Consider the following 108,549-nt stretch of genomic DNA (forward strand, 5'->3'; position numbering starts at 1 on the left):
CTGTGGAAGGTACCAATGCCGGGTTAAGCGAGAACGTAAAGAGAGAGGGAAAAAAAAATCATTCCTGTATGTGGCAACTTGGCCTCATCCAGGGTCGATGTGTAACCCAGAAGGTAACCTGGGCCAAGACACAGAGTGCCATTCACCGCTTGCACTATGGTCGAGACTCCTCCTACAAGGGGAGGGAAAATAAGGCAGTATGTAAAAGGTCGTATGATTGCTTTTGGTTTCAGGTTTATGCTTCGATGCCAGCGCAGGAGGCAAGAGTACCTCCAGTAGCAGACTTTCCATCAGATCAAAGATAAGATTTAATGACTATTTGTTACCAGATATTTTTGTAGATGGAGAGAGAGAGATTGAGAGACGGGTACCTGCTAGAGGGACTGAGAGAGGATATATATGTGACAAGATAAGGGATCGGTCGCTCCATCAGCTTCGAAGGCTCAAACTCTGGGGGTTCATTAGAGATAAGATTTCCCCCTAAGCAAAACACAGAACGCACCGTTGATCTTATCATCGCAGAGTTCTGCTTGAAGCTTGTCATTTTAAGGACGTCCATGGTCTATCAACTTCTCCCTCGAGTATGTTAATCCACGAACGAATGAACTGTGGGTGGAAGGAATCCATACCCCAGCGTACATCACCAAATCAAAAGCTAAAAAAAAAAAAAAAGAAAAAAGATATCCATCTAATCCATCATCTAACTCATTATTCACTGAAGTTCAAAGAGATGATTATGCGGGAAATGCTTCAGATCATAACCCTTTCTGGGGCTGATATTTCCGTGAGGTAAGGGAGGGATGTGATGGTGAAGTAATTCGTCCCACACAACTTTATCGTTATTGGCTCAAAGGAGAAAGGAAATTACGATGCTGTTATATAACTTCAAGACTGTTGACACCAAAGAAGATGAGGATCATCATGCAAAGTTCTGCTGGTGTGGATACGAAGAGAGACAGTCTTACAGGGTTTCTTCTTACACACTTTCACCTGTGATCATATCTCTCAGTCCTTCATTCACAGCGGCTTATACAATCCCAGCGTGAAATTAACATAATGGACAGTTCTGCGTGAACAGAATATCTCCTTGAAGAACTCAAGGTCATCAGACTCGAATATCTGTGGATGTGGACATTGTCAGAAACATTTGGTAGGTCCAAGAGTGAGGTGTGCACATGTCATGAAGGTTTATAAGTTTGTCTCGAAATGATACTTTAAGTCCATTGGAAAGTCAGGTAACAGAAGACCTGATGGTGTGTGACGAGGATATACGCTGGAGGACAGAAACAGTGACCTACATTCCTAATGTATATAGATGAAGACATTCCTAATGTATATAGATGAAGACATTCCTAATGTATATAGATGAAGACATTCCTAATGTATGTAGATGAAGACATGATTCGTACAGTAGGAGTCTCTCTCTACAGTGATTTGAATCTGTCAAGTATCATGGGTTACTTAAGTATTGAACACTAATGAATCGACCATATGCACAGCAGGTGCAGTAAACAATGGTCACTGTAAACTAATGAACTCGGCAGGTGATGAACAGGTGTCTATGGCCATAATTACCAAGTGCCATTAAATCATCAAACAGGTGTTAAATGGCTCAACAAACTGAACAATGCTTTTTCACGCGAGTCGTCGGGTCCTAAATCTTCTTTTTATTTTTGCATACAAATGATGCCCTCACGTACAGCACGTCTTAATAACAGGGGCGAGGGGGACGTGTGGGTGCGAGCGAGCCAACCTTCCCAGGGACTAGCTCACGTTAGGAGGTACCAGGTCGCAGGTAATGACGTGGTTCCTTTCACAACCCGACGATTAGTCCAAGTACACTTACTCCTCCGCCCTCGCCGGTTCCCATTAGTTAGTCAAACGAGCACCATCCCCTGCCTAGGAGAACATGGGGATACCCAGAGAATGGCAGAATTTCGACAGTCTGTATCCAGGGTTTGTCTACTGGAAGACACGTATCTTGAATCTCTAACCTGTCCACAAAGGAGACATGATACAGTAGAAGCAGAATGCTCCAGTATTGAGCCATCATCGATGGAGGTATGATATTGAGCCATCATCGATGGAGGTATGATATTGAGCCATCATCGATGGAGGTATGATATTGAGCCATCATCGATGGAGGTATGATATTGATCCATCATCGATGGAGGTATAATATTGAGCCATCATCGATGGAGGTATAATATTGAGCCATCATCGATGGAGGTATGATATTGAGCCATCATCGATGGAGGTATGATATTGAGCCATCATCGATGGAGGTATGATATTGAGCCATCATCGAACTCGTACAGATGGAGGTATACCTCTCTAAAGATATTCTTCAGATTGATCAGATCATCCTCGACAAAGATGGAAAAGAAAAAAATATATGTATGCACATCCCCTCGATAAAGCTGTACCGTATATGGCTAGGTTTACTTATCTGTTCAGGGGCTCAATGTTTCTCTCGTTACTCTGCTTCTCCATGTGTCATCTGGTCTTGAAGATGCCAGTGACTCGGTTAAACAACTTGGTTTATCGGGAGTTATTGGTTCAGGTCACCTTAAAGCGTATCCCCGTCTGTCATGTGCATTCTCAACATCGTCTGATGTGTTGTAGGAAAAAAAAAATATTGACATACCCTCACGTGGGCGTGATATCTGACCACATGATTATCAAGAATGACAAAAAAAAAAAAGTCAGCTGATGCTATTCTGTGGCACGGCGCAACCATGTGTTCAGCAAACGTGTTAGCGTTCTTCACCTTTAGTTGATGTCTTGCTAAACATTCTGTCTGATGTTTACAAGCTGGTGCACATGTGGTGTTTGGTTGTTTGTTGAGTACATATGGTTGGTTAGTCATGCACGATGGTCCCTATGCATCTCCACGTTCGAGCGTAGGGAGCTACGTACTCGAAGTTTGTCATTCTTGATATATGGTTTTTCTTGACTTCGATGATTTGATGGTATTTGCTCAGTCATGGAAATCATCTTGGATATTAGAAGAATGTATAGATAGCTGGAGTGTTAAGGAGTTCACTCGAAAATTTGGTATCTCTTTTGATCATCAACGTTTGTATATACTTCTTGGAGTATTTGGATGTCCTTGGAGTATTTGGAAGTCCTCCTTGAATATTTGGATGTACTTCTTGGAGTATTTGGATGTCCTCCTTGGAGTATTTGGATGTCCTCCTTGGAGTATTTGGAAGTCCTTCTTGGAGTATTTGGATGTCCTCCTTGGAGTATTTGGAAGTCCTTCTTAGAGTATTTGGATGTCCTCCATGGAGTATTTGGATGTCCTCCTTGGAGTATTTGGAAGTATTTCTGGGGTACCGTCAGTGGGGGTGGGGAAAATCATGTAATCCGGTGCCCTTTCAACCTCGACCTGGCCTTCACTGCACACACTCTCCCTCGACCTTTTATGTCCAAGTTCTTGTTTTTCTCTCGTATCATTAGCAAACTTTTGCGTATCGGAGCCACGGTACGTACGTACGTAGAGTTTGGCTGCAGGAGAGTCTTACGAGAGTTTCTGGTGGGGAAGTCTGATGTGGTAGGTCACGCCCACTTTCCCTTATGAGGGCGGAGCGAGGAACAGGAATCGCAGTGAGAGTTTGTGTGTGTGTGTGTGTGTGTGTGTGTGTGTGTGTATGTGTGTATGTGTGTGTGTGTTTGTGTGTGTGTGTTGTTCATAAGGACCCGGACAGTCTGTTCTATAGATTCATATATGAAATCGTTTGAACATGAGCATAGCGAACGATCGCTATGGATGAGAGCGGTAAGGCTAGGGTGGCTAAAAAGATGTAGGTTGTGGGGGGAAGGGGATGAGAAGAGAGTGAGGTTTGGAGGAGGGGGATGGTGATGGGGATGGTGGTGGTGATCGGCTGGCTACGAGGAGGGGGTGGGATGGGGGGGAGGGGAGGAGTTAGTAGCATAGTGGCCGGGTACCAGGTCAGGAGAGTGGCGCAAGGAGGAGGGGTCAGGAGTGGCGTCCTTCTCTTGACCAGCCGAGGTATTTCGAGCTGAAATTATTCTAGGCCCCCTTTTTGTTAAGCACCTGTAGTGAGGTGCTGAGGTGGATTGTCTATCCCCCTTCAAGAACCCTTTATGTCACCCCCTGAAGCGTCTCTCGTCTTGAACTATCATGTTCCTCGCCCAGTTTTTGCAATGCCAGGTCGAATTTCGCAGGGAGTCGAATGTGTGACACGGAGAAGAGAGAGAGAGAGGAAAAAAAAAAGAGAGTCCGCCTCAAAATGTCAGGAACAGATGAGAGAGTCCTGCGGTCGTCAGTGTGGTCTGTAACAACGGGCCGGGCGGAAGTACAATGGTGCACTCCAACTCTGTGCCCGTGACTACGTAAGTATCTTTAACTTGACGATGTTCTTCGCGGGAGAGTAGCTTGCGATCGCTTGAACTACCCTGTCCCCTTGTTTTCTTTTCCTTTTTCTTTCTATCTTTTAAGTCCGTCTGTCTTTGAAAAGAGTAGGAAGGTCATCAGGGCGTGGCAATGGTTCCGTAGAGGCTATGGGCGGAGTTGGGGTGGGTCACCTTGGGTCATATGGCTTCCGACGTGCTTCTAGGGCGTCCTTCCGCCGAGGTTACGGAGTTGTGGGCGGCAGCGGCAGGTTTTGTCGGGTAGTATAGTCAGTGTTAACCTGGTGGCTGCTCGGACCTCACCCAGCCATCATGTATCTCCATCCTAACAGGTAAGATTTTCCCCCCCGCCGCCATCATCGCCACCACCACAACAACAGACCGGCAGGGCAACTTAACCCCACCCGAGGGGTGATCCAAGACCCGACACTAACACCGCCGGGTTTCCTTATGTCTCAGGCGTGACCCTACCACCCATCTCGAGTGCTCAGGAACCCTCTACTATGTGCTCATTGCCCGCCCCCCTCTGTGGATCTGTGAATGAAAAGTGTCAAGTTCTCATGACATTTGTGCTAGTGAACATCAAAAAAAAAGGATCAAGAAGTGCCCGTCTATGAGAACTGTGCGTGAACTGGATCCAGCATTCCTGAAAACAAAAACAAACCAATGTACTTGCAGTGGAATAAACAAACGTCCATTTGGACCAGTGTACGAAGACTGTTCAGGGTACAATCGTTCTTTGTTGTGGAAAAAAAAAAGATAATGTGCGAAATACCTGTAACTCAGAGCCAAGTTTTTACATCTGTCAACATCATCTGCTAGTATAACCAAATGCCTTTGCCTTCCTATTATGTGAAAAGACGCATTTGCAGTCAGTCTACGAAAAGAATGACCCTACTCTCGGTAAAGATGGAGAAATCATGCGTCATTTCCTTTATCAAATGTGAAGTATCTTGATGTGGGTACTCCAAATGATCAAGTGGGTCCGCATGGGAAGGAGGAAGGGTCCGGGAGTGAGGAAGTCACGACCGCGGACCCGCGGGTGAGCGCGGACCATGAAGGGAAGGCCAATACCGCCCTTGGGTATTTCGGAGGACCCCACTCCGTGTGTAGTGCCGGTGTTGTCACTGCCAGGAGCCCGCAGCGAGAGGCTCCCATTTTTATATTTGCCTGTTGTACGGCTTTTGTTATGGTGTTGGTGTCTCTCTGGTGACGTCCTGCTCTACTCGAAGGATTGTTTTTGTGTTGCATACGTCGATGTAGTGCACGGAACAGGTGCCCCTGCGTCAAACTATCCTCCCAGGTATTTTGATTTCATAGCTAAGATTTTTACGGACCGTGTGTGAATCGGTAAATCTGGCCATGCATTAGTTATTGTATGAAGGTTTATTGTAATTAGAGAGAGGCTGCTTTTTGCGGTGAAGTGAAAAAAAAAATTATAAGATCAGACGATTGAGTCAAGTTTCTCCGATAGGATAAGGAAAAAAGATAGATAAAAATGGACTTCTTAATGTGTAATTATGTTTGTTAGGGTCAAAGGTCATGTGTTACTGGAATAGAAGAAAAAAGTGATAGAGAGAAGGTTGTTTTGAGAGAGCTAGTAGATAATGCATATTCTTTTCTTGCCGTTGGAAGAACTATTAAGGTATTTGCTTTCCCATAATTGTCATCTTCTGGAATAAATCATTGAACACTCCCTTCTGTTGATATGTTACTGTTCGTCTAACATAGAAAGTCTCATTAAGTGAACGCATGCTTGTTTAGAGGAAACGATGGTTGACGAAGGACCATTAAAGTGTACTCGCTGTAACTTAAGAAGGTAGGGGACACTAGCGAGGGGGTGACTGTGTGTAGCTGTGTACCAAAGGTTGGAAGGAAAGCTGACACAGAGGGCAAGAAACAGCATTTGCAGCCTGAGGCCTAAGGATAAAAAAAACTGTAACAACTGGTAGTAGAAGCAGTAGATTTAAAGGGTGAAAGTAGAGTAGATTTTTTTTCTTTTAGGAAATGTAGAGAGCGTCGGCAGATATACTGTAGCTGGCAACTCAACACTTGGCTGTATGGCAACAATTATATCACCCCCGCAACGGCCAGCCCCACCCAGGGTGCCTCACCCTCCATTCTCTCCCCCCCCCCCCTAATCTCCAACACCCTTCACTCTCGAGATGTCCTTGCTTTCCCAAGCCACTGCCAACGTCCATCTTTCAGGGATAAAAAGAAAAAGGGGGCGCGGGCGGGGAGGCGATATCCATTACCTGGAAACAGTGGAAGGACACCATCAGAGATAGTGGAAAATCGCACTGGAAAAATAACGTTGAAGGAAGACACGTATTTCAAAACACCACTAGGATGCCAGGGTTCTGCTGTGCATTTTGCTATTGCACAAGACACCAGTGACATTTGAATTCTTCACAGAGAGTCAAATAAGAGACTTGTAATGCAAAGAATACGAAATCTAACTGGAAAAAAAAACATTGTATAAACTGCAGATAAACAGGAGGCACATCAGTAGCTTCAGTCTGGTGTTCATGAACTGACAACATAATCATTTATGTCATTTTGTATGATGGATGATAATGGTGTTTCTTTTTGCACTGCCGTCAAGTACCCGACATATATAAAGCCATCAGCACTGAACGCGTCACAAATTTCTGTTAATTCAGTTGTCAGCTGTGCGATTTTTTTTTTAACGTAGCATAATGACAATAATTTACTTCCATTGTACACAAAAGAAGAGGAAGAGACAGCTTTGTAAACTGATGCATGACGCAATGGGACTTAACCTGTTAAATCATTCTGATGACGTAGTGCATTATACAGCAAAGCTATATTTAACCTCGGACGTTAACCCATCCCTCGAGCATTCACAGAAACAAGAATGATTTCTCCACTTAGCGTTTCTTAACATTAAAAGAGAAAAGACTTGCGATGAAAAAAATTAATCTCGCATATTGATCACACAAGGCATGGTACAAGGACACCACCCACCCACCATCTCACTGATGTGTCTATATTCGTTACCTTAGGTAATCGAATTCACTTAGACCTCAAATGGTAAAGTTCATCCTCGGTGTAAGTAGATCAACATGTAATTATTGATGCTGAATTGATCAATTACTTTTTATCATTTCTCAGACGACAAACTTTAAAGATACGTCAGTAAGAGTCAGACTGGCTGGCCTTGTTGTTGTTAACATAGTTTAATACCTTAGGGATTTTACCGTAAAATTTTAATCGGTCAAGCCACTTAGGACATACTTAATGGTTTTGGATGTGAGCAGTCAAACACATGGTACGACATTGGTTTCCATGATTTACAGAACTGGTAAGAAAGTTTGCCACTGTGATCATTTTGAGCACGATGGTGGAGTTTAAGATTGCGATATAATCATAGCTGATTCAGTTTCTAAAATGTTAGTATGAGAAGACATTCGGATTAGCTTTAGGCCTTTCCACAGCCCTGGGTCACAAAGCTTTGACTGTCACTTAGAAAAATGAAGACCTTCAGTTGTCCAATACATTCCGGTGCTTATGTATGTTCCTTACCATCGCTGCATTGAAATCACCTTTATATATATATATATATATATATATATATATATATATATATATATATATATATATATATATATATATATATATTACATGCGATCGAGAACACCAACTAGCCCTTCATTTAGAATGAGATATCTAGATTATATGTATTCCTGATGACTACCTAGTTTGAATATTATAGTTTCTAGTACATTTGATGCTACTGAAAGTTGATGGGTAAAGTTTCATTTGGCAGTTTCGTCCCCTGACCTACGCATGAGACAGTTTATCTATGAACCCATCGCAGAACATAGTTTACCCCTAACTTCATAATTACATTTTCAAAAAAGGAAAAAAGAAAAAAAAAAACTGAAATTCGTCAAGATTTGCTTGGACACAGATGTTGCAACAGCACTGCTAGCGTCATGAAAGGTCGTATGTACGATCCTAACCCTGACCTTCCACCACCACCACCACACACACACACGCACACAGGAACTGAGCAGTAACAAGTCTCATTAACTGAACTCCTTTTTATCAGAGCTCCAATGTCTAGTATTTCGTGCTGGGGCTGTTCATCAACCGGTGGCCATTAAGATAATGTGTTTGTACCGTACGTTGGTTTCTTTTTATTTTGATGCGATCGTGGCTTTCCTTAACTCGACGGGCCACCCGTTGGCTGGAGAACCATCGCATCCCCACAAAATCGAACATAAAATGTTTCTGATCGTATCAAGCTGGGGAGGGGGGAGGAGGAGGAGGAGGAGGAGGAGGAGGAAAGTCAGGAGACTTTGAGTAAATCTCGCCTTGTGAGGAAGGTGTGGTGGTTGTCCAGCCATTGTTGCGGAGAGAGGGAGGGAAGTGCCCCGTGTTGGAACACTAATAACACTTTGTACAGAGGAAGGTTTTCCTCCTTCGCCGAACTAAGGGGGGTTGTAAAGTCCAGGTGAGCGCGTAGCCTCTTGGCACAGCCCTAGACGCATATGGCTTCCTCCTCTGCTGCTGTGAATGATGCCATCACTGCTTCTGCACTGGCAGTAAAAGAAAATGATGGTGGATAACATTATCTTTTTTCCATCTCGCGGGCGTCAGATGAAGCAAGAGGATTAGATCCCGTGTTAAGTTCCTTTTACGACCTCGAGCTCGCCTTTTGTTCTGGATTAACGAGCCACGTATCGCTCCAGGAGCCCCACTGCGCATGGTATTAAATGGTATCGAGTCGACGGTTTCTTGATTTGTCCTACTGGTTTCCCGATGTGTTGGGGGGGGATGGTGGGTGGTGGAGGGGATAAGTTCGGGTGTTGGAGAGGGAGGCTTTCCACCAGCGGACGATGAGAGGTCTTGAGATAGACGTTGCTGAGGAAGACCTTCTTGACACGAAGCACACTGTTACACATTGAGAGCAGCTTACGAGTTATAATTTTATGAGATATAAGTGGAAGATATAATCTTATAGAGCAAGATTAGCTGGCACTCACCGCTTACCACAGATAAATGAAACACAGTAAGTTCCCAAGTGCACTTTGGTGTAATGATTACATCATCAGGAGAGATACAGGAAAGAAATATAACAGTCACTTGATATACAACGAATGATGTGATCATTACACGAAAATGCACTTGGGAACTTATTGTGTTTCATTTCCCTGTGATAAGGACGGAGTATATATATATATATATATATATATATATATATATATATATATATATATATATATATTTATATATATATATATATTATATGATGACATAATTATATGTTTGCGTATACATTAAAACACACAGACAAACGTATATATGTATATACAAATACACACATTTACACGCGCGTGTTCATATCAAACTCTGTGGTTCGTAACTTTTCACCTAAAGAGAACGTGAGTGAAAAAAAAGACAATTCATTTTGATAATTCCCTAAAATGTACCACCACTACAATATGAACGCCTACCCGTAGTTTAGGTTTATAGGAACAAGGAGCCCCCGGAAGCTGGGGTTATGACGTAAAAAAGTCACCTTTCACAGGGTTTGTAGGGCGCCCCTGAGACCCGGAGCCCTAAAACTTGCCCTCTCGCTCCCTTGGCTACTTCCGCCCAGCAGACCTTCTACACACGTAGAAGACCAGATCCCCCGTATATACTCGGTCTAGTACTTTAATCCCCCTTCCAAATATTAGGTTTTTCCTTCGGTTTGAGGAAAACGGACATGAAAAATGTAGTCTCTTAACATGGAATATTAAGTCTGTTGTTGGGCTACGTCTTATATGATGGAGGAATCGAGTTAACAGCCAACTGTGGATGAAACCAGTGAAGCTAACAGCGAACTGCAAACACACGAAATATTAACATATGTACGTTTTCTCTGGGATGGAGTAGCGAGCCTTTGTACGCTTCGAACACCTGAACCCCCCGCCCCCTCGTACAACCTTACCCTATACACATAGCCTCTTTATATCTAAATGCTATACGCACGTCCCCACGTATACCTGAACCCTATACCCTTTCTGCCTTCCGTATAGCCGCCATTCGTCGTACACCGAACACCCGAGTTCTGTGTTTCTACGTGGAATCAACCAAGGGGAACCTTCGAAAGGTCTTCCTCGCACACCTGACCTTCTTGAGTATGTCGCCTCGTGTACACCTGGCCTTGCCTTCTGAGCAGGGTCCTAACACCCGTGTCAGGCCACAAAAAAAGTACGTCAGTGTTGAGAAACAAGGCTCACGTGTGTAGGTAGGTTACACCTGCTTCCTACTGTGGGATTAGGTCTTGTTTCATCACAGCGTCAGTACGCCCTCACTCGTAGACACCATTTCACTTGAAACTCGATTCGAATGTCGGCTGTTTCATTTGTTAGACCTGCTTCGTTTGGTGCACGCTACAGTCGTGTGTTGTGTTTGTTTATTTGTTTCATGAGTTTCATTTTGTTCGTTTTGCTTGATTTATCAGCTATTGCGTTAGTTAGTTCTCGTTTACTTGTTTGTTGTATTCTAGTTGTTACGTCTGCCTTATTTACTGTCTCATTTACGTGTTGTCTTTCGTCACTTGTCATCTCTACCTCACTCATCATCTCTGCTTCACTTGTCAGCTTTGGTTCACTTATCATTTCTGCTTCAGTTATCATCGCCTCACTTATTCATCTCTTTTTTTTTTTCACGTGCCATTTATGCTTCGCTTCTCGTCTCTGCTTGATAGTGGTAATTAGTCTCTCTCTCTCTCTCTCTCTCTCTCTCTCTCTCTCTCTCTCTCTCTCTCTCTCTCTCTCTCTCTCTCTGAGTTGGATCTCATTTGTATCTAATTTGCATAACGTTCTTGGCTGCCATGGCTTCCTCAGCTACGCTAATCACCTCCCATTCTCTCCCAGGCAGCAAACCCCCATGGTACACTCCTGCCCTTCACCTCCCACCCCATCTTACGAGACCACGCAACACTCCCTTCATCTACCACTCCTCCTATCATCTCCCCTTCCAATTTGGCATGTCCATCAGAACTCTTGTCTTGTATCACCCTTAAATGCCTCAAGTTTATGCCCTAGAACCTGGTGTATATGTTCCATGAGGAGGCGTTACCTGCTGGCGCCCGAGGTCCGTACCCAGCAGACAGTCTTTTCTCTTTCCTCAGTGCTTATCTCTCAGGCATGGCGCGTTCACACAGTTTCTTGTCCCTCCACCTGTGTGCTCTTTCGGCAAACTCGTCCCTCACTTCCTGGTCCCCAAGCTGTCAAGAGTCTGCAGCCACAGCGTCCACGTCTGTTTTGCCCACCGTTTGCGCACAGTGTCATCCCACGCCTTCCCTGTTCTTGCCCTCCAGGTGTGTATCTTTGGCAGCACGTTGTGTCCTCCCCCCGCAAGTTCTTGTCCTTCACCTGTGTTCTCCCTCGGCCGGGCCGTCCTCATTTTCACCCGTGTTGCAATTTTCTCTCGTGGAAACTAGCACGAGTATCCCCTGCCCACCCCCGACACCCGTTCATGTGATTCATTTGAACTTCTGTTTATCCTGATCAAACATTCGAGTAAAAACCAGACGGGTCGAGGGGGACGTGAAACAAAGTTTCTAACCCTCAACCCGCCGTATGTATTCAGCGCTCCACTTTCGCTCATGGAAAATGTGTGTGTGTGTGTGTGTGTGTGTGTGTGTGTGTGTGTGTGTGTGTGTGTGTGCATGAATGTTAAAGACCCCACGGATCCACATCCGTTGAATGTACCCCTCTGTTATCTCAGGCTTGGGCTATCCTGCCTCTCCCTCTCCTTCCTCCACTAAAGTCAACATTCTGACTTGATGTTTTATTCAGGCAGTTTCACTCTGGTCATGTTCAATCTTCTAAAAGTTTTTTTTTCTGTGTCAACTTATTTGGATTATATAGGTGTAGTTTTTTAAGGGGTAACTGTACTGTTCTTTAGTTTATTTAATTCATCCTGTTCTTCAGTCCAATTTCTTGTCGTATTCTCACTTATTTCCCGTCCTGTTTTTGTTTATATTCTTTTATGGATAATTTCATCTAATTCAGCAGCCATGATTTTACCCCCAACCAGTGTATTTTTTTTTTTTTCCACCAATTGCCTGTGCATATACATTTCCTTAAGCGTCACGGTCGCCATTATCAGCAGCGTTCCCAGCATGAGCAATACTGACATCAACAGGTATTTTCCTCGAGCATGGCAGCACTTGGTATGGTCCTCCCTCTGTGCCACTCTCGTGATCGATGTGTCACAGTCCTGTAGCGCGCACTCTCGAGTCTACAGCTAGGTTGGCCCAAAAGGGAACGGAACGCCTATTTTTTAAGAAAGTCGAAAGAGAAAACGGGCTTAATTACAGGCAAATATCGCTAATAAGCAGGGTATGTGGAGTGTAAGAAAAGATAAGAACAGTACATGAATTGTACCCTTGGTGCATATCATCATGGCAATACGTAACTAAAAAAAAAAAAGATTTGATATTTTTTTCGAATTTTTATAATTTTGTGGTCTGCTTCTTGGATATCATTTTTTTCTATTGGTTTAGTGTATTGGTTTCTTTATTGTTTAACGCTTATGTCTCCTGCATTATCAACCAATTGTCTTTTCGTTTTCCCAACCATTGTTGAACTTTATTTCCTTGGGCAAGATTTGTTCTATTTTAGTGAATCCTTAAGGTCAGACGAGTGATTAACGTGGCATTAATGCTCACTAAATTCTCAGGTTACGACTTTTTTTGCCTGCGATGAGAAACTGTGTCAGTGATAGTTCTTCAAAACTAGCAGCAGCAGGTCATGTGTCGCTAGGAGTGACCAGCAGCAACCTTTCGCTAGGAGTGACCAGCAACCTTTCGCCACAATGTTGTTAACATTACAGTAATGCTACTGATTCATTCTGGATAGTTGAGGGGAAGAGGTCAAATTTGGTTACCTTGAATTACGTTAGGAAAAAAAAATATGAGTTAAAGGATTAAGTTAATGTTAGGCTAGCTCAACAAAACGACTTCATTGGCTAGTGTGAGTTAGGGTTAAACTAGTTAGGTTTTAGTTAGGTTAGCTTAGATATCCTTAAAAACACGATATCGTGACGTTATGCATTATATTTACGGTTTGAATACCACGCTGAAGTGAAAATATTCTTCAAATCATACAAAGCCTCAAGAATTCTTTGTACTTCAGAAGAAATTCGATGAATTTCACATTAAATGTTTCGTAAATATCAATTGTGAATTAATTAATGAATTTCATAACGTAAAAAAAAAGGCATTCTGTCAGGGTATCTGTATGTTTTCATAAACATATAGATACAGGAAGAGCAACAGAGAGAGAGAGAGAGAGAGAGAGAGAGAGAGAGAGAGAGAGAGAGAGAGAGAAGTTGGTTGTGACCAAGATGACTGTATGGTGTCAGTCTCAGCTTGATCACCTCATAGTTATGGCCAGTTTGGAAACGTTTTCATCGACTGAGCCAAGGGTGTGGTCTCGTAGTCCGCCAGTCCTAAGGAGGAGAAAGTGGCGGTGTTGAGTGGGTGGGAGACGGCAACTTTTTGCGCTCGCCGACATCTAAGTGTGTCTAGCGTCGGCTGAGTGTTGTAACACTGACCTTATAGGGCAGGAGGAGTCGGGTCATATAGCAGCGTAGTTACTGTCGTTTCAAATGGTTAAATGACCTTTGCAACAGCCCTGCATTATTCAGTTTGATGGACGACCTGAAAATTATCTTCAAGTGTCAGATTTCTTTTTTTTTTTTCCTTTTAGCCGTTTCCCACGTCAGTGAGGTAGCGCCAGGAACAGACGAATCTTGATAATTTTTTTTAGAAACTTGCCATGGCGTTGCATATGTATCTTGACTAATTTGCATACGTAACTGTGCCTCAGGTGATCCAAGGGACTCGTTTGTATTTTTCTGAGTTTACTGGTCAGATTTATAAAGCCATTAAAGATAAGAACATCAAAAATACGTAAGTCAAGAGTAAATAAAGACATTGGTACAATAAAATGACAGTAAATATATAAGAATAAATCTCCCTGATGCAAGCTTGATATGTAAATCAAGAGTAAATAAAGAAATTAGTACAATAAACAAAGTAAATATATAAGAATAAATCTCCCTGATGCTTGATATCATTTCAGATTATAAACTCCTGAGAAATTTTTGATTCGGAATGATTTAAGATGCAAGAACACAGTGTTTCAGCACAGCATTGCTAATATCATAGAAGTGAAAGCGCTAAATACTGATTTTTTTTTTCCCCCTCTCTCGCTACATTTCTCTTCAAGTCTTCCGCGTATTGAGTCTGGATAAACAATTACCTTCCAGCAGCCCTGGTGAGTGGGTTGTTCCTACCCATAACGACCCCTTGCTGAGATGGGCCGCGAGTTTAGTACCCGACCCTCATAATCTCGGACAGTTAGGATCCTTTTATGCTTTGGGTTAAATGTTAGAGGATTCTCATTAAAAGAACAATTCATGTTCCACATGTGAAGTCCTCAGTTCACTCGTACTTGATAACATTTTCTTTTATTTCTTATAATTAGACATGGGATACATCCATAGTAAGAGTGTATGTGGTCTTAGCATTATCTTTAACACTTGAAGGAGGTGTTATAAATATTTTTTTTTCGGTTGGTTGATGTAACTTAGGGTGACGGTCTTAATGACCCCCTGGCAGTTGATAGGCCTAAAGCCCAACCAGCCAACCAGTCAGTCAGCCAACCAACCAACCTTGTAATTAAATACTGAGGACAAGTTGCTCATTTGGAAACGGTCAGGGCTAGACTAAGATTTAATGAAGTGACAAATAAAAGATTTTCATTTTAAAATTGATAGATAATTACATGATCATCATACGAGGGAATGACGCTGTACCAATGGTTCAACTCAAACGAATCTTTGAAACAAAACGAACTAGATGAATAAATACCTCTATATTTTGCATGTTATCATAAGCACGAAGAACCCAAAGCATTACTTGACACTCCACGAAGCCTGCATGGTTTCATATTGACACAGTAAGAGGCCCCCACCCCCAGAAAACCTACCCATATACACACAGTATAATGCTGCCCAAAGGGGTGGCTTATGTATACCTACCGGACCGCATTCCAAAACGGGTTAGAACCCCTCCATTGTCACAATCTCCACCAGGTGAAAAGCCTCCATGCCTCAACACGCCCATTACCCCGCCTCCGCTGTTCCCTCCGCACACATGCCACCCACAGCTCCAGCTTCTTCTTAGCCCGTTCACCTTGAAATTGAAATATGACTTACCTAAATGGCACCGCCATCTTTACTGTTATTGAATATAATTAGTGTTGCCATTAGTCTCGTTTCTCTGAGCTGAGCTTTATGGTTGGTTTTACGGCTCATAATGAAATTACTGTGAGTGTCGACGTTTCCTGTCATGTGTGGAGCATCATATCTTGTTCTTTAGTTCATCTTCAAAAGTCCTACGATGAACGTTCTTGTTATTCTCCGCCGCGTATTCTACCTAAGACTGTTTCCTTTACGCCCTCCTCTTTTCATATATTCATATGTGTATATCTTATTGTGTAATGAATGATTACCATTGTTCCTGCCTCGTGTGACCTCCGCTAACTCCTTGTACCGGACCGTGAAGCAGGTTTCACTCTGTACGCACTTTAATGAACCCCTTATGTTTCCTTCTCCACCTATCCTCCGCACAAATTTCATGTTAATTCATTACTCTTTCTTCTTCCTTTATCAGGTGTGTCAGCTTCTTGTACCTTCCTCCAGATATCCCCTTCCTAAAATACTCTTCGTCCATTTATTTAACTCCCAGTGTTTACTCTCATCCTTCTCACTAATCCCCCTATACTCTTCGTCCCTTTCTTTCCCCTCCAGTATTACTCTTCGTATCCTCCTTCCCCATTCTGGTAGACGTCCCTCGCCTTATCTCCCATGCCAGTTGGCCATGGAAGTGTGGTGAGGGGTGGAGTATATCTTGGGCCTTTCATCACCGTGTTCAACGCCTCACAGACGTTTCACACTTTCTGAAAAAGCCCACTCCACTTGTCCGACCCTCGCTCGACGCTATCCTAAATTGTTTAACGATCATAAGGTCTCAGCTTGATAGGCTGGTTTAGTACTAAGCTGGTACACTAACTAGGCTAGGAACTCATGACCGCTAATAGTAGCACAGTGGCCCATGAGTCCAAAGTCTCACAGTGTCGGGTGTGTGTGTGGAGGGAGGATGGGTAATCTTTGGTTTACGCTCGTGATGGTGTACCACAACCACAGTAACCACAGGTTCCTAAGTGCACGACTCGTGTGCCTCACTCCTACCCCTGCAGAAATTGACTATGTCTTGAAGCCACTGGTGGTGACTCTCGTCCCCAGGGAGGATGGGTGGGTAGAGACACTCGCCCTCCAGCAGGGTGTTAGTTCCCTCTGCCAGAACTGGAGGTTGAAGGGAAGTATGGAAAAACAGAAACGTGAGGGTTGGTTCACAAGTGTTTTCAAACGGGTAGTTGAGGATCAGTCGTGACGAAGAAGAGAAATGACCACCCGTACCAAAGCAGTCAAGCCACTTTTCACAGTCGTTGAGAAAGTAGGAAAAAAGATATCTAAACAAGACTCATTTGCATGATTCGTGGAACACAGGGAAAGGACGATCCTTAAAACACTTGTGTATCTCTAAGCAGGAGGTAAATGAGAGAGAGAGAGAGAGAGAGAGAGAGAGAGAGAGAGAGAGAGAGAGAGAGAGAGAGAGAGAGAGAGGCGGATATGCAGTATAGATAAATCATCCCTCCAGCAACTTATACGCGTAATGTCTCCAGCAACTTGTACATATTTCGCCATAGCTACTGAAAGGTAATATTAGAATCTATAAGTACAGTTTTGGGTTAGTGACTGAAGGCGGTTCTCGGCAGTGTCATCATGCGCACGGCCTGGGGTATGATAGCCAAAGTAAAGCCATCAGATCCGTAAGGGAAAAGGAGATTATTCTCTGTTGGCCAAGTACCGCCAGGGTCGCTGCTGGAGGCCAGATGGTGAGTAATCGAACACTTTCGGATCTTTTTGCGTGTGTCTGGTCAAGTTCCGGCGGACGTCTTTCTTTGTGCGGAAATATTTTTTATCATATTTTTGTGGTTAGGATTTTATCCCTCGAGGATTTCAGGGATTCGAGTGATTAGACATTTGCAGCCTCAATCCTTTCGTGTTTTTAGGTACAATTCTTAACTATCGTTCTTAGTTTGATATCTCATTTGTTGGATAAGCTAGATTAAAAAAAGGTAATGTGCATTATAATTTCCATGAAGCTAATGACCTGGTTAGAAGGGAGTGTTAAAGCTGTTTGGAAAGTAGGACATGCTCACGTATCCCATTTTCTGTAAAGTTAATCCTTATTTCTCCTGTTGGCTTGTATCCTTTTTAATCCTAGGATATATATATATATATATATATATATATATATATATATATATATATATATATATATATATATATATATATATATTTCCTCTAAACTCCCTTTCCATTCTCTTTATCAAATATTTCCCAAATCTTATCATTTATATACAGTGATTGTTCACTTTCAGTTTCTGTACTCAAGTCGTATTCTATCCTCATTCTTAAGTCCTTTATCGACAAACTGCTGTGAGAATTGTGAGAGGGAGTGAGGGTAAGCGTGATGACTTCGTCTCTTTTGAGTATCAGGATGATCATGGCGAAGGGACTGTGAGGAGGTCCGGGTGTCGACCAAAACAACGCTTTATGCAGATGGCGTTGATGTGCTGGACGAATTATGCAAAAAAAAGGGGTTTACCAGGCGACCTTCACTGCTTTGCCAAGAGGTCCTGTGCCTGTTTCTGATACTCTGGTTCCAGCTGTGAAAGTGAAGTTAGTTTTGCTTCTGCATGTCTTAACTCTCGACAACAGAGGGTTGTTATGTCCGCAATTTCTGGTACTTGTTTCAAGAGCGGCATTATTTACGGTATATATATATATATATATATATATATATATATATATATATATATATATATATATATATATATATATATACATAACGCCCATACACGCACGTATACATACTGATATACATATATATATACACATGGACACATTCATACTTGCTTGCCTTCATCCATTCCTGGCGCTACCCCGCGACCCTAGAGAATAATGATGTACAGTTTTACCATAGGTCATACCCTTGAGTATGATGGTTCAGTCTTCATCCAAAAGGGTCATCGAGTCGTGGTCGAGTCGTACCATCGTTCTCAGGAGTCGTACAGTCGTGCTCATGGGTCGTGCCGTCGTGCTCGGTGTTGCTTTATCTCTGCTGTTCTTATGAACACACTTACAACAAGCACTGTTACATAGCCCCTGTTGCTTTATCTCTGCTGTTCTTATGAACACACGTACAACAAGCACTGTTACATAGCCCCTGTTGCTTTATCACTGCTGTTCTTATGAACACACGTACAACAAGCACTGATGCACAGCCCCTATCATCTGTTATTAGATGAGAGGATCCTGGGCTATGAAATTCCGTCCCCGTCCTTTTGATTTCTATTTTGTCGCTACAGAGTGACTCTGGACCTCAGAACTTTAAAGTTTTAGATTATCGTCTTGTCTTCGCGGTGTGGGCATCCAACAGAATCACCTCAGACCTTTTTCGGTGGCACTATCTTCCTCTTTTCTGTCCAGTAGTAAATGAGCTGTCAGTGAGAGAAGTCCATTTTAGTTTGACCTTTAGAGAGAGAAAAAAAAAGTTAAATTCTACGCATCGCTTCATTTTTCGTCCCCCTTTTTTTTGTGCGTGTGTTTGTCATTAGTTGCACTAAACAACTTCACAGTTGTCAGCCGTGTACCTTACTTGGCTGGCTTTCTGTTTAGGTAAGGCCACAGCTTCCCTGTTTTATTTGTTCAGTGTTACATTGATTCTCCAAAAGTCAAAGATAACTTTTGTTTAAGAAAAAAAAATTGACGTCAACTGATCTGCTGCAAGTTTTGATATCAGTATTCCTGCAATAATGCATATAATTTTCATTCATGTGATGTGTTTAGAGGTATATCCTCAGTAGCTTTCTTAAATAACCGTCTTCAAGGGAATGATTTTCGACTATCAATTTCAAGAAGTCAAAGTATAATTTAGCCTTAGAATTATCTTGGATACCTGAGAGTGTTCAAGGTTTTCTATTGGAGGTAATGATTTGATGGATCAATAACCCTGGCTTTTAATAAGCCTAAATCACAAAAGATCTTCAATCAGCCATTTAGTCAAATCATACAGAGCGTTCAGTAAGACTCGTTTATCCAGAGATCGGGGTCGGTAGAAAACGGAGGGCCTGTGCAAGCCCCGGCCATGACGAGTCCTTTAACAAGATGTAAATTTTGTTGGAAGAATAGAAAAGGTAGGCCATTCTCTCCACTACCAGGCTGAGGCCTTGCGAATCTTTAACAGCAGTTGCGCATAATTTACTTCTTGTGTTCAACGTAACTTTCATATGCTTTTTTGATTACCCATAGGTGTTGGTAATTAGAAAATTAAAGAATAACATACATCTGATAAGAAAACGATATATTGATAAAGATATTCGTAAATGATATATTCATAAAGATGAGAGAGAGAGAGAGAGAGAGAGAGAGAGAGAGAGAGAGAGAGAGAGAGAGAGAGAGAGAGAAGAGCTGTCTCAGAACGAGACGGGCATAACACCTTGGCCACACATATTTTACGATTAGCTTTATGTTGCCGGAAAGTTGTAAAGGTGTTGAGGTCTCGGGAGCAGCCGTGGTGGCCACGCTGGTGCGCGAAGGCAGTCGAGACACAACAGACGAACCCTCGTGATTCATCCTGTTCGAACCACACTCACTGTTTCATTTCGGATCCCAATCCAAGCACGTATAGTCTTATATGTCGTCCCATTTCTTGCGTTTCTTTTTAAGCAACAGATTGTCAGAGCTATATCATATGAACAGAAATAGAATTCTATCGATACTAACAGTTAGGAGGCTGAACAAGTTAAATGGGAGGTCACGAAAGGATGAACTCGAAGCACGACTCGGAAAAGTGAACACTTGCAGGGTGTCGCGTTCTTCATCTTTCTTCTTCTTCTCTTAACTACCAACAATTTTTACCTCGTTTACATCTCCCCGGCAACGTAATTGGTCCTCGTACCCATTTGTTAGAAAATGGTGGCCCCACACCACAGCGTGTAACGGAAACTATTCAATTTCTCCAGACCATTCAACCAGTTTTAGTTTAAACCGCCGTTTTCATTTCCTTTTTTCTCACATGGATGACTTTTCCTTTTTATTTCATGTCACCTTATACCAGATTTCCTCTCTCCGGTACCCGCACATAAGGTTCTCAATCGGTAGCTGCTCCCGCTTTGTTTATATTCTTGAGATCTGTCAAGATAGCAGGATGCTTGAGGAGGTTTTGTCTTCCTTAGTACCGCATAGCTTCCAGTAATCGCATGACCTGCCTATCTTTTAACCCCACGACACAGATGATTTTGGGCAGCGATTTTGCCGTAAGATTTTTTTTGGAATTATTGTGGATTTTATCACTAAGCGTCCCAAGTATGATGCTACATACACGTTGTGTATGGTAGTCTGTTTACTTGTAAAAATATATCTTGAGTTACTTTTCATGAGAAATGGATAATTTTGTTCAAATAGAATATGATTATTATTTTGGATTCTTTTTCACTTCAAACGAATTACACTGTGGTAGATTACACACACACACACACACACACACACACACACATATATATATATATATATATATATATATATATATATATATATATATATATATATACACTGAATAGTTAGTGTATTTTCACAGCCACACAGTTATATGGCCTACACTTAAATAAAGCCTCTTTCACGCACACCTTTCAGTTCCATGCTTCACACACACACACACACACACACACGCACTACTCATCCTACATCAAAACACGCCACAAAGCCAAGACCATGTTTGCTATCAGACCACATACGTGGACTGTACCTACTTTACTTTTACCGTAGTCACCCACAAAGCGACGGCTCAACACCCCACTCCCTCACTACCTGTCGTGTCGTCCCACCCAGCCTCCCTGCTGCGATCCGGTGGTTTCATTCAGTTCTTTGTCTGCGCTGGTGGCGTCTTCCAGCACCAGCCCCGCGTCTCATTTTCCTGGTCTTGTTTACATTCTTCTGTCACACTTAGAATTCTGTCTCCTTCCCCGGCACTATTAATCAAGCAGTTTCTTGGATTTTTTCTCTTTTTTTTTTTAGACTAAGAGCATTGATATGATTTTATACAGTAGACAGATGGATAAGTGTGTAAATGCGTACATAAATATAATAAATTTCAGAATCCTCAGGACGTATTAGATAAGTAGGTTCTGTTTTATACAATTACCTCGAGGGCCGGATGTACACCTGAGACATGTGTTTTCATGTAATTGTCCTGAGGTCCTGGTGGTGTTCGAGATTATTTCGAAAGATGGGTTATAACTCGAGGGTGTCTGGCTGGCTTTCGATAGGCGTAAAGTCTATATTTCCCAACTAACTATTCACCATCTTTATGTCGTTCTTAACCAGATCCTCTGCCTAATTTCTCTATTGATGTTCTCTGTTCTCCTTCGTATCCCTTACACCCCCCCCTCCTCCTCCCAACAGCTGGGGAAGGTAGGGGGGGGGTCTCCAACCCCCCACTTACTCTGGTCTTCCTTGTCAGTTTTCGAGGCCGACCAAGCGGGGAGGGGAGGGGTTGGGGAGGATGGCTTCGTGCAGCAAACACCATCATTCACACGATGTTCAAGGAGAGATGTTGCACGTCCTCCATTGGACGTTCTCTGCTCCTCTGTTTCTTTCGTCTCTTTTCTCCTCTTCTCTCATTCGTCCCCCGGATCTCTGATCTCATATGAACTGTCTCCCTCTCATTTACTCTTTTTTTTTTTTTTCACTGTCTCCCCCTAGCTGTTTATCACCCTCGTCTCTCATCTCTCATTCTTTCCCTTGTCTCTTGTTTCCCTCTATCTGACTTTTATCATATTCACGTTCTCCCTCGTTTCTCATCGTCTCTTATTTTTCTGTCTCTTGTTTCGCTTGTCTATCACAATCTGCCTGATATCATATTGAGTTTTAATTACCCATCGTCTCATATTCTGTATCCAGTGGTCGTGTTCCCCCCTGCCATCTCTCTCTCGACACGTATAACTCACCATCTCATCAGCACATTTTTTTCTCGCAGTAATTTCCTGGGTTTCTTTGTATCATCTCTTGTCCTCCATATCTATCACCTCACAATTTCCGTCTTTGTTTTCCTTCTTGTCTCAGTCTTATTTTTGGCTTTAGTGTCATCTTATCGTATTTCTTCGTCATCTCTCTCTCTCTCTCTCTCTCTCTCTCTCTCTCTCTCTCTCTCTCTCTCTCTCTCTCTCTCTCTCTCTCTCTCTCTCCCACCTACATTATTTCTTCCTCCCTCATTCTTCTATTTTAGCTGACCTTTCCTCCCTCACTCCTCATTTCCTTCACCTCTCACCTCCTCCTCCTCCTCCTCCTCCTCTGTTTTGCCCCCCCCCAAATGAGCCACACCCGTTGCAAGTCATGTGACGGCCCTTCCATTACACACCGGACGATGGAACAGTGATATTGGCTTCTAGGGAGATCTTGCTCCTCCACCTCATCCACCTTACGCACTTTCCTTTTCCTTATACACTCCGTCACTCTCCTCCACTCACTCTTCAATCATTTTTTTTTAAAACACTCGTATTTTTCATCCCATGTTAAGTCATTTACAAATTACCCACAGCCCTCGAACCTCAGGTGTTCGTAATTCATTAACTAGTTTAGGCATCCCTTTAGTTTTTCCCTCGTTTTCTTCTTTTTTTCCCCCCGTACTTCCACAATTTCTATTTATGTCTCGAGTTTCGCAATCGCTAGTCTTATACCCGTATAGATGCCCACGGAGGAGGCGGAGGAGGGAGAGGGGGTGTTGGGGGTGGGGAGGGGGATATCACTGATCTGCGTGACCTCTGACCCCCCCAGGAGTCTCTGTGATGGTCATGACCTTAGGTTCCCTTAATGCCTGCGGGTGGCACGCAAAGACCTTCACCTCTGGTGGGGCGGGGGGCTTCTTGTGGATAGTAGGTTGTGTTTCTTCCGTTTTTTGTTTTCTTTTCCCTTTTTTGTTCCATATGGGGGGGGGGTCTCTTCCCTTTTCTGCCATTTGGTCTTTCACGTTCCCCTCCGTTTCTTCTTAATGTTCCTCTTCCTATTGTTTGTTCAGCGTTATTTCTGGCCTGACCTTATATTGTTTCGTATCTCTTCCCTTCCTATACTATGTTGATGTTATTTTTAGTACAATTTTTCTCCTACAATTTTTTTTTCTTCCTTCTATAACTATTTTCTATTTTCCTCACCCGATGATTTCTTCATTTCTTCTTCATCTTCTTCTTCTTCTTCTTCTTCTTCTTCTTCCTCTTCGTTGTCTTCTCTTCCGTCATCATCAAACTTCCTTTCAACTTTTTATTTTTACAGATTCCTCTTTTCTTTCATTCCTCTCTTTCCACTTATCAGCTTCAATCTTCGTCAGATTCATCCTTTTGTCCTAATATTATTTTTTACGATCTGTGAAATACTCGTGGATGTCTCACTAAAGTGCCAGTAATGGAACCCCAAGCACACACACGCGCGCGCACCCGACCCGTGCCAATAGAGGCATCTCGAGAACATACACCCGACCCTGTCCCAGTTACGGTAACCCCGAGATCATACAGCTGACCTGTTCCAGTTATGGTAACCCCGAGATCATACAGCTGACCTGTCCCAGTTATAGTAACCCCGAGAACATACACCCGACCCTGTCCCAGTTATGGTAACCCCGAGAACACACACACACACACACACACACACAGCTGACCTGTGCCAGTAACAGTTCCCCGAGAGAGGGCTGTCTTTTACAAGAGCCCGTGGCCACGAAATGCAATGACAAGGGCTGCGTGTGAGGAGATAATACGTAATAGCCTGAAGGAGGCATTGAAAATGATTCGATCGATGGTCATCATATGACGCTGACGGCCTTTAAATGGCCCTGGAACTCGGTGGGCTTAAAGCCCTTATAACGAACCAAGTAATCGACCATTGCTAACCCATGCTTGATAAGCAATTACCTATTATTATCATCTTAATCATCCGTGGAAACATTTTGCCTTAAGATGCTTCCGGTGGCATTGTCTGTGTTGTGGCTGAGCATTTCCCAGGCTCGGTATGCTTCGAGAATTAGTAATAAGTGAATCAAGTCAATAACCTGTGGAAGAAAATGATTTCTTGGCTTTGTCATAGTCTCTCTCTCTCTCTCTCTCTCTCTCTCTCTCTCTCTCTCTCTCTCTCTCTCTCTCTCGTTCGCTCCAGAAATTTTATTATTAAACGAAGGGGAAGGGCAAGACTTTTTCGTTACTCTCTTTAAATTTGAATGTTCTTAAAAAGTTACTTCAGCTCACTGCAAAATCTCGTTGATTAAATAAGAGTGTGCTTTTGGGGGGATATTTTTTTTTTGAAGACCTGCAGTATATTTGTCACGAACGTTCTTTGGGTGTGGAATTTATTTCAAAAATGTAATCATAAAAGATAAGGTTCCAAATAAGAATTTGGCAAAGGCAAATGAAACTTAGTATACTCAAAGGCCCAGACCATCTTCCCTTGTTGTATAATATGTGTCTGTATGTGGGATGGAAGACCGCTGGTGAAGTAAGGTCCTAGAGAGAGAGAGAGAGAGAGAGAGAGAGGTGACGTCAGGTTTACATCTGATCTTCCTCGAGCTTCTTTTTGTTCTGTAGACTCGCTCCTCCTCCTCCTCCTCCTCCTCCGCCACCGACACGTTGAACCCGACTGGTCGTAGGAGACGGAGAACCTCAAGGACTTCTTCAGCCTTATGCATGACCCCTCGCACCTGTGAAGGTAGTTGACTGGGTTCGTAGGTTCGTAGCCGCTTTGTGCCTCGACCGGAGATGAACAGAAGTCCTTTCCTCTATCCTTTACTTTCGTTTCTCATCATCTCGTTTGTCTTTATCATCCTCAAACCACTTGTGTGTGTTGCTGTTGTTTTTTTCCCCCCTCAAGGCTGATCATTTTACCTCGCACGAAGCAGGAGGAACCGTAGAGCAGAACGAAGAGTCCATGACACAGGAACCACACGTCATCGAAGTAGTGTCTGGCTCATGTCTTCAGGCACGTGGCTTTCGCTGGAGGATGATCCTACTCCCACCTGGGACGCAGTGTGTGTTGGTATCACCCCTGGTCGTCCTTGCGGTCGAGAACTTGCAGCATCTTTTCTACGCAGTATGAAGCCAGTTGGTTAGCGCTATCTTACCTGCTGGTCACCGCAATGCCATTATGTATATATATAGGCAGTGGAGGGGGCAGTACCATGTGGTGAGGGGGTCCTTGACGGTCCTTATCTGGGGGTGCGCCAGTGACTGGAGCCAATGTTGCCAGTATAATTTTCTCTCGGTGTCTACCTCCCATTGCGAGACCGTCCGGCGTCGCACCTCCTCCATTGGATGACAGGCCTTCAAGTACACTTGCAGTGTAGTCCTTGGCTTTAGCCTCATCCTGGACTGCTACTGGGGTACAACGTGTGACGTAGCGGGTCGTGCTCAGTGGAGACGGGTGAGGAGGTGGGCCGATAGCACTCCAACTGAGTCACTCACTACTCATCTGGCTGGCTGCTATCATGACGGTGCTGGAGGGAGTCTGACCTTGTGACGGTGGGGGGGGGGGAATTCCCTGGGTATGGTTTTCCTGGTCTGTAATTATCCGGCTCGTAGTGCCAGTGGATGAAGTATTGATACTGTCGTCCCCAGTGAGGAGTAAATTCCCAAGCAGAACTGGGGACATGTCAAGAAAGCAAGAGCCTCAACAGCTGTTCTGGAGATTCAATAACTTCACAGATTTACTCAGGTTTATCAAGCTTCTAAACAAATGGTGCAGACATTTTAGATTTTTCTCTCGCTCGCTCGCCTTGTTAGATGTTTTCCAGATGACTGTACCTAAAGTAAGGGCTGCAGCTGACACCATACCTGAGGACGGTACTGGTATGATCCTTCTGGCTCCAGTGTGACTGTCGGAGGTGCACTCATTGTTTCCCTGCTGCTGGAGTGGGCAGTCGGCGTTGTACCCATTGCTCGAGCGCGTCTGCTGCCATCTCCTAATATCTTTTCTTTTTTTCTGCCGTTCGTTCACGCTAAAGTTCCTCCTATTCTTCTGATGTGATGTCTTACCACAACAATGAACCTCAGTCTGTAACCTAGTACAAAACCTCTAGTTTTGGCACCTTCTCTCCCACTTCTGCTGCTGTGGTTGAAGACCTCCTGGCTCCGTCCTTCTCTGGTCGGGACTGACCCTTGCATAAGTTTTGTTACGTAGTTTCATAACGTTGTCTCCTTGAGACGCCGTGATGTTTTCGCTACAGTCTTCAGCACGTCACACACCTCATACAAGGTTAGGCTGTCCTGAGTATCGCTAGAATTTAGCAGCAGTTGCGTTTATAGCACTTGGGAGGGGGGGGGGGGTCAGTGTTGTTGGACAGAGTGATACAATTGGTGCCAATATGGAAGTTCCCTCATCCAGGCCCATCATTTGGTATCAGTTCAATCGTGTAGTGAGGGATTCTCATCAACGGCGTCTTGCAGGACAGTGATCTCTGTCCGTCTTTCTAGAACCTTCTCGAACGCCTGTTTTTCTTCTCGGCGGCATGCGTTGTTGCAGCGCATCCCGAAGAAAATGAATCGATCTAACGCCTCTAAATATCGCTCCTTCGCTTTCATTTTTAAATCATGGAAACTCTCCTTAACTTTCACCGTGGCAAGCATGTGTTTCATATCTACAAAGGTCTGAGTGTAGGGTACTGCTTGCATATTTGAAACAGCCATTGGGTTCACTTTCTTGTCGCTAGAGTTGAATCTAAATCCTTCCATCTTATTAAGTCGTCTTCTGTCTCTTTCTCTTCAACCATCCCCCTCCTTCGGTCATGATATTGGCGTCCTCTCTCAATCCTCCAGTTATCCTTTCGGCCGTTGGCTCTCGTGAGCTTTCTACGTGTGTACCCCAGCCACTACGATCTAGACCCGTGAATGGCTGCTGCTTCCGATAGTTTGTGTGTGGAGATGAACCATACGAGTGCTAGCCGTTACGACACCTTATTCCTCCTTTAAAGAGGTAAACTGAAGAATTCTAATCCTTGTCCTTTTGTCTTTCCCCTTCACATGTAGCCTTTGAGAATCGGGATCTTCAAACCCCTAAAGATCTTAGATCAGTGTCTTCTATATGCCGTTCATTCTTTTCATGCGAGATGGCCACGTATAGGGACAACGTTTTACTTTTCATTTTTTTGCCCCACGCCATTATGGCGACTATAAAAGAAAGAACAAAAAAACAGCTATTGGCGAGCGGCAGTTTAGCTCTTTGTCTTTCCACCACTGGATCCCTTCTCTCACTTTGTCCCTTTCCGTAAAGACTTTATTTTCTCCTAGTGTGCCTCTGTTAATTACAGGAAACGTCCCGAGACCCTCCTGTGGTCCTGTTGACGCGAGAGGTAACGTATAAACGATATTATCTTCCAGCGAAGGTTGGGCGCCTCTAGCGGCTGAAGTCATCGTCTCGCTGGCAGCTGGGGTGAGGTGGTGGTGGTGGAGAGAGGAGGAGGAGTAGGAGTAGGAGTAGGAGGAGGAGGAGGAGGAGGAGGTGGTCTGAGATTACCTTCTTGCCTGCAGGAGTTGGGGCGGTGCCTCCTCCTCCTCCTCCTACCTACCCCTCCCTCCACCTCCTCCCACTGCACGCTGCAGTACCTGCCAAGAATGTGGTCAGAGGTCCAGTAGTCGTATAAGTTTTTTTTTTTTTTCATCTCCCGCTTTTGAAGAGAAGACACATCACGGGTAGATCTGTTTCGAGAGAGAGATAAAAATGTTTGTAAGCTTCCTGAGAGATAAGGAGGATCTCTCTCTCTCTCTCTCTCTCTCTCTCTCTCTCTCTCTCTCTCTCTCTCTCTCTCTCTCTCTCTCTCTCTCTCTCTCTCTCTCTCTCTATCTATCTATCTATCTATCTATCTATCTCGCCTAGAAAGGTAAACCCCATTACCTTTTTTTCTCTCTCTGTCTTTTGCCTCACCATGTGCCTCCTGCTGACCTCGCTCGCTGGCCACCATCCTTCCTCCTCGCTTTTTTTTCTCCTGTATCTACTGCCCTCTACCCCGCCAACCCCTCACCTCGCTGTATGAATGTATATTGCTAGATTTATTGGCCATCGGGAGCTGAAGGTGCCATTATTCCACAACCCTTCTCATACGGCAAAAAGTAAGTGCGAAATATATATAGTGCTACTTTGCACCCAGCATCTTGGGACTGAAGTCAGTCCGCCATCATCGCCCTGTTGTTGCCACACACACACACACACACACACACACACACACACACACACACACACACGGTGTCCTTGTTGACCTTTTTACAGCCGCTCTGACCTGGATTGTGCGTTGCTTCAACATAACCTCATCGTTTATACTTGACGAACTAACATCTACAAGTAGATTCATACAGAATATCTACAAAGTATACTTGTGGTTAATTACTGAAGATTCCTGCTGACTGAGGTCTCTTAGTGACTGTTGTCAGATGTAGGTCAATGTTTTCTTGTCTTCGGTCACTCTGAGTTTCTATGTCCGACACTTCCGGTGCTTCTTATGCAACGCCTGTGTTAGATTTTTTTTCATGGCCATAAATTTGCTGGTTTTTTATGACCATAGATTTGCCAGATTTATTTTTTCTATTCACAATAAAGGTATATATGATTAGAATAATAATTCGTCATATTCTCTGTACGTTTATGAATTGTGTGTTAATTCTTCCAAGCCAAGCGGAGGCGAAAGCCTACATTTTACGAAAGACGTGAATAGAATTGATTAAATTCCCTGGCTTCTCTTCTCAGGCCATCTGTTGTTCATGTTCGCCACCTTTTAACGATGACTTAAAAAAAAAAGGAGATAATCCATACGTGTCACTATGTTGTAAATCTTAGTTTGCATTCACTGTGCATTTGGGATGCACGAACAGGTGGTAAAATCACGGTTACTTGTTTGTCTGAAGAGTCAGGTCATAGTAATTGTCAAGTTCCCGTTCTTAAATAGAGTCCTGATGATGTACTGGTTAATAATGATCCGTTAAAAAAAATCATTAAAATCAGACATGAAAATGACGATTGTTGGCTGGATTCTGGCCATGTCTTGCCGAAGACAGACTGACATGATGAGTTTGAGTATGGAAGAGTGGCTCTCCTTGGATACAAACCTCTGAAAATTTTCAATGGAATCCAGAGACTCGTTTCTTAAGCTGGACCCACATCTATGTAGTTTGTTGCCCGAGTCCTTAGTCTGATATTTTCGTGCTGCGTCGTTGACGGAGTACTCAAAAGGTACTCTCTCTCTCTCTCTCTCTCTCTCTCTCTCTCTCTCTCTCTCTCTCTCTCTCTCTCTCTCTCTCTCTCTCTCTCTCTCTCTCTCTCTCTCTCTCTCTCTCCCCTCCTTGGGCTTGACGCTGAAGAATTGTTCTAACTCGTTTCCAGTACATAACTCCTTTACGATCACTTAAAAGACTCCTTAAGACGAAGTTTCTTGGCGCCTTCACCGACAAGAAAATTTTCACTCGAAGTCTGACACTGACGCTTTTTATCTTTAGAGAATTATCAGGATATCTTTTTTGTGGGGGATGGGGTTAAGCTTAACATAATGGAGGTATAGATGGATTGGTGAAACCCATTTTTTGTTGTCCATTGTGATACACAAAATGATAGCCCTAAATAACCTTGGTGTTGACACAGATCTTAAGGCTAAACAACTAACCACTTACCTTCAAAAGGCGTAATGGGATTAAGACCATCTTAGATGCCGGAAAGTGTAAGAGACTTTTTGATTGGTGATTATGATAATCTGACGGCCTTGTAGACCATGGCATTCGGTAGGCCCAAAGCCCAATTTACCCATCAGCCTTTACAAAGGGCCATGTAAACAGGGTGAGCCTTTGTGATCTAAGAATCATTTCAAACGCCTGAAAGAGAACGTCTTTCGACCGGTGGTTATAATTTGCCATAGACATTTTTTTTTCTTACCTTGGTAGTCGACAAGCTTAAAGCCTAAATAACCCACTGATTTATAAAGCCTATATTGTCAACGGAACGTTAGAGTCAAGCTCTAGGAACCAGTGCTCTCCTTCTTTACTTTTACCTTCCCTTCTCTCCTCCACCTCACTCCTCAAAAACCCTCCAGTGAACTCCTCCTAAACTCCCCCTAAAGCCATCCCTCCTCTCAGTACTCGAGAAATAGGTTCATAGCTTAATGTCAAGCCCTCCACTTGGACATGTACTCTTTTTCGTCTTAATGTGACGGTATGTCAGGAGTTCTCTTTGATTACTGTAGACCCAAGAGCCTCGTATTGTACCATTATACTAATCACGTATTAAGAAACCTCCATAATGTTAAGGTGTCGACACTGTGGACCTCAAACATTGCCTTTCTTTGAGGTGAAACAACTTCTCCTGTAGGAGGTCTTGGTAAATCCTCTCGGCTTAATGTTGCTTCCCCGTCAGTCCGTGTGGAAGTAAGAGCATGCACCCACCTGCCACGCTACGTAGTTACTGTCAGGGTATTTATTATTAGCAGAAGACGACTTATTGAGAAAGAAAATATGTTTCCGTGTACTTGGCTTCTCCTGTGTTTTTGTTGTCGAGGTTTGATTTATGTAATCAGCTGTAAAGTGATCAAGAAGTAAGAATTCATTATATATATATATATATATATATATATATATATATATATATATATATATATATATATATATATATATATAATGCCGAACCTTCATTTTACCATGAAGAGATATATGCAAAGATTTTATTTTCTCTTTCCAGTAGTGATTCTTGCATATATATATATATATATATATATATATATATATATATATATATATATATATATATATATATATATGTTGCCTCGTCTTCTTAGCCTTATGTATGTGTACCATGTCTTTACTCCTATATATGCCTGAACACACACACACTCTAGTGAGAGTGTGTGTGTGTGTGTGTGTGTGTGTGTGTGTGTGTGTGTGTAAAGATTTGCCAACACCAAGCTTGGCACGCGCTCTCGTCAATGACAGCCCGTTCTTGGATGAAGAATTACTGACACAGGTAGGGTTAGGTGTGTGTGTGTGTGTGTGTGTGTGTGTGTGGTCACGGTACCATTAGTGGTACAGGGCTGCCCCTGTGTGACTGCAGTGTAGCGGGGCTCTTGAGTGGATGCGAGTGTTGTGTAAACTGTGATGTATTGCTTCATCCCAGTAAAAAAAAAGATATGTGATCAGTTCAACTCCAATTTGAGCAGTTGAGGAGAACTGGGTTTGGGATAAATGCAGCTTGTTATTAAGAACTCGAACGCGTAAAAGCATTTATGATTAATTAGTAAGAAATGTAAAGTTTACATTCAAAAGTTTTTTGTAAAAGGTACAATTTCTTCAATCTTCTTGTATATGCGGAGTTGTGAAATGTGATCAAGAGTAAAATGTAAAATTTCACATAATACCATAAATATAATGACAGCTGCAGCTCCTCAGTAGAATTATATTTAATACTATGATGGGATATATACTCCCACAGGGTGTCCCCATTATCAATTCAACCTAACTGAGTTTATCAGCGAGAAACAACAGCGGGAAATGATCATGTGTCACACATCCTAGTAACACGAATGGTAACCCATCCTTTGTAACACACCGTATCGTCAGAACTCTTAGACTAGCATTTCAACCTAGTCTAACATCACAACTAATGGCCCTCTCAGCATACAACTCTAACCCTCACAACACACGCCAACCCTAAAACACGCACCCGAAAGCCCTTACAACTTGCCCTCAGCCTGGCCTCTCTGTTTCTCATAAGGCGTCTCAGAACAACACGCATATATTACTGGGTGTTGTTGTTACCTGACTTCAGTTTGTGTTACGCTTTACTCGGTCTGTCTGACTCCGTCTTGTAATTATGGTAATAACTAAGTGATTTGGGACTGCCTGGTTATATAACACGCACACACACACACGCACACACACACACACACACACACACACACACACACACACACACACACACACACACACACACACATTTATTTCTTTATGAATATAATTTCCATACATACACCTATATTTGCTGAGGAGTATATTTAAGGGAATGGCTTAAGAAAAAGGAGCACATTTTCTTGGGCATGATTCACTATATTAGGTTGAAGAAGGCTTCATCTATTAAGGTACATATATATCATCTCTACTTGAAATAGAGGGCGTAATCCTTGGCCTCTGTAGAACTCGTACTTCTTTACCAGCTTCTATGATGACTTTCCTTGCTTGGGACCCGTCCCTCTGTGCTTGTTGGGGGTACCTCCAGCTGTGCTGTCCGTGTAGCGGAGGTCATCTTGTGTGGGTTGAAGTCCTACATCCCCTCTCAGCTGAACCTTGGACCCTTACTCAGGATCTGCCCAGCCACTGGACTCCAGACATAAAGTTTAGTCTACGAGTCCCATTCCGAATGTAATCACCATCGGCCTTATTCTCACACTGGTGCTCCGCCATCAGCACACAGACGTCGTGGATATAAATTTCACACTTGTGTCCAGCCACTCACAGCGGGTGGCGGAGAGATCTCGTGTGGAGGGTCGGTCGCGAGAGGTGCTGCTAGGGATCTTTAGACCTTATCAACATCGGGAACGTGTCTCTGTCTGCCTCAAAACTCGTTTCCTCCCCTAGACATTATCTAACGTGTCTTTTCACTATGGCACTTCCACTTTCTATCCATTCCCTATGCCACTTCCCACCCATCCGCCACTTTCCTCTTCCCTTCACTTCCAATCTGTCGGTTGTATTGCTTCATTTCCTCATTCTTCTTCCCCTTGTGTAACCTTCCTGTCGTGTCCCCTGCCGACCATCTGCAGCCTTCAATGAGCTCCCTGGGCCACGCCCTTGTGCCACTCAGCTGCCACTGGCGAAGGTTTTCGTGTCTCGATCTTCAGTTATACCCTCCCATAGACCGCTGACGCGATCAGTTCGTGTGAGTATATAAATCTGTATACGAATCAGGACATTAATTGTATCCCCTTGGCTGTTTTACTTTCATATGGAGTCTTTGATTGGGTGATCTCCCCTCACGACCTCAGTCGTACGTAAACAGCTTAATCGGGCATGCAAATCATATACGTGGTAAATCCATTAGCTGATCACCATTTAGCATCATTCATTCTTCAGTCTTGAAGCTTCATGTTAAGTCCAAACAGGTTTACCTTCATCTGTCCGGAAATGGTGGGAACCCAACAAAGAGCGAATGTGTTTTATTTTTCTTTTCTTTTTTTATCATATTTACAGAACTGCCGTATCTGAATTGACATGATGTAATGGGTCTTGATCAGGCTATTAAACCTGTTAGGCTCGAACTAGGTGTAGTATGATGGTGACACGAGTTTGATTGTTCTCTTGAATGCAGAGAGGCGGTTATAATCTGTTCAGTCATTCGGTAAAAGTTGTGTAGGGAGAGCATTTAAAGATCCTCATAAAGAGGTCTAAGGTCTTGCGAAAATCCTCGCTTGTATTGCAATGGATTATTGCCATCATTATCATCATGAAGGCAAAGAAATCTTTATTGTCGTTGGTATAACCAAGAAATCTTCAATGTCTTCAGTATAACCAAGAAATCTTCAGTTTCGCCGGTATAACCAAGAAATCTTCAATGTCTTCTGCATAACCAAGAAATCTTCAGTGTCGTCGGCATAATCCATCTGCCGCCTTCCTTGCATCCGTTCGTTTCCTGCAGCCAGATTTAATCTAGAGTAAAGGCAGGAAGGATTGAGCTTCATAAGACATTCTCTGACTTCCAAGAACCACCTGTCGGTCATCATCATCGTCGTCATCATCATCATCATCATCATCGTCATCCCGTCTCTGTCGTGCCATCGTTTCAGCTGGTGCGCGGGGTTACGTAAGGTCCCGCCGACCCAGCAGGGAGGAGGGCATGGTGATGAGGGCGAACTTTTATGTTTACAGCTTCCATAGCTCAGTGGTGGGAGGCGGCCTTCACGACTCCTTCTCCACCTCTTCTCTCTCTCTCTCTCTCTCTCTCTCTCTCTCTCTCTCTCTCTCTCTCTCTCTCTCTCTCTCTCTCTCTCTCTCTCTCTCTTATCCATAGCTTTTTCTCCACTCAATTGCCTTTCCGCCACCCGCATACCTCCTCCTCCTCCTCCCGACTTCCTCTTGCCTCCGCCCTGAGTCTGCTACCAAAACCTCCCTCCCTCACTCCCTTCCCTCCCTCCACATCAGCTGCCCGCCGCCCTCCCGAACCGTCGTCCTCCATCCGATGCCAACTCCAGCGCCCTGGTGGCCCGCGTGGCTGGCTGGAGTGAGACGGAATTACTCATTAAGAGGTGAGGGAAGTGGCGACCCGTTTTCTCTATCATTAGAGGAGGTCGTGTTGGGCCGTGATGATAAGCTAATGTTTAACTGATGTTAAGTGATGTTTGGCGATGGTCTTTTATTTTCTTTTTTTTTTTAAGGGGAAGAGACGTGTGATTAAAGGTACCTTGGAAGTTGTGTGTGTGTGTCGTTTGAGACAAACTCTCAAGCCCAGACTCTCGTTAGACACGTCACTTTAACACGTCAGTAGATAAGGAGAATTGGAATCCTTAATTAACTCTCTTCCGCACTCTGCAGATTTGGAATCCTTAATTAACTCTCTTCCTCACTCTGCAAAATTGGAATCCTTAATTAACTCTCTTCCGCACTTTGCAGAATTGGAATCCTTAATTAACTCTCTTCCGCACTCTGAAAAAAAAAAAAGACCATCGCACCAGCAGCATTTGCTAAGATGGAATATGTTTACTCCATCAAGCGTAGGTACAAGTTCTGATCGCACGGTTAACCTTGGGATTAGCATCAGACATATGGTCATCGTTAAGGGAACGAGAAGGGGTGTCCCGCCATGCAAGGCCCACTCGGCCATTTACCAAGGCATCGCTCTTCCTTCTTTTCCCCTTTCAAAATTGGATATCAGGACAGTAAATCGACAAGGGCCGCCGCCATGGGGTACCACCTCCTCTTAACCCCGTGACCTACTTTCTTGTGTCCTTTTATTTCATGTGTTCCCCCCCCTTTCCTTGGGCCTTGAGGTCGGCCTCGCTCTCGTCTTTCGTTCTTCGGTTGGTTCTTCTCTTTACCCGTCCGTGTCAACACAGCCTTAGAGGTGATGGTCGAGTCTCCGCCCTCCCTTGTGATCTTTTATGGTGTAAGTCTTTTGTTGTACCATTTACCTCTCTCTCTCTCTCTCTCTCTCTCTCTCTCTCTCTCTCTCTCTCTCTCTCTCTCTCTCTCTCTCTCTCTCTGTCTATCTATCTATCTATCTATCTATCTATCTGTTTGTCCTGGTACGCTGTTTTCTTTTCCCGTTCTTTTATGAACGTAGAAATCAACTGGTTTCTCCTTGTTGTCCGTTCGCTACGCGTGGGTATGCGCCACTCATCGCCGGACGAGTGTAGCCACTCGATCGCCTGGACTGCATCATCATGGATCAGTCCCAAGTCGCCTCTTGCCTTTAACTGGTTGGTACCCATTTCTTCTCGACGGTTCGTTAATCTTGCCCGCGGGTATGCGTCTCCTAACGAGCTTTCTTCTCGTACTCGCGATAAGACACGTGAAGTTTGCTTACGTGTTGGCATCTCGCGAGACATCCAGTGCCGGCCGATTATAATGCATGTTTGTGCGTATCGGATCATCATTCCGCGCATGCGCCACGAAGTCCAGTCAAAATTCTGACCTTCCCCGCATGTCTCTGGGCGGGGGTAGCGAGTGAGACACAGAAGAGAGAGAGTCAGTGTGTACTTGGTAAATCCATTTCTCCCTCATGGTTCTCATTATTCTCTTTCTTGCTGTCTCTAGTTCCATTGATTTATATATTTTTTCCCCCTTTGTTACAGTCTTGGCTTTGCTTTGAGACTCGGTTCCAATGAGTCGGAAAAAGGGCGGTGCTCCTATCTTCCCTGCAACTCTTCTTGCATCCTTTTATTTATGTTTTTGTCTCCTCTCTCACCTCACGTTAGTCTCTCTCTCTCTCTCTCTCTCTCTCTCTCTCTCTCTCTCTCTCTCTCTCTCTCTCTCTCTCTCTCTCTCTCTCTCTCTCTCTCCAGTCGTTCTTCAGCATCGCCAAACGGAACGTTCTCGCGGTCTGCGCCCCACACATTGACCTCGGCGTTAATGGCCTGCCTTCCCTTTCACGAAATATCTTCTCGTATTTCCCGGTGGCTTATCTGATCCACCGGCTCTTGGTCACTCTCTCTCTCTCTCTCTCTCTCTCTCTCTCTCTCTCTCTCTCTCTCTCTCTCTCTCTCTCTCTCTCTCTATCTCTCCGGCCGGTCTGGACAACTGCGGGTCACCAGGATAGGGAGAGAGAGAGAGAGGTGGGGGAGAATTCAGGACTCGCCTCAATACCCTTGACCCGGTTTTTACTCTCTCTCTCTCTCTCTCTCTCTCTCTCTCTCTCTCTGCTATCACACACACACACACACACACACACACCGCCTGAGTCTTGGCGTCACCCTCCCACCCACAAACGCCCCTCCCCCCCTCCCCCTCCTCACCCACGTTCTTTTTCAAAGATGATGTCAAACTGGAGAAGTCGTAAATCATGATACCCGGTTCACCCGGATCTCGGAGATGTAAAAGCGAGACTGCAGAAAAAAAAGAAATAAAGAAAAAAAACGCAACTCGATCGAAAGGAAAATTACGTGACGCTCCTGGTACGTTCGTGCGTCCTCGTCCACACAATACGTTCACCTGGTTTTGTACCGAGTCTTGAAGCCATGATGGGGCCACTCATGCTGTTCATGGACATCAGGACGCCCAGCTTAACTGTACCTTAATTCTCTATGACACGTCCATGTCAGAACGTACGTCTATACTGTACCTTGAGTATGATACGTCCATATCAGAACGTACGTCTATACTGTATCTTGACTATGATACGTCCCTTCATCGAACATCGAATCTGTGAAATTCTCTTCCCTTCTCTTGTTTTATTTTCTACTCGTATAACCTTTCTGTCTTTGAGAGTCAGATCATCTGAAGAAATCTAGGATTAATTTCATACTTATTTCTTTTTTTCCTATCTTCACCCAAGATGGCCGTGATTGGGGTATGTTTTTTGCCATGCGTGTCAGTCACTCGTAGAAAGTATATGTAAAAATCACAATATCTTATCGTATTAACCTGATCCAATGAACATCGTCTATACAGGACCATGTTGACCACACGTCGACTGTCGCCAATACACAAGTCGTTGTAGCTTGTCCCATGGCTCACCACCGCCTCTCACAATAAAGGAAAAGGGAAAAAGTAAACGAATGAAAGACTAGAAAGATTTAACAAGAATCGTGGATCATTCAGAGTTACGGGAAACCTTCCACCCACCCATCCTCAGTCAGCTGCTTTTTACTCTCTTCCTTTGCAGGATTCCAAGCCTTAAATGTGTTTGCAACTCCCCTTATACGTGGTTTAATCCCTTCTTAGTACGGGACTGAATGCTCACCCCCACTCTCTGTATACCAGAGAATTTATCGCCATCATTTACACGCTTCAGATTGATAAGGAATCGCATTCCACATCTTCAGCTTCGAGTCACATATACAAGCGAGCATCCAATCCTTTGTCCGTGATGCGATGATCGCCGTTCAGGGAAGCCGATCCTCTTATGGCGAGATAGAGATCTCGTTTAGCGCACATCACTTGACATTGCTGACCTGACAGCACCATTAGGGGAATTGTCTCTGAAACAGCGTATATAAATCTGTGTGTTTGTCTGTGTGTGTCTGTCTGTCTGTCTATCTATCGTTGTTTATCTATCTATCAATCATCTACTCCACCCCCAGCTTCGCTGGTGTGGGTCACGGGTACAGAAACAGCTTCTCAAGTCATTCCTACCCACGTCCTCAGCCAACGACAAGAGTGTTCAGATGAAACATCAACTCCCACACTCTCAAGCAGGAGTGCTTCTTGCTCTCTGACATTACAAACCAAGGCAGTAATATTAGGTTGTGGAGTGGTTGTGGCGTTTAGTGGGTGTGGTTGTGGTGTGTGGATAGCATGGTTCTGGTTGTAATGGTTGGTTGATAGGGTTGCAGTGTGTGGGTAGTATGATTGTGGTCGTGATAGCTGGTTGGTTAATGGTTGTGAGGGAAGACAGATATTTGTCATAGTGTGGGATAGGTGTGCAACAGGCACGGTTGTGGTGTGTGGTAGGCGTGGTTGTGGTGAGGAAGAGGCACGGTTGTGGTGTGTGGTAGGCGTGGTTGTGGTGAGGAACAGGCACGCTTTAGGTGTGTGGTAGGTGTGGTTGTAGTGAGGAACAGGCACGGTTGTGGTGCGTGGTAGGTGTGGTGGTTGTGGAATGCAGTAAGACTTCGCTAGGTAGTGTCATGACCGGCCACCTTTTTTTTCTAACCCTCTCATGAGGGTGTGGCGGGAAGGCTCCGAGGACCTTGCTCCTCCTCCTCCTCCTCCTCCCCACACACTTCCAAGGCTCCGCTCTGGAGATAATATGTGCGAATGTTAATTCAGACTCCACTCAGAGGGACTTCTTTCGTATACCTCCCCGACTCATTACTTCCTTAACCACTTTACAACTTGAACCCCCAAAATGCAGGGTGATATTACATTCCACAATTGCTACGCATTACACTCGAAATGACTGCTTGTTACGCTGATAACGTCGAGAGCACTGGTGCAGTCAGAGAAAACGGTGCGTAATAAAGCCAGACACACACACACACACACACACACACACACACACGTACGTGAAAACCCAGACATGTAGTTTTTGTGGACCCAGTGACTCAGTGTGACCTTCTTGCTGCCAAAGGGTCTCGGATCTCACAATAGGAAATCTCATTATGATCATAATTACTGTTGGAGCGAGGTAAATGATCATTATCCCCGTGAATGCACTGGGAACCGCCTCATTTAGGGTTTATAGTTCAAAAGAGACAGTACAGTAATTGACCCTTAGTCTGTGAAAAACTCTTGATTCCAACTTTCATTTGTCTTCGTGAAGTTTATGCTGATATTCGAGGAATATTCTGGGAACGAATATTGTCGATGGTGTATGATTACATTGTTATATTCATTCCTCAGACTGTAGCTGAGGTGGTATATATATATTCACTGTGATCTTGTTTGAAATATCTTAATACCGTTAGTGTTTCGTATAAGAATATCAACAGTTTACCGATATTTGCAAGATATTCTTGTCATGAATATTGTTGACGATAGATAATTACATGATAGATATAGTCTCTCTTCAAAAGATAACCTAATCACTCGAATGATCACCTTTTTTTTTTTCGTTTAACTGTCGTTAATTAAAGGTTAAATGATTAAACGCTCATCGTTATAAAAACCCATAAATGCATCGTTCAGTCAGATGATCAATGCATTTTCACTCGTCAAGCATTACATATATATATATATATATATATATATATATATATATATATATATATATATATATATATATATATATATATATATATATATATTCCTAAGAGTCCACGGAGAAAATGAAACACGATCCTTTCCAATATATATATATATATATATGTATATATATATATATATATATATATATATATATATATATATATATATATATATATATATATATAGATACTGCAATCACGCAAGTATTCTTTTCTCAACATGTTCTCAGACTGTCTTCAGGAGGTATGCTCAGGGAGAGTTGGTATGTGCAGTCTAAATACATTTATTTGACGTGCAAATATTAACCGAAGGCAAAACACGACAGAACACGACACGACATTAATGCGAATGAGTTGTATTGACCAAGTTCTCTGCTTCTGTTGTTCAGATGTATAGATTTCGAGTACCGAAATGGGCGACCAATAGCAAGAAAATTTATTCTAAGGAGAATTAGGTAATTTATTCTGATATGTGCCTGTAAGGGTTCAAGAATATTACCTCCTTCCTTTTGATGTCGTGTAGACAACATATATGTGACAGTGTACGAAGTCTGTGAGCAACATATGTGACGGTGTACGAAGTCTGTGAGCAGCAACATATGTGACGGTGTACGAAGTCTGTGAGCAACATATGTGACGGTGTACGAAGTCTGTGAGCAGCAACATATGTGACGGCGTACGAAGTCTGTGAGCAGCAACATATGTGACGGTGTACGAAGTCTGTGAGCAGCAACATATGTGGCTGAACAGAGACACTGACAGCCTTCAAATCAGTGTAACAATTAACTGTCTTCGTTGTGTAACCAACATATGAGGCTGTACGAAGACAGTTTGTTAGCCTTGTAACCAATATAACACAACAGGAATGAGTCATGACCCGACAACTGACCTTTTTCTGCTTAAGGTCAACAGTGTGTGTGTGTGTGTGTGTGTGTGTGTGTGTGTGTGTGTGTGTGTATGAATTGGGGGAGGTAAGTTATATACGTCGGCGAAGGGCTAATTTTAAGATGCCGAAAGTATAATGAAAATAGATAACTTTTGAAGCACAATACTGAAACTACAGACAGTAATAATTTAACTGACATTTTGAGAGATCAAATTAACTTAAGCAGGCTAGTTATTATAAATGGTAGCAAATGTTAACGCAAGTTCAGGATTGCCAGGCGTGGGTGAAAAAAATATGGAGGGGTTCATTTAAGTGTTCATCATTCTGCAAATTTGTTACCAGGTTCTTCAGTACAAAGGTGACGGGACTAGGGAGCTGAAGAAGAACTCTTGCTTCATGTAGATTGAATGGCTATCAACTACTTAGCAGAGGTCATTAAGACATGACTATTCGGTACGTGTAATTGCAACGACTTCTGCAACAATTTTCTCCATCTTGAGCTAGCGTAAATGGTGTGCTGAAACAAGAGCTGGGGCCGGAGACGAGAACTGTTAGATAGAAACTATGGAAGGAAAGATATTGAGATTACCAGATTGGCGTGCGTACCTTCCCCAACGACTGTGTAGCTGGTTAAAACCACTTGGTCGTATAATGTCATTTTATGAGGCAGCTCTGCCAAGGACTTGTGTTACTGCCGAGGAGGTCCCCCATCTTTTATGTTTTCAGGATTTTACAGGGCGGGATACTGGGTCCTTGTGTGTCTGGAAGAGCGGCTCTCCACTTTTACTTCACATTTTTCCTCTAATTAATGGAGTGTTGGTAGAGTCACCGGACTGTCGATTTGGCTTTGCTCCTACGTAACTGATAGCGTTCCCCGACGGTATAATATGGCGGAGATTCGGAAGTTGAAGTAGAGGATTTATGTTTATAGTGTCGTCCTGATATCCGTTGCCGTTCTGTGTAGTTTTATGCTAAAAGGAATAGTCTTGTTAGCCTTAAGGCTGCGTTGTGTAATAAGAGTGTACGTATCTTTGATTGTTGGCTTTATTATAAACGCTCTGCAAGATTCTGGTGCGTCGTGTTCGGAACATGGACGAAAATTGAAGGATTTTCAACGGCAGTTAACACCATGTAGTTTGTAGAAGGCTCAATTGAAGGGCTATATTATGTGTACGTATGTTTAATTGAAATCACATGCAGTGTTTTTTTCCTCAAATTCGTAAATGGTTAATGAGTTTTTACATAGATAAGAATTTGTATAAAAAAATTGTTGCCTATGATGATAAACTACAATTATTAATACTTGAGGAAGAAGATATCTTTTCAGATTTACACACACGCCCTGAGATTACAACTCACAGATCTTATTTCCATAATTTTGCAATAAGTTCCGCAGCTTCGGTCAAGGAAAATGAACGAATGTCGCCCCTGAGGCGTCATAAATTGTCATAAATTAGTCAGAACAAAAGAACCTCTGTGACTTGCGACTTTATGACACGTCTTCAGATTCACACACACACACACACACACACACACATATATATATATATATATATATATATATATATATATATATATATATATATATATATATATATATATATATTGACACAAATAGCAGGATAATACGTAGTGCTTAATGCACTTCTTGTGTATTCAATAGCCAGAGTCGTGCAGACAGATATAGTGGACACGCCTCTTTCTCTCCCCAAACATTTTGATATATAAACCTTCATTCTTAGGTACGAATTCATCGCAGAATACACCTCATCCCTCAGACTTCCTTAAGAGCAAGAAATCTTTTAGATATTAAAGAGAACTTAAGCACCGTGACACCTTTATTATAGTTTCCCGTCCAAGGCTCCCATTTTCTTCGCTTTCATTTTGTGGTCTTTTAACTTTAATATCCTTTAAAGCTCCTCGCACTTCAGGTAATGTTATCAGGAGACAGTGTCGACCCTCGGAGGGTAAAAGCTTGACCTTTAAACCTGATCTATATCTGGGGAACAAACATTAGATTTCACTTGTCGATAACATTGAGGTTTCTAGTCTATCACCACCGTCTGTTGTCGGACGCTGTGAGACCATAAATCATGGCAAGGTATATATATGTGTATATATATGTATATATATATATATATATATATATATATATATATATATATATATATATATATATATATATATATATGGTATTGCCACGTAAAAAGACACTGTAGGGAAAGACGTATCATCGTTAACAGATGAAAGAAAGTTTAGTCTCGACGGCGAACTTGTTACCCCGAATGAGTCCATCCTTTCCCTGTTACTGAGTGTAGCGCACTGTCAAAAGTACGAGATCCTCTGCAGAAAGGGTCCTGGGGGGTGATACGAGGCTCTTTCCATCAAAAAGTCCTCGAGTAATTATAATCAAATCAACTGTGTATGTGTCTGTTTGTCTGGCTGTGTCCGACGTAGGTCAGCGTGGTAATGTGCAGCGATTTCCAGTTTGTGGTGTTGCTGTCAGGCGGATGAGAGAGCTGGCGACCTTCTTGGCTTAACCTTGGTCCTTGCACAGGCCAGGCCACCCCCGGCGAGAAACGTGAGTGAAGCGTAGTGACAACAGCGGCCCAGGTGCTGGTCACACCAGCCCGTACACAGTTCACTTGCCTGAGTGTCGATCATAACGGCTCTCCTCCTCCCCCGCAAGATATTATGGAAAGCCTCGACAAAGCGGAGGCCTTGTTACTGAGGTGGGAAAGAAGTGTGCGAAACTAAACGGGGTTGTACTTCGCCGGGAGACCTTGTGCATTGGCACGTCAGACAGCTTGTTAGAAAAAAAAAGGACTACGATAATTTCAGTGTGTGCGCGAAGGAAGAGAAGGCGTCTGCGGAACTAAGACCGCTTCGATGACGCAATAACAAGCCGGAAGGGGGAGGAAAAAAATAAGCAAGACGTTCCATTCAAAAGAAAAGAGGTGCCGGTACGAACCAAGGACGTGTGGGTGGGGGCCGTTCGAATCTGCGTCGTTCTGTTGGAAACTTCGAACCATCACCTGTAAGGAGCCCAATGTCCACCCAGTCACGACTTCGGATCAAGTTGCTTCGATACCCAGGTGTTTGTGGATCTTGCCATGGCTGTTCACCAGACCTTGCAGTCTGTGCAAGGCCCGTGAGTCATGGGAAGGGCAGATAACCGCGATGCCCCTCGGTGCTTGTCGTCGCTTTTGAGGCTTCGAACCTGTATTTTGGAGGTAATGAGTCTTTACGCTTCTTTATCAACAGTTTTTCCTCTTGTTACGTGGTACTGGTCAAGTATGTCCTGTATGATCGAAATAATCTATTGGTCACAAGTATATTTTCATGTAGCGAAGTTGTATTTACTTCGCCATGAGTTACTATTTACGGATTATACTACACCAATACTTTTAAATATTCTCCTCCTCTGATCACTTACTCCGTATATATATATATATATATATATATATATATATATATATATATATATATATATATATATATATATATCTTTATTATAGAAAGCCAGTTTGATTTGACGTATCTATATATGCAGATGCTTCTTAACAACGAACGTCTGTTTACATACACGATATCTGTGAGTGTCGACTCGCGTCTGTCAAAGCCATCGTGCATGACTGTGGACACGTCAGGTCGTCTGTAGCTGTCAGTTTCGTGTCAGTGTAACCCGCCCCCGTCTGATCTATCTCCCCGTGTTTAACATAATCTGTTATTGCAACACGAAGAGAGAGAGAGAGAGAGAGAGAGAGAGAGAGAGAGAGAGAGAGAGAGAGAGAGAGAGAGAAATTTCACTGAAAGGAGATACAAAGTACGGTATTGCCTCTCTCTCTCTCTCTCTCTCTCTCTCTCTCTCTCTCTCTCTCTCTCTCTCTCTCTCTCTCTCTCTCTCACACACACACAACTCACCTGCCAACGTGATGATGGCAGCAATTATCGCACGCCCCCGAGACCACAAGGGGTGTAATCGCCTTAGTGTGTGCGATTTATGGCTTTTGTCTTGATTCGCTGTGATCCGATAAGAGGAAGTATAGATTTGTGACTCCATTCTGATGTCACTGCTTCTTTTACGCAGCGCACATACACACACACACACACACATACATACATACATACATACATACATAAAGAAGACGGAGCAACACGAGTGTGTCACTGCCTCCCGAAAAACACACACATTCGGTATGTACGTGGATATGCACATATGAACCCACGTAGATATACTTCTTTATACATACGTACACGCATCATACGCGCGTATGCCAACACATCCCTACATTCAAACACTGTACAGGTTCACGAGCACACAGTGAAAAGGTTACTTATACACAAACTCACGTGTACAGACAAACCAGAGAGGTCAGAGTTTCCCATTTTCCCCAAACTGTTAAGATACCCCTCGTCCTTAACCCCCCCGTCCGGAGCCCACAGAAAACGTGATAAGGTTGGGAACTTTATGATATGTTCACCGATAATCTCGGCCTTGTTTGTTACCGGTAACACTTGAGGTTATCACAGGTTATCACGGGTTATTAAGTTGCCTTTGGTCGTTTTAGGTCACTTGCTGTCGTGATGGAGGTCTTCGTGGGTCATATCGTTATAGGGTTCTTGTCTACACCGAGTTAACACGTAAAAGTTCCGCGGCACGACGGTACGACCTCTTGTGCTCAGTGGTACGATACTTGAGCACGACAGTACGACCCTAAGAGCAGTGACATGACCCCTGACCGCCGTGGTACCACCCTTGTGTATGACAAACCTATCTTAACGATCGTAACGTCGTCTTCGAGACGTACCGTCGTCCTCGAGACTCACCGTCGTCCTCGAGATGTACCTTCGTCCTCGAGACGTACCTTCGTGCTTAAGGAGTCAGAATCGCTGTTATATTATGATGATCCATCTGACTCGTCCGAAGGTCAGCTTCTTGTAATCACTACCTTCTTGCATCACCTTCACTAAATACAGATCAAATTGTGTGTCTGTGTGTGTAGAATCGCTTAGGCTAAGTCTGGCATGGGCTCCTGTCAATGACAGGCCGACCACGGTTGTGCCATCTCCCGGCGCAGGTCGGATGTGTGTGTCCTCGAGTGTGCCATTACTGGCGCGGGTCGGATGCTCGTTCTAGGATGCTATTACTGGCACAGGTCGGCCCGTGTGGGGTTGTAAGTGTGGTGTCGGGAGTTCTGGTATCACTTTCAATTAGGTTTCCCGGAGCTACGCTTAATATCTTCCGGCGTGTGCAACGCGCCTATTCTTCTCTTTCATTGCGTCCCTGTCTTCACACTACTTGTCTTACCATCCCTCTCCTCCTCTTCGTTAATCACGTTTTGCCTTGTAGTTCCGACCTGCCAATTTTCAAATGGGTTTTCCACGTCTTCCGAAACTCTCTGCTCCCTCACGAAGCCCTGGTTTCGATGACGACTTTTATTCGTGGACTGAAGTCTATAGCACCTGGGAATACATGGAAAAGACTGATGATAGAAGACGCGATTGTCTGTGACGAAAGTTATCTGCTGGGGGACACTGCATGTGAAGGACACATAACAGAAGCGCTGATGGTCGACGACAAAGATCATCCTAAATTGGTGATATACTTAGATGGAGACAGTAGTAAAGCGTAAGTTTCAACAGAGAGAGTAAAAGATTGTTCGTCCTCTGCGCTCATAGAGAGTACCAGGAATCTACGTGGGGGGTGAATCCCACAGTGTAGGTCTGTCCCTCAGAAGTGCTGGTGATGCTTAACACAAAGCCGTCGTATACAGCCTGGCTGGGACCGCTCGCTAATATTGATGGTGTCAGGTGCGAGGGTGACTCACTGTGACTCTAATGTGTGTGTTCTTCACCTTTATCAAGATGTCCCCCTCTTATGTTTCTCTTTCGTTTTTCCTTTCTCTCTTCAGATTTTCTTTATTGTTTTTCTTTATGCTGTATTCTGTATCGCCTTCTCTCGCACTGACCGTCGCTAAAACGGATTATTTTTTCTTATTGCTTCTTTATCGTCTTATTACTTGCTTCTCGTGTCATGCACTCTCCATATTCTTGTACCATTCCTCTCGCTCCCTCCCATCTTAACTCCCCTCCCTCTTCCTCCCATCTTAACTCCTCTCCCTCCCACCTTAACTCCTCTCCCTCTACCTCCCATCTTAACTCCCCTCCCTCTCCCTCCCACCTTAACTCCTCTCCCTCTCCCCCCCACCTTAACTCCCTCCCTCTACCTCCCACCTTAACTCCTCTCCCTCTCCCTCCCATCTTGGCTCCCCTCCCTCTCCCAGCTACGAACGTGGTACGTGGTCTTGAAATGAGACAAACAGAGCCTGTCGCTCAGGGTTAGGTGTGGTTGAGCAAGATGGATGAGTGGGTGAGAAAGGTCTCATCCGTGCATGTTCTGGGTCATGGTCGTGTCTGCTTCGTGACTGGGGTCGTGTGCGTGTGTGTGTCTGTGTGTGTGTGTGTGTGTGACTACTATTTGTGTGTTACCGGGGAGCGAGTTTTACATTCGTATTGCCCTCTGTGTGTGTGTGTGTGTGCCTACTGTTCGTGTGTCTGGTTCGTGATTAGGTTACGTGTGGTCCGCATACGAGGTTCGTCTTTCGTGGCATTGATGTATCTATTCCGTGTCCCGGTTGAGTCTATGACATGTCAGAATAGAGAAGGTTACGTGTATGGGTCGCATATAGCTTGTGTCTGTGTCGTTCTCTGTGTCTCCTTTGTCTCCTCCATGTCTTTTTCGTGTTGGAGTCCTGTATGGTGTGTGTGTGTGTGTGTGTGTGTGTGTGTGTGTGTGTGTGTGTGTGTGTGTGTGTGTGTGTTTCTAAACTCCCGTGTTCTTGGCTCGCGTTACTATAAATGGATTACAGTCATTGTGGTGTAGGTGTTAGAGACAGTGTACTGCAATGTTGGCTCTGTCGTAGTGGTTAGTGTGGTGTGGTAGGCGCTGTGGTGCAGTTCCTTGCGAACCCACCCCCTCGTTTGCAAGAGCTGCAGTCGCCGGAGGGTGTTGCCGTGCCGGTGATGTGGGCGCTGGAAAAACGCGCCGCTGGTAACATTGAACTTTCGGGACGATGGAGGAAGTCGTAGCACAACGGTGATCAACCGAGGCGGTACACCTCTCACAACAACACAGGGTTGGGATCTCCCGTCCTCCGTCCCTCTCTCTCTCTCTCTCTCTCTCTCTCTCTCTCTCTCTCTCTCTCTCTCTCTCTCTCTCTCTCTCTCTCTCTGACAACGTTGCCAGCCATTTCTCTTCCTTATATCAAGTGCCATTTCTTTTTTTCATATTTCGTAATGCCACTCCCTGATTAGTTTTTTATCTCACGATAGATCTCTTGACTGTGTTTCGTATTTATTAATCCAGTAACTTGATGTGAGGTCACGAGAGGCATGCCCATTTAAGATCAGTCATTGGAGACAGCAGTGTGTGTGTGTGTGTGTGTGTGTGTGTGTGTGTGTGTGTGTGTGTCTTTCGTACAGTTTACCCTCAAAAATTGAATCTGGAATTCGTCTCCGTTTTTGGACTTGCATCTTCTCTTTACATCCTTCATACTCTTTCTTATTTACCTCCTTCCATCTTCCTTTGTTACTCTTCTTCGAGCCTTCATCTTTACTAGCCTACCTCCATCCACACTGACAGGTACTGTCCAGGTGTTACCAAGTGACGGGTACTGTCCTGGTGTTGCCAGGTGACGGGTACTGTCCAGGTGTTGCCAGGTGACGGGTACTGTCCAGGTGTTGCCAGGTGACAGGTACTGTCCAAGTGTTACCAGGTGACAGGTACTGTCCAGGTGTTGCCAGGTGACAGGTACTGTCCAAGTGTTGCCAGGTGACGGGTACTGTCCAAGTGTTACCAGGTGACGGGTACTGTCCAGGTGTTACCAGGTGACAGGTATTTTGGCTACTCTAACTGTCCTTCTAGCAAATAACCTCGTCAACAGACCATTCTGTCTTCTCTCATATCTTGCCCATGTTTTGCCACGTACTCCCACATACTCCCATGTACTTCTCCCAGTCTCTCCCTCCCTCCCACCATAGCCAGCTTACGTCATGGCCCCGAGGGAGGAAGGGCTGGGTCGCTGTGAATCGTGACCAACGAGTCACGTCGTGTTCAGCCTCACGTACTCACTGCTTACCTGTGCGGGAAGAGTCGAGTCCTTTGTCTCCCACCTCACCCTATGAGGTTTCCACAGCTTCGAGGCTGCGCTTCACGCATGAGCATAGGAAGGCGTGTTCCTTTATGTTTTTTTAAGTATACTGTACATGTGACGTTTCGTGTTTATATATATTCCTTATGTATATACACACGCGTTTGTTAATCGTCCCTCTGGCCTCAAACACTTCTGCAGAAGTTGTATTGTCTGATTTTTACATATTCAGGCCTGAAAAGCTGCCTTTGTCAGGTTTCTTTCTTTTTCCCTTAGTACCTGAAAGAATTGGTCTTAGGCAGACATTCCTCTGAACTTTGTCTCATGTGTGTGTGTCAAGACTCGCCTGGCAGGCGCTGTTGTCAGTGACAGCCTGTTCTCCGTTAAGTATCCTCATAGTGCCATTGCTGGCACAGGGCGCCCCGTGTGCGTGTGTGTGTGTGTGTGTGCTCAGGGTGCCATTACTGGCACAGGACGGCCCGTGTGCAACTGTAGTGTAGCGGGATGTTACGTTGGATGTGTGTGGTGTGTTGAATATGATCAATAGCTTCGTCCTAAAAAAAACCTGATTGAGATCAACTCATCGCTGAAACCTTACAATTCTCTTCCTCTTCGACATCTCTTAAGTTTATTTGTTAACGAATTCTAGAATTATTATTATTATTATTATTATTATTATTATTATTATTATTATTATATATATATATATATATATATATATATATATATATATATATATATATATATATGTATATATATATATATATATATATATATATATATATATATATATATATATATATATATATATATATGATAGTGCTTTTATCATCCACTTATGTTAATACTTCTGGAAGAAAAAAAAGGCTTATTGTAATGGGTCTGAAAATGATAAGAATTCTTAACCTTCGAGGACGTGCATAACCGCTATCTTTAGCAACGTCAATAATGGGGGTGAAAATATAGCCAATGATAAGAACATACGAATGGAGGCAGATATACACTTGGTCCCTTTATCTAAACCTTCGAGAAAACTTTAAAATATCTCAACCAGGATTGTCAGATTCCTCAGATGTGTCATGGGCACAAGGTCATGGAAGAGAAGGCATGAAAAAGAAAAAAGGTAAGGTACAAGAAAATTATATAACGCTGGCGTCTTGCCCTGTAGGGTAAAAAAAAGATAAGGATAGAATAATCAAAAGAACACAAGGGGAAAGATATAAAGATATAAAGATCATAGGATTAACACGCTACTAAGGCCCTATTTTTTTTATTATCATTATCATTATTATTATTATTATTGTTATTATACAGTTAATTGAGTCTGATACGCAAGATTGTAAACGCAACAGAAAACTAGCAGCCACAGGAGGTGAATACCGCCGTCACCACCCCCTTAAAACAACCAGCATCCCATTTTCTATGTCTGGAAGCTCCCGCATTCTCTCTCTCTCTCTCTCTCTCTCTCTCTCTCTCTCTCTCTCTCTCTCTCTCTCTCTCTTGAAAGGTTAACAAGTTATATATTTTTTTCTTTCGGTCCTTCATCCATTATAATGCGCAGGATCTCTTTGTTTTCCTGCCCTTCTCTGTGTCACCACCACATTCCCTAGAACCTTCCAAAAACAACAACCCCCCCCCCCAACCCTCCCCTCACACACACACACACACACACACACACACATTCAGGGCCAAAAAATACGTCTTTGAAGTCAGCAGTCGAAAATGATATACACCGATTTTTTTTTTCTGTCTTTTTTTTTCTAATACGTCTTTCAAGTCAGCATTCGAAAAAGATATACACCGATTTCTTTTTCTTTTCTTTTTTTTATACCTAGCCATCCCGACCTGGAGCTGAGCGATGTGTCACAAAGGCTGAAACAGAAGTCAACAAATATCAACAGATCGTTTTTTGTTTTTGTCTTTTTTTTCCCGTGATGGAGAATGAAATCTGTCCAAACCTTCCCTTGGAACTGCACCGGGAATTATATGTAAATATGTATCATATTTTTTTTTCCTAACATTGGACGTGTTTGTTGCTTCAAGTTGAACATTTTTGGTCTGGAAATGTTAGTAGGTTTATGTGATCATTATCCTACAGAAAAGAGAGAGAGAGAGAGAGAGAGAGAGAGAGAGAGAGAGAGAGAGAGAGAGAGAGAGAGAGAGAATGGCCTCAATGAAGTTGTCAGCCTTATCATATTTTGTTTTCCGTCCAGCGTCCCAAGCTCCGTGGTGCTTGATCTCTCTCTCTCTCTCTCTCTCTCTCTCTCTCTCTCTCTCTCTCTCTCTCTCTCTCTCTCTCTCTCTCTCAGAGCCACCGACACAACATTGTGCGTTGCTGTCATTTACTCCACAGGTAACACACTCTCGTCCACCTCACACGTAACATTGACGTGTCACTCACATGGTTCTATTCTATTCTAAACTCTTTTTTTTAATTTATTTTTTTTCCTGCGGTGAGAGCTACGCGCTAGCCCTTGCCTCTCTCGCTAAACTGCTCTTCATAGACCATTCGTCAATGGGGAGGGTACGAAAAATTCTTTCTCACCTTCATTCTCTACGTAAAGTTTATATCTTGGCTGGTTCCCGGTGTGTGAATCAAGAAATGAGAAATAATTCTCTCGAAGCTTTGAATGAACATCTGACGAAAGGAAAACGGGTCAAGGTTGTGCCTGTGTAAGGGAACCTAACCTCAGCAGTACAAGTCCAACGCTGGGCCTTGCTTACCTTGATGTGTGACGTCACGACGGTCCCAGGGTGTTGCCCAGCTCTGGCCCACCGGGTGGGCTACACCTACCCCAGTGCGAGTTCAGTGTGGCCATGGCCTCCACTCCCGGTCCCCCACCCCTTCCCCCCCACCCCCTGCATTGGCCACCCCTGGCCACACCTGACCGTAGCGTATGTGTAATTACACCCGCCCAGCGTGGTACGTAATCGCCTCGTACGTGTTTCGTGTCCTTGTGGTGCGAGTGCGTGAACCACACGCACACTTTCTCGCCCGTGGTCTGGGGGGCGAGTACCCGCACAAGACATGAGTCACGACCAGGTAACAAGTGAATAGGAAAATTGGAAGACTTTTGGGTGATAGACTGTATTTAATCACAGTTAAGCCATTCGGTGTACCCATTATATATATATATATATATATATATATATATATATATATATATATATATATATATATATATATATATATATATCAACAGACTTATATCACTTTCTTGTATCTCCACCGATGTGATTATTACAAGAATGTGCACTTGGGAACTTATCGTGTTTCATTTCCCCGTGGACTCGTAGAAATATACTTGATCATGCCCTCAATTATGAGCCTTTCCAATATATATATATATATATATATATATATATATATATATATATATATATATATATATATGTGTGTGTGTGTGTGTGTGTGTAAATAACGAAGGTCATCTTTTATACCGAAACATAGTATGAAAACAGAAAAATACGCTCCGTTGATGAAGGCAAAACAGCTTTATAATCAAAAGTAACTTTCACCTGGAGTGAACCAAGTAATGGAAGAGAAATCAGTCGGAGAGAAAAACGTGTTCTCATAAAATTCATCGCTGATTGGAAAAAAGAAAAAAGTTAAAGAATCTCAGTCAGTTGAACTTGACTGATAAGTGTTGATTGTCTGATGGTTGGCTGACTAGTTCTCTGAGGCTTCAGCACCGCATTAGAAGGAAATGCGCGTAAGAAGCAAGAGATGTTCTGTCATGAGCGATAATAAAGGTCAAGCGAGCGACTTGGAAACAGCGGATGCTTTGTTCGGTGGGAGAAAACGAACCGTGCAAGGCACAGCAGCACAAGCAGCAGCAGCACAGAAGGGTTGTATCCAGAGATGACGGTGGTATGGTGGTGGTGGTGGTGGTGGTGGGTGGTGGTGGTGGTGATAAACGTTTGATTAGCCTAAGACCTCGACCTCCTCCTCCTGCTCCTCCTCCTCCTCCTGCTGTGGCAGCTCCAAGCGTTGCGAGCACGAGAGGTTGTCCAAGAGTTCAGTAATTTAGCAGAGCATCTGTAGGAGACACGGAGGATCATACCTACTCATCTTGAGTGCAAAATGTTACGTTACTCTGCCCAGCCATATGGACAACTTGGCCACTGAGAATGAGAGTGAGGTTTGACTTTGCAATAAAGTTCACCTGCAGGTTTAGGCTAATCAAACATTTTCCCATTTTCCTTAGTACATATAGAGCTTTGCATATACTCCTTGTATAATGATATAGTCAGCCCCCTGCTTTGCATATACTTGTAATCCTTGTATAATGATATACTCAGCCCCCTAACCATTTTTTTTCATTCCCTCCATTCAAGTTCCCATTTTCTGTCTCATCATAACTTCAAATGACCTCAACATTTTCCATTTGCTTTTTTCCCCCCTATTATGACCTCAACTTTTTATTACTTTTTATTACAGATCATTCGGATACTATAGCCGTGCTACTTCAATTTATTCTTGTTTATTACATCTTTTTTAATGTTCTTCTTAGGTATTTCTGGTTGATAAAGTTTCGTTCTTCCCCTGATGTTGAGAAACATGTAATTCTATGATATTCTAATTCTTCTCTCTTTAACTTTGGTCTGTTTTCACCCTTCTTTCGTTTCACATATGACTAGCCTTGTTTCCTTTCGTTCTTATGATACTATTTCTGTTCCAGTCCTGTAATCCATTTCCCTCTCGTTGGATATTCTCAGCATAGAATATTGTCGTCATGCTGCAGTTATTTGCTCGTTTTCCTCAACCAGTTGTCAATATTTGTCGATACACAGCGCCGCCGGTTTCCTCTGGAAATGTTCTCCACACAAAGAGGGCCAGTTGTCCCACCCATAGTTTCCACTCGGCTATGTTAGTTAGTCTTTCTCTAATCCTTCCAACTGTTGAACAGTCTCTCTAAGTTGCACCTAACCGGAGCTTCACATTTTTTCTCCCACAGCCATATAGTTGCCCTCTGTCAGCGGCATCAAAACATAACCTCTTCTCAGTATCTGTTTCCTCCACTGAATGCATACGAATGTAGTGCCTATGGACGCGCACTCCTATGGAACATACAGACCTCCAGCAGCCAGGCTATCACCCGGGACCCCTGCATTGCAGGCGGGAGCGTTACTACTAGTCTATCATAGCCCAGCAGTAGCACTCCCGCCTGCCAAGCAGGGGTCCCGGGTTCGAGCCTAGCTGTTCATAGCCTGGCGGTGGCGCTCCCGCCTGCCATGCAAGGGGTCTCGGGTTCGAGTCTGGCTGTTGGAGGTATTTTGGGCGTCTTGCCTCTGCTCAAGTTCCAAGATAGCTCTTACTATGCTGAGGTCTGCCTGTCTGCTGTGAGCCTTCCCAACAAACCTCATAGTGGCAGCTTCATCCTTTCCCCCATAATTCCCGATAACCTTATTCTTTCAGCGTTATTCGTATCCGCCTCCCTGGTCCGCAAGCCATCTCTCCCACAGCCTACATGTACCCCCCACTGACCACTGTGTTTCTCTCTCAATGCCCATCCCCCAGCTGCCACACGCCCCGCCCTGGAGCTGATCGCAGGGCCGACTCTTCGTGGGCGACTAGCGAAAGGTCAGAGATAAGATATGACTCTCCCTTTATTATCTCTTTATTATCCGAACTCTCGGTATACCACTTCAGGTCTTCCCTAACCTCCATCTCCTCCTCCTCCTCCTTCTCCTTTTCAAAGCCCGACTGAGGACCTCGCGCGAACGCAGTCCTAGGGTTCCCCCACCTTGTAGCATGGTAGTTTGGGGTGAGTCTGTGGTCTTTGGTAGCCTTGTGGTTTTACTTAATATTTACTTAGGTTTTCCTGGCGGTTCGCAACACCGGTTTATTTTTATCTTCAGTTGTAGCACTGTCATTACGTCAGTGTGGCCTTAAGGTTAAGGTTTCTTTCTCTGCCGTATTCTAACACTCGTCCCTGGTCTTGTCTTACGGGTTTTTTTCATGTTTTCTGAAAAACATAAAGTTATCCTAACAGTTGTGTAGTGTATAACCCAGAGAACCTTGGCCGTCGGCAGTCCTAGCATACTAACTTACACTGGGGGTTACCCCGCTGGTGTTGCATCTTGACAGACGAGCATGTTGAATGATAGAGGATGGAGCACGAGGGGTACTAAATAATAACATTCTTTTCCTCCACAACTCCCAACCCACGTATTGTACAGTGGATGATGCTTGGCTCTCCTTCGGCCCAGACAGACCAGAGAAGAGAAGTTAACGGTGAGTATCGGAGGAGTGTGGAGACGAACGCATGCTTTTGACACGTGGGACCCATTAATGGCAAGTGGTGTGTCTGGGGACGGATGTACTCAATCATGATTACAGAAAGAAAAATGAATGTAGCGATATGTGTTGTTCAACGAAATTACTGAGAAAAAAAGGGTAGGGAGTCGTGTAAAGGTGAGTACCAATGAGGCATTTGTAGTAAGTACTTCAGGTCAGTGGAAGGAGAGGTACAATCAAAGGTAAGTAGCAAATAGATATGGAAATATGCGTAATCAAAGATGAAAACCAAATAAAAGTGGAAGGACAACTGTAGCAAGGCCTTCTACGGGCATATATATATATATATATATATATATATATATCGGAGAGGTACAATCAAAGGTAAGTAGCAAATAGATATGGAAATATGCGTAATCAAAGATGAAAACCAAATAAAAGTGGAAGGACAACTGTAGCAAGGCCTTCTACGGGCATATATATATATATATATATATATATATATATATATATATATATATTGTATGTGTGTGTGTGTGTGTGTATGTGCATATGTGTGTGTGTGTGTGTGTGTGTGTATATGTATATATATATGTATATTATCCCTGGGGATAGGGGTGAAAGAATACTTCCCACGTATTCCTCGCGTGTCGTAGAAAGCGACTAGAGGGGACGGGAGCGGGGGGCCGGAAATCCTCCCCTCCTTGTATTAACTTTCTAAAATGGGAAACAGAAGAAGGAGTCACGCGGGGAGTGATCATCCTCCTCGAAGGCTCAGAGTGGGGTGCCTAAATGTGTGTGGATGTAACCAAGATGTGAAAAAAGGAGAGATAGGTAGTATGTTTGAGGAAAGGAACCTGGATGTTTTGGCTCTGAGTGAAACGAAGCTCAAGGGTAAAGGGGAAGAGTGGTTTGGAAATGTCTGGGGAGTGAAGTCAGGGGTTAGTGAGAGGACAAGAGCAAGGGAAGGAGTAGCAATACTCCTGAAACAGGAGTTGTGGGAGTATGTGATAGAATGTAAGAAAGTAAATTCTCGATTAATATGGGTAAAATTGAAAGTTGATGGAGAGAGGTGGGTGATTATTGGTGCATATGCACCTGGGCATGAGAAGAAAGATCATGAGAGGCAAGTGTTTTGGGAGCAGCTAAATGAGTGTGTTAGCGGTTTTGATGCACGAGACCGGGTTATAGTGATGGGTGATTTGAATGCAAAGGTGAGTAATGTGGCAGTTGAGGGAATAATTGGTATGCATGGGGTGTTCAGTGTTGTAAATGGAAATGGTGAAGAGCTTGTAGATTTATGTGCTGAAAAAGGACTGATGATTGGGAATACCTGGTTTAAAAAGCGAGATATACATAAGTATACTTATGTAAGTAGGAGAGATGGCCAGAGAGCGTTATTGGATTACGTGTTAATTGACAGGCGTGCGAAAGAGAGACTTTTGGATGTTAATGTGCTGAGAGGTGCAACTGGAGGGATGTCTGATCATTATCTTGTGGAGGCTAAGGTGAAGATTAGTATGGGTTTTCAGAAAAGAGGAGTGAATGTTGGGGTGAAGAAGGTGGTGAGAGTAAGTGAGCTTGGGAAGGAGACCTGTGTGGGGAAGTACCAGGAGAGACTGTGTACAGAATGGAAAAAGGTGAGAACAATGGAAGTAAGGGGAGTGGGGGAGGAATGGGATGTATTTAGGGAATCAGTGATGGATTGCGCAAAAGATGCTTGTGGCATGAGAAGAGTGGGAGGTGGGCTGTTTAGAAAGGGTAGTGAGTGGTGGGATGAAGAAGTAAGAGTATTAGTGAAAGAGAAGAGAGAGGCATTTGGACGATTTTTGCAGGGAAAAAATGCAATTGAGTGGGAGAAGTATAAAAGAAAGAGACAGGAGGTCAAGAGAAAGGTGCAAGAGGTGAAAAAAAGGGCAAATGAGAGTTGGGGTGAGAGAATATCATTAAATTTTAGGGAGAATAAAAAGATGTTCTGGAAGGAGGTAAATAGGGTGCGTAAGACAAGGGAGCAAATGGGAACTTCAGTGAAGGGCGTAAATGGGGAGGTGATAACAAGTAGCGGTGATGTGAGAAGGAGATGGAATGAGTATTTTGAAGGTTTGTTGAATGTGTCTGATGACAGAGTGGCAGATATAGGGTGTTTTGGTCGAGGTGGTGTGCAAAGTGAGAGGGTTAGGGAAAATGATTTGGTAAACAGAGAAGAGGTAGTAAAAGCTTTGCGGAAGATGAAAGCCGGCAAGGCAGCAGGTTTGGATGGTATTGCAGTGGAATTTATTAAGAAAGGGGGTGACTGTATTGTTGACTGGTTGGTAAGGTTATTTAATGTATGTATGACTCATGGTGAGGTGCCTGAGGATTGGCGGAATGCGTGCATAGTGCCATTGTACAAAGGCAAAGGGGATAAGAGTGAGTGCTCAAATTACAGAGGTATAAGTTTGTTGAGTATTCCTGGTAAATTATATGGGAGGGTATTGATTGAGAGGGTGAAGGCATGTACAGAGCATCAGATTGGGGAAGAGCAGTGCGGTTTCAGAAGTGGTAGAGGATGTGTGGATCAGGTGTTTGGTTTGAAGAATGTATGTGAGAAATACTTAGAAAAGCAAATGGATTTGTATGTAGCATTTATGGATCTGGAGAAGGCATATGATAGAGTTGATAGAGATGCTCTGTGGAAGGTATTAAGAATATATGGTGTGGGAGGCAAGTTGTTAGAAGCAGTGAAAAGTTTTTATCGAGGATGTAAGGCATGTGTACGTGTAGGAAGAGAGGAAAGTGATTGGTTCTCAGTGAATGTAGGTTTGCGGCAGGGGTGTGTGATGTCTCCATGGTTGTTTAATTTGTTTATGGATGGGGTTGTAAGGGAGGTAAATGCAAGAGTCCTGGAAAGAGGGGCAAGTATGAAGTCTGTTGGGGATGAGAGAGCTTGGGAAGTGAGTCAGTTGTTGTTCGCTGATGATACAGCGCTGGTGGCTGATTCATGTGAGAAACTGCAGAAGCTGGTGACTGAGTTTGGTAAAGTGTGTGGAAGAAGAAAGTTGAGAGTAAATGTGAATAAGAGCAAGGTTATTAGGTACAGTAGGGGTGAGGGTCAAGTCAATTGGGAGGTGAGTTTGAATGGAGAAAAACTGGAGGAAGTGAAGTGTTTTAGATATCTGGGAGTGGATCTGTCAGCGGATGGAACCATGGAAGCGGAAGTGGATCATAGGGTGGGGGAGGGGGCGAAAATTTTGGGAGCCTTGAAAAATGTGTGGAAGTCGAGAACATTATCTCGGAAAGCAAAAATGGGTATGTTTGAGGGAATAGTGGTTCCAACAATGTTGTATGGCTGCGAGGCGTGGGCTATGGATAGAGATGTGCGCAGGAGGATGGATGTGCTGGAAATGAGATGTTTGAGGACAATGTGTGGTGTGAGGTGGTTTGATCGAGTAAGTAACGTAAGGGTGAGAGAGATGTGTGGAAATAAAAAGAGCGTGGTTGAGAGAGCAGAAGAGGGTGTTTTGAAATGGTTTGGGCACATGGAGAGAATGAGTGAGGAGAGATTGACCAAGAGGATATATGTGTCGGAGGTGGAGGGAACGAGGAGAAGAGGGAGACCAAATTGGAGGTGGAAAGATGGAGTGAAAAAGATTTTGTGTGATCGGGGCCTGAACATGCAGGAGGGTGAAAGGAGGGCAAGAAATAGAGTGAATTGGAGTCATGTGGTATACAGGGGTTGACGTGCTGTCAGTGGATTGAAGCAAGGCATGTGAAGCGTCTGGGGTAAACCATGGAAAGCTGTGTAGGTATGTATATTTGCGTGTGTGGACGTGTGTATATACATGTGTATGGGGGGGGGGTTGGGCCATTTCTTTCGTCTGTTTCCTTGCGCTACCTCGCAAACGCGGGAGACAGCGACAAAGTATAAAAAAAAAAAAAAAAAAAAATATATATATATATATATATATATATATATATATATATATATATATATATACCATTATCGATGAACCTATAAAAGAATGCCAAAAAATTTCGTTTGTCAAAGTTTGCCCTCGTACATAAGAGAACAGAGACTCCTCAGTCTTACAGTTACTTTATGTAATGAAAATATTAACTCGCCTTTGTACTCAAGGATGACAAGGTAAAGAAAGGAAGGGAAAACATCAGTACAACAGACGTCCTTAATAAGAAAAAACCCAATGAGGAAAAAACCCTTAAGTGCAAGGATATGTCTGGGCTCTTTGAGATGTCCCGTTCTGCCTGAGTGTGAGGGAGGCAATGGCATTGGAGGGCCGCGCGGGTGAGGAGTCCGAATTATTTTTAGTTTCGCTTTTTCCTCCGATGTAGCGAAGGGTGACCTTGTCCAGTGGCAGATCGGAAGATGCTGTCTGCTTTAATCTTTAACCTGAACGCTTATTTGTCACAGTCATTGAATGATAATGAATTTGGAATAACAACGGTTTACATATATATATATATATATATATATATATATATATATATATATATATATATATATATATATATATATATACATTCTGTCGATTCTTTAAGATATGGGAATTTGTGTTTCTAGTTATGTGAGGGTTTTTGAAAGTCGTGGATGACTGCGTTATCACCTGGTCGTCCCTGTCACTTAATCATGTACTTTATTCCTAATTCTAGATTCCAATCCTCTCTCCTCTTCCGGGTCCTTTGCCAGTAGCCCCAAGAGCAGGCGGATCTAGCCTGATATCCACCTCCCCTTCTCGGTAGTCCTGGTTGTCTTAAGGGACACGCCCAAGGCCTTGAGTCTATTCTGTTGTGTAAGTGTCTCCCACTACGAGTACCTGAGTTAGTGTCGAGCGTTGCAGTCGACTGGTCATTAGAACTCTAGGCCCAACTAATTCCAAGGGTCACCGAAGCCTTCAGATTTAAGTTCTTGTCATCAGTCGAGACTCCCTGAGGACCGGGCGTTTTAAGAAGAGATTTTAAGCCCCATACACTCCCTCAGTGTATGAATGATACCTGTATGGTATTGGCACGCGGATTTTACTTTTTCCGGTTGATTTATGTATATATGTAACTGTTGTCTGTTGACCTTTTGCGACATTTACCCAAAAGAAATGCGTCCCGTCGAGCGATCTTGATAGCATGTTGGGTGTGACTCAAGTCTCATAGCCTCTGGGTTATATTTTTTTTAGGTAAAACGGTTGAATTTTTTTTTTTCGCCATGGATAATGAGGCATTCGCCAACGCAACGCTGCCTATAAAAGTGATGTAAAAAGATCTCAGTGCCCCAAGAGCCGTGTTGCATACAGAAAATGACTAACCTGCTGGTGAACTCGCGTGACAAAATTCAATATGTCTATTATCCAATCGTAAACAAAACCGTCATGACACGAGACTCGCCTGAACATTTCTATAACTTTACAGACGACGTTGCTCAGGTTAATAATGTCTCTGCCACACCTTTGTGGTTAAGAAGACAGTCACGCGGTCTCGCTCCTCTTCTCTACTGATGTTTCTAAAAGTCTCAGGAGTTCAGTCTTTTGTAACTGTAAAACTACGGAAATTAATAAAGCGATATTTAGGCCTTTTTTTTTTCTTTAAATGATCTACAAAAGGTTATACTTCCGCCCTCGATGCTGTTCTTGTGGATCGCTCCCTGGGTAATGAACGACCAGGTGTTCCGTCTTTTTCAACATCAGGGAAGCTCGGGGAAGCTCCCGTTCCAGTTAGTCGAGGATTAGACGTTGTGTAGGTTGGAGTTCAGAGAATATATCAGTTATGACAGGAAAGTTCAAGAGAATGGAGAGGGTTATACGAGGAACACCGCCTCCCTAGATGTAAACGAGTTCAGGGGAAGACTGCCCTCCTGGAAGCATTTAGGGGAATGTAGTAAAACCATCTTCAGCCCTCCATAGTCACGACTGCCTATCTTTGTCTCATGGAAAGTGAGCTATGTGACTAAACTTACACCATAAAACTTTTTTTATTCTTACATATATACCTCTTATATTCACTTTTTGTGTGTACTAAGGTTTTATTCATTTTTTGCGCTCATTCAAGGCCTGTTTTTGGTAAGGACTCATGTACGTGATTGGATCCTTTACCACAAAACAGGATGTAGATATATCTCTATGGTTTTATGGAGCCAAGGGATGGAATGTGAGGTAAAAATATGACGAGCAATGTTCGTTCATCCAGCAACCTAATCATATATATATATATATATTTGCTCTCGGGCGAAGGTAACATTTGCGCTAACCTTGCAAGCGGCCTTCCATATAAAAAGACCTTTGGTTCTTCGCCGGTCAAGAAAATGAAGCGAGACTTTGGTTCTTTGCCGGATAAGAGAATGAAGCGAGACTTTGGTTCTTTGCCGGATAAGAGAATGAAGCGAGACTTTGGTTTTTTGCCGGATAAGAAAATGAAGCGAGACTTTGGTCCTTCGCCGGATAAGAAAATGAAGCGAGACTTTGGTTCTTCGCCGGATAAGAAAATGAAGCGAGACTTTGGTTCTTTGCCGGATAAGAGAATGAAGCGAGACTATGGTTCTTTGCCGGATAAGAAAATGAAGCGAGACTTCGGCCAGATGTGGAGAAAATTGAAGTATTCGACGCCATTCCTCTCTCGAAGTGTTCCCTATATACACGTACGCAAACGCCTAGTATTTTTCCAATCAACTTTTCTATAAACTGTAAAAGTAGATAAACTTTCGTTGAACTTATGACACTTTTGACGGTATAGTTTCAGCCGTAAATATATCCAACCGTTGATATTTGTCCCCAAACAAACTCGGTCGTTTCTGTGGCGATAAGTCAGTAGTGGTCTCAGTTTGCCGAGACCTTTAGCCTTTGGAATTCTGATTTCGGGGCCGAATTATGATCATAGTAGCACAGGGAAACTGCCCCCGAGTCATCAAGGCCGATGTGTCACGCTGTGACATAGAGCAAATATCATCCATGAGGGAAATAAGAAAATCGTCCTTGTCGACCATAACACAGGTATATTCCCCCAGTCTGGACTAGTCCCCCCCCCTACCCACCCACCCACCACCCAAAACAAAAAGAAGAAAGAAAAAATAGTTTTGAAAAGCGGGATAACCTTTTTTTTCAGAAGGGAAGAAAAGAATTTGTTAAAACTGGAAAAAAAAATATGAGACTAGCGAATAGATTTATTTCTCTAGGTTCATAAGATGTGTGTTACCATATATATTCATATTTAACAGAGAAGACAGAGAAAATACGTGTGTGTGTGTGTGTGTGTGTGTGTGTGTGTGTGTGTGTGTGTGTGTGTGTGTTTACCATCCCAGCAAATGCCAGTAACTCATCTATCAACCACTCCCAAGGGTAGGATGAACACCTGCTTTGGGTGTGGGCCGACTGCCGCACCCAAGATTTGAACCCATACAGACCCAATCCCGTTTTAACTCACGGCCAATAAAGCAATCAAGTAGACCACGGAAGTCTCTGTGTGTGTGTGTGTGTGTGTGTGTGTGTAATCGCTTACTGTACAATACTGGAGGGAGAAAAAAAAAATCTCTTCACTCCTTGGGCCTCATCTCTTGAACTTTCTTTACCTATGACGAGATCTTGCCTTTAGTCAGGGCTAGTGATCAGATAGCGTGTATTGTCGACTTGAATGCTCGAAATCTTCGGGGTGGGTGGAAACGGATAGGACCAGACATCAGCCTAGGACGAGAAGGGGAAATTTGACAGCCACTGTAGTACTGGTTTTCCCCCGAGCTGCCATTACTAACCTCTCCCTATACGTAGACGGTAGTGCGTCCCCTAGTCAGTGGTTCTCTATAGCCTAATACCTATGTGTGTGTGTGTGTGTGTGTGTGTGTGTGTGTGTGTGTGTGTGTGTGTGTGTATAAAGATTCGCTGGAGCCAAGCCTGGCACGGGCTTTCGTCAATGACAGCCGGTTCTTAGGCATGTTAACACTGGGACAGGTAGGGATGTGCGAGTTCTCAGAAAGCCATTACTGGCACGTGTCGGTTGTGTGTTTCACGGAGAACAATTACAGGCGCAGGTCTGGGTGGCTGTGTGTTCTCGGGGTGCCATTACTAGACAGTGGTCGTGGATGTGTGTCTCTTGAGTGTATAGGCTGTTATAGGTGTGTGTGTGTGTGTGTGTGTGTGTGTGTGTGTGTTTGTGTGTGTGTGCGTGTGTGTGTGTAATTCTCTTAAACAATGATCAATCATATTTTAGGAGATGTTGTTCTTCAGTATGTCTATTTATTGTTAGTTCTCGTCATTGACAAAGCTTTGGGTGTTCTCGTATAACCTCCTGCGGCATATGGACGCACGTGATATAGGAGCCAGTTAGGTGGGTGGGGACGTGGAGGAGAATAGCTGGGTATGGGAAAAATCATGGAATTGAGGGAGCTCAAGTTTTTTTTTCTTTTTTTTTTTGCTTCTCCGGGAAGTACCAGACCCAGGGCAACAGACTTGCCCGGGCTGCTTTCCCCCTTGCACTTCTTGCGTTGACACCCTTTGTGGTATCATTTCGTGGCCTCATGGTCGGTAGGTCGTCTGGTATTGCACCCGTTGCTCCCATCTGAGATGGTATCACTCGGGGGTAACTCGTGCCAATGCAACAGCCTTTGAGTTTCTTCGCCCTTTTTTTTTACATTCCTGAAATTCATTAGTACCGAGTCTCTGGCACTTTCGTGCCGCCGATCACGAGGGAGAGACATAGTCATGTCAAGATTTTTCATATCGACAGCGAGAATTTAGCAGCTGGGCATCTCTAGGTTCTCTAAGAAGAATGTCCGTTTCATTCTCTCTCTCTCTCTCTCTCTCTCTCTCTCTCTCTCTCTCTCTCTCTCTCTCTCTCTCTCTCTCTCTCTCTCTCTCTCTCTCTCCGAAGGGGTGACCAAAATTCTAGGTTCTACACAGGACCCGCGCCAGATCATTTACATTACCTCCACTCTGTCGGAAGAAGTTGCTACACTCCGAGGAGACTAGTAGGTCTGTGTGAGCCGGGGTTGTGCAAGGGTAGCAGGGTCAGCAAGTCTACCCCGGAGGTATCAGACGTCCTTGCCCTTTTAACCAGCATGCTGGACCGGGAGTTTGGGACTCCCTGATTTGCAAATTCTGTCGTCCCCACACTGCCGATGCGACAGGTCCCAAATAACTCGCTCTTGTCCCTCCCCTCCGTGTAAATTGGGAATGACATTGTTGGTCGTGTAGATGCTAGCGATTTGCGGCAACATCAGACTTTATCATTGAGACGGTGGGCTCCCGTAGGCTAAAAGGTTGTTGTTTAGAGTTGTGGGCGCTTTAAAACAACACGAGACGAGTCCACAAACATAGCAAGGTAGTAAAGTAAAAAGTGTCCTCAGAGGTGATAAAGAATTTGTTTCTTTTCCTTATTTGTTCTCTGAACATGTCTCGTCTGAATAATCTCAGTTTCTCGTATTGCGCTCAGTTTAGATTTCACTCCACATACATGCATGAATGTAGAAATTCGCCAAGACTAAGTAAACACGGCAGGTATTCCTGTTTAGTGACAGCTCATTCTCGGGCGTGCATTTTCTGGCACGAGCAAAAAAAAAAAAACTTTAAATCTATAAAAGATCTACCACGTAACTATCCAATATGAGAAGAACGCGTGGGATATTTACATACACGTGCATTTCTGAAAATATAGAGGAAAAAAGATATACAGAGAACAGTTTTGATAATAAGACACAGGAAGACATTACGAAATAGTAGGTGACCAGGCTAACTTGTTAATTTCTTGCCGCTGCGGGTAGCGGAGGTGGCTGTGTGCGGTGGGCACCCAAGGTCGGTGGACCAGGCCGACTACCGCCATCAGACACAGACAGACAGACATACATACATACTCCCTCCTTCGGCCGCACGCACCTGCCTCATTTCGGTAATCTGTAGAACGGTAGATTTCCGTTTTCCACGCAACTCTCTCTCTCTCTCTCTCTCTCTCTCTCTCTCTCTCTCTCTCTCTCTCTCTCTCTCTCTCTCTCTCTCATCCATGATTGATGATGAATCGTAAATAACTCCCGACACAGTCTTTACCGATCAGTCAGCATCGAAGTCATGCTCGTGGATACATTATTATTACTCTAATCATGTCATCTTTGATTTGTCCTCTGAGAGAAAAGAAGTCAAACGAGTTTATATGATCAACAATGGAACATTTCTGGTCTGTAATAAGGTTATTTTTTCATCTCGTTGAACTATTAATGAGTGTACTCTAATAGATAGAGGTGTTCTGTATGAATACGATTATTCAACATCAGCAAATATTATAATTAAGACTTATGGTACGTATTTTGACCTGTTAACCTTTAGGTTTTGATAGCCATAAATAGCCATAAGATCCAACCCCCATTGTAGCATGTTTGTTACGACCCCTCCCTCACTCCCTGCGAGAACTGGTTTAACGAGTCCACATGTACCCTATGCATACTTAAGCACTGCCATCAAACTAGTTACACTTCGCTAACCAGGAAAATTAACGCGAAAGATATACCATTCACTGGGGAAATCTGGCTATGGACTAGATCTGAAACGACGATATTTTTTTCTTTTTTTTCCAGAGTCAAAAAGATAGAAAAAGTTAATATATATCTCCAGGACCAGAGTCTGTGGGTGTGGTTGTAATGTGTCTTGGTGGATATACATTACTTCCCTGTAATCACCCAGTGTGTTTGTGTGACCCCTGCGCTTAAGAGAAGGAAAAAAAGAAAATAGTGTAGGTTAACGCTACGCGCCTTGCGGGATGCGGGATGTAATGTGTCAGCTGGATCTAGTCTTTGCATACGTCAAAGGTCAGGTCTACTGAAGGTAATTATTGCTACAGTTGCACCACACTGGGTAGGGGGTTGGGAGGAGAGAGAAAAAAAAGAATTGCATTGGGAAGAAGTTTGATTCCCTGTCTAAAACTGCCGCGGGCCGTCGACTTAATCATATAGTGACATGTACAGGAAATGAATGTTGCCGTCGTGGTGTGGTGCAGAAATGGTCTGATACCGTAAGAATACAAACACCAGGAGACGCCATCGCGTTGCAGTGCCTGGCAATACACCAGGTGGTCGAAGTCCTGTGTGTATGCGTCTGCCACCTAAAAACCACACTTATACAGCAATGCGTTTGCCCTCTGCGTATTGCATTGTCTTCTAAAAGAAAACTGTCTTCCTCTTTTGTATATTAGATAGTATAAAGCCTACGGTTCTTTAGCACTTGAACGTAAAATTCCATTGGGATGCGTTATCATAACCATAACATTAAAAAGACTTTGTAGCAGATAAGCTGTTCGTAACAGTAATTAGTCCCTCAGCTGTTGTTATCTTGTTCTTATGTACTGCAGTGGTGATAGCTAATTACCGTCAGTTGGGCTTAATGAGTCTGAGGTTCGCTGGGCTCTTGTTTTAATAGGCTATAACTCGTCACTCTCATTTACCGTCCATAACCAGGTGTACATTTTATGAGGGGTCAAGTTGTTCTCTGCAGGTTTTACGGGATCGAAATTCTATACCACTTTACAGTTATCTTATTTCTCATATACGTTATTTATTTATTTATTCATTTATTCGTACTTGATGACCTAGGTCAGTCCATTGACAGCACGTCTACCCTTGTATAACGCATCGTTCCAATTCATTCTATCCCGTGCACTCCTTTCACCATGCTGCATGTTTAGGCTCCAACCACTGAAAATCTCTTTAGCTCCATGCTTCCATTTCCATTTTTTTTCATACTTGATCGCCGTTTCCTGCATTAGCCCTTGTGTGGGGGGATAAAGAATTCTACCTACGTATTCCCTGCGCGTCGTAGAAAATGACGAAATGGAGGCGAGTAACAGACAAGTCCTGTGTGCGTGATGACATTCAACAGAACACACTATATAATCTAAGTTGCTTCCCTCTCCCTAACGACAGAGAGTGAAGGGTTCCACCGTGGGAGGCAATACAGTGTGATCACGTTACGGGGAGGTCGAAGGAGAGGTATTGGCAGGTCTTGATGAGAGAGAGAGAGAGAGAGAGAGAGAGAGAGAGAGAGAGAGAGAGAGAGAGAGAGAGAGACGGTCCTCTTCCATTCCATTTTACATGCCAATCTCCAGATTTTATCGTCAATGAATTCTTTTACAGCTTCTCTAGGTTTCTGGCATGGAGCAAGAATTCGCAACATGCATTAAGCAGTCTTACGCAAGAGTTTATCTATAATTGGTAATGAAGTCTGGCTTGATGTGTATTCACTGTGTCTTTAAAAATGTCATTAGAGAGTCGACCTCGGTGTAAGATGTAATCAGCGTAGATTTTCATACCGTTAAGCAGTTCATTGTAGAAGCCTCGATGTAGGAAAACTTGTTCGAAAAGTTTTCATTCTCGTATGATATTTCGACGTATCAAAAATTCGATTGACGAACGGCCGAACGCTCAGTGAGAGGGTATGTTAGTCAGTCTTGAGATTTACCTGAACACCTGAAGAAGTTGTGAACGATTTTCCGGCTGGTGGATGAAGCTTCGCGTCGGCAGACTTAATGAACGACTCCGGCAGCAGACAAACCTAAATTCCCAACGACAGATCAACACCTGCGGTGACTGAGTTCAAAGTCGTAGGACGACGGCTTTACATTTCTACTAATTTTTCTAAACCTTTGATCGCTGCACACTTCACATCCCACAAGTAAACCCACACTCGGCAGTTGTTAGCTCTCCAAAACTCTAACTCTTCAGAAAACAGGTAAAGAAACACAATCACAGCTCTTATCTCCAGTCACTCGGACCTGCGATGGTAGCCAACTCAGTTCCCCCATTATATATGTAAAAGGGGTTACTGTTTTAAATGAAAACAGTAATAAAGTATTCTTACGAGAGCTTCAAACCAATAGCAGATCTCATATATATATATATATATATATATATATATATATATATATATATATATATATATATATATATATAATATATACATATATATATATTTGAAGCGAAAAACAGGTAAGAGTAATAGAAGATACTTTTGAGAAGTACTATAGACTCGCAAGGGTTAATTGAATTCGTCTCTGCTAGGTGGACATCCTACCTGTTTTCTACTTCGCGTGTATTGCATTTTCTTATCTGTTCGATTCTCCTGTTCAGTCATTTTCATTGCCCACCAGTTTGTCCTTTGAGACGAGTGGAAATCTCTCCCATGACAGTAAACCGTTACCAAGACCGTGAGTACCGTTCGCAGGAGAGAGATTCAGGACTGAAAAGTAGAGAGGAAAATATATCCCAATATTCATATTCATGTTACGCTCCAGGTTGGCGTCTGTCTGGAAGATGATATATCTGTTATCATGCGATGATCTTTACTGCATCATCATGAAACATGGAAGAATCACTTTAGTGAGTCCAGTCTGTTGGGTACGCACGATCTAGTCTCTTGATAGGGTCATGGGAGTCACTCCTATGTTACATGATGTGACTGGCATTTCGACAATTTCACAGGAAAGTGTGTGTGTGTGTGTGTGTGTGTGTGTGTGTGTGTGAACATATATATATATGACTAGCAAACCTTCTTGGAAGTAGATGACATCAGTGTTCTTCTTGTAACTCAAACATGTTGAAATTAGTACCAGATGCTCACCTGTTCTAATTCCCAGAAAGCTCGTGTAGATCCCCCCCTTCTCGCTACTGGAGCAGCAGCAGCGAGCATCGTCCTTCTGGCTTGGTCTCCCCCGGAGGGTATCGTGGTAGTGGTGGTGGTGGTGTGGTGTGGTGGTGGTAGCCGCCGCCGCTAGGGGCATGAGGGTCGTGTTAACTGTTTGGCCTGAGGTGGGGCGGGAGGAGGGAGGTCTAGCACTGTTTTTTTTTCTGGTCCTAGTTACCTAAGAGAACATAGCACGGGATTTTCCCCTTGTCCTTTCAGTTGCCCTTGGCTCTCTGTGGCTCCCGCATAGGTGCCAGGCTGTGTGGCACCGGCCGATCTTCCGTGTTAGGTCTTGCTGTCTTGGTGGTATTTTCGCCCCCCGTTGGCGGCACTCGTTGCCCTCCCTTGATCACCGTCGCCTGATGCCTCTGGGTGAAATTTCCGTCTTCAGTCATGGCGTTGGTATTAGGTGATGATGGCTTTTGCCATCCCGTACGCTCGACGATGTAATAGGTGACGCACACGAGAAGATATTACCCCCCATTAGAAACTGTTTGGTTCTACCATTTGCCGAGCTGAGTGAGAGAGCGATGTAGTTTATCGTCTCTGTGAATTTTTACAACTTGTCAGTATATGACGCCATTTTCTACGCATTTGAAACTATCTCATCTGTGTTTCCTGAAAGAGTTATGGTAATTTCAGAAATTCAAGGCAGCCACCCTCATTCCACATTCTGTACACAGTAACTTGCATATGCGGTTTTCTGTCTTATGTGGGGGAACTGCGTGTAATACCATCCGGGTTGTTTTGCAAGATACTAAGATATATCCTGTCAGGTTCAGGGAATTCATCAATCAATACTTGTATTCTCATAACTCGTGATTATCAAAGTCCACTTTAGATTGTATGATTTGTGTTATTTTCCTAGTGGTTTTTCCCGTCTGATATATATAACTGGCTTCATTTTCAAAATTCTTTTACGATTGAAAAAAAAAGACTGCTTCGTGCCTCACAAACACACCATAACAAAGGCACTATTAACAGTTGGCTGCCTTCTGATTCCTGTAGAATAAAATTGGAAAAAAATGTATGTTAGATCTTCGTTCCGACAGACACAGTGTATGGCATGATCAAGTCAGGATTCAAATACCATTCCAGAGTCTTCTGCACATGGAGATGTTGGTGTTAGAGCCTCGCCAGGTCTGGGCACAGGGGCCTTGTCTCATAGCCTTCCAATTAAAGGTTTGGTTGGTTCTCTTTGGATTCAGGTCAGTCAGTTGCCAAGAGTTATTAGAGTCAAGTTAACCACTCGAATAGTCTTGAACGCCTCCATCAGGTGTGCAAGGTAACTCTTGAGAACGTACACGTTCTCGATGCTCTTACGGCCCTTGCCGTATGCACAAGCAGGTTGGTTCTTTGGACATAAGGCCTATTAACTGTCAGGCCAAAAAAAAAACAAAAGACCAACACTGTCAAGTTGAAACCAGTTGAGTAGGATACTCGGAACATTTATGAGGGTACTCGAGATACTTATGAGACCATATACACTCCATCTGTGAGTATGGCCCTTGTCGTATACACACACACACTCTCGCTCCCTTGTAACTTCAACGCTAGGGTGATCACGTGAAGTTCAAGACCTCCCTTTTAGAGAGAGAGAGAGAGAGAGAGAGAGAGAGAGAGAGAGAGAGAGAGAGAGAGAGAGAGACTCATAAATGCCTGAGTGAGTTTCAACAGTCTTCCTGTTTGTTGTGACACTAGATATGGGTAAGGAATCAACAGGGTCACATGAGACGCTGTTTTGTTCACGGAGATGTTTAAGCTAGCAAGAAGGGACGTTCCCCGCTGTGCCCCGAGCCATGTCGGCGACCTTCGTCGTGTTATTGTCCTTGGCTGGGCTGTGGTAGTTTGCATTCCGTTTCTAACTGTTACCATTTTTCTTGTTCCTTTATACGTTATTCTCATGCCTCCAAGATGCCTTTGTTCGACGAGATACGTGGCTGATGGAAAGTTCAACACCGAAGCAGTAAATGCGTCTCTGTGCTTTTGACAAGAAGTAAATAGATTTGCAGACTAATGAGAACTCTCTCTCAGTTAGGTTTCTGGGGTTTGGTCTTACCACACAACGTGCCCCACCTCGCTGGCCAAGATGATAAAAACTTTTTTTTATTTTCTTTTTGTATTCAACACCTTCGAACCCCCAAGAGATAATTACCCAGGTCACGTGAAGGAAGAATAATTCGGTGTTATGCTGGATCTTATCAGGACAAGGTCGTGTGATGAAAGAGGTTATGTTACCTCGGTCGTGGCGTAGTCTTTCCCCTTTTTTTATATATACCACTCGTCAAACAGGTTTGGAGGACTACCTAGCCAGTATCATTATGTTTCTAATGACATCAAATTCTCCCGCAAAGAGGGAAAAGAATTAACCCATTCCTGTCATTTGTGTGAGGGGTTGTCATTAGAACGGCACTAACTGTTCGTGTACGCTCTGAATGTTAAGGTCTGGTTGTGAGTCCCACCCCAGGTTTCTGGGTCGTAACCACAGAATTCAAGACGGAGGAGGGTCACTCCTCGGAGAGTCTCGAAGCAGCGTCCTGTGATCTTGTAACAGGCCGACGGTACGGTGTGTATGAAGCTCATGCCTCAGATGTACCCAAGAGATACGTTTGATGTGTGATCTGAGAGCAACATTTCTTGTAACGAAGCCAATCATCATCTTCCGTCTCTGCCAATACTGTTCGCCTCTTGAGATCACAGAAGCGTCGTTCGAGTACCTCGTAAGAATTCGACTGTCTTAGCCTCTCGTAAAAATGTGTTTGACTTCATATCATAATCCAAGTACGATAAGAAGAAAAATGACCGATGTGATATCCATATCATCATCGTTTTCTTGTGACCATAAATTACGGTTGTATCATTCATGGAATGAAAAGCGTAGGCCAACTGTTCCAACTCGGGGATGTTGGGTCACAATCGTAGTAATATTATATACAGTTGTGTCGAGGTGCAAAGTGTATGTCGTGTTCCACTCAAAATCAACGAGTGTAGGAATCGCCTTCAACACTCTTCAGAATCTGTGACTGGATCTTCGTCAGGGGTTGTATCAAGCGTGTTGGGGTTTTCTTTTTTCTTCTTCTTCTGTTGGTCCGGTTCCACGCTTGTGGCACAGCCTTGAGAATCGGTTTTAGAAAAGACACGCCTCGGCTGCCTCGACTGATGAGGCTGCAGAGGTGTCACTAAAACGTGATTCGACCTGGACCACAAAGATGGACACGTGACGACCCCCGTGCCCCGTGGGGTGGCTGCCGTGGGATCAGGTAGCGACAAGGCTGGGTGGAGGCTGCCATCAGCCTTTGACCTTTACCGTAACGTGTGGCCTTCGTCGACCACCCGAATCCCAGCTGGGAACCCGAGGTATTCGCCGCAGGAAGAGTAGCCTAGCTCACCCTTCTACGGACAGCTATGGTATAGCTGCCTTGTAGGACAAGGGTAGTGCTGGTGCGTGACTTGTTAGTTTCTTGTTGATATGCGAAAATAAGAAACTAACAAAGATTATGAAGCTGGTAAAGCATAATTCTCCATCAAAGTACCAATATTATGGTTATCAGTTATCAGTAGTTACTCGAGGCTTTCAGGTGTCTGCCAATTTCCCGACACTTACCCAGTAATAGCAAGGTTCACTGTGTGTGTGTGTTGAGGGAATCCCCCTACGGAGAGGTGCCCGTTTTCTCCCTTTTTTTTAAGGACACCAACATCGTTGCCTATGGGGTCAGGTTGGTGCCTCTGAGGTTAGGATTGAACAGCGACGTCGACTCAAGTGTTTACGATCTTAAAAGACTTTTTCGTTTCGTCCTTGTGTCTTGAGGAACTCAGACCTGGTAACATCCTGCCTTGATGGTGGAGAACCTCCATGGTGCTATGACTAGTCTCGCGACCCACAAATCGCAAGAACCTATGTTAGATTCCTGCTTTTCATCCTGTTTAAGGTTGGTCGATAAATCTATACGTGGAACTAGACTCCGCCTGCACGGGATTACACAGTGACTGACAAGTTAGTTACTTTTGGCGAGGCTCTCACTCCAGGGGAATCCATCACTTCCATGTTAGTGGAAGCAGCACAGCCTTAGAGCTGCTGGAGAGTGTTTCTGGGTAATACCAATCCGTGTTCGGTCTGTGCATTCTCGAAGAATGAAAATGAAATCGTGCTCATGCGAACTGCGGAGCGAATTGAGAAAATGTAAAAAAAAAAAAAAACATTTCATCTTTGTGAAGTTTTAGGGCCAGAGGCAAGTTTCACCGTCGGGATGGACCTAAATAGTTTACTCCTTTACCCAGGATATCATCTCATAAGTATATGTAACAGACTCTGTTCACTTGATTAACCTCAACTGTGCCTTCCTTACAAAAAACATCGACGTCCGTGTTGGATGTGAAAACAGTTTTTCGATAACTTTCAATGACCTTTGAACTCCTTTTGCAGGAAGTAAACCTCCAGTTTAGGACTTTGACTTTGAAACGTTTCTTATTTATGTTTCTGGTTTTTTGATGTGGCTTGAGACGAATTACAAGGAGGAGGAAGTTGTTGGGCCTCTGTGGTATATACCAAGAATTTCTGAAATATGAGTTTTTGATTGGATTTGAAGGACAGTCTTCGGTGCGAATATTGAAGTTTTATGAACAAAGTTCGTAAATCTAATTAAGTACTTTGTTTATAACTCGGGGCTTGTTAACCCACCTTTATCCCCCTTCTCTTTTCGTCGTTTTCTATTCAACGCATCTCCAAGAGCACTCGAGCAGATCCCTCCCTTAGGTTCTTCAGCTCCCAAAACCTTTCCCTCCAGTCAACAATCAAGAGGGATGTTCGTGGCTATCTCGCCAAGACTTCATCTCCATCACCTCATTTTGTACCGTTTTAGAGACGTCCACTTATAAGGTTGGGTCTGCTGACTCATGCACCTCCGAATCACTCTTGAACATTTTAACTCCACCGCAAATCATGGTACTCCACATCAACCCAATTCATGTATACAGCCAACTGGAAATACTCTTTGAATTTGTCATGTTACAACCCATATAACACAACCTCCTACGTACACACGCCTCAAATATAACATAAGTGTAGGAAAATAGCAAGAGCGACACAGTTTGGGGATAAATCGAAGTGCATTTTTTCTTTCTTTATTTTTTGCGTAGTTTAACCTAACCTAACCTAACCTAACCTAACCTACCCTAACATAACCTCTCCGATGGCATGCCACTGTAGATAAAGTTATGAATATTTTTTTACCATTGTCGACTGAAGGGGACGATTTTATGGAGCTGGAGACCCTGGAAGTCTTTCGTTGCAGGGTCCTTGGAAGCTCAAGGTGATAAAGAGAGTGACAGGAAAACTTAATAAAAAAAAAATAGCATCACAGCATCACAGGATCAGTGTAAGTGCTACAATTGTATTTAAGTAGTGTGTGATGACTGTGTTACGGGGAGAGAGTTTTACACTCTGGTTGCTCCGTCTCTTAACCTCTTATCGTATATATGTACCATGCCATTACTCCTACACACACACACACATCCCTAGCCAATGCCAGGATTCGAACCTATCCGGGTTTGATCCGAGGTGCTCCTTAGAAAAATATTTGGTCAGTCGAATATATATCCTTGTGCTGATAACTTCCGTTTGGGCAAGTACCTAAATCGACACTAACACAAAAAAATATGGATTCAGCTTGTGTGTTTTTCTAGAATTTCCTTCCTCTTCACTTTTCCCTTTTATTTAGTTCCTTTTTTTCCTGTTTCGTGAAACTGACTATTTCTGATACAGAAAATGAAACTTTTCCACTAATTTACATAATGTAGACTTGCATAAATCATAGATTTTCGCTTGATAACCACACATTCAGTGTTCTTGATCACGAGTCGTAGTATCTTTTGCCTCTGTGTGGAGAAGGCTATGCTACTTACGTTCGTGGGAACGCGTTAAATGAATATGCAGGAACGGTACACTTTCATAAGGGCAAATGTTTTATTCGATTTCTCTCCATTGATAACGTCAACATCCCACAAGATAACAAAGACCATAGGACGTTTATTGAAAGGTCATGTTTAGATAATCATACAAGAACTAAACTTCTTTTAGCGTATTAAATGACCTGGTCTTTTCATTTGACTCTGTGGTATCTCTATGCAAAAGAATAATCCATCTTTGTTCGATAAGGTTAATAATACTTGCTCGAACAACAGCGTTTGCCATATCAATAAATCCGAATTCAAACCGAGGTCAGCATATAGTCTAGGAACTTCAATGTTTCGGGAACTTTACCCCGCTGACAGAGCGGGCTTGGACCGCAGTCATGTTGTGATTAATTCCTAGATTGCGTGAATCGACCAGGCAGCAACGAGGGTTGCACGTACACTTGATCAGATATGAATTTTGAAATATGGCCTTCACGTCGGCGTTGAGGATGTCGTTTTTCGGTGAAGAACAAGCGGAGGCACTCAAGAAAAAAAGAAGAACTACTACTAGACCAGACCAAGCTTGAAATTGAGCAATGTTTGTCTTACCCAATTATTTCCTCGTTGGCAGGGGGCGGGGGGAGGGGGGGTTGTTTTCAAACTTATCAAATGGCAGTCACAAGTGGGCGTGACGGATTATATCTCGTATCGTTTGACAATCCTCTTAAAGAATTAGTCTTTGGATGTGGCTCTGGGTGAAGTTCATCATCCCAATGGAGGACAGACCGGCTGAGGTACATGTACCTTGAGTGAAATACATGTTGGAGCCAACGTCTGCCAACATCATAAGAAAACTGATTTTATACTAAAATTCCACCTCCTTCCCAGCTCATACTTATCAACCATTTGCTTTGTATTATATAACAAGCGTCAGTAAGATCATGTGATATCAAAACCCAAAGGCCATAAATACGGTGATCGTGTTTGGTCTTAGAGAGTTACCATGTACACCTACAGATGGTGTGCTGAAGATTTTCAGACCACTTATTGATACCCTCACGTTGACGACCCCCACAGGCCTAAAGACCTTACTAACAATAAAGTCACTGGCAAGATATGAATAACCAACGATTAAATCTTTGAAGATACGTAGATCGGTTGTAGGGAACTTAAAAATGGGCGACAGCCGCGCGTTTTGAAGACTGATTCAATGTTCGTTTTTAAAATTGGGTGGTCGAGTCACTTGCACAAAATGCATTGTTACTCCCTTACTCATTCTTAAGGGCTCGTACAAGCGTGGAGAAAGTGTATAAGACAAGTCATTTTTTCCCCCCTCTTCAACACCAGAAGTTTCATCAATGCTTTACGGGATTTGAAGTTATGTTTGCTGCGTGACTGAAAACTAAGGTCTTTCCTGGTCTCCCAACGCAACAGTTAATCTCTATACTTTTCAACTTAAGATTTTGTATTTAATTCACTTAGAATTATTCGTTTGTGTTACTGTGTGCTAAATTATTCTGTGATACTGTGCGCTGATTGCGGTCTGGACCTGGCGAAACTTCGTGAAACCACTTGATACCTGGAAATGTTTCTTTCATCCACACAATTGCGGCAGAGTTTTACTCCCACGCCCCGCTTGGCCTGTGTCATCCCCAGTGCTTGTTTTTCCACCAGAAACTTCTTCCTTTTCAGGAACGATACTTTCTTCCTGTTCACCCGCTTATTCTCCAATCCTTCGTCCCACTCCTCGAAACCAGCCTCCACACCAGGCGTCTTTGACCCCTTCCATGTATGAAGATTCCAAAACCTCCATTGAGAAATTCTATTATTTGACTCGTGGTAGATTTCCACGTATTTTTCGTTGTTGCCTCATCATGTAGCTTGGTAGCGTGCACCCCCGCGCCACCAGCACCAGACCAGGCAAGGCCGTGCTAACACAGACTCACCTTCGTTGCTGACTTGGGAGGGAGGTAGGGAGGGAGGCTGCTGTCTCCGCGACCTCGTCCGCCTGCCTGACTGCACGCGCGCGCCACCCACACCCAGCCCCCAAAAGAAGTCCACGCCTCTCGTGTTTGTCCCTTCACCTTTCACCCCCATATCCCAACATTCCTGCGTCTCGAATTGATACCCACCTATTTATTCATATCTCAGCATTCTCTCGCATCCACATCACCCTCTCGCATCCACATCACCCTCTCGCATCCACATCACCCTCTCGCATCCACATCATCATCTTCCTACACCCACATCCACCAGCACTTGGCCACACCCAGTGTCCGTCTCCCAGGATCCACGTACACCTACAGCCATAGTGGGCGACACCCTCCCTGGGCTATTACCGCACACCCACACACGCTCACCCATACTGAAGCGTCCTTATCCGCTCATACCTGCACCCCCTTCGCCATGGACGTGAATTCACGAACCGCTAAACACAACTCCGGCACCTTCTACTGCAAAGAGCGTATGTCCCCTTATGATTTTTTCCTTATCTCACAAATCACTGCCCTGAGAGAGAGACACCACTCGTTGCTCAATGGCCACAAAAACGTCGTCTGGGACACAATACCCCATACCTTACGGCGGAAGAAAAAAAAAAAAACCATCCTATGGTGCTCAAACCTTGAGTCATGACTGGACGAGATGATAATGACGTCACGAACTCAGCTCGATGACGTCGCGGGGTGCAGCAGCGCGGGCACCGAACAATGTACTCCAGTTCCGCCTTACTTGCTGTAAAGATCTCTCGACGCCCGCCACACACACACACACACACACACACACACACACACACACACACACACACACACACACACTGACGTCACGAGGTCTGCTAAATGAGCTGCTTCACAGCTGTCTAATGAGGTTTCTTTGTTCGAATCCAAATGAGCCCTCCTTTGAGTAGGAGGCTTTGTGTTGTACCTCCCGCATCACGGTGCGAGCGTATGGAACGTAACCATTGCGTTCATAGCCACGAATTGATCATATTCCTTGCGTTCGGTTAATCAGTCGTGGATGATTTGCCGTGGAGAACTCGCGCGTTCTACTGTATTCTATTCTTTGTGGTTTGAACTGCCGGGTTGTGTATGTTTAACATACTTCGAAGTAAAGTCATTGGTCAAAGTTATCTTTGAGGATATCACAGAGACTTCAGGGCGGCTCAGTTTGCAAGCCACATACTAATAGAATCTTGTGTGCGTATGATTTATATACAGTCACCTTGATTTTTTTTTCCTTGAATGCTTTGTATTTCATGACAGCGAGGCTATTTCAGCTTCTGTACGGGAAGTGTTAACTTCAGCTTTTTCGCAGTCCAGCGAAGGATGACGATCAAATTGAGTATTGATCATTTATAAACTGTATGCTCGTCTTTCAAGCGCCTGTCATCATCTTGACATACGATACGATTGAGAATTTCGCATCTCATTAACAATTGTTTAGTATTTCAGTTCGAAAGACTTTCTCAGGAGACTCCCTCTTGTCCGTAGAAAACCCTAACATTCCGACTACCATGAAGAATGACTGACATTTCCCGTTCTCTGAATTTCCCACTGAACAAGAAACCGTTCCATCGGTATTCGAATTCGATTACCTTTTACGCATCGTCCATTTCTTTTCTTTATTTTTTTGGAGGGGGGGGCAAGAATAAGGCAGAAAAGCTTCACCAACGCCACATTCCACCACTTTCTTTCTCTTTTTTTTTTACATTTTTCGTCCTGCGTGCAACTTGTCTGTTCTCGGATCTAATTGCTGGTTGACAGGTTTTGGTTGAACTTAAGGTTCACCCGCTGTCAGGATCGGCGACGGCAAGCTACATCCACCAACGGTAAAGTCTTGAACACCTTCTTCAAGAATTATAGATCGTTCCAACTTCACGTAGACTCTTACTGTGCATGTAGCCCATAACATAATCGCTCCCGACTGTTGAGTGATCATTTCGCACTCGTATCATTTCATACTTATTACACAAAAACATTTTGTTCTACTTAAATGCTGAATTTGCAACGAAGCATTTTTCCTTAACCACTACCCTAAATGAATCATCATCATAATCTTATGTTACCTTAAAAATAATTATACGCACGCGTCTCCCACTATGATTGACTTTTAGACTATATTTTTCATCAACATTTCTCCATTATCCATGACCTCTTGTAGAATTTTCCTAGCAGTTGGTCTGGGGTAAAAGTTGAGAAGAGTAGATTAACAGGGAGTCCCCTGACCTACTGTGAACATAGTTTAATCGAACTTTCCATTAAACATATATGACGTGTGAGTACTCAACTATTTTTTTGTAAGAGTTAACTTACGTAATTGTAAATTATACTAAAAATTTTCATATATATATATATATATATATATATATATATATATATATATATATATATATATATATATATATATATATATATATCCTAAATCATTGCATCATTTGGGCGTGCATGTATATGACATTCGTGGTTGATAACGCTCGCACTAATGTTATAGTGTGCGTTGGTGTAAAAAAGAAAGTTTGTTTACATGTAAGTGTGGGTGGTATGGATGGCAGGAGAGAGGCCACTGCTTGGGTGGGGTGGTGAGTCGGCTTCCTCCCCGGACACCAGACGGCCGCCCTCTCTACTACTCTCCGCGTTCCTACACCCCCGCCGTCCCACCCACCACCACCACCCCGTCCTTTTGCCCTCCAGTGCACCGACCGCCGACCCGGATACTCCAGATGTGTTGCTTGTGGGGGTCCTCTCGCGCGCAGGAGGACCTGTCGGCCAAGGTACTGATGGAATCGACTCGACTCGTAATGAACTTGGCACTGTTTCTCGACTCGTTAATCTGAAGCACTGAAACACCACCCCTCGTCGCATTTCCCGAAGAAGCCTCACTCCAACATCCAAGCAAGAATGAAGCATTACGCACTTGTCTTGCCAAACACATATAGCTGATTTCACGACAGAGGCGACAGTGGTGATGCATCATACGTTACCTCGATGTGGTCCAGAGGACGCCGTCACCACAGCAACATTCCACGGATCATGTCGGGAACATACCCGAAGCCGCTCCGAACAATAAGAAATCCTCACACGTCCTTGGACACTGTAATGCTACTGAGACAATAAACCTCCGCGCCAGTGGTTCGCTGAAGAGCAAATTATCGGTGAGGCTCTAGAAAAAGATAATGTCCAAATGTCGTCTGGGTAGGTGGCTGGCTGGCTTAGAGCAGACATTAGGGCGACACATCGCACTCTCCTCTTAAATGTCAACACGCACTTTGGTCGTGACACTGCTGGACCCACCCATATTTACCACCATCCATTATGGGGGTCTTGTGATGAACTTGTATGATAAGTCGGGGACGTTTCATATGTACCAATTGATTCATCACTCACAGTCCCAGTGCATGTAGTACAGTCAGTTTGGGTGGTACGTATGAGCATGGAGGACAGTACGTGTCCTGGTGCTGGATCGTCTCAAAGAGCAGAGTGCTGACTGCCTTACAATGTGGGTGTCTGAGGACCGGCCGCCAACACCGCCAGGAGGCGTTGTCGCCTTGGTTGGCAGTGCAGTTGTTCTTAAACTTGTTCTGGCATTGGTTTTTGCTTGCTTGAGATTTAACCATTATCGCCTCCATGTTCTGGTTAGTAATGGATGATATCAAACTACTGTTTCATTTGTTTTTAGGTAACGTATCTGTCCACATGATATTTCTTGGCGAGTTGTCCACAACAGCAAGAGTAAATAAAATGGATGGAAAGGCTTAACCTGGTAGCGTTCTTTGTTTTCTTTTTCTTAAAGGAAATAATTGGTTGATAAATACATCACAAATTGGATACAGACAACGGAAAAGTATAACTGGACGTGTAATGTACTTTGAGCTCAGGTTTCGGAGACAAGAGTTTACTCTTCACCTTAGCGTAATTTGTGCTGTAAGTAAAAGCGTTTTAAAGAGTTGAAAGCATCTTTTAAAAAGGAGTTTCGGGCTTTCAGAACGAGTCTTTCATTGATGGTTGCGGAGTCTGGATTTTCCTAGTGAGGCAAGAGCGACAAGGTAGAACCTTCTACTGCCACGCGAGTCTTTTTTTTTTTCCACTATAGCTGTAGGCATGAGCCTTGTAACCTATCAGACGAGGCGCGTACTACCCCCTGGGGCACGAGGGCCTCCCTTACTGTTTCTTTTCTACTGGTTGGTGTGGTCTTTGGTGGCTCTAAAGCCAAGTTCTGGCCTTGGATGCTGCTTTTAATCCTGAGGTATTTTCATTACGATCTGAGGTTTTCACATATAGATATCTCTCAATATCTGTATTTCTTCCCATGTCTCACCTATAGCACTTTTTTCTTTTACCAGCGATATCTCTCAGTGCCTCGTACTGCCTCTTAACCATTTGAGAATTTTACCGTTCCCCTAAACACGCCTCTGATGCTATCCCCAGCTTAGCTACTCTCTCTCTCCCCATGTCTGTGTAACCAGGGGCTCCTCAAGTTACCATTCAGCCTTTCACGCTAACTTGACCTTCCTACTGTTGATCACCGTATCTAAGACCCATTCCCTTGTAGACACATTGCAGGCAAATGATATTCGTTAATTAGTTCTCAAAGACGCGGAATAGCTCTCGTTCTGTTGTCATTAGTCCTTAAGAATAATTGTCTTTTGTTCCGCTATTCTAAGAAAATAATCGACCAGTCAGACATGGTTTTCAAACTTTAGTAGAAGAGAAGGAGTGTGCACTCTCCTGTAGACCCTCTGTCTACTTTCCACTCCTCGTCTTTTGGCATCAGTACTTGATCTATGAAGTCATGACACGGTACTCGCTGCACCTAGATACCCTCTTCCTCCTCCCTCACGTCCTTGACATGACTCGCCCTCTTCCCCACGTCCCCCAGAGATATATGACATCCTCTTCCCCCACGTTCTCAGAGATACCACGCCCTCACCTGGTGTGGCTGTGGCCCCAGGTTTCGACCACTGGGAAATTATGAGCAGGAGTGTGTGCGTGAAGGCTCCTGACCAGCCCGCCTGCAGCGGGACATGGATACAACGACCGAAGTGTCTCTCATACTTTTGCCATGTTCGGTTTTCTTATTTTATTAAGGTTTTCATAGTCGTAACATTGAGGTTTTCCTGTATCCCTGCAGTGGTGTTGTGTGTATCTTTTCTTGTATCTCTTGAGGTTTTATTGTCTCATCTCTCAGGATTCCTTGTACTTCTGAGGTTTTCTCCTCATATCTCAGCTGCTCCTTCTCAGTGACATGGCGCAGTTGAGAAACATGGGGGCTAGTATGTGGGTGACACGAGGAAGGCCGCGCCACAGCACGTGATAACCTGGAGGTCGGTGGATGCGACGGTCATGATGGATCGCTCGAACGATCCATCCACGCGACGGATCAAAAAAAAAAAAAAGAACGTTGGCTACGTGGGTTGTCGTCCACGTGGGTTGTCGGCCACATGATGACCTTGCTGTGACCGCGTCGTCCTGCTGTGTTGCTCCCTCCCTGACGTCCTGCTGTGTCCCTCCTCCTTGGATGTCCTGCTGTACCACCTCCTCTCTGTCGTCCTGATGTGTCGCTCCATCTCTGTCGTCCTGCTGTGTCTACCCATCCTCTCTCGGTCGTCCCGCTATGTTGCACCTTCTGTCGTTTGCGGTGGGCTGGCAACAGCGTATATGACGTACCATGATGGCCTGGTAACAGGACTAATGTGTACCACATCCTTTACCAAACACTTACCCTCCTCCTTACACACGACCCTTGACTTCGCCTACACCCATGACCCGTACCACACCGCAAAGTATTACCTCCACCACTAGTCCCCTCCCCTCACCAACTTTCGTGTATCTCCATCATTTGTTTATCTTACCTTTGCCCCTAATATTCATGTTTTCCTCCAAGCCCTAAAACGCGCAGTACTGCGCCGCACTGAGATGCCCCGTTCGACTAAGGTTCCCTAGTCGCTCACCTTTTCGCTCTTGCTTCCTTAGTAGATACCCAGGCCATGAGAATATACTCGAGCTCTTGAGAATAGAAAACCATGAAAAAGATCTAAAGCTCAGTACCAGTTTGATCACTCCAGGAACAATGCCCCGCCTCCTTCAGTCTGTCTTTATCTTGCTACATCTTCCAGTTCCTTCACGATCCCTAGTCAGTACAGGTTTTCCTTGACGTCTGGAAACTATTCATTCGTTTCTCTCGTTCCTGCAACTCTTTATTAAACTCAAAATAATGAGGCATTCTTTTATCTCCCTGTCTCCGCAATTGATTAGCTATCGGGAAAAGTAGCGGGGGTGTGTTCATTTGCTTTTCGTGTGTTACTCCTTTTGTTTATCTGTCGTGAAAATTGCCACGGACAGAAAGGTGTTCGTTACGTCTGTTGACGTGACCCATCCTGACACGGTGCTCGTAAAGGAAATGTTCCCCAGTGGCTACAGTATCCGATGTCGGGTTACATATGTATAGGGGATCGTACTCGGTGCGTTCTGTGTTGCGTCATGCATCTTGTACGACAAGCATCCTAAATTGAGCATCGTACATATCGTAATACGATATACGTTATGTACCCTGTGTTGTGCATCGTGTATCCTGTACTGCATCCTGTAATAGAAATCCTGCATCTCACGTCCCTAATGCTCTCTCCCAGAGGCGCTCATTTCTTGGTAATCCCTTAAGAATATTTTCACCACCATTGTCACCAAGACATCATAATCTCTAGGTGCAGGAATTGCTTATATATCCAGCCAACGCTGCCCTGGGGTCTTGGCAGCTGACAATGCAAGAGAGGCTTTTGTTTACTAAAGAGGACCATTGTGAAATAATACGATGTTACTGCTGTTTCCCTTAGAGTTATCTCTACAGTTCTGTGTCTTCTCGTATTTTCCTATTTGTTTCCGGTTATCTTGATGTTTCTGTCCGTTTTCTTCTTGTGACATTCCCACAGCCTTCATGTTATACTCGCATATACATCGGTCGTTCGCATTCAAGCGTGCTTCCTCTTCTTTGAAAGAGACTAATACCATATGTACTTTGGCCTCTTGTCATGTTACCGAGCGTCAAATCGACTGGGTCAAGTCTTCACGGGCGTCCAGCCCAACGATGGTTGGTAGCTCGAAGTATCCGGGACCTTTTTCTGGGCGGCGCTGGCTCCCTCCAGCTTCGGGTAGCTGATCTCCACACCCAGACGCAGTCTCTATTTGCAGTAACTCAACGTCACGAAATACAAAGAGTATCTCTACCTCAAGTTTCCAGCAGTTGCCCGAGGTTATTCATGTCGTGACGTTAAGTCATTCACCTCGGCTACTTCCATGAGAAGAGGCTGTGCATAACAGCTCTCCGGTAGCAAAGAACGGCAGACCTTTCTTAAAACGCCTTTGTCTTTCCTTCGCCAGGAACACAGTGTGATGCGCGTGGCGCTCTCATTGTTCGGCAGAACCAATGAGCAAAGCCTCCCCCATCGGCCATCAGTAATGGTTCCATTCCCATCTACAACGCCATCTGGCCGACTCCAACCCAGTCGTCTGCGAAAAAAAATGTGCCAGTGCCATTGTCATCTCAACCTCAGCAATCCTTCAAAATAATCTCATTTACGATCGAATACCATTCATTACGGAAGTTCAGTCTTAACAGTGGCTAGTGTTTCAAATTAACAGGTGTGTGCGTCAAAAAACGCGCGCGCACACACTCACACACAAAAAAAAAAAAAAATTGGTTATCGAGTGAAGCGTGCGTCGGTGAAGACCAGAGGAGTTCACTGAGAAGGTCCTTCTGTGTGTCTGTCACGAGCTGTAGCGATGTTGGCGCGGTGGGCGGAGCCTCACACCCGGGAGTTCCCCTGCTCCAGACGCCTAGCAGTTGCAACTGTTGGGGATTTTCGAGGGAAAAAAGATTCCTCTCTGTCGCAGCTCTGCTATGAGCAAGGAAGAACTCGGTCACCATTATCATTGGAAGGTCGGTGAACCACTGTTGAGAAAGAGGATGTGTGTCCGGGACCCTTCACAGTATAAGTTTGGAAAAATAAAGACTGAATTAGGTGTACTTTGAGACTTTATGACCATATATTGATGACGACAGCATTGGTACTTCATTTTCAGTTTTGCGATGTGGTGTTCATATATGTGTGTGTGTGTGTGTGTGTGTGTGTGTGTATTTGTAGATAGATAAGGTTAGAACACGAGCCAACTAAAGCACCTTATTCCTACGTTTCGTTACAACTGACTATCTTTAGGGAATGGACAGCAGACCAGATCAAAAGTATATATGCACAGCTCGTATCAACCTTCTTCTCCCCTTATTCACGCATGTCATGGATTTTGAATATATATATATATATATATATATATATATATATATATATATATATATATATGTATATATATATATATATATATATATATATATATATATATATATATATATATATATATATATTCCTGGGTTACAATCTCTCTCTGGGATTGGGAAGAAGAAATGTCGTCTTCCACAAATCTGTGCGTGACTATAAAGGGGCTATAAACCCTTCCCTTTTCTAGTATCGTTTTCTAAAGGTAAAAACAGAGGAGACACGTGCGGGATTTTTTATTTTTACTTATTTTTTTTTCATCAACGGTTGTTTTGTTTTCTTCCTCGCTGAAGCCAGAAAAGCGAGCAGGTAAAAGAAAAAGTAACTCATGATGAAGGTTAAGCATCCTCTCTCTCTCTCTCTCTCTCTCTCTCTCTCTCTCTCTCTCTCTCTCTCTCTCTCTCTCTCTCTCTCTCTCACTCATTTCCACACTGATGAAAGTTTGTTCATCCTCCATCACTCACACTTCTAACGTCCAGTTCCTTTGTTTAGTAACTCATGTACATATATCTTAAGTCCAGTGTCTTCCTGCTACAAACACGAACCCACCACATCAGCAGCCAAGCTTCCGTAACCGTGAGTGGTTGGGGGAAGCGAAGGCAGACCAGGAGTTAGGCAAGAGCAGCTAAGGCTACGGAGGTTAGCTCAGGCTGGATCCTGGTCATGGATCCTGTTATAAACAAAACTTCTCCTTTGAATTCCTCACTGCTGCTCTATCGAGAAAACGTTTGCAAATGACTCGATTGCCTTTAAAAACGTGTATTGGTTATATAGGCCTGCGAGATGTGTAAGTCTGTGTTTCACCCTAACACACCGAGTAAGGAATTGAAGGATTGTGTGTCATGTTCGAAGACTATGTTTAGCTGATCTACGCCATATGATGGGTAGTCACTAGGAAGACAGATAGGTGAGTCGGGTATAACCTACCGCAGACATATATATACATCGACTTCATATAGTCCATGTAAAATAGCAAATAGATAAAGCGGACTAAGGGTAGCATAACCCACCGTGTTGCACGTGACCCCAGCGTGATACGATGCTCTGTAAGCCAGCAGCCTAAACCCCGACTACACACGGAGGCCCATTAGAAGTCATTATCATCGGCCCAGATCCAGTCATGGTTTCTGTACGTTGAATGCCCCTTGGTTGGCACTGGTGAACTTGCCGATGAGTAAATACTCTCTGAACAGACTGGCAAAAGTACCAAATCATCTGCGTGAGTGATGGTCCTAGGGTTTTAATTGTGACATATGGGATTTTTTTGATGTATGTATCCAAAGACAACTTTAGAACATAGGGTAAAGGCTATGGTTTTATATTAAAAGTAACTAAAGTGAATGAAGTTCTTTGAAAGTGGTGACAGGTGTACAAAAGAATGCAGAGTGTGTTCCTCGTAACACATAGTAGACAACTAATGTAATGGCTTCCGCCTCTAGTGTTGAAAGAGCAGATACCTCCTGTATGGTGTAAAATTCCTGAAAAAGTTCCGGGCCTCCCGATACAGACTAGTCTGTCATAAGATTTCCTTATGATGGTAGAGATGGACCACAGTGATATCCGCGTGTAGGGAACAGGTGCAGTAGTCGGTCGAAGAAAAAGAAATATAGGTAGACCGGAAGCCGTTTGTTTAATGTCTTGTTGCTCATATAGCAGGTATGTGCATATCCTTCGAAGTCTCCGGTATCAAATTACTTCGATTCGCCGAAGTGTTGTATGTCCTCCCAATGTGGTCTTCATTAACAAGGAAGCGATCCAGGAAGAGTCGCAAAAGAAAGATGTCCTCTATGGAGCAAGTTATATGTTTACATTGCGCAAGAATGAGTTTCGTCCTAAGGATTACTAGGAGCGGCGGCGGCAGGATCGGGGACTCCCCTCTTCGGTTGGGGGCGGGGTCTCAGGCCGTAAGTACCACCAACTCGACGCCACCTCCACCACAAGTCACCCATCCCCTGCCAAGGACGAAGGACTGCCGTTGTACGCCGGAGCCTAGGACCGTCACTTGGTCTGGAAGCCGCGGAGGGCGCGCAAGCAGCTACGGGGAGTTCCAGCACCAAGACTTCACGTCGTCAAGGAATACGCTACAGAAGGATTACCCGAGTCTCGGACGTTGCTGGATTATACCTTGTGATCGGAGAATTGTTCTTCCTCCCTGCGGTAAATAAACGTCAGTGGTTGTGTCTTAGCCTGAAAGAGGATTTAGTTACACGTGAATAAGTGCTGAAGGAAATTTTTTTGACAAGACTGTGTGACTAAAAGTGGTTTAACTGTGTCTTTGGAAGATGACTTGCCCGTGACAACTTTGTGACAGCCTCACGCGATCTCGTGTGTGGGTTTGGAACGTGATACGTAACATAACGAACTTGTCTTACGGATGTATAACATGACAACAATTAGCATCCCCCTACGTCTAGTCCTCAGCAGTATTAGGTGAGTTCTTGATTATTTCTTCCGAATTCTTTTATCTTTGTGCTAGACGAACTGCTTTCTTGTACTTGGGAAAACGGACTTTTCTAAAGATATAAACAAAACACACTTTGAGCATGCAAATTCTTTAATGCGTATTTTGCCGTGCACTGCATGCAGCTTTTTCGCACCAATACGTCATGAGCGTAGTTTGACGTCTTCCATTTCTGTATATTAACGGTATAAAAAAAAAAAAAAGTACGAGAAGATAGAGCGAATACTTCAGTAGAGAGGATTAATAACCTGACCTTTAGCGGTCTGCTTGGCCTTCAACGGTGTTTGGGAGTTTCCTGCTTACCTACCTTGGACGGGCACTCAGCGCTCTGTAAATGTTGGCATACGTTTTCTGGAGCTAGGCTTTGCCCTGTAATACCAAATACGTTTAATGGCATACCCATTCTCCATTCCGTTACGTATGAAATTGGACATAGTAACCGTTGTTATGATACTATATGTCCATTTCCCTTTCTTAGTGAATGTTGAGCCTTACAGGCAGAAAACTGTATAAACTTGTCATCAAACCCCAATCATGCTCTGGCAAAGCCAAACGACATTAATATTTTTTTTCGGCTTCTTCTCTAAAAAAAAAAAAAGAGATTCGGGAACTCCCCGAGTAAGACTGATCCGGTTTAAGGACCAGGTGTTGACACTGGCCGACCAATTTTGTTTTATAATGTAGAAGGTTGATATCGCTATGTTAAGTTTTCCTTGAGAGTGCTAAAAAGCGCTCATCGGAAAAGTATTTTGAGGAGGGATAAGCAATTAGATGTTACTCCGTGCTTAAGATCATTGGACCAAATGCACTAGCTAGCTCTGGCTGAGTGTTCGTGGCCCCACTTTTTGTCTAGATTTGGGCGTGGTAGCCACCAGGACGAGAAGTATATTCTGGGCATGTGATATATTTTGCCGTCTATCATAAGTGCCTTCAAATATTTCGACTTGTTTTATGATTTTCGTTAACAGAGGATAACCCATATTTTTTTTCTTTTTTTCTTTTTTTTTTGCAAACCTAAAAGAAGCTGTCTCATAAAATGGAGATGCTCAAGTGAACAACAGAAACGAACTTCCTCGTCCAGCGCAACGGTTTGATTAGAATTCGTTCTGTTTCTCCGCTCTGAACAGCAGACGTACCGTGAAGTCTGCGCGATCCAATACGAAACGAGCCACACTTCGACACGCAAGACTCTGGCTCACCGCGTCTGACTGACACTGTTCTTGAACATGACCGTTTCGCGAGGCACCCTGAGTGAGAATTTCCTATCACTCCGGCCAGTTTACCTGTGCCGCCAGTAGGCTTGACCTGGAGAATCATTACACGCTTGGCAGAATATATATATATATATATATATATATATATATATATATATATATATATATATATATATATATATTTATATATACTCTTATGGAGGGTCTTATTGCTGGAAAGGAGTCCTTCATTTCCTTGGTTCTGTTTGGAGTGCAGCCTCAAAGCTGTAGGAGCCCCCATACAAGGGATGCTGGGGTTATGTATCATGAGTCTGATAACTATTTAGTACCGTTACCATACGTCGATGCCTTCAAGTTTATATCTGTATTTTCATAGTTCCTTTTTTTTAACGAACGTTGACCCTTACATGACAGTGGACGACTAAGTTTTTAACATAGGGACTCAGGTGATGAGACCAGTGTGTCTATGATACATACTAACGCCAACAGAATATGTCTTCTGTAACTACACGCTGTCGCGTGTTAGTTGCCCTTCTTGCATATCGAGCAAGGAACTCCAGTCTTTCGTGTACCATGCCAGTGTTATCACCTACGTCAGTTTATTTCTGCTCTCATTGTAAGATTTGACTTTTGAAATTTAAATTATTAAAAATTTCTGATTTACACAGAAATATCGCCTGCATGGGGAATGAAACATTTCATATTAACATACAGCTACCATTTCCATGGAGCAATGAAACATTTTATAATTAGAAATAGATATTGCCTTAATGGTAGAAACAAATATTCCATGTTTACACTCAAACATCACCTTTATGGAGGAAAGAACCCCTTCATATTTAAAGACGAAAATCGTCTGTATGGAGGAATGAAACGTTTCATATTTCCATGCAAGTATCGCCTCAGTGAAGGAATGAAACATTCCAAATCTACAGACAAATATCGCCTCTGTGTGGGAGTGAAATATTTCACATGTACATACAACTCTCGCCTCTATGGAGGAATGTCCTCTAACCTTTGGTCAGTATGCTCCCAGACGGTCCGAGGTGTGGCAAAAAGTTTGCGAGCCGCCCCCCGTCCTCCCACCCAACCTTGTTATCCTTGCCTATTTACAGCTATCCCCTCCGTACTCCCTAAGAACCAACCACATGGCCCGTACCAGGCGGAGACCTGCCGAATCTATTCTGAGCCACGACTCAACTGATGACCTCTTACTTGGAAACTGTTGTTGCTTTACATGACAACATTTCCCAGTCTTAAGAATGTAACATGTATTGGTTGGATGTTCAAAACTTTAGAAAAAAAAAAATTTGTTCAGATAATCCATAGATATAATAGATTTCTAGTGAATGACAAGGTATTTTCTTGAATACATTATTGGCGCTCAGTGTTTCCAACACCTTTTAGCAATATTTTTAAAAAGGTTTGGTTAAACGGCAATACCGGGCGAAATACTAGGAAGTCGGACTGCCGTTACATATGGCTAGGTAACTTTGCTGGTGAAGGTTGATGCCAGAATGTTTCGTGAGGCAACGTTATTGTAAGGCTATAAGGATATGACCAGTTTCTCGCCAGTCGCGACTACTGAAAAACCGAGGAAGTATAACTCGACTGTTTTTGCGGGCCATGGACTGAAACCCCAGTGGAATCGAATACCCATTTTTTTCTCTTTTTTTTTTTCTCTTAGAAACAGGTTTATCTCTGCGATCTTTATTCACTCCATCTCATTATGAATGTTTAAAGCGATTCGTCTGCACTATCTCATGTAACAGTAGATTGCATTGTCGATAGTTTTTTTTCCTGATTTCATAACAGCAGAGATACATTACTGATAGAAGACTCAAGTAATGTAAAGTAATCCCAGCGAATTATATAGCAAACAAAAACTTATCGAGTGAAATCCCTCCCGTTCTATCCCTGGGCATGAGAAGATGGAGCTCAGCGATGCTACCTTTTGGCTAACGGTGGCTTTGAATTATACATCACTCGGAGACTACCAAAAGCTGAATGTATATTAATCGGTAATTCCCTGAACTATAATGTTAAGTATGCAAAGGATGAATTCTTTGTTATAGAATGGAATTACCGCATCTAACAAGAAGCCATAGTCTATACTTGCATGGATGAACCATACAAATATGTTTTATGGCAGCATTACAGACCTTTGCGTATATGTGAGATTCATCTACCTCTCTGTTTGGTCATCATACTCGAGTATACAACATCCCATATGGCACAGCGTAATGCAAGTGCTTCTGTATGTAATACTATTTTCTCTCTCCTTTCCAGCTATATCAATTTGTATTATTTACCCGTAACAAGATCTGGTGTACGCAGAGCTTGTGGTAGCTGGAGAGTTCTCCCTGATTATGAAGTCAGAAGGTTAAGAGTCAAGGTCTTGTGAAGGTAATATGTCGTAAGACCAGAAGTACAGTTGCTGATCTTTCCGTTGGTAGGCCCCCAAGTGCCAGTAGTCTAACTGGAAACGGTATATGGAATATTTTCGGCTGGACATCCATTATTAATTAACGAAGCCTGTCAGCAATATTATTGACGCTACTTCGCTATAGTGTCAACGAACCTACGTATGTTTTCGGTGTAAACCATTTATTAAATAACTTGAATCCCATGGTTATGTCTATTCTTTTTTTTTTAAGTAGTTTTCAGTTATAATGGTACTTCAGTCTTATACTTCCTTTCAGGGTCATGACCTAACTCGCGCGCATGAGATCCTTCACTTCCCCGCCGTCTTTTGCGATATTTCAAGCTTGCTTGTGATGCATCTTCACGTATTTACTCTTGAATTTCTTCATATCAGTGAGGCGCTGCACATTGTTGGTGATTTAGAATGAATGGACTTTGTCAAACATCAGGTCAAATAATTGTACAGCTTATAAAAGATGTGTGTATGATCGTTACTGTGTAGTATATAATATAACATTTTACAGTTGATCGGGCAAAACTTATAAACAATCACATGTACTTAACTTTCCACAAACTCATTATTCTATTTCGCCCTTGTTGAAATCCACCGTAAATTTACGTCGACCGTTCTTTGACGCTTATTGAACGCTGAGCCAGGAGCTCGATTTTCATTCATAAGAGGAAGATGTTTATCACTCGAGAGTTCAAGTTCTTAATGTAACATATCATCATGTTTTGTATATATGTAACCACTACCTTAAGAGGACGGTAAGGTCAGGATGGCTACCTGTGAAAAAGAGAGTTTGCGTTCGCCATCTACGGCTACCTTGCCAAAATAAGAATTTTATGTATATAACCTTTTATTTATATGACTTCCCTATTTGCATAGACATTTATTTATATCCGATATTCTTCAGTGCAATTTTGTAGAGGTGATATGTCGGTCATCGTATCTTAACCAGTATTGGTAGAGGTGCTTAATCTGACACTGCATGACTTCACTAGTAACCATTTTAAGAAATGAAATCGCTAAAGTCATGCTATAGTAGATGAATAATGTTATAAATAAATATGCTAGTTAAATCTGACTAATTATTCACTTTGTCTTTAAACGAAGTCTTGACAGGAGCTTATAAAACGAAGGTTTCATATTTCTTTTTTTTCTCTCCTTGGTTTCCAACAGTGAGAGCGAGGCCAGTGGTAGTAGTGCTCTGGTGTCACCTGTACAAAATCGCCGACGTGTGAACCACGGGCTACCTGCTCAGCACCCACATCGCCGCAGGAAGGTGAGCGCACCGCCGGAGTTGCAGCCGCACTTAGGTGGCACTCCACACAACAGCGCCCAATCCCTCAGCCAACAGGGTAACGGCGGTGCGAATCCCGATCCAGCGGACAGATCCGCCAACCCCGAGTACATCCTTAACCTCCCTGGACAGACACATTGTAAGTCAGTTCAAGTATTGGGTTAATGAGACTAATATTTTCAAGTTAAACTTTTATTTTTTTTTTAACCAGACATCCCAGTCGTGGGCCAGCCAGGCCTCCCATTGCCTGTCTTTCTCATGTAAACTCATGTAAAATATATTGATTGGAAGATTCATTATGATATAGAAAACTTGCAGTATCCTCACTTTTAACCTGAACTTTAGGCGCTAACAGCTAGTACCAACAAAGATGGAAAAGTTTGTTAACGTTTAATGCCATTAATGATGATAGGTGAAGCTAAAGATGTTAAAGCTTATTTGTTGACATGATATTGATGTTTGAGCCTGTTAGGAATGGCTCGAAGCTTCACACTGTAGCTAACCTGCCTCCCTTCCTCCACAGTACCAGGAGGATTCTATAGCGGCTCGGACTCGGGAGTACCGTCTGAGTATTCCTCCTGGGCTGGTCCAGTATCTGGAGCGATCCGTCACGACGTATCTTCGGACGAACACGTTACGTTACCTTCAAATTCCATCGACGACCTCGCGCGCCAACGCCAGACAGAACAACAGGAAGTCTCGTTTTACCAGTCGGACTCCGATTGTGAGGTAAGCCACGTGCCCTTCGCAGCCAGATTCTAAAATGTTTTAAATGTTTTTGTCAAGTTATATCCAAAGTCGAAGTTGTGAGGTGTATTAATGTGTGTTCAATTTGTTTTACTCCAGAGTTTGGACGAGCTTCAGCCGCCTCAGGGGCGTCGGAAGTCTGGTGCTGGTAGTGGGATGAACAACCAAGGATACGTTCACACGGAACCCACGCCATTGGTACTCCCCGTGGGATCTCCTCCCCCTCTTCCTCTCTCACACGTCACGGTGGAACCCGGCATGGCCTCTCCCTCGCCCTCTATCGTGGGTGCGCCCAGTACCATAACCCAGGGACGCAGGCACAGTATGGTCGTGCAGCTCAATCTGCAGCAAGGTGCCGCGCCCCCAATCGCGGGGGTAGCGCCTTCGAGAAACGGGCGATCCGTCTCGATGCTCTCCTTAAATGGGAACCAGCCAGTTTCCAGCATGTATCCCAACCTTCACAACGACACGCAGTCCATCTATAGCGAGGTTGGCTACGGCATCACCGGTCACCAGGTGGCATCGCCGGTACCTCATCAGACTGCTGGAATAAAGCTTGTGGAAGGCCAGCAAACAATAGTTTCTGCTCATCCGGAGGGCGTATCCACACATCCCGACCCTCACGACCCACATTTGCCGCCACAGCCTACCGAAGAAGGAGAGAAGAAGGCTTGGTTCCAACACACCCTTAGCAAAAATCTGAGCATTATGTATGCCGTGTTCCTGGTCATGCTGGGAATCGTGATCTACCTGGCGGACACCTTCAGCGGCCATGATTCAGCCATAGCCGAGAGTTTCAACGTGTTCCTAATTGTAGCGCAGCTGTTGTGGTTATTCTACGTTCATGTGGATGTCCGACGGTACGTTAATCTCATCTCCCGCGCGCTCGACGAGGCGAAAACGAAGCAGATTAACAAGGACGAACAAGTGCAGTTGGAGCCCACGGGCGATGGGCAGTATCAGTTGCGCATCAATGTGCCCGAAGCGCCCAAGACCATCCCACAGTATTATGGCTTCACCTCGGGCAGACACGGAGGCTCCCTCTACCTCAAGATCGGGGCTACAGGTAATTACTGAAGCCTTCCACTGAAAAAACCTTGTTTATTAATATATGCAGAAATTTAAATTATTTGGGCACCACTGAATAATATCATTTACATAGCACACAACTGGAAATATATATATATATATATATATATATATATATATATATATATATAAATAAATAAATACATTATTAACCTACATATTCTTTTGACAGTCTTCTGTTTGGGTTACCTGATTCACACTGGCCTGAACCTTGGCCAGAAGATACTGTACCTGACGCAAGACGACCCCGTCTTCGACAACTGCACCTGCACCACTGACGTTGTTATGTCCGTCCTGCAGCCTGTGTTCGCCTTCTACCAACTATTCTTCATCTTCAAGTACTCCAATGTAAGTAACACACCCCGCATATGGCTTCTTACAAGACAGTTGAAACATCGGCCCATATTACCCTGCAGAGAATGATACATTTAGGAGTTAGGGACGAGTAAGGGAGGGAGGTCGAAGCTGAAATTACATTCAGAGTTAGGGAGATGTGAAAGTTCCTGCTCTTGACTTACTATAATGTACTGTTCTTCTTTACAGTTGATCATCAACCGACGTCTAGTCTTGTCAAGATTTGGCATCATGCACTGCATAGCTTCCTGCCTGTGTTTCTGGATTTACACCATCCTGCAAGAGACCTTACAGGCCATCTTCCTGAAAAAGAGCAAGGAAGGTTACGGTGCGGACGAGCCCTACACCGCCAGGCTCGTCGGTGGCGACGACGATGACTCTGATGAAATGGATGACGACGATGTCCACCATTTCACTGGCCGAAAGTTTGTGGCTTCCGGGGCATCATCGTGGTCCATCAACTACGGGTGCGAGAAGGACACCCACCTGTCCGACATGATCAACACTACCACGCCCTACCTGTACCCCTTCAGCATCGAGTTCAACATCCTGATGGTCGGGTTGTGGATTCTTCTTTGGGAGAACATTGGCATGTTCGAGCGCCACACACACATCCCCTCAGTCGAGGTCACGTATGAAGAGGACAACAGCAAATCTCTGACGTCCAACCTCATCATCTACGTCGACTGTCACGCTTCCAACCGTGGACTGTTCGCCGGTCTGCTCATGACAGTCGCTACAGTTGTATCCATCATCCTCTTCTTCATCTTCTCTGCGTCTGAGGACACCAGGAAGCTTGGGTCGTACGTCAACGGCGCCAGTGAAATCATCCTACTGACCTGCATGTTGATAACAGCGGCCATCGCTTACAATTCCTTGCGGATCCTGGACGTCATCCGACACGCCATGAGCTCCGTGGATGACATCCTGCTCTACGTCTGCCTCCCTTGCATCTTCCTGTACGCCTTCCTCAGCATGGTGCCGGCAATCAAGAACGGGGAAGTCCTCTTTGCAACGGTCTCCATCCTGCAGGTGTCTCAGGTGATCCTTCAGACGGCACTGATCTGCGATGGTCTGAGACGCTGCTCGAACGCCCAGTCGCTACAACACAAGAAGCCAGGACGCGAGGTCGTCACCTACCTAGTGGTGACCAACGTGGCCATGTGGCTTCTCCAGACCTTCGAGATTAAGAGCGAAGAAGGCAATTCCATACTCTATGATTTCTACGGCAAGGTGAGTTGCGACTGTACATGTTTCCAGTGTGTGACATACTAATATAAGATGAATCCTGTGCCTAAGAATTATATCATACCATACTATTTAGTCTCGAGGAATTTAGGGCATTCGATATTGCTGTCATGAAAGCCTACTTCTCGGGGAATGTACCGCTGTAACTAACGATTTCTTTTCCTTCTTTCTCCAGGAGCTGTGGACATTGCTTTCACACTTGACATTGCCGCTCGCGCTCTTCTACCGCTTCCACTCGTCCGTGTGTCTTGCGGACATGTGGAAGGCGTCGTATGAGGTTGAGGAGTCCCACTAGAATGGCCCTGTCGTGCCCCTAGACCTGTGGCTTTCTAGGTCCCCCGCGTCCTGACGCCACCCGCCCAATCCCTTTCTGTGGACTCGCGAGGCGGTGGTGGGATCCCATCCTGCGACGTTCCCTGTTGTCGTGGACTTAACCTGCGCTACAGTAGCGTCTGTACATAATCATCCGTCCCCTCTACTGCACCATCGCCTGGCACTCGCGGTCAAGATCCGACAAGAGATGCACCATGTGAAAATGGAGGCAAATCTTCTGGCGGCGAACATGTAGTAGGAGTTACGTGATTTTGATGGCATCTTCTGGTTACCAATATCAGTGTGTGTGCGTGATCTGCGGATAAGAAGCTGACATGATTTGATGATTTTAAGCGTCCCATGTGAGTGTCGGACGAGTGGTGAAGAGAGAGGGGGTCGCACCTTCCCCGTCACTCACTGTACATAACGGCCCTGCACGGCGCCAAACTGGGAAAGGTGCCTTGGCACCCCTCCGTCATCCACTGTACATACTGGCCCTGCACGGCGCCAACCAAGAGAAGAGGAGGGGTCGCTAAGCACTCCATCACCTGCTGTACATACTGGCCCTGTAGGGTGCCAAAAACCCGTCCTCATTGCTCATCGTCCTATATTTATGATGCCATACACTGTAGATATTGACCCCTTGTGATACGCTGGTCACGTCGGGGCTCGCCTCTTCCCGGTGGGCTCGACATCCTCAATTGTGATATGTAAAGTTGGAGACGTGTGTAGATGTTTAGTCTGGAGTACATTTTACTTAGCTGACGAAGGCTGACGAGGCCTGAAAGTCGGGCATTACCTCTGTGCTACACTTGTAAATGTTGTACTTAGTATCTATATTAAGTTATAAGCCCAAGTACAAGCGATTCTTTCGAGGAATATATATTTACATATATATATTGTACTTATGCCAAATAAAATATATTGATTTATATCTCGTGTTCTAACTCTATAGTCCCCCATATCCACTGTAAAATGTAAATAGGTGTGATGCTTTCTCATATAACAAATGGATCGAGAATATAAACACTGTAATAAAATAAATCTAGAACAAAGGACAACTCTTGAAACACAGCAAGTAAATGACAAAATGGGAGGCAAATTAGTTACTGATACGCTTGAAAACGAGCATAAGTGGAAGAAATATCCTATGTAGTATTCCGAAGACTACATTTTCTCCACCCACCTTTCCAAAGCAAGTCTGAGACAACGATACCCATCACAAAATCGTATTGTCCTACCAGCAAAGTGGGGTACGTTTACCTGAGTCTAGGGGTCATGGGAAAGATTCCCTTTCCTTCTCTTTCTCTAAAAACAAATTAAATAAGCATCGTTAAATATTCTTCGCCCAAGATGCCCCGAGACGAGGTGGAGGTCATCTGTGCCTATCAAAAGTTCCCATCTTTCTCGCTTCCTTTCGCTCAGTCCCTCCTCTCAGATTTTCTGCCTGCTTCTCTCTCTCTCTCTCTCCCCCGACCAAAGCGGAGAAAGTATTCATAAATATTCAACTCCCTACAGATCTCTCTCTTAAGCAAGAGACACACCCAGTACAGTTCATGTACTTCCACTCGTTTGTCACACACTCCTGAATCGGAACTGGTACGAGAGGAAGTTTAAAACACTTTGGCGAGTTCGTGCGCCGGTGGAAACGGTCGCTAAGATCGAGTGGCGAAGGTCGTTGACTCTGGTTACCAAGGCCTGCACACACACACACACACACACACACCGTCTCTTAGCTGATCATACAAAGCCAGACACGTGCTATGTATATTTGTATGTTTACGAAGGTAAACTCGCATAAGATTGTGTACACTTACCACATGAATACATGTGCAAGAAGATACACACACACACACACTAAGTGGTGTTGGAGTTAGCGCCGCCGACCATGATTCACAAACGGACTGACCCACGTTCGAATCGTCGTCGGTGCTATAGTTGGTCCAGAACCAAACCCAGCTGTTCATCCTCCCCTCGAGTCTGGTGGATAAATGGGTACTTGGTTTAGGCATGAGTGTGTGCAAAGACAGACGTAAAGACATGATACATACATACAAGGTTAAGACACGGGGCAACACAAGTGCAAAACTCTTTCCCAGTAACACCAACAAACAATCTGCGTGAAGCTGCACTGCCTGAAAGCAGTTGACGCTGTCCCGACTAGAAGGTTAATATACAAAGTTTTCAGGCAGGAATAAACGGGAGGATTCCCTCGATGGACAATAACCCATCTTCACAGAAAAGAACAGAAAACATTATGTTAAGAGAAGCCTTCTCGAAATGGGTTTCTGGGTCACCTGTGGTGTGCCACAGGGCTTGGTCCTGGAACCATTACGCCTCCTGGCCTATGTGGGACGCAAAAAGGCGTGGACTCCTATCTGGATATGTTTGCTGATGATGCCGAGGTCATGAGGGAAGTGCAGAGTTATCACGATAAGAGGTTAGTCACGATAAAAGGTTAGGAGGCGATAAATTCATCCATCATAGGAGAGAGACGAATATGGGGTAACTTGACCACTTCCTTCAAGTTTCTAAATCAGAAGGTAGACAAGTGATCAATCCTTTATAGAGTGCAAAAAGGAAATGCCACAACAAGAACTTATGCTACAAACTTGTAAGAGAACATGTTAAAAACACCTTTCATAAAATGAGAATAGTGGATGAATGGAATATAAAGTAAGATATGAAGCTGTAAATGCTGGCAGTATGCATATCAAAAAGAGAATAAATAAACTATAACGAGAAAGTTCAAGAGATGGGGCCCCACGAGTATAGAACTCTCCACCCATACCGTGCATATAACGCATATACACTTCAATAATGAGAGTGGAATACACATTGGCACACAGTAAAGAAAGATTAAAAAAGTAAAAAGTTAAAAGAAGGGGTCCCATCAGATTAAAAACATCCCAGCAATGCACGGACAGTACATCATATACACGTACGTAGAAAAATATGGATGCGGGTCATTCTCTACATGTACGCATATACATACATAGGTGATCACATCAATATACACGTATAAAAAGTCTATACACAGGTAAACGCATGACTTAAAACAAATACATTGAAACAACAGTAAGCATTACTCTTGCAAACATTTTGATACAAACACAAAACAAAATTTATACAAAAGCCGTCACAAAAAAGTGCACACAAACGAACACAAAGAAACACACCCGAACACAAACCTTCGTTTCTAAATCAGTTTCACAATACGAAAATAAAGAATACACCCTCATTTTACAAGATTGATTTCTTGGGTGTAATTCCCTCCATTACAATATATATAGGTCAACATAACCACGCAATTAGAGACACAAACAACCACAAACATACGCAAAGTACCTACAATATTCAGATCTGAGCTTGAAGACAATGGAGATACAACTCTCTGATGTAAACCCTGGGAATATATCAGTAAAGTGCTAATACATTGCAACGACGATCGCCGTGATTTCTTACCACACGCCTCTACGGTAACAAGTTACTAAACGTTGAATAATTAGGATAAATTACCGCACGCACGCCCCTAAGGTAACAAATTACTAAACGCAGAATTTCCAGGGTAAATTACTACACGCCTCTATGGTAACATATCACTAAACGTAGAATTTCTAGGATGCCTTACCACACGCCTCGAGGATAGATATCAAGTCACCACAAGGCCCACGAAAAATTTCCACTCTCACGCGACTCTCTCTCTCTCTCTCTCTCGTGTTGCAGAAAGATTGCTTTATGATTCCCTGTTGGCAATGCTCTCCTCTCATGCCTCGGTGTACGAAAACTAAAGACGCTAGAACTTTACCTTACGTTCTTGAGGCGGCCGATTTGGCTTTAATACCCACTTCACACTCATCATTTATTAACTATTTCGGGGCCAGTTATCATGACTCTTCATCCTTTCACTGTAAATAACAATAATTGGTTTGGTAACGGGGGATGAATGATCAATCCTGAATATCACGAGGACCGTTTGAAACATTTCATGTGTATGAATTGTTCTGGTACATTTTCTGACCGATGTCCGCAAAAGACTGAATTTCTTTAAGCTGCATCAATAATACATTTCACACGTATGAAATAAAGTCTTACATGTAGTATCTAACGTTGATTATACCCATAAAAGTTTCTCATCGCAATTCGTGTTATTTTTGTCTGAAATAATCAATAATATTTCTCTCAGGTAAACGGGTTTTGAAGGGGCGGTTCTAGCTTGGCTTCGAATGTTTACCGACAACCTTAATTTATGTTGCACTGTTGCTCCCGAAGTCGCAATGGTCCATTGTTAAGTGGCAGCGAGTGAGAGAGTGCACATACCCTTTTTTTGACACTGCGATAGACAACTGTTTTAATTCATAACACCTTCTGGGAAATACTGTGTCCCTTTTGTGGACATCAAGATAGATGCTTTTAAAATCATACCGACTCAAGATCGATGATTTCAAGGGGGAAACACCGGTGACATGCCCTTTTGTCTTATTTCACCCTAAAGAAAACATATATATAAAGGAAGAAGCCATTTAAGAAAGCATCTATAAGAACTTGGAACATGAAACTAGTCATGGGAGGAAGACGTGTGTATATAAAGGCTAACGTTAATGACGGTCATGATGATAATGAACCATCGTAGGTTATCGATTGATGCGCGCAGTGGGAAGCGTGTATATGGTCTTAGCATCTTCGTCAACACTTGAAGAAGGCGCTCAAGATTTTTTCGGGCGTCGGTTATAGCTTAATCCTTGACGGCCTTAATTAATAATGACCCTGGCACCAGATAAGCCTAAATCCCAACCAACCAACCAATGTCTTCGAGTACATCACCGTCCTCCCATTACAAGATATCGAACTCATCAAGCAAGCCAGCTATCTTCCTGCGTACGCAAATGGCGATCATGATGTGCGTATATACCCTTACGCTTAAAACACGTATAATCAACGTACACACAACTCAACACATACATGAATTATTAAGTGAATACCCACATCATACTCGACGCTACAGTCAGAAGTCCCTCTGTACGAATTATATGATATATAGATTTGACTACGTTCTCATAAACATACAGAAGACGACGCCCGGTAAGTAGTAGATCTTGCTAGCAAGAGAAGAAAGAAAATCAGCGAACTCGAGGCAGGTTGGAATCTCGCAGGTAAAGTTAGGTCCCTCTTGCAACAGCACGCAATAAGGGACGGAAATAGGAAAGCGGCAAGAATAACCGACCAAGTTAGTTGTTACTGTTGATGGCTGTGGTGTGGTTGTTGGCGGCGGTTCTTTTGTAATCTGGTGGGGGCGATGAGTCTGGTTGTGATGAGTCTGGTTGTGACTGTGGTTATCATGCTGGCCGTGGTGGCTGATGTAGTTATTGCTACTGGTAGTGTGGTGGTGGGGATAATAATGGAGAATGAATCTGTGGTATTAAACATAACGGAGCCGTGGTATGACAGTCCAGTGCTGAACGGGAAGTCAAATTGTGATAGTGACTAGGGAGAGACACTGTGGTATCAGCAATGGTGAATTAGGTTGTAATGGTGACGTTGTAATGGTGGTTGAGTCTACCAGTGTATGGGTGTATGGTTGGCGACAGCGGCTTGGCTGTGGTGATGACTGGCGGTGGTGTAGGTCGATATCGATTTCGTATAATCATTCCATCCCCATCAAAAAACACATTGGTTAGCTTAGCCTGAATTTGATTTCCCGATACACTTACTTTAACGTTCCCGCGGCCTTCAAACCTACAGTGACTTATATCTACTCTGATTATAAGACTGAAATGACAACAGTACACTCTGGTAGAGCCCCACACTCCAAATAGGACCTTGTTCCTGTAACAAATCGCTCTAGAATTAGCGCTACCGACGAACAACTTGACTCTATCTGCAAATCGCTATTGACTTATTCCTCCGTGTGACCTTCTCAAAGGTTGGAAAAATAAATTATAATCTTGCAGTCTGCATTAAAATCAATATGGCATGCAAAGATATATTCTTTGCATATATTCAGGTCACGATTACTTTTCTTAATATATCTACGTACTTAAATTACTTGAAAATCCATATAATATGGCATCACCGCCTCTGCTAGCTATACCGGGTTGGGAGCTGACAGCCCCGTGGCTCCTAGGCCGACATACGTGCAGGACGACTCGCCGCTTGTGCGCACCGAGTGAGCATGGCCAGGGAATTCCTCACGTTGCCGGAAAGCGATGCCAGGTGCAGTAATAAGCCTAGCTTTAAACAGAGGCTGATAGTCTCGAGTCTTTTAGTAAGCTGGGGTCGTGCGTACCATCGGTGACTCCAGTTCCCTCCTCCAACAGAGCTGCATAAAAGGGAGCGGCTTTCCTCGGTTTCACTTCCGCTCTCTCGAGAAGCCGTCGATAATTCTTTCTTCATATCGCCTGTTATCATACGAAAGTCCCCTTGTGATGTCCATATGGTAATTAACCAAAGGTTTTTCATAAAAACCAAAGGTGCTACTGTTACATGAAATCCGATTCGTCTTATTCTATGGTAGCATAGTCGTCCTTCATCAATTACCAGATTCCTAGGTCTATATTACTATCGGCAACAGTTTCAAGCGTTTAAGAGCTAACGATGACACTACGAATGTAACTTTATTTTTTTTTGTTGTTCTTCTTGTCAGGTTTACACACAGCATTTTATAAATAAACGATGTTCAGTGATCAAACGCTGTTGTCCGTGACACCAATGTTCTCGTCCCCAAAAGGCCGCCTCTCTCCATGCGCCGGACCAATCGGAGCTCCGATATACCACAACCCTATGGTAGTCGTGCGTGAACGAGGCGAGGCAAAAGAACACCCTTGTAGAGTCCCCACACTCTAAATAGGACCTTGTTCTTGTAACTAGCAACAAGAGAAACTGTATGGCATTCGCGTGTTTTAAGACTACGTTAAGAATCATGTACGAGCGATAAGTGGGGCTGTTTCTAGCATACCATATATTATGAAGTTGTAATACCTTAACATGAGCTAGAATTCAACTCGGCTTTCTAATAAAAGTTCTTGGATCCCGCTGGACAAGGTCTCTCGGTACGAATCTGGTGAGAACAGTTCTGGTTAGATGAAGGTTATTTCAGTCTCTACCGACGAGTATTCACAGCAGTATGCAATACTGGGAGAAGTTCCAAACTTCGTGACACGAGACTGCCTGAGCCTTATATAACTAATGTACTTCTCAGGAACTGTATGTAGGACACATTTACTTGAATTTCTATACCAAACACAGCATATGCAATACGTCCCTCTAGCGGTCTTAGCTTTTCATTGCCTAACCTAGCACAACAGGAACAGTGTTACAGAAGTCATGAGAAATGTTGCTCTTATCTGATATAGAATTCCAGTATTCTAATAAACAGTTGTTGATACTCTGACCTCCCCATCAAAATGGGGAAAAAAGCAGTTAGCCTTTTCAAAGTAAACCCGACTTTCGAGATCACTATCGACAGAGTTGTTAGCAGTAACGCAACTGAAGGGACCTCTTCCAAAAACGAGTTTACTGTATAAGTACATTCCAAATGTCACGGGATCCAATCCTCTTTTGAATATCGAGCCGTTTAAATGTCCGTCATACCATAACTTGTGTACAAATCTAATGTCATTACAGTTCAATATCAAATCGTCCATGATAAGGGTGACTGAAGAATACATTACACCCAGCAACTGAGGAATGTGTCATTCTTTCTATATGAACTTAAGATCATATGTAAATAGTTGAACCAAAAAACTACTTACCTTACAAAATTTAGTCTATTGGGAGTCTCTTCTGTTCGCCAAAAACCTTTCTCTTACAATGGTCACATGCCAACCATTTGCTACGTCTTTTTCAGGCAACAGGCATCGACTGATGATTGCAATCACTTTAGTGGCTGACTGCATTCGCTAAATCTGACAAAATCCGCGAACCTCAATGCCAGTTGCGTTGATTTGGATTGGCATCTTGCGTGTTCATCAGTATCCAGTCATATTCCTAAACGGAATCATTTGGTCACGCAAGAACAACATGGGATACCAGCTTAAGCGTCATCCTGTACGAATAAAGAAAAATAAATGTCACTATGAAATGGTGTGGAATAGTTTCTCAACTTATAGAAGTTTGAGTATGGCAAGGATAGCAAATCAAATATATTTTTCTTTTAACGAGTTATTTCCCGAAGTACTACAGTCGAGAAACAAAAATGCCATTTTTTTCTCCTCAGTAATAAAGGTTTTGCGTGAATGCAAGACCATAACTCTCTACGCATCTAAGATCGAGTTCATGCTTTACTGTGCTTCAGCTGGTTGAGTTTTGATATACAAAACAATCTGACTTTTGATGTCCAGTGACTGATACAACCGTCAGGGATCTATACTAGATGGGTGCTTGGTTCTCAATTTTCCTTCCATAATACCTATTGATTAGGTCCTTGTACAGGGAGTGTTCTGGATTTATGCTGTTTCCAACGACTTGCCTTTGTAAAATCAAAATGTAACCCCGATTTTTCATTATTTAAGTAAATGGTCACTTCAGTCTTCTCTCAACTTTGAAAGCATCTAGCCATGGGAAAGGTAATGGCATAACAGCTCTTAAATCGAGATGTAAGAATTAACAGCCCTCAAATAAAAGCCAGAATATGAAGCGTTCCGACGAGTAGTACTGTAAACAAGTCAGGTTACTATAGTTTAAAAGTCAAGTGTGTAGTATTCATAACGCGAAGTGTCTAGTACTCATAACGCAAAGTCGCGTGAGGTATTCATAACGCAATCTTACATTTGTTTTCACTGCCTGAATGCAGTGTTGCTACAGCGTATTACGAAAGAGCATCCACTGTGCCTCATCAGAGGTGAGAAATCCTGGTTTAGTATGGATTAAACCTCTGCCTTACTGATCTAATCAGTAATGTGATAAGTGTCAGGGCCGTATTCAACATACAATAACCTTATATTCTTAAAATCACTCTATTCCAATCCCTTATAGAGAAAAATGAACGAATACGTACGTATATTTAACCTCTTCGGAGATTTACACAAAACGACCAATGAAACAACCAAATTGGCTTTCACCCCAACCCCAACCACCATCTTTGACCACATCTTGGATACGCCCATGGATCGTTTACTACGGTAACCCAAGAATCTTCAGTGATACTCCTCCAAGGATGCAGCATTGACAGTTTATATAAATATAAGAGGAAGTGATTTTGCATAGGTAACAAAGAGTGACCCGGATAAGAGAACGGCCAAGCAATCTGGGTGGACCAAATAAGGCGGCAAGGTTAAGGCTGCACAGCCGCCGGTGGCGGATCTTGCAGTACGCTATTGTCTGCCTGTCAGAAATTTTCTTTCCATCACGGAGAAAAGCATAATCGGCAACGTTTCTGTTTGTGCATGGTCGGTTTTGAAAGAACAAGGATGAACACTGACTTCAATGTAATTTTACAGTTCATTAAATATTTACAATGATGATGCACTTACCTGATGCGCATTATCCCGATCTCCGTCCTTAGTCCCGGTGTAGTAAATGAGACTTTAATACTATATCTCTGTAAGAGCAACCATTGTCTTGTTGAGGTATCCTGGTGAACAGCTAAGGTGTGTGCGGAACTCCATGATCACGGACTCAACAAGGATTCCTATTAAGGGGCGGCGGCTTCGTCATCCCCTTTTATGAGGTACTGTACTATGCAAGAGACGGACGAAGCATCAGATATTCTTTTCTTGCTGGTGTGACAGATCAAAACATGTATGAATACAGATACAGTACAAGTAAATACATAATCATAAGTGCATCTTATAAACGGCGGCAAAAGTAATACTTTCTCAGTTGATAACAGCAACCCACCACTTCAAAAGATAAGGATATTACCATAAAAAGACTATGATCGAATAAAAGAAATCAGAGGGCCCTTTTTCGTTGGGATGTCTTCGTTGCTACTTTTTAACACCATAATGCACTCCACCAAGGTTGTCCCATTCAAGACCTTTTAACCCTGAATATTACCACGATTAAATTCATGTAAAGACGACTTTGTATCGAATTTAGTGATCTTATGGTAGCAACTTTAGAACACATTATAAATATGATCATTTCGTCCTCCACTTACTCACCAGCAATATGCAGAACATAAAGTTCCATCAATATTCCTTAATTTCTTCTGTTACAAAACAAGGGATGACAAAATTACCTTTACTTTTTCGCCTAAGTGTTGGCATGATCAATTTCAATATGGAATTGTGTATACAGTACAAACTCTGGTGATCGTAACTGCATGTTTTTCGTTTAACACACAGACACCTAAAATAGACTAAGTTATCATTCTCACTCAGTGTCGGTTTTAGCCTGGTGTAAATTTCATCAAATTATTAACCCCGCCCCCCCAAAAGTGCTAATTTGCTTTATGCAGAACAAACCTGTTTTGACCCAAACTTTTAAGATTTATCACATGATAAACAGGAACTTCAAATATATATCATTTATCTAAATACTGAATTTGACAATCTGCCACTAAAATGAAAATCTTCCAAAATTCATTTATAACATGCTGATGTAGATATGCTTTGAGAATCACACAAAACTTGGATCAGGCTCAAAAGCATCAGGACTTAGTAAAGGGGTTGGAGTTTCTCTACCTAGACATGTATGCAGATGCCAACTTCTCAAGCTATTCTTCCAGTGTTACTTGTTTCATATACATAGTTAAGATTCTCTCAGATTAGCTTTTGCACAATAATGACTACAGTAATAACACCTGGTTACAAAGCCACTAAAATGCTTGGGGTATCAGTACCCATACAAGTGCCAGATTCAGGAGGTTGCCCGATTCTAAACACCAGATTTGAAACAATACATTCCTGTACTAGAAAAGGGAAAATTTTACTAAATAAGGTATGTAATTACTTACATCTGCTGAGTCGTTGAAATTGCTTTTGTCTGCTAGCGAGAAATAGTCCATGCCCAACAAAGAATGTATGTTCTGTGTGGCTGTATGGTCCAGGTATCTTCGCTATTTTCTATTTCATTATAACTCATCTTTTTCTTCTATCTGTTGCTCTGGATCAGACAAATCATGATCATTAAGCTTACTCTGTTCATCCAAATTACTTTACAAAAAATTTACATATAACAGAGACATCTTGTTATGACAGGTGCAGCAGTGTTTATCCTATGCTCTAACATTTTGATGAACAATAACCAGAAGACATGAAAAAGACAGACCTACAGTGTGACAAGATGCATAGATGATAATCTAAGTGTTAATATATTATTGGGTATCTGCTAAAAGTACAGGGTAATCAAAATCTATCAGCCATATGAATGTCATAGCAATGTACTTAAAAAAATACTACTGATCATCAACAAAGCTTACACAATTATCTACCTACCTACTTGCTATCGTTAACTCTGTATCCATTTCTATTGGGTGGATCAAGTGCATTCAGGTCTACAAATTTTGTGGGAATTCTACAGCGATGCATCCTCTAAATCCAACATTTTTGTTAACAGAAGGAAAGTTTACAAAATCCCAATAGTAAATGTGCTACTCTGCTACATGAGACACATGTTAAAAGTAAATTGATCAAATGAAAACTAATAACTAATGTAAAAATAAGGTTAATTAATGTTTACATAATCACTGTTGCATATAGTATGGTGTTTGTACCCAATTTTCAGTTCTACATTGGTGCTTGTAATTTTGTTTCTTTAAATATTAGTATTTTGTCGCTATGAAATAATTCTAATTCTATAAATGGTTCAACTACATTTTTGTAATCTCTTATTGCTTATACTCTACCTTGTGCAATCAGTCCCTTAGTATGAACTAGGAAGGCCACATTATAAAGGTTTTTATATACTTTATGCGTTGTCTTTGGTTAAGTATATATATATATATATATATATATATATATATATATATATATGGATGTGCTGGAAATGAGATATTTGAGGACAATATGTGGTGTGAGGTGGTTTGATCGAGTAAGTAATGATAGGGTAAGAGAGATGTGTGGTAATAAAAAGAGTGTGGTTGAGAGAGCGGAAGAGGGTGTGTTGAAATGGTTTGGTCACATGGAGAGAATGAGTGAGGAAAGATTGACCACGAGGATATATGTGTCAGAGGTGGAGGGAACAAGGAGAAGTGGGAGACCAAATTGGAGGTGGAAAGATGGAGTGAAAAAAATTTTGAGTGATCAGGGCCTGAACATGCAGGAGGGTGAAAGGTGTGCAAGGAATAGAGTGAATTGGAATGATGTGGTATGCCGGGGCCGACGTGCTGTCAATGGATTGAACCAGGGCATGTGAAGCATCTGGGGAAAACCATGGAAAGTTCTGTGGGGCCTGGATGTGGA

General features: G+C 43.4%; 1 protein-coding gene and 1 long non-coding RNA gene across 5 annotated transcripts; one reads left to right on the forward strand and one right to left on the reverse strand.

The window, feature by feature from the left end:
• The first annotated feature begins 4,200 nt into the window (after nucleotides 1-4,200).
• LOC139759543 (proton channel OtopLc-like) lies at nucleotides 4,201-97,139 on the forward strand. 4 transcript variants are annotated; one of them, XM_071681781.1, is made up of 8 exons: nucleotides 4,675-4,709; nucleotides 54,390-54,554; nucleotides 92,335-92,594; nucleotides 92,979-93,184; nucleotides 93,302-94,268; nucleotides 94,464-94,639; nucleotides 94,835-95,878; nucleotides 96,069-97,139. In XM_071681781.1, exons 1-8 carry the CDS (start codon nucleotides 4,690-4,692, stop codon nucleotides 96,186-96,188), a joined length of 2,958 nt encoding a protein of 985 aa, XP_071537882.1. In that variant the 5' UTR covers nucleotides 4,675-4,689; the 3' UTR covers nucleotides 96,189-97,139. The 4 variants fall into 4 exon arrangements, with proteins under 4 accessions (XP_071537885.1, XP_071537882.1, XP_071537883.1 ...); XM_071681782.1 differs by having other exon boundaries at nucleotides 54,492-54,554; XM_071681784.1 differs by lacking the exons at nucleotides 4,675-4,709; nucleotides 54,390-54,554 and adding an exon at nucleotides 4,201-4,359.
• Nucleotides 94,568-106,250, reverse strand: LOC139759545 (uncharacterized). The gene is made up of 4 exons (XR_011715097.1): nucleotides 105,676-106,250; nucleotides 103,957-104,249; nucleotides 98,023-98,185; nucleotides 94,568-94,701 (listed from the first exon to the last, which is right to left on the reverse strand). It is a non-coding gene; the product is annotated as an uncharacterized lncRNA (long non-coding RNA).
• Nucleotides 106,251-108,549: the final 2,299 nt, after the last annotated feature.

This window comes from Panulirus ornatus, chromosome 33 (genome assembly GCF_036320965.1).
Source record: "Panulirus ornatus isolate Po-2019 chromosome 33, ASM3632096v1, whole genome shotgun sequence".
NCBI lineage: Eukaryota > Metazoa > Arthropoda > Malacostraca > Decapoda > Palinuridae > Panulirus > Panulirus ornatus.

Bases quoted from the DNA above. Each gene is read 5' to 3' on its own strand.
- LOC139759543 (XM_071681781.1), top strand. From the start codon at position 4,690: ATGTATCTCCATCCTAACAG. The intron at 54,555-92,334 runs GTCAGAGATAAG...GGTTTCCAACAG, and splicing joins TCGTGGGCGACTAGCGAAAG to TGAGAGCGAGGCCAGTGGTA. The intron at 94,269-94,463 runs GTAATTACTGAA...TTCTTTTGACAG, and splicing joins CCTCAAGATCGGGGCTACAG to TCTTCTGTTTGGGTTACCTG.